The 144,179-nt window shown below is 47.1% G+C and overlaps 1 protein-coding gene across 11 annotated transcripts; it reads right to left on the bottom strand.

The window, feature by feature from the left end:
* Positions 1–23,299: 23,299 nt before the first annotated feature.
* On the bottom strand, positions 23,300–134,343 carry ZNF532 (zinc finger protein 532). Of its 11 annotated transcripts, none has more exons than XM_045458811.1 (11): positions 133,490–133,766; positions 131,780–131,861; positions 131,586–131,695; positions 81,972–84,334; positions 68,642–68,823; positions 63,936–64,112; positions 57,775–57,937; positions 53,568–53,849; positions 29,318–29,430; positions 26,826–26,973; positions 23,300–25,385 (listed from the first exon to the last, which is right to left on the bottom strand). In XM_045458811.1, the coding sequence occupies exons 4-11, from the start codon at positions 84,315–84,317 to the stop codon at positions 24,891–24,893; spliced, it is 3,906 nt and encodes a 1,301-aa protein (XP_045314767.1). In that variant the 5' UTR covers positions 84,318–84,334; positions 131,586–131,695; positions 131,780–131,861; positions 133,490–133,766; the 3' UTR covers positions 23,300–24,890. The 11 variants fall into 11 exon arrangements, with proteins under 11 accessions (XP_045314767.1, XP_045314770.1, XP_045314768.1 ...); XM_045458814.1 differs by having other exon boundaries at positions 131,780–131,830; XM_045458812.1 differs by lacking the exon at positions 133,490–133,766 and adding an exon at positions 132,273–132,602 and having other exon boundaries at positions 131,780–131,830.
* Positions 134,344–144,179: the final 9,836 nt, after the last annotated feature.

Genomic DNA, 144,179 nt, shown 5'->3' with positions numbered 1-144,179 from the left:
TCTGCCCTCCCCCGTTCATGCTCTGTCTCTCTCTGTCCCAAAAATAAATAAAAGACGTTGAAAAAAAAAATTTTAAAAAAAAATCGGAGGGAAGAAACTGCATTGTGCTTACATGTATGCTTTTTTTTTTTTTTTTTTTTTTTTAAATAATATGTCATTTTGAAAACCTCCTGGCCATAACTGGGCAAACAGTCCTTGGTGAGCAATCCGGGGGAACCTGACTTCTGCCGCGAACTCCTGACTCTCCTGGGCAGGTCTGTTGCTCAGGCCACTTGGGCTCAGCCGGCAGGTGTCTGTTTCACTGGCCTCTTTTATTCTTTTTTAATCTTTTTTTTTTTTATGTTTGTTTATTTGTGAGGGAGAGACAGACAGACAGAGTGCAAGTGGGGGAGGGGCAGAGAGAGAGACACAGAATCCGAAGCAGGCTCCAGGCTCTCAGCACAGAACCCGATGTGGGGCTCGAACCCATGAACCGTAAAATCATGACCTGAGCTGAAATCGGACACTTAACCGACTGAGCCACCCAGGCGCCCCTTACTGGCCTCTTTTAAATGGTGCTAAGGATTCCAGGCTGTTGCCTCTTCTGGGGGCGACTCTATCTCTGACCACACTCAGAACCTTACAGCTGGCATCCACTCGGCCATTTGTAGCCAGTAACCATCTTTTAAGCTAAACTGCCTGAATGACAAGACTGACCATGTCCCTCCCCTCCCTGTAATTGTTCCCAGGCACTACAGGGGCACCTGGGTAGCTAGGTCGGTTAGGCGGCCGACTTCGGCTCAGATCATGATGTCACGGTTCGTGAGTTCAAGCCCCACATCAGGTTCTATGCTGACAGCTCGGAGCCTGGAGCCTGCTTCGGATTCTGTGTCTCCCTCTCTCTCTGCCCCTTCCCTGCTTGCTCTCTGTCTCTGTCTCTCTCAAATAATAATAAACATTAAAAAAAAAGAAAATTGTTCCCAGGCACTATGAACAAAGTTAAAAGGTAACTCTCAGAGAAGGACATATTTACTGGATCACTAACTTGGACAAAGGATGTTTTCAGATTATATAGAGAACCCTTATAAATCAGTAATTTTTTAAAAGTCAAGGAAACTAATTTATAATTTGCAAAGGATATAAACAGGCAACTCTTAGAAGGAAATCCAAGTAACCGATAAATATGCGAAAGTTGTTTGGTCTCACCAGTAAGCCACAATTAGACCTCATTCTTTTCTACCCATCGAATGGCTACAACATGATGAGGTTGATATAATTACTGTTAGTGAGAATGTGAAGAAATAGGTCTCTCGATTTGGCCTCTTAAAAGCTATTCTCCCTCCTAACAGCGCCTGGACGTGGGAGAATTACCACTCCCCAACCTAATGCAGTCCTGACAGAAAACCAAGGTGCTTTTTCCCGCCACTACAGAGGCTGACGGGGTCCTTGGAAGCTGCTATCACTCTGCCCTCCCACTCTCTGTGACAGGAGGTCAACCCTCTCCCAGGACTCGTGCAGAGTGAGTGAGTCAAGGCCCAGATCAAAGCTTGGGCCTCGTTCATCTACTGGTAGTAGGCTGGGGGGCTGTGGAATGGGCACCGACCGCCATGGAGACTGGACCTGACTGCTCCGGAGACCAGTTCTGGGCCCAGCAGGTCGCTGGCCCCCTTCTCCACCCTGTGAGCTGCCCCGTAGTTGGCCAGTAAACCCCCCTTTCTGCGGAAGCTTGCCAGAGTTGGTGTTTGTGGTTTAACCAAAGACTCCTTCCTAACTGATCTCCCCAGAGACCCAGCAATTCAACGTCTCAGAAGCTGCCCCGGGGAAACATGTGTGAACACGCGATTGCAAGATGGTCGTAGCAGTAAGGCCTCTCGAGGCAAAAAAGTAGACACAAACTATTAGGGGGAGCCACGTGAAAATTCCATCGCATGGGACAAAAACAATCTAATGTCAGCAACGTCAAGTAGTTCAACCTCTATCGGGAGAAGGTTGTATGAGCTATGGTACTTTCATATTCTATAATGCTCTGCAACGACTAAGATGAGGTACATCTGTATTTGTTGCTGTGGGAAACGCACCAAGACATACTATTCCGTGGGGGGGAAAAGTTGAAGGTGGCTCAGTCGGTTTAGCGTCCGTCTCTTGATTTCAGCTCACGTCATGGTCTCGTGGTTCATGAGTTCGAGCCCCAAGTAGACTCTGTGCTGATAGTGCAGAGCCTGTTTGGGATTCTCTCTCTTCCTATCTGTCTGCCCCGCCCCTGCGCAGGCTCTCTCTTTCTCTCAAAATAAATGAATAAACTCGGTTTTAAAAAAAGGTTCAAAATAAATTTAAAAAATAATAAAAAGTTCAAGAACAATAAATATATTTTTCAATTTTATAAAACAAAACAACATCTCTGCAGGCTTACGTACACAAAACTGCAAGGAGAAAGTTCTGGAGAGTTCTAGAAGGATACACATTCATTGCTAAGAGCTATCATCCAGGAAGGGGACTAAGAATTAAAGGAGGGAACAAAAAAATAATGAAGCTCTGTATTATTTCGATTCCTTTACAGGAAGAATAGATTCATATATTATTTAGGAAATAGAGTATATGTAAACAAAGTTTTAAAATCAATATATTTGTTTAAAAAAATCTTCAGTGGTATTTATTTCATCATCTGGAGTAGGAGATGGCACTCTGCGGCCCTGTTTTTGTACGTAAAATTTTATAGGAATACAGCCACCTCATTCGCTTATGTGTTGTTAACGCTGCTTTCTAGATACAGAGTTCATCAGTTGCAACAGAGTCTATGTGGCCCACAAACCTGAAATATTCGCTATCTGGTCCTTTAGAGGGAAAACTGCAGACCTCTTATCTACAGCTGTGATTCCCAACCCTGGGCCGACATGAGAATCCCCTGGGGCATCTTTAAAAAATAATAAGACCCAGGTTCTACCCTCGCAAAGAGTGGCTTAACTGGTCAGGGTGGATCTTGGGCATTAGTTGTTTTTAAAACTTTCCCAGGTGATGCTCTGTGCAGGCAGGCTCCACTGCTCTGATCTTTAGGATTAATTCCCGACTGCTGAGGGTGGCTTAAAAGGCCCTTCGTGACCGGACCTGCCTCTCCGGGCTCACCCTCCCACGCCCACACCCATTTCCGCTGCTCCTTTATACAGAATGCACCAGGCCTGCACTTGTCTGTTTTTCTGCCTGGAATGTCCTTCCTTCCTGTCTGCCTGGCAAATGCTGAATCATCCTTTGCGTCTCAGCGGGAGGATGGTCTCCCCCCAGGAAGCAGTCCAGACTCCTGCTTAGTGTATCACACTAAACGGCGTGTAATGGTTCACCTGTCTGTCCCCGCTGTGTGGGAGGGGTCATGTTTCCATTAATGGATATCTCAGAGGAGCAGTTCGATAAACATTTGCTGGATTGAATTAAACGTTGAGAAAATTAAATTCGAATGCCCAAAATCCAGCTCCATGAATGAATGTATTTTGAAGTCCTCCGTGTGTCAAGAAAACCAACGACCATTTAAAAAACCAGATGTGGAGGGGCGCCTGGGTGGCGCAGTCGGTTAAGCGTCGGACTTCAGCCAGGTCACGATCTCGCGGTCCGTGAGTTCGAGCCCCGCGTCGGGCTCTGTGCTGATGGCTCAGAGCCTGGAGCCTGTTTCCGATTCTGTGTCTCCCTCTCTCTCTGCCCCTCCCCCGTTCATGCTCTGTCTCTCTCTGTCCCAAAAATAAATAAACGTTGAAAAAAAAAAAAAAAAAAAAAAAAAAAAAACCAGATGTGGGGCGCCTGGGTGGCGCAGTCGGTTAAGCGTCCGACTTCAGCCAGGTCACGATCTCGCGCTCCGTGAGTTCGAGCCCCGCGTCGGGCTCTGGGCTGATGGCTCAGAGCCTGGAGCCTGTTTCCGATTCTGTGTCTCCCTCTCTCTCTGCCCCTCCCCCATTCATGCTCTGTCTCTCTCTGTCCCAAAAATAAATAAACGTTGAAAAAAAAAAAATTTAAAAAACCAGATGTATTTATTATAGATAAGCTAGCTGATTCCCCAATCCCTTTCTCTATCACTGAGCATCCCAAATGCTGCAGCCTGAAGTTTAAGGATCTGGAACTAAAAGGGCCAGAGGAGATAAAAACAAGAGAGGTGTCGATACTGAGCCTGACTTTACCCAGATAAGACTCTAAAGGACAAATGTAGAGGTATACCCAATTAATCCGCTTGAGAAGATTAAATTCCACTTTTTTTTGTTTTTTTCCAGTTGGTGTTCTGCCTTGTAAACTGATTGGATTTATGGCTTTCTGGCCAAGGTTATTTTGCATGCTATGCAAAGTTTCAATTGCATTTGCTTCCTTTCTGATTATGAACTCAAATGGACAATTTGCCCTCTAACTGCTTAATCGGTTTTTGTCAGGAACCAGAGATGCTGGGCCATAGGTCCCATCCAACTAAAAATACATCGTGATTGTCTCGGGAGGGAGGGATAGAATAAACTAATGATGAATCCCACCTGCTACTTCAAATCGCATGGCAGCCGTGCCACGTTTTCATTTCCCAGAGATGAAAAACAACTCGTTTCAATTCTGCTGGACTAACCGGCAGACAAATTTGCCTTCTCACGTGGTGGTGATGCTACGTGGATATCCAAATGCAGAGCTGATTCATTTCTGGGTTTGAACAGAGGAAAGACAGACCCTGGTCAGTGGTCTTATATTTTAAAATATGGCTGCACTTATACCATGAAGCTGAAGGCGGCAGAAGATTCTAGAATGCTAAGCCACAAATAAACCTTGAAAGCAATCATCATCTACCGCTTTAACAGCAAATATTTATTAAGCACCTGCCAGATGGCTGCGTTACGTTGGAGAATTTTAAAAACCAGAATTGAATAGCCCTTGCACTGTGGCTAACGATACAGGGCATACACATAAAATGCTAGCTCTCTGTTGCCAGGATCTCCTTGTTAGTGAGAAAGAGATCTGAATGTGCTACCAATCTGATATCCAAAGTTCCTAGAGCAGCTGTTTACAAACACCTTCTGGAAGTCCCCCTTGCGTCCGGTCAGCTATTCATCTCGGAGAACAAGAATAGCAGGTGTATTAGTTTCCTGTGACTGCTATTACACATGCCCACAAACTTGGTGGCTTAAAACCACAGATATTTGTTCTCTCACAGTTTGGGAGGCCAGAAGTCCAAAATCAGTATCCCTGGGCAGAATTCAAGATGTCAGCAGGGCCACACTCCTTCCGGAGGCTCCAGGAGAGAATCTCTTCTTTCCCCTTCCAGCTTCTAATGGCTGCTGGCAGCCCTTGGCTTGAGGCCACATCACCCCGATGTCTGCCTCTATGGTCACATCACCTCCTCCTCTGCGCTCTGTCCCCCACTTCTAAGAGCACACGTGAGTGCATTTAGGGCCCATCTGGAAAATCCAGGATAATCTCCCCATCTCAAGTGGGCAAGGACCAGTTTCTCACATTCACGGGTCCCAGGAACTAGAACGTTGATGTCCTTGGGGGGCCCGCGTTTCAGCATGCCCCAGCATGGATGTGTCTGAAACCCAGCTACCTTAGAGATCTCAGTGAAACCCGCCGTGTCACCCTTTTTCTAAGATTTTCTTTGTTTCAGCATCTTTCCTGTCCCTGGGTCTAGCACCGGTGGAGGGGCTGACCGTGAGTAAAATGCCCTCCGCACCGACAGGCGGATGAGACGACAGGCCACGTCTGAGAATCCAAATCAAGTGGACGGTCAGTCCCCCCCATGATGACAAGAGAACAGAAGCTCAGCTCGAGCCAGTGACCGGCTAGCCCAGTGAGTGCCTCCCTACAGACTGCCTCCTGGAACTGGGTGTGAACCCCGAGCCTTGCCTTCCAGGAGAGAAGACAAGACACACGGAGGAGACGCGAAATAACCGCTCCAAGAGGGAAAAGATGAAGCCAAAGGGAGTCAGCGGTCAGGGGAAGAAGCCCAGCGACCCCGCCAGCAGGGTGGCCTGAGAAGCGTGACATAGGGACCAGGGAGAAGGGACTTGAAGGGTTAAACATGGCTAAAGCACAAGCAGCTGCTTGTGGACGATTTCAAGGATGTTATGAGATTAGAGAAAACAGGAAATGAAAAGCCCTGCAGACTGCTTGGGAGCCAGAGGCCCCCCTCCCCGACTCTGTCCCTGAGGGATAAAGTGCAGGAACACGCAGACATCACGTGAACCCAGGAGGGTCTCCATATGCCGAGCACAGTTTGGATTCCGTAGAAATAGCTCTCCCCGAAGGGCCTCTGCTGCAGACGGTGTTACAAATGGTCCGGGTGGATTGAATGAAATGGCCGTGGGTCGGCCCGGTACATGTCAAAGAAAATGAGTCCCGGGACCTACCTGAGACAGCTTGTTTTGTTTGTTTTGTTTTGTTTTCATCTCAGAAATAGATGCATGCTTTTTTTTTTATTCTGGAGGGTGTGTTTGGGGGCCCATCGCTTTCTGTGTTCGTATCCTGGTGCTGTCCTAATTTCCACCAACTGGGTGACTTATCCCCAGAGAAATGTATTGTGCACCGTTCCGGAGACCAGAAGTCTGGAGTCAGGGGGTCAGCAGGGTTGGTTCCTTTTGGAGACTCTGAGGGAGAATCTGTTCCCGCCTCTCTCCTAACTTCTGGCGGTTGCTGGCGATCTTTAGTGTTCCTTGGCTTGTAGATGCGTCCATCACTCTGATCTCTGCCTCTGTCATTCGGCAATGGTCCCCGTGGCTCTCTGTGTGTGAATTTCTCTCTCACAAGGACACCAGCCGTTATCTTAGGGCACTCCCTGACCCAGCATGATCTCGTTCTAAGTTGATCCCATCTACAAAGACCCTATTTCCAAATAGGATCACATTCACAGGTACCAGGGGTTAGGATATCAACAGGTCTTTTTGGAGGACACAGTTCGACCCCAAGTGGGTATTCTAATCCAAGCCAAAGATGCTTGTGTGACCTGGCAGGGGACGCCGTGGGCCTGGGGAGCAGCCGTGCGTTCGGGGAAGGTGTGAAAAGTTTACAAAGAGATGGGATCCCATCTCTTTATATGGAGAATCAGACAACCTGCTGGGCCATGGCAAAAGACCTGTGGAAATAGCCAACCAGGTATCTACTAGGACCAAAGAGCCAGAATATGACTTCAAAATCTCCTTTTAATAGAGCTTCCATTATGTATTCTGGTCATCTTTTCATTAAATTATACACATATATAACAAACGCCTACATAAAAGGGCGTAAACCACAGGCCTTCACTTCCAGGCGCCCTTCCTCCAGAGAAAAGACAGGACAGGACAAGATATTCAGACAAGAGACATGAAATCACTATTCTAGAACATATATAAAGCCAAAAGAAGTCCCCGAGTAGAACAACCCAAAGGGATATATGGATATGTAGATATAGCTCTAAATAAATTAATGCTAAATTAGTAGGGATCACATATTCACTAAATTCTATAAATTCACCATTCCATACTATGGTCCAATATTTAAAACACAGCAAGAAAAACAAGGAGGTATGGGGGGCATAGAACAGAAAGTGGTGACCGAGCTGTGTGGCCAAACCAGTGACAGTGAGCTTCCTGCACGTTTGTATGAGTTTCCTACAGCCGCTGTAACACATTACCAGAACTTTGTGGCTTCAAACAACATAAGTGTATTATCCGACAGTTCTGGAGTTTGGAAGTCCAAAATGGGCTTTACGGAGCTTTATGGGTTGAACTGTGTTTCCCCCAGTATTCATTTGTTACTGCCCTAAGCCTCAGTATCTCAGCCTGTGACTATCCTTGGAGATAGGGCCTTTTAAAAAGGTGATTAAGGGCTGCCTGGGTGGCTCAGCTGGTTAAGCATCTGACCCTTGGTCCCAGCTCCAGTCACGAACTCAAGGTTCGTGAGTTCAAGCCCCACGTCAGGCTCTGCACGGTCGGTGTCCATATAAAAGGATATTTGGACCCACAGAGTGACACCAGAGAGAAGGTGTCATCAGCCATCTGCAAGGCAAGAACAGAAGTCTCCGAGGAAACCAACCCTACTGGTACCTTGATCCTGAACTTCAGCCTCCAGAACTGTGAGAAAATTAATTTCTCTTGTTTAGGCCCCCCAGTTTGTGGTACTTCGTTACAGCAGCCCTCACAAACTAATCTGGGGGTGGTGGGGGGGGGTTGGTTTTTGTGTCTACTTTTGGGAACTTGTCTGACTTAAGTTTTACCAGTAATTACCGGTAAAATTGACATCCCGATTTTCAGCCACTCATCACAATTATCAGAATCACACAAGAAGCTTCTTTGAAATTTAGATTCTTAGGCCCAGCTCCTAGAGGCTCAGCTAGCAGTTGGGTAGGGGCTCCAGCAACGGTGGTAGATGTCTCATAAAGGGCTGTCTACCCCAAATGAGAACGTGTCTGTATATCATATAGAGAGATTATTATAAGTTATGCCGATACAAAAGACGTGTGGCACGCTGTATTAATTTGCTCCGGCTGCCATGACAAAATACTACAGATGAGGCGGCTTAAACAATGGAAATGGATTTCCTCACAGTCCTGGAGTCAGAAGTTCAAGATCAAGGTCTCCACAGGGTTGGTTTCTTCTAAGGTCTCTCACCTTGACTTGTAGATGGCTGTCTTCTCCCTAAAATCTTCACATGGTCCTTCTGGGGGGGTGTCTGTGTTTTCAGCTCTTCTTTACAGAAGGGAAACAGTCAGATGGGATTAGAGCCCACTCTCATCACCTCATTTCACCTCATCTATGGCCTCCTTAAAGACCTACCTCCAAATAGAGTCACATTCTAAAGTTTAGTTACTTATTGAGAGGTGGGCCGAGAGGGGGCAGACAGAGAGGGAGAGAGAGAATCCCAAGCAGGCTCCACGCTATCAGCACAGAGCCGCACGCAGGGCTTGATCTCCCGACCGTGAGATCATGACCTGAGCTGAAATCGAGAGTGGGATGCTTAACCGATTGAGCCACCCAGGTTCCCCTAGAGTCACATTTAAAAACAAAGTACTGGGGTTAGGACTTCACCACATGAATTTGGGGGGTTCAGCCCATAACACACCAAATAATTCCAAATTATTGGAATTCCAATAATTCCAAATAACAATGAAATCAACAATACGCCTTATTATTAATTCCACATACAGCCCACTGACTCTCACTGATGTTTGCCAAACTCTAGTACCTGTAGCCAACCTGTGATTTCCGTTGACCAATGAGTGTAGTCCGGACATGAATACTGGGTGATATTTTTGTCCACACGAATGAGTAATACGGATGTGAAACCAGAACGATGTATGTCAGAACTTCACTCCATTGTCAGTGACGTGAGCAATGTTTTTGCTGCATCGGGTGACAGTTTTCAAGTGCTATTTACAACGTAACGGCACAGACATGACACGTTTTTAAGTTGAACGTGCACTTGTGACATTACCTCCATCAATTTCTTAAGCCCAGATGGTCAACAAAAACGCCAGAGCAAGCCCTGACCTGTAGTAACTACCAACTTCTGGAGTGAATATACTTCAGCCACAGTTGACTAGCCCCCAGCCTGAAGCTCCTGAACGTGAGCTTGGCAGACGATGGGCCTTGGCGTAGCAGCACGTCCCCGCCATACGAGCACAGCAGGTGCAAGCATCTTCAAGAGCGCGGATAATTGTTAAGTGTAGTAAGGCAATCAGGAAGTGGTGAACTTTGAGTACGCGTTACTTTTGTTCTTAACGTAATTCATTTACTTGGCCCCTGAAGTGATTCAACCCTTAAAAGTAACCGTGTCTGACAACCGGCTCGAAAATTTCACAAAAGGCTCTTGGAAGCCAGTGCAGACTGGGGGCGGGAATCAAAACATTTTTAAAGCTGCTGCCGATTGCCAGAGTTTGGGACACACAGCCTCTCCATGTCACAGGTGAGGAGAGTCTAGTCTGGCACAGTGGGGGGCGCCTGGGTGGTTCAGTGGGTTGAGCGTCCGACTTCAACTCAGGTCATGAGCGCTTGGTTCATGGGTCCCAGTCCGCATCAGGCTTTCTGCTGTCAGCGCAGAGCCTGCTTTAGATCCTCTGTCCCCCTCCCTCTCTGCCCCTCTCCCTCTCCCCCTTCCCCTCCTCTCTCTCAAAAATAAATAAACCGTGAAAAAAAATAGCAAAGTAACGTCGCTTGGGCGAGACTAAGCACACGGCTGGTTACTGGCCTCCACAGATGAGAGCTCAGATGTCAGGACCGCCAGCTTAGCACAATGTCTGCGGGCCAACGGCCTGTCTCTAAAATGTGGCTCATGTGCCCCCAAAGTACGATGAGGGAAGGCACAAATGGAAAGATGCAGGTAGTCAGGTAGAGAGAGAAAGGGGAAGAGAGAGGGGAGTGATCACCGTGGGCATCCCAGACAGGGGACCGTCTCGGAATTAGAAACAGATGCATTTAAGGAGGAAGGCAGATAATGCCCTAGTGCTTGAGGAGAAAGACAACTGAGAGGAAAAAACCGATTAACCCGGAGGAGGAGGCCAGAGATCTCTTCGGGTGCGATGTCTGTATGGGAATGAATGCAGGCAGTGGGTTACGGAGTTTAAAAACAGGACGAGAGCGGGGCCTGGGTGCTCTGTCGGTTAAGCACGCAACTCTTTTTTCTTTTTTAAGTTTATTTATTTTGAGAGACATGGAGAGAGCGCGCGCGGGGGCGGGACAGAGAGAGAGGTAAGAGAGAATCCCAAGCAGGCTCCGTGCTGTCAGTGCAAGCCCGATGCGAAGCTCGACCCCACGAACCATGAGATCGTGACCTGAGCCGAAACCAAGGGTCTGTGAAGCATCCAACTCTTGATTTCGGCTCAGGTCATGACGTGACGGTTCATCCACACCCTTCAATGCATCCTTCCCTCCGCATCCGGCTCTAACGTCAGCCTCTCCCCTGCTCGGACCAGGAACGACTCCGGCTCCCCTCTGCAAGATCAACATCCCTGCCCGAGTTTCGTGAACCCTCTCTCCCCCACTTGACTCCTCAGACCCCCGCCCATTTTCCGAGATCCTGCCACTGTCATCTCCATGCTTTGGGTTGGGGAGGGGCACTTAAAACATTACTATGTGACATTTAATACGTTCAAAGGGCATAAAGAAAATAAAAAAACACCAGTGTTCCCACTGCCCAGCTTGCAGAGTGAACCGTGACCCATTTGAAATCTGATGGGACCCCAGTCGCATCCCCGGCCTGACCGGCTCCCACTCCGAGGCAACGTCCAACTCAATTTGGACATTATCGTTCCTCCCTATCCCTTTCCACCGCCCTACATACACCTGTCTCCCCGAGCAACACAGCACCTTAACCGGCACGTTCGACACCTTTTCATACCGCATACATTCTACAACTTTCATCCTTTTTCACTATTTTTTTTTTCTTGTCTCTCTCATGGCTTATCTTAGGCAGTGATTGAAAGCGCAAGCTTGGGCATCGGATAACGCGGGCTCAAATTCTATCTCTACCCCTTACTTTGGGCAAGATATGTTACGTCTCTGTGGCTCGGTTTTCTCATTTATGAGACAGAGGCAACGCCCTGCTCACGGCCAGGGCCACCCGGACTCAGTAAGACATCCCTCGCCCAGGCTGGGAACCGTCCTCCATGGAAAAGTGCTAATTATTGACTCATCATTTTTCCATCCACATGACGGTCAGGAAAACCATGCTGAGAAGGAAGGTCCGAACCACAACCGGTGCCCAGAACTGTCGGGCAAAAGGTCAAAGCCACGACATCCAGTGTTTTCTGTGTGCGTTACAACGAAAATCAGTTAAAACAACCATAGGTAGCATCCGTCTATTAAATTAAGGCGTGGTTATCTATTATCTATCCCATTTATATAAATCATTTGATTCTTTCTTGGGCCATTCACCTTTGGGAGACTTTTTTTTTTTAAGTTTATGTATGTATGTATGTATGTATGTATGTATTTTTTGGTAATCTCTACACACAACTTGGGGCTCAAACTCACCACCCTGAGATCAAGAGTCTCATGCTCTTTTAACTGAGCCAGCGGGCATCCCTCAGGGAAACTTACTTTACCTAAAAAACAAAAAAGATTTTCAATTTTCAGGCCCCTACGGACAGAACATTGTTGGTACATGACCAGAGTGACTTCCAAGGCAAATAAAGTGTTAATGAGGCTGTGATTAATGATGACGTCGTATGCCATCACCTCATCACCAGTAATCTCAGCCAGTCCCTGTGCTTTCTGGATTTTCTTGGCCGGCGGACTTGGCCCGGGTTGGTCAGAATGTTCCCTGTCGATTTCAGCAAGTGTGGGAGCAAAACATAATCAATTCCAAAAGGGGATTTGAAGATGGCCATTGAATTAGCTCGACTGATATTTTTTCCAATGTCTCCTTAGATATCGGGACACACAATCCAGTGTAAAATGCCAATCGCTTCCAATCGGGTGCTATTTTGAATTGCCCAATATTAGATCAAAACATTTGTTTATCTTTATGATGTGTATTTGCTACTGTTTTCCAATACAAAATAAATTAGTCATGTGTTCAAATGGAAATGGAAATTGCCATGGTAGTTTTTCTGGCTTTGGAAAGAGTGAGTTTTTAGTTTTCTTCTTGTTAGTGGTTTCCATCAGCATCACAAATGAATCATTCTCCAGGAGAGGTTACCCCACTGAGAAAGAATCTGATTTCCTGCCCCTTTCTGGCGGGAGGGTAATGGTCCCTTAACTGTGAGAGTAATTTTGGGAAACTAACAGACAATAAATCATGGCGGCCTGAAGTCTGTCCCTATCACAGGCAAAGAAGCTTGGCTATAGTCAAGCTTTTTCCAGCTTGGGCCAGTGCCTTCACCAACACACTCCGCAAAATTTATTGTCAAGTACATAATGGGTCCAACTTGTTCCCTAAATACTGTAATGAAGTAATTCATTATCAAAACCAGACTCAACATCTAGAAAAAGAAATAAAGTTATCTCCTGTGACAGTAAAACGCTACCAACTTCAGTAATGGTGACAGCATAGCATCTTACAACTTCTAAACAATTCTCATCTTACTAAGAAGCTGGTCCTCATGAGATCCCTTCTGGCTAGAATTAAATAACACTTCCTGTATGGCCTTGTGCAATAAAAATTCCTCCTCCCTCCTTGATTCCTGGAGCGATCATGTAAACTGAGGCTCGTCCTGTCTTCCCTATTTGGTTCTGTTTTTAATTATCAAGAGGTTTTCTAGATTCCTCCCCGCACAAACCTCAGATTGCCCTGTGTGTTCACCTACGCAACAGGACAGAAAAACCTACTTACTTCTCAGAGCGTATTCTTTGGGCTCCACTGAATTCAAGTCGGAAAGGAATTCGTCAGTGTCCTGCATGCATTTGAGAGAAACGTTTCCTGCGAGAAGCGCGAAAGGTAATTGCAATTGAAAAGACAGAAAACAAAAGAACAAAGTCAGGGCCATCATTGTCCCTTAACCTGTCAGGATAAAACTCCCCTCTTAGACAAGGAGGCTTATATTTCTGAAACACTCGTCTATAATATGTTGGGGGGTGGGGGGGATGGGACATTGCTCTGTCCTTAACACGCGCAGACAAGTTGTGTGTCCTCAGCCACCTGCCAAGCAGCGGAGATGAGCAAACCATGGAAACTGATTTATACACAACTTGTTATTGTTCACTAAACTCGCACTGTGGATATGGGGGCCGCTGAGCACCTGGCTTCCTTTAGCTACGCAGATTAACATTGCCAGCTAACACGGATATGCTAGATTTTCCCCGGCTAGATGGTCTTGTGTGTTTCTCTGGGTTTAAAAAAAAATTTACCGAGGATGTTAAGTGGCAGTATGTGGTTTTTTTTTTCCAAGAACGATTGTGAACCCAACCTATAAAACTTACTCGGATAAACCAGAAGCCAGCAAGGGCTTCCTCGTGATGTTCTGGACACCCTATGTGTCCGGGGATGGGTCTGCTGGACTTGAAAGCGATGTGGGAGGGGGAGTGATGAACTCCCCCGCGGAAAGAGACGGCGTTACAGGGGGACGAGTAAGTTCCCGCACCCTCATGTGGGAGCTTAGAGCACACATCCTGGGAAGGGCATTATGCCGACAGGAGACCACGGTAGGGCCACTCACCTACTTGAAGAACACGTCAAATGCGTGGCCCTGGATTTCTCGTGGTGTAAATATCGCCTTTCCGGAGAGCCTTTCTTTAGATAGTAATCTCCCGAACTGCATTTCAAACGTGAAGCAAACCTCGTTTCACACCTGTGGGTGGCTGTGACTTGCTTGCACTTCCTGCTCAGTGGCCCCACGGAAGCCTCTAGCATCTCAGAGCTCTACCCTTCGTCTGAGCCCACTGGAGCTGCTGTCACAAAACACCACGGACTGGGTGAACAACAGAAATCCACTTCTCACACTTCCGCAGGCTGGGAAGTCCAAGATCGAGACCCCTACGTGGTCGCATTCCAGCGAAGGCCCCTTCCGGGGCGGTCGCCCCCAGAGCCTTCTCCCTGCGCCCTCGCATCTCTTCTATAAAGATGCGAATTCCATTCATGAAGGCTCCGTCCTCAATCACCTCCAGAAAGCCCAGCTCCCAAGCACCATCATCTCTGGGGCTTAGGATTTCAACATACGGATTTGGGGGTGGACGCAAACATTCGGACCGGAGCGCCCGTCCTTACGTACGTTCCTGCGCTCAATGCTGTGCCCTGTCCCCAGTGCCCGACTCCAAGCCCAGCTCCTCTTAGGCATTACCTTCCTACCGAGTAGGTTCTTCTAGTCCATCCTCCTGGGCTTTCCCTCAGGCGAGGGGAGGTGCCTGTTCTCTGTGCTCCATCATGGTCTCTCCAGACTCTCCTCACCTCCCCACGCTGAGGACTGCTGACCTCTGTGTCTCTCTCTCCTCCAGCCTGGAAGTTCCACGAGGGCAGCCACTCTGCCCTTTTCATGCTTTTCCGAGAGGCAATTTACACGCTAGCCGAGAGCAAAGTTGACCCTTACCTACTGGGTGACCCCAGCAGTCTCTCTGTCCAGTTACCTCATCTGGAAACTTGGGATAATGGTCCTGACCTCTTGGAGGTATTTTGAGATTTAAATAATACATTTAAAGTACTAGGAGAGGGGCTCCTGGGTGGCTCAGTCGGTTAAGCGGCTGGCTCTTGATTTCAGTCCAGGTCACGATCTCACGGTTTGTGGGTTCAAGCCCCGTGAACCCGTGTCAGGCTCTGTGCTGATACCGAGAAGCCTGTTTGGGATTCTCTCTCTCCCTCTCTCTCTCTCTCTCTGCCCCTCCCTGACTCATGAGCGTGCTTTTTCTCTCTTAAAAATAAATACACTTTAAAATAAAATCTTTTTAAAAATTCGTTTCTTGAAAAAATAGATTAGATCACATTACCAAGGGACAGTCTTAACACAATAAAAAAGAACTTTCTAGTAGCCCAACCTCTCCAAAGATGAACGGGGCTCTTTTACACAGTATAGATGTCTCCAACCTGGGAAACGGTCAAGTACTGGATGAGCCCTGGATGAGGATGTTAGAGAAGAGGTCCAGCATCCCATGGGGCTTATACCAATGACCTTGAAGGTCTTCTCTGACCTTGAAACCTTCCGAGTCTTCCTTCAAAATTATTGTCTGCCATCAAGGTGTTGGTTTGTTACTACGCACGTCTGAAGTTGTTCTTAAATTGAAGTAGAAAGTTCAATGCAAAATAAATGACAGATAACAGCCAACCCGGAGCGACACAGAGAGAACAGCAACTTCTACTTAAAAAGGGGACCTAATCTGGCATCAGAAACAAGGGGTCAGGCATTAACTGCTTCAGTTTCCCCATCTGTGAAGTTGTAAAATCATGGCTCAAGCAGTTGTTTTCTAGGATTAAATGGGAGGTCACGAATAATGTGAGTTAGTAGTTATTAGAGCTCTCCGTTCCAAACGTATCTCCCGCACTTAACTATCTTCCTACATTTCAAAATAAGGGTGGTGGAGGAGGCTGGATGACACTAGAGGTTTAGGTCATTTGGAAATTTAAGAATGAATAAACAGAGGGGCGCCTGGGTGGCTCAGTCGGTTAAGCGTCCAACTTCGGTTCGGGTCATGATCTTATGGTTCGTGGGTTCGAGCCCCGGATCGGGCTCTGTGCTGACAACTCGGAGCCTGGAGCCTGCTTCGGAGTCTGTGTCTCCCTCTCTCTCTGCCCCTCCCCCTGCTCATGCTCTGTCTCACTCTCTCAAAAATAAATAAATGCAATAATAATAAGAAGAATAAGAATGACTAAACAGAAAAGTCTCTGACACCAGAATTGATTTCCACCTTGTTGTCCATGGTCTAGTCACTCAAACTAGGAGCGGTTCTGCTCTTGGGAGTGTGTTAAATACTCCAGCTTTCATCAACTGGGGGAAATATAATGAACAGAACGCACGTCCACATTTTTTTTAAATGTTTATTTTTGGAAGAGAGAGTGAGAAAGCAGAGGAGGGGCAGAGAGAGAGGGAGACAGAGGATCTGAAGCGGGTTCTGCGCTGACAGCAGAGAGCCCGATGCAGGGCTTGAATCCACCAACTGTGAGATCATGACCTGAGTCGAAGCCAGAAGCTTAACCGATTCAGCCACCTAGACAACCCCCCCACATCCACATTTTAATCATTAACAATAAAAACCATCTGAAATGACTTTAAGGGGCACCTGGATGGCTCAGTCATTTGAGCCTCTGACTTCAGCTCAGGTCACGATCTCGCGGTTCATGAGTTCGAGTCCCACATCAGATTGTCTGCTGTTGGCGCAAAACCTGCTTCAGATCCTCTGTCCCCCTCTGTCTCGGCCCCCCCTCCTGCCCCGCTTGCACGCTCTCTCTCTCAAAATATAAACATTAAAAAAAAAAAGATCTTAAAATCCCACGTATGTAAAAAGGAAAAAGAGGCTCTGACTTGTGGGTAATAGCTCAGGACTCTTTTTTTTTTTTTTTCAACGTTTATTATTTATTTTTGGGACAGAGAGAGACAGAGCATGAACGGGGGAGGGGCAGAGAGAGAGGGAGACACAGAATCGGAAACAGGCTCCAGGCTCTGAGCCATCAGCCCAGAGCCCGACGGGGGGCTCGAACTCACGGACCGCGAGATCGTGACCTGGCTGAAGTCGAACGCTTAACCGACCGAGCCACCCAGGCGCCCCATGGACTCTTCTAATGTCTGTCCCAATCTCTGAGAAATAAAATTATGACTGATCGAGGCTCAAGGGAATGTGGTTGTTTTAGGATGACCTTGTAGGCACCTGTTTCACGCAAGGCGATGTGTTGGGCGTAAACACGGAACCTGAACAGAAAGAACGCCTTCCCTTCCTGAAAGCAGGTCTTTATCCTTTCCTGCGGCCGTGGCAATCAGCTGATGCCACCATTAATGCCACCGTCATCTCATTCAAGTAACTAACTCTCCGGGAAAGGGCATTCGGCTGCCTTCATCTGGCACTGGCTTTGAGAAAACGAGGATTTGTCTTTGCCGACAAGAATAAGGATCAACCTGATGGAGAAAACAGAACCGGCACCTGCTGCTCTCAGGCTGCAAAATGGAAAACGCCTCTTCTGAGGAAAGGATACGTAGCCACAGATTACAAAGCAGGCAGGGTTCGTGCAAAAGCCCCAGAGGACGACAGACAGTTGACAAGTAAGATGTGAGGTCAGGGGTGCTAAGTGCCGGGAGGAGAGATACCGCTGGGTAAAGAAGCAGAGAGAGGGGCCCTGGGGTGGCTCAGTCGGTTAAGTATCTGATGTTGGCTCAGGTCACGATCTCGCGGTCTGTGGGTTCGAGCCCCACGTCGGGCTCTGGGCTGACAGCTCGGAGCCTGCAGCCCGTTTTGGATTCTGTGTCTCCCTCTCTCTCTCTCTGCCCTCCCCTGCTTGTGCTGTCTCTCCCTCCTTAAAAAATAAACGTTAAAAATTTTAAAAATAAATAAATAAAAAAGAAAAAGGAGCGGAGAGAGGCACTGTTGGGTCATAGCAAGGTGACCTGGAAAGGCTCTCTGAGGAAGTGACTTTTGAACAAACCAGAGAGAAAGGAAAAGGCCCTCGTGGAAATAATAACTGAGGGAAGGGCATGCCAAGCAGAGGGAACAGCCAGTGGCAGGCCCTGGGAAAGGCATGCGAACAGGGCGCCACAGGAACTGGGGGGCAAGGGAAATGAGGCAGGACACGAGGCTGGTTGAGGTGACAGGAATGTGGGGAGGGAAGGTCTGCTGGGGTCTCACGGCTATCGACACGCACACCCTTCTGTTCGCCTTGGCCAAGTCTCTTCTCATACAACTGATATTGTCATGTTGCTTTGACGGTGTCTTATTCAGAGGGAAGCGAGAGTCCGGGCTTTGAAAATGTCCCACCGTGATGACAGCACTGCCCGGATCCCAAACAAGTCAGCGGCTCCTTGAAGGCAGACCAGCTCCCCGCTAAGAAGAGATGCCGAGGAATGTCACTGTCACCATGCCACCAGAATGACTACGTGGCACGTGTCCCTGCTTCTTGGTGACTTTAACCCAATAGTCAAAGCAGAAGCATCGTTTTGGCCAAGTAGCGGCCATTCTGTGCCTGCCGTTTGGCTGCTGGGGGTCAGGGAGGGGGACCTTCAGGCTTCCAGAGTAAGGAGCGAAGACCCATCTCTGGCTGAGACTCGAGCCACGGCAGCCTCCCCCACCCTGGAAAGAGGTCAGATGGCGAACCGACAAAGCCAAGATAAATGCCCATTATCCCGACTTAGACACACATCTTCTACCCTTTCCAAGGTAGGGTCATTCCCTTTGTCATATGTGGTTCCGCTTCCTCCTGACTTGTCAGTATCAGGCCACCCTCTCCAGTCAGCAGATCTGTTTGCCCTGTTCTTAAGGAAAAAAAAAAAGAGAGAAAAAAATTGATGTTTATTATCCAGAAACACCCAATCGAGTTAAACTTGGCTTAACCTGACCTGAAGGTTACTCTTGGACTAACCCCACACTTTCTGGAACTGAGTTGGAGGTGTGATACAGTGGACTGGAATTATAGAGTTCCCCTAGATGAGTACGTCGTCTTGCGACGGACTGTGTTTAGAGACAGAACTGCTATGGTAGTATAATTTACAATCATAACTATAAGAAGAGCTCCAGAATAAGCAGCTTGTGATAAAATAGCAAAGCAAATTGAATAATCAGTTGCTTTAAATACCGTGACACATTATAAACGGTGCTGTTTTAGGAGTCACAACTAACCTCGTAAATTGGATTTGGAAAGTAGCAAAGAATATTTTCTGGGAAACGCTATTCTGTTTCCTTAGGTAAAAATAACCACTAAGGAAAGGGTATAATTCCAGGATAAACCTGGAGAAGTAATTAGAAAGAAAAAGTAAATGTGGAATCCAAAGTGCCCTGCTGCAGCGAACAGCCAGCCTGGAAGGGACAAAATGCGTGTAGGCAATGAAACAAGTACAAAGCGCGCATTTCTGAAAGCTTGTGCTAGGCGTCTGATCGTTATAATGTTCCCATACCCCAGATTCAGCGTTCATCCTTCTCTGTCATGCTCTGTGCCCAGCACACTGATATTCCGGATTACTGGGGCTTGTCTTCTAGACTGGCTTTGGCCAGTGGGAGGCGATGGCAGGAAATCTCTGAGTGGGTGGCAACGAGCTTCCCTATAATTTCCATGCCACACCCTCCTCGCTTGGCCCGGCCCTGCTCAGCAGGCCTGGGGCTGGTAAGGGCTCCCCACCTTTGCTAAGTCCCGGGGTGCCTCCGGGCCCCACCTTCTGTGATAATCCCTTCCTTAATTTCTTTGAACTTAAACCTTTCTTAGTGTCCTATTTGTGTCCTGCTAAGAGCCTAATTCATAAAGGATCTAATGCTGGGCACTCCCAGATCTACCTTTCCAATAAAGATAGTGAATAGGAATGAGCAAACCCCCAGAAAAACATAGGCTGAGGACAGCTTTATCATCCACTGTATTGAGTCTACTAAAATGTTCATCAAAATCTACCAGGACAGTAGGAGGGAGAAACAGATGTGAAAAGAGAATGTTGTTTTATAGGGAAAACTAACAGTAGCCAAGTTTCAGATTCAGCCTCTTAGCCAAATCGTGTGGACCAAGGCTGGACTATTCAAAATAGGAGGTTTGGGGGCGATGGTGACAATGGAAATACAGCTGGCTAGTCCAGAAGCTTCTGGCGAAGAAAGAGAGGCTCTTTGCAAAGATCTAAGTGCACACTGTCCTATCCCAAAAGTTGACAATGAACTCTGTAGGGATAGGAGGTTCAGAACTGCAAAAAGAAACTCGAAGTACACAAGGAGATCCAAGGGTCCATTTAAACAAAGAATGAATCGGGCAGATTAGGAGCCAAGTTTTTAAGGTAACAAACTCTGGGTTCCTTATTTAGAAAACGTACACTTAGAATGAAGAGCTCCAATATGGGACCCTGACGGCTTCTGATTCCCAAGGGGAGCGTGTTTTGGTGTAACATTTATAGATGGTACAAGCAGCATTCCACAGTTAGCACATCCCTCTTTATTTTCAGACCATTCTTTGGATAGTTCAATGGTTCCAATAAGTCATATTTTATTTTACGAAGTTCTCCAACCGTATTTTCTTCCACACACGCCCCCCCCCACCCCTTCTTCTTGGGCTTCTAAAAAAAAAAAAAAAAGGTGCCTGGGTGGCTCAGTCGGTTGAGTATTCAACTCTTGGTTTGGGTTCAGGTCATGATCCCAGGGTCGTGGGATGGACCTCCACCTCGGGCTCCTCGCAGCGTGCGGAGCCTGCTTGGGATTCTCTCTCTCCCTCTGCCCCTCTAGACCCCTGCTCTCTCTCTCTCTCTCTCTAAAACAAAAGACCAGTGCTCACAGCATGATGAATATAGTAACATGAAATAATATATTTACCTTGGCCAAAGTTTCCAACAGTAAATTTCCCTGTTGGTCAAAGACCCTGGGACAGCACTCACTAGCCCTCTGACCTGGAGAAGCGCCCACCGGAGCTTCGGGGCGGAACAGTTGTTCTTTGGAATACTTCCTGGAGCAGGAGCCAAGAATTGGCAGAGAATGTGCTTGGGAGGAAGAAGTGGTCTACGCCAGGAAGTCTGAGCAGGTGTCTTCCTTTCATTTTATTAGTCTTCATCACCTTGTTGGCATTCTTCTTTATGCATGACTGTTACTCAGTTACTGATAAAATAAAATCGTCCAACAAAAACATACCTTGTGTGTATATCTAGAGTGCAAACTTTCCCATAACCAGCTGTCATTTTGACTTCCGTAATTTCTATTTAAGTAATCTAAACCTCAAAAGAAAGAAGTCTGGTTCCCTCTTTTGTGTTCCACGGCACGGAATCCTCTCTTGGTACCACTTCTGAAATGCCACCTATAAGCACAGCTCCTTTCCAGGCCGACCTTCCCACCCTGGGCTGAGTCCTCATGACGATGGCTGGGTCGACACCATGCCTATACCGATTTAAACGCTGGTCCTTGATGGCCATTTATGCTGCCCAAATATGTGCAGCCTCCTCTTCTGGGCGCTTGGTAGGATGGTACTCCCAGCCTCCTTGTGAGGAGGTGGGAACACGTGACTGGCTTTGGCCAATGAGCTGTGAAGAATAACATCTATCACTTCTGGGCCACAGCATTTCATTGCACGTTCCCTTTGCCACGGGAACCAGCAACTTTTGTGACAGAGGGATAAGGGGACAAGATTTGGAGCAATGTCTCCAGTCAACCCACAACAAACATCCAAGGTGACCAAGAAACCAGCCTTGCTGTTTTAAATTTTCTTTAATGTTTTTATTTATTTTTGAAGGAGAGCGCCAGAGCATGAGCGGGGGAGGAGCAGACAGAGAGGGAGACACAGAATTCGAAGCAGCCTCCAGGCTCTGAGCTGTCAGCATAGAGCCCGATACGGGGCTCGAACTCAGAAACTGTGAGATCGTGACCTGAGCCGAAGTCGGACGCTTAACCGACTGAGCCACCCAGGCGCCCCAAGCCTTGCTGTTTTAAGGCATTGAGAGTTAGGGTTGTAACCACAGCATAATCTAACCTATCGTGGTTGAAACACCCCTCCACCATCCATCCAAAACACGGCCACCGACCAGTCTGGTTATACCACTCCCCTGTCCAAATATCCGTTATCTGAGTACAAACCCCTCAATCTATCATTCAAGGCTCTTTACGAGTTGGCCTGAGCCTATCCTGTAAGCCTCAGCTCCACCTCCCCACCCAAGAGAGGAGACGGGCTTCCTAAGAATTCACAGAGCATGCCCCAGTTTCTGCCTTTGGTCTGAATATGCCCCGTTTCCCAAATGCTCGCATCCACCGCCCTATCCAGGTCTACCGCCAAGGAAGAATGGGTGCAACTCACGAGTCCCACCGTGGGCTTCTGTTCAGCACGTACACCATGTTATACCCCCGAGTACTCACGTCTTCCGTTAATGGCTAAGAATTGTCCACAGAGGCCCTTCCCAATTCTGCTCCCTCTTCCCGGAACTCCTAGGAGTCTTGTTATTTTGTCCTTCTGGACTTCGAAGCTCGTCCGTACGTTCCACCTCCTTACCTGTGTGCTGTATTCCAGGTCATGTCTTCACGACCTGTCTTCCAGCTCCCCAGGCCGCTCTCCAGGTGCGTCAACCAGGCTCCCTCCCGTGGCTACAGCCCTGTGTGCTGGGCTACTCTGGATCTCTACTGCTTTTTCCTTTTGGATCTCAGGGCATTTTTCGAAACTTTCTTGGAGGCTCAGCTAGGCATTTAGAGATGCTAACTTTACATTAGCAAGCATTTCTGGGGGATTTAAGAGTAGAGAGACTTCCGGTTTCTCTTATAAAAGCCAGATAGCGCCACAAACAAAAATTCTAGTGTCGTGTTTCGCACATACTTTTTATTGTTCAGTAAATGAATATTTGTCAATATGTACATAAACACAGAGAGCGAGCGCTAAGATTTCGAGCAAGAGCGTCTGGGTTCTAATACGCAAAGCCACTTACCAGCTGTGAGGGCTCAGGCAAAGAACGGAATCGGAGCTCAGCTTCCTCAACTGTAAAACTAGACCATTAAGACCCGTGCGGCCCACCGCACAGGTTTATTGCAAGGTTCAAATGCAGAAACACATGAAAGTGCTATGAATACACCTTAGAGCAATACAAGTATAAATAGAACAAGTAACAGCAATTGAATTTCAAGCGTGGGAATACTTAATCACGCCCTTGCGTTATACCCACGAAATCGATGGCAGTCAACGAGACAGCGACAAAAGAGCTGAGCGCTAACGAGAACGCACGTGCCATTCTCCGGAGGGGGAAAGAGTTCTGCAACATCCTGTAGTCCTGTCCCTGCGACTACTTGCTTCCTAAACTTCACGAAGATGTCAGAGCCCCACCATCAATGACTCTCTCACAGAAGCGCAAGGGCCAATGTCCCACGTTTATTTACATACGAAATGTGTTTAATACAGTTATGACGGATGTAGTGCGTAACAGCGGACAGCGCCGAGACCTTCCGAGGAACCGAACGTTGACTACAGCATATCATGCAAGTGCCTATATATACACAAAACGGAATTCCTTTTTCGTAAAAATAAAAAGTACAAAACGTGTTCCGGGATAAATACAAGGTATAAAATGCCAAAGAAAACACAGAAACGAAAACTGAAAAATAGGAACGCTCCCAGAGAACTATAAACGGAAGGGACAGAGGAGTGCCCACCCCTGCTGTGCTTTGATAAAGCGGAACTACTAATATTAAAGAGACTTATTGAAATGACCGAACTGAGGCCGGGCGGCTCAGCGCGTGACCGAGCGGCCGATCGCGACACGCGGGTTGCTGCATTGATAGGTCGGAGGTGGAGTTGTGCATCTCAACTCCAAGTACCAGAACGTTTGGCAGTAGCACCCCAGAACAGGAAACGCCAGCTCTTTCGACGGCAAAGGGTTCAGAAGGGTTAAGTCAACTGGGAGTTTTTTTTCTTTGTTCCTGTCAAGAGCCAGAGAAATACTTGATATTTTTAGTTGTGTCTTCGTAGGAGTTAATAAATTCCATGACAAAAACTCGACTATCTAAATCTACTGGTCTAGCTACATATGTGTCACTGTTACAGTAGTCCAGCCCTTGGGTGACTTGATCTCCTTGTGTTCTTTCAGCCAGCCTTGCAGATCGGCCCAGAAAAACCCCCAGCCCCTGGTTTTCCCCTGGCAATGCCCTTCTTCCCCGTTCCGGAATGGAGCGGAGGATAATCCATGCGCATTACTGTAGAGGCCTGGCCTACGTTTTGATCCATCACTGGGAAGGAAGCTACCTGCAGGCTGCTTTAAACACGGTCGGGCGTGGCCTGGAAGAAGATGCCAGACGCCGGAGTGCGGTCGCACGGGACAGGTGCACTCGCCAGCTTAGAGCAGGCACGTTGAGGGTAGTGCTAAGACACTTAAAAGTCCCTAGTGTTTTTGAGACCCACAATACCTACAATTTATATAGTGAATTCTAAAAATTAAAAACACTAAAAAAGGCATTATCTTAGCCTGCAATTAGTTAACCCATTCAAATCTGTAACATACAAAATGGTTTATTTGAATTCAGGAACTGCCCCTGTTGCTAAGAACTCTGTGTTTAAAGAAACAGTACAAAAAGAAAAAGTCTAACCCCCAAAAAAACCAAAAAACAAAAAACAAAACCCAAGGAACAAACAAACAAACAAAAAAACCAAAGACCGAGAAAAGAAAACCTCAAAACATTTTTTCACTAAATACTGATACAAACATGTAACAAAGAGTATAAAAAGTTATTCGTTTAAATATATACAAACTCTTTGAAACTCAAATACTGTTTTCATACTTATCGAGGAGGATATACACGACCAGGTGGAGAAGGTACACTGGAAGAGAATATATTGCAACAGCCTAGACAGTACTGTTAACTCTATTATACTGCAAACTTTTTGTAACAAAAATGTCTCTTTTATTCCAATGTGGACAGGGATTCTCCTTACAGGGAGGTCTGTGGCTATTTCTCGGCCGAACTCACTCTTTTGGATTTAATGAAGGCCATGCCGTGTGTCCGCATGTGGGCGTTTAAGGCAGCTTCAGTCTCGAACGTCTTTGCGCACACCTTGCACTTCCGGTCTGACACCGCGCCGTCGGGCGCCTCGTCCTCGCGGCTGGGCTTGTTCTCCTGCTGGTTCTCCTCCCCGGCCCCGTTCTGCTTGGACACCGGCTGCGGCTCCTTCAGCTTGTGCACGATGAACAGGTGCCTGGACAGCGACACGTGCGACGTGTAGCAGAGGCCGCACTCGCGGCACTGGTAGGAGGAGCCGTCTGACTTGTGCTGAGGGATGTGTTCGTGGAACTGCAGCAGGTTTTCGGTGGTGAAGCCGCACACGGCACACTTGTGAACCTTGAACACGTTGATCTTCAGCTTCTTCAGCGGCTGGGTGATCGCCCCTCTGGGCGGTCTGAACTCCAGCACGGGTTCTTCCAACTTGCGCTTGGGACTGGGAACCTTGGAGGGAAGAGGACAACGTGGACGACACGCGTGAAAATCGCTCTGCCCCGCGGGTGACAAACCACCAGTTCTCCCAGGCCCCGAGAGCTGCTGGGACAAGTGGTGTGAGCTTCGGGATTCGGGGGCTCCCCACAGCGGCCCCAGGAAAGCAAAGCGGGGCATGGAATGGGGGGTGGGAAGCAGAGGGGGCGGGGTTGTTAGGCTGCAAGGCACAGTCAGAGATGGCCGCGGTGTGGGTGACGTTTGCACAGCGGCCCGCTGCGGTGAGGACAGGCGTCCAGGCGGGCGGGGGAGCCGAGGCGGGAGGCAGCCTGGGGGACAGAAGGGAGGCCAGGGGGCTGCAGCCGTGACCAGGGAGGCCAGGGGGCTGCAGCTGTGACCAGGTGGTGTGGACAGGAGGCAGGGGGCGGGGCAGAGAAAAGGTCAGGACTTTGCCTTTCCTGAGGCTGGGATGGAGAGCTGCTAGAAGCCCAGCTGGTCTGGGAGCCGAGCTTTCCCGCACACTCACCTTCGTCACACGGCTGACCCGCAGGCCATGCTCTTCCCCTCCCGCTCCCATCTGCCTAAATCTGAGCCACATTAAATCCCCTCGTTTCCAGCTGGCCAAAAGTCCAAGCCAGAGAGACACCCCCTCCTGCCCGCTCTGCGGCCCACCTCTTCTCTGTCCTGTTGACAGGGCACCACTCATACGTGGCCTTGACCTGGAGCTGCCCCTGCACGTACATCCTTTAATTCCATCCCCACCCCCACCCCCACCACTGGAAGGGAAAAGATTACAAACTAACGAGACACTAGTCTGACTCGTATTCTGATCAGGCTTTACTCAGTGATCAGCTCCCCCATCGCGCACACTCGGGCTGTAACCCAGGCACATTCCAGACACAGCCCAGTGCCAAAGCCAGCAGAGAGACCTCCTAGATGTCTGCCGAACTGCTTGCTGCCTCTCCGATCGCGCTTGCCACACACACGCCTAACACACACGTTAACGGTCATACTGCTGGTTCAAGTTCGCTAGCCACTGACCTAAGAAGTAAGGCAGAGATGTATGGTTTTATCTTTTACCATCGTGAAGTGAAACTAAGGAGAACCCCTTCGTTTTTACTCGGTACCTTTCACAACCGACATACTGCCAACCAGAAAAGCCATCTCGTTTTCTACCTTCTGGCTAAGAGCCAACTGATGAGCGTCCACAGAAAATTTTATCCTTTCTGTACACAAGTAGATCCCTCAAGCTGCTTCTGGAAAGATGTAGAAGAAACTTAATACCTTTTAGGGGCAAGATGAAAGGTAAGAATGGGTGTACGGGGAGCTGACCTATTGTTTTATAAGCTTTGCGCACAGTCCTGGGAAACTGCGGCGAAACTTAAACGAAGAGAGTGAATGGAAAAAGCAAGTCAACACAATTTCACTGTAAAGAGAACGTTTGCCATGTTTGACCTTGGCATCTTCTTTTATTTCTGTTTCCTCCTCGTTGGTGGCTTCTGTCATTTCTTTCAAGTCAGGATCCTTGATTCCGTGCATGAGTTGGATATGTTTCTCCAGCATCAACCGTTTCGTAAAGGTGCGCCTAGAGTCTGGGCAGTGCCTGTGGGGCAAAGACAAGGAGGTAACCTGCCTGCTGAAAAGTACCCCACGCTGAAGAACACCCTCTCTACCGAAGGGACCTTCGCCAGCCAACACTACGCTCAGCGGGGTCAAGATGATCTGTGTGAGGGGCGCCTGGGTACCTCGGTCGGTTAAGCGTCCCACTTCGGGTCAGGTCACGATCTCACGGTTCGTGAGTTTGAGCCCCACGTGGGGCTCGGTGTTGACGGCCAGCGCAGAGCCTGCTTGGGACCCTCTCTCCACCCCCCTCCCCGCCCCTCCCCTACTCTTTCTCTCAAAAGGAAAGAAATGAACTTAAACAAACAAACAAACAAACAAAGATCTTCGCGAATACCGATGGCCCAAAATGAAACAGCAGTTCTGCCATGAACTGCAGTTTCCAGCGTGTGAGAAAAATTTTCGCGGTTTCTGTAGAAAGCTTTCTGTCGGTTTTGGCGTCTCGGTAGGATCGGCCTAATTCAGTTTGGCTGGGGTGTTTACTTATTCTCTAGATCTGGTTAAAGTATTACTTCATTTAGAATTCTAGGTGACTTTCATTTTTAAATTGAGGGTATCGAATTTCAGAAGCTTTCTTTACAATGACTCCGTGTTCCCTCAAAATTTACGGCATAAGAGATACTTTAATATGGAAAAAGTCCCTCCCGGATTCCTTCATGTGGATGTTAATTATTCCTGTCCACTCCGCCATAACAAAGAGAAGACAGGGTGTGTGGCCCTGTTAAATTCCTCACCAGGGCACAAACTCGGTATCACAGCACTGAAACTCATGGGTTCATTCAGTTGACTGAAATGTAGAAAACTCAACAGATATCCAATATAGGTCAATCTTTTAAGTTTTCATTTAATCTCGGGGGGGGGGGACCCAAACCTGTCGATTATGAATAGTTTTTCTTTAGAAGATATGAATTCGCCATTTTCTTAATGCAATGGACCAAAAACAGGTTTAGGGAAGAAAAAGAAAGAGAAGCGAATGACCGTGGTGACTATAGGTGCCATAAGGCAGACATCAAGAATCCACTGCAGTGAAGGAGGGTGAAAATACCTCATGGTCTTACGCAGAATCAAATTTACTGCCTTCAAAAAGCTTTCTGGAGATGTTGTAATGACTGGCCCCACACCCTGATGATTTCGTGTTAGAGATCCACCCCCCCTCCCCCTCCCCGGCAGGGGCAGCCCTGAGCCCGTGCCAACCCCGCACCACAAAGGAAATCGGCCAGACGATCCGAGCATCTTAACTGCCTTACGGTGTCTCCGGGGAGAAATACACAAAACCCGTCCGAGGAGGAAGGACTAAGCCACGCCAGGCTCCCTTCCTACCTTCTTCTCAGCCAGGGCCTCCTTCTAAGTCCTCCCATCCTTCCGGCGCAGTCTCAAACATGCAGGCCTGATTCACAGAATGTGCTCACCTCACCGAAATCACTCCCGGCTTTAATTTCACTGCAGGAGTTGTCTACGTCCCGGTTTTCCTACCCGAGCAACTTTCCCTAACTAATCAAGAACAGTGAAGCCTTGAGGAACAGACAGCCAACCATCACGCGTGTTCTGAGACACACGGTCCTCTGTGCCCTGCTCTGATCATGTCACACGCTACGTGCTGCCTACATGGCTTCTGTGTCTGTTAGTTCTCTCCCTGTTATGAGAAGTACCTTAAAGTAAGTAAGACTGTTACCAGCTCACTTGAGGCATGTTCTGGTTGAGTGGGTGATAAAGCTTTTTCACTAACGATATAACAAGTTCCGATTTTCATATCCAAAGAGGTAGTTCAGGACTGTCCAGAGGGGCATCACCACCCACTCGATGTGTTGGCCTACTCCATTCCTTGAATTTGACCTCTGAGCCAAATGTGTGCGCTGGGAAAAGGCTGCCCCTGCATTAGGGAAAACAGTCCGGCCTAGGACAGAGTCCCGGACCGGGCCCCATCAGGGTCTGCTCTGAATCAGTCAACTGGACAATCAACCTGCCAATCGAAGCTGGCAAATCCCTGCGCTTACAGAGACCAAAAAGCATCTCATTCACCTGTGCACCTGCAAAGCAACCACTTCTCCAAAACGCTCAGGTATATAAAATCTATTCCTCTGGACAACAGGTAAGAGGACCCAGGCACGTACACAGGGGATGCCAGAAACTCCTGTTTATTTTACTATTGGTAAGTGTTATGGCCCAGTCAAGAAACCGTTAGGCCGCAACAATGGAACAGCACTAAAAAGTGAAATCTATAACCTGCAGCACAGAAATGGAGCGTTAATGGCAAAATATGAAAAGCCGTAGAAAAGTTCCAGCATTATCCTTTTACCGTGCTTCGCACGTTAGAAATGAGGACTTACGAGCAGGTGTAAACTTTCCTGATGCCTTTGTGCTTGATCCGATTGTGACGGCACAGGCTGTGTGAGGAGCTGAAAGATTTGTCACACTGGCGGCAAGGGTGTTTTTTCATTTGCTTTGTTAGGAGAAAAGAGATAGAAAGTCACTTAAGAGAACACACACAGAACTGCTTTAAAAATTAAGAACTCTTTCGTAACAGTTGGCGTTACATAATCCTCACTGCTTCGCAATACAAAGACAAAACTAACAGATTCTTCTTAATACATAATAAAAAGGAAGGGCAGGGGTGGGGTAACTGTGAAGGGACTAATTTCTGGAGAATTGGAGAAACGTGACGGGAGTAAAATATTAAATATTTTTCTCAAAACACTTATGGTTTTGACTCAACACAAACCCCCAGATATCTGAAAACATAACATTTCTTTGCAAAAGAGACACAACTGTTATTTTTAAATAGCAGATACAAGGGGCGCCTGGGTGTCTTAGCTGGTTGAGCGTCAGACTCTTAATTCTGGCTCGGATCATGTCAGTTGTGAGCTTGGGCCCCACGCGCCGGGCATGGAGACTGCCAGAGACTCTCTCTCCCTCTGCCCCTCCCCTGGCTGTGATATAAACAAACAAACAGCTAGCAGATCCTATACAAAAACATAATTCTTCAGTGAACACCAAATAAAACCATTACTTACTTTGGTACATCCAGAGAGAATGTTAACTTGTCCAATATGCCCTTTTAAATGAAATCTCGAGCTAATTTTAAGCATTTTGACTGTCCCCCCAATGATTAACTGTTCCTTACATAAGGGAAGAGTTTTCCAAAAGGCCCTTTGAATACTACCATTTGGTTATTTCAAGAACGCACAAGTTGGAAACCACTTTATGTAGTGTGCCATTAGAATACACGGCAGGTGCGTATGAGGGTCGGGGGACAGTGACAGAGCAGGAGAAAGCTATCAAGAGATGAAAACCAAAGTTAAAAGTTTCCTAACTTGGCTACGACACGATTATGTGAATTCAACACATTCTCATGTGGACCCTTGGAAGTAAGATGAGTGGCTTAACCTAAAAGCACGTTCTTTGGGTACAAGATGCACTGAAGTCTCGAATGAAACGGTGTCGTATCACAAGGAAATCCGATCAAGAAATAACTGCCAGCCTCATGAATAGAACAAAATTTGGCAAAATTAAAAATAGGGCTGAAGTAAAAACAAGTTCTCATGTGAAATAACATTACTATTTATGGCAAGAAGAAGAGATAAGCAAAGCAATTGTGGGCTAAGTGGTTAAAGAAAGGATACAATTCTTTTTTTTTGGAAGTTTTATTTACTTATTTCTGAGAGAGAGACAGAGACAGCATAAGCGGGAGAGGAGCAGAGAGAGAGAATCCCAGGCAGGCTCCGTGCTGCCAGCACAGAGCCCGATGCAGGATGCAAACCCACGAAACCGTGAGATCATGACCGGAGCTGAAACCAAGAGTCGGACGCTTAACTAACTGAGCCACCCAGGAGCCCGGAAAGAATAAATATTTTAAATAATTGTTTTTATATTAATCACTTGACAAATATGCCCCTTGTTCAAACTGGTAAGCAAATCGATTTAAGTGATTGGGTTTGGCTCTGGAGAACCAGAAATGGGTTGGCACCTTGTCTCTACCACTCATGCATCGAACCGTATGACCCTGGGAAAGTGTCTCCATAAACATCCAGTCCCCAAACTGTAGGGTGGGGATCACAACAGTGCCTTCCTCAGAGAGTGCTGGGGGAAGAAAGGGCCGGTGGTGAATTAGTCAGCACAGTGCTTGGGACACAGAGAAATCCTCAATAAATACTCTTTTCTGAATAACAATAAAATATCCAAATTCATTTTAAGAGAGTCGAAAATACTATCTTTTAAATAAAACACATCAGTCTGTTAAGTGTTTAAAAACCTAGGCAGAAGCAAAGGAGGACATTTCTTCTCCGTGCCAAAGCATTGCTTTTATCATTTTTCTGAGCATATAATCTGGGATATTATGACAATAATGTCTGTGAGGGAGGGACGGAAGAAGGGAGGGAAGGAGAGAGAGAGAGAGAGAGAGAGAGAGAGAACAGAGCAAATAACCAACTAATGCCTCTGAGCCACACTCTTCTCCCAAAGGTATTCCTTCATAAACATCTTGATCACATAACATAGACAATTCCCTAGAGTCTTGGATTAGCATTTATGAAACCAGAGAATAAGAGCTTTCTTTTTTGTTTGTTTTTGAGAGAGAGAGAGAGAGAGAGAGAGAGAGAGAGAGAGAGAGAGCATGATAGGAGGAGGGGCAGAGAGAGAGGGAGACACAGAATCTGAAGCAGGCTCCAGGCTCCGAGATGTCAGCACAGAGCCCAGCCTGGGGCTCGAACTTACAAACCACGAGATCAACACCTGAGCCGAAGTCGGACGCTTAACCGACTGAGCCACCCAGGTACCCCAAGAGGTTTCTTTAGAATAAAAAGTTTGGGGCGCCTGGGTGGCGCAGTCGGTTAAGCGTCCGACTTCAGCCAGGTCACGATCTCGCGGTCCGTGAGTTCGAGCCCTGCGTCGGGCTCTGGGCTGATGGCTCAGAGCCTGGAGCCTGTTTCCGATTCTGTGTCTCCCTCTCTCTCTGCCCCTCCCCCGTTCATGCTCTGTCTCTCTCTGTCCCAAAAATAAATAAACGTTGAAAAAAAAAAATTTAGAATAAAAAGCTTTAAGAACAGTCACGGAAGTCCTACGTACATAAGTCTAATGTCCAATTCCTACTGAGTTTTATACGTAGAAGATGGACAATGTAAAGATCACCCAGAAGAGTCAAAACACAAGGCATTTTTCTAAAAGCGAGAAGGTTGTAGCAATCATCATAAAACATGTAGAGAACAGACATATATCTTTCTAACTATATAACAAAGGCAAGAGGCTTCAGAGGAATGCAAACTGGGTTTTCCATTAAGATGAAGAATTTAAAATTCCATTTCTTGTTATGGTATCATTATGTTAATGTTAAATTAAAAAAAAATCTTTTTAAGATTTTATTTGTTTAAGTAATCTCTATACCCATTGTGGGGCTCAAACTCACAACCCCGAGATCAAGAGTCCCCATGCTCCACTGACTGGGCCAGCCAGATGCCCCCAAATCAAAATTTTAATAGAGAAATATCAATAAAGAAATCCTCAGTAGAGGGGCGCCTGGGTGGCGCAGTTGGCTAAGCGTCCGACTTCAGCCAGGTCACGATCTCGCGGTCCGTGAGTTCGAGCCCCGCGTCGGGCTCTGGGCTAATGGCTCAGAGCCTGGAGCCTGCTTCGGATTCTGTGTCTCCCTCTCTCTCTGCCCCTCCCCCATTCATGCTGTGTCTCTCTCTGTCCCAAAAATAAATAAACGTTGAAAAAAAAAAAAAAAATTTAAGAAATCCTCAGTAGATAATAAATTAAATGAGCAGCTCAGCTGAATCAATAATTACTGTTTTCAAAAAGAACTGACAACGGGTGAGATATTCTTTTCCAGCGTCTTTATGAAAAAATGCAGAAACGAGCGGTGAAATCCCCAAACAATGGAGCAGGGTTTCAAAATCACTGGTGACAGGAAAATTACAGGTTTAAACACCAGCTTCCTGATCAAACCTGCCGTGTTCCCATTACCTAAGAAAACAAGTGACTCCCTTCTTTGTTCAGTTTTAAATACTAACTTATTTAAAGGGGCTTTACCTAATTTATTTTCGTAACTTTTATCTTCAGTGTTAGAATAGCTCATACGGCCACTTTCTGACACAGAAAGCAGTTTTTACCAACCAAACAAAAATGGAAAAAACGGTATCGAAAAAGCGTCAAGTGCCATTGTCCTTCTGTTTGTCAAGGTCATGTACTTCCTCCTGGCCCCAGTGTAGCGCAAGCTGATATTGAAGGAACTTGGGCCTCACGTGGACTTTTTGTAGTTGGGTTTTCCCGCTCAATGAGGAGTTATTTTGTTTTTAAATAGAGCTCTTTAAAAAAAATGGTGGACGAATAAGCTGGCAGGTCTGAGTATTTTTGAAAACTTTAAATGTCCATGAAACAAATACCTGGGTGCATTTCCTAAACTTTCTCCCTAATTTCCCATTTTTGACTCTCTCACCTTCACATTCTTTAGGAAAGCAGTGGTTTCTCTTAGCAAATTCCTTTGCTCTGCGCGCCCTAGCCTTGGGCTCAAGGTCTGAGCTCTGGGATTTCCAAGACCCCTGAAGACCATACTTTCTGGATGGCACTCGGTGAATGTGTTTTGGATCGCCATGGGCTCTCACAACCAGACACTGCCCATTCTGGTAACTAGTCCCTTCTTGTCTCTTGGCTTGAAGCCCTCTTTCTGTTTCAGGTGACTCTGAAGAAGTCAGAGGGAGAAAAGTCCCCACCTCAGACATTCCTGCCTCCATGAGGTTCTCTGCCTCCCACCAACATGTGAAGAGCTTCCTTAATTACCATCACACATCCAGAATCACCCACACATTTAGGATGAACAGGAGTGGTATTATTCCCAAGTCGTGCTGACACATACCCTTCAGCTCGATCGTAAACACTTTCTGTGAAAAAGGAAAAACCAACCACCTGTATCGACTTCAACCTGTCCCAACAGTGATCCCACAGGATATAACTCCTAAAACCCTGGACCTTTCCACTTGGGAATCTATTCTACAGATACACCCGCACACGGTATGGTCAGTCCTGTACAATGTGATAAACGTGTATCATGGGTCACAAATCACTACAATAAGCAAAATCATGCAACAAAGAACCACAGGGCTTCCAGCAAAAACGCAGTTAAGGGCCTAACACCCGAAAACTATTGGTGACACACTTAACAGCAGGATCCTGTGCAACTCGGTGGGGGAGGGCTGTGGCTTGTTGAGATCCTGTGAAGTGGAGGAAGGAGGGTTACCTGAAATCTGAGGGTCGGAGGGAAGGTGTAACACCAGGGGTAGGCAGCGTGACTCAACGGGGAGGTGAAGTCGCCGACGACAGTCTGACGTGAGTGCGTGCGTGTGTTTTGTGGATTCCGACACAAGTCCATTCCACGATTTTCTGTGCTCACCGAGTGTCTCTCTCAGGGATGGGGTCACACGTGAGTGAGCTCAGAACCCACATCAAGCTCCGACCGTTCCCTGACAGCTCCGACCGTTCCCTGACAGCTCAACTGCGTTAGAACAAATCTGTTTCCAACACGAGCGTTCTAGCAGAACTGACTGTATGTATAAGGTTATTCTGTGCAGCGCTGCATATAATGAAAAAGATGGGAAGAATCCGGCCCCGTGAAGGGAGAATTGGCTAAATAAATTATATGTTCTCTAATGGAAGACCCTGAAACACTGATACTAAAGGAACTATTTACTACCTACTACGGGAAGGGACCAGTGCGGAAAATGATGATATCCACAAGCTGTGTTCTGCATTCGAAGGAAGTAAAAAGAGAACATATATGCATGTACGATGATCCTGGCATAGGAGAAACTTCAAGATCCATAATAACAAACTTAGTGGTGCTGGGTGGGCCAGGGTAGGAATGAGGCTTTTTGCCGTCTTCCTTCATGCTATCTAGACTGTTGAACAATGTGAATATAGCCCACACCAGCAACAACAAAAAAATTTTCTTCTGTTGCCTCAAAAAAGTTCCACAGCAGGTTTGCGGAGGTGTAATTTACAAAATGGAAAATTCACTCGTTTGCATGTATAGTTCTAGGAGTTTTGGCAAATAGACACAGAGCGGTGCCATCACCTCTAAAATTCCCCCGTGCCCCTTTACAGCCAAGCTTTCTTCCTACATCCAGCTCTTGGCAACCACTGATCTGCTTTCTAGCCTCTGGTTTTGTGTTTTCCATTTGTCACATAAATGGAACCACATAGTACAGCATGTAGTTTCTGGAGTCTGGCTTCTTTCACGGGCACAGCACATGTGCCATTCATCCACGCTGTTGAGCGCATCGGCCACCCGTTCCTTTTCATTGCGGGACAGCATTCCACGGATTCTATGGATCGGCTCCGCTTCGTGAATCTGCGTCCCAGGTGAAGGACCTCTAGGCTGTTTCCAGCTTTTGGGAATTAGGAATTAAAGCCCCTACGAACACGCACGTACAGATTCTCGTTGAACATATAATCTTATTTCTCTTGGGTGAAGGTTTAGGAATGAGATTACGGAGTCCTATCAACCCGCTTCCCAGAATGGCTGTGCTCTGCGTTTCCACCAGCAACGGAGCAGAGCTCCAGCTCCTGCCACCTTCTACAGGGTGGTTCGTAGTATTTCATTGCGGTTTCAATTTGCAGTTCCCTAATGACTCATGGTGTTAAGGTAAAAGATTTTCAGTGGACAAAACACCTACATACACAGTAGACCTCTGCCTCTAAAGAAAAACCCGCACCTCTGTAAGTTTCTAGTTTTTAATTTCTATTTCAGGAGGAATTTCGGTGCCCCGTAAGCGCCCTGAAATTAGAAGCTATAAATCACTCATCTCTATATCCCTGGCATTCGGCATACAGAAAATATTCAGTAAATGTTTACTGTGTGGAGGAATAAAGGAAATAACCAAATACACAATTACCTACTGGACTACAGAGTAATCACAGCGTAGCAAATGTAGGATAACGTGCTGGACACAGGGCAAGTACTGCTTGCTTCTGGAAGATGCGCCAGACGGGAGCATGTTTAAATACTGATAAGAGTATCTGAAAAAACGCACCTGTTGAGGACAGAGGCAAGACAGGAGTCAACAAGCGGGGAGAATTCAGACAGGAGGGGGTTTGCAGACAGGAGGAAGAGCACGTCTTCCGGTGTGACTGCAGATAAGGCGCCACCTTCGGGCCGGTGCCGTGCTTATTACGGTCAGGGGGGCGGGTGACGAAGAGACAGGGGAAATTGACTGAGTCCCTGCCCAGCAGCTGCCATTTCAAAGTGAAGTATATACAGTGCATCTCGGTTCCACAGCCTTCATTTTCCTTCTCTTACTGTTTCCGATTCTAAAAAATAACAAACACTTGCTACAAAATAAAAGAGAGAAAAGACCGACTCTAATCTCACCAACTGCAGTAACCAGTGTCAATTTCTAAGCTATACATAGCCTTCCCATTTCTCTTCTGGATGCACGTTCACGTGTACTTGTAAGAATGAGTCTATATTATACATCTTGATTTGCAACTTGATTTATTTTCATATACAGCTACACACGTTTTGATCTCTCTACAGTCTTCTTAACACAACATAGTATTCTATTGTATAAATGGGCCATAATGTATTTAACTATCTCTCATTAATGATTTAGGTTGTTTCAAATCTCCGATAACTGCAGAAAAAAATTTCTGTAGTCAGGGGTGCCTGGGTGGCTCAGTCAGTTAAACGTCCAACTTCAGCTCAGCTTATGATCTCACAGCCCATGAGTTCAAGCCCTGCGTCGGACTCTGTGCTCACAGCTCCGAACCTGGAGTCTGCTTCGGATTCTGTGTCTCCCCCTCTCTGCCCCTTCCCCGCTCGCACTCTGTCTCAAAATAAACATTTAAAAAAAAATGTTTTTTAAGTGTCTGTAGTCAACCAATTATTTCGGTGGTATGAACTTCCGAAAGTCTTTCTAGTTTAGAAGTTGTGAAAAATGTCAAGGCCCTTTGACACTTCTTGCCAAACTGTCCTCAAAAAGGACCCCATTGGTGTCAGTCAGGGCTCACTCACCAAAAGCCTTACAGATCACCATTCAACTTCGCCAAAGTGGTAGGTAGAATATTATAACCGCACTTTATTTTTCCTCAATGCCTAGGGATGCTGGACATCTATCCATATGTTCCTGAGCCATTTACAGTGAACTGCCCTATCATATCCTTTCTACGGTTTTCTATGGAGTGAAGTCAGGAGAAGAATGGCAGGTGAGGAGGTCAGATCAAGACCACAGCCCTTGTGGACCACCACGGGGACTTTGCGTCATGCATGACACGTGACTAGAAGACACCAATGGGTCATCCATGATGCCTGATGGGAAGACACTAATGGGTTTGAGCAGAGGAATAATATGATCAAGGTCACTCTGGCTGCCAAGTGTAGAAGCAAAGAACCAGTGTGGAGGAGACAGACTTAAGTGTCATGGGTTTGGAAAGTAAAGGTGATGACAAATGACTGGATTTGGCACGTATTCAAAGGCGGATCTGTGGATGGGCTGAATGTGGGTGGCAAAGGAGAGAAAAGAAGGGGTTCGTATCACTCGAAATTCGTTGGCAGGGCACTTGGTGGAACAGTTTTACCAGTTTCTGAATGGGAAAGTAGGAGAGAAGCAGGTTTGAGGAGAGGAATCAAGAATTATATTTTGAATACATTACATTCGAGAAGCCCATTGGAGATCTAAGTAGAGATACTAAGTGGTTAGATTCAAGTGTGCAACTCGGAGGAGAGGTCCAGGCCAAAGATACAATTCTGCGAGTCGGTAGGTTCAGATGGCATTTAAAGTCCCAGGCCTTAGGGGCACCTGGGTGGCTCAGTTGGTTAAGTGCCCAACTTCGGCCCAGGTCATGATCTCACGGTTCGTGAGTCTGAGCTCCACATCGGGCTCTGTACCGATGGCTCGGAGCCCGGAGCCTGCTTCGGATTCTGTGTCTCCCTCTCTCTCTCTGAACCTCCCCCGTTCATGCTCTGTCTCTCTCTGTCTCAAAAATAAATAACCGTTTAAAAAAATTTTTTTAAATAAATAAATAAATAAATAAATAAATAAAGTCCCAGGCCTGGATGAGAAGTTTCTGAGAATAAAGGGCACATCAACATTTCTAGTCTGGAAGGAGAAGAAAAGACCGAGAAGAGCTATCAACGAAGCAGGAAGGAGGAGAACCAAGAGGCCTCGTAAAGAAAGCATTTCCAGGAGAACCTAGCAGAGGTCAAGTGACATCACTGATAAAGCCAAGACCCCGGGTGCGGGTCCCTCGCCACGCGGTTTCTGTGGAGTGGGAACATGGAGTGGCACGGAGAACACAGCGATGGAAAGTGACCTCAGGGACGTGTGCCATAAAGGGAAACAGAGGAAAAAAGGCAGCAGGCAAGTGGGTCAGGAAGGCTGTTCTGTCAGGACAAGAGGCCCCATGGCAAGCTTTAGGATTCTGAGAACGATCCAGGAAAAGCTGAAGACCCAGGTAGGAGCAGACACGTGTGCTTGTGACGTCCTCCAGTGGCCAGAAAGGGGGCTGGATGGAGCGCACAGACAGAGGGATGGGCCTTCCGGGGACACGAGTCACCTTCTGTAACAGGAGAGGGCACAGTATGCACGTTCAGAGGCAAAGGGGTTTTCACTGCCTGTCTCTCCTTACGTGTAACACAAAACCCAAACTTCTTGGCTTTTAAGACGGTCCATCCACAATCCAATCCTCAGCCCACCATTCTGACCACGTCTCCTAGGACGTCATAAATGTTGCAAAGCCACCCAAATTCACATCTTCTGAAGACAGTGACACATTCCCCGCCATGCCCCTTGCCCTTCAGAAACAGCCTTCCCTCCCCCGGAGGCCCATTCAAGCCCTTTGGCCCCCTTGGCCAGCTCACCTCTCGGCCCCTTGGTGGACTTCTGACCTCTCCAGCCACAAGCCTCTCCTTCCCTCGCCCACATCCCACACAGCTACCAGAGCAAACCACTGGAGACACATGCTTCCACATGTCGCTTCCCTGCCTGAAACCCATCTGGGGTTCTCGACACCTTCAAGGGCTAAGGTCTTTGGACTTGCCTACCTCACCAACCCCCGCCCTCCACTACTAGCTGGCGGTCACTTAGAAGGTCACGCTGCTTTGTGCACACCCGCACTCTGCTTTGCTGCTCGTACGCTGGGTGAATTCCCCCGTGCATCCTCCAAAAACCTACTAAGGTAGTATTTCTTCTGTGAAGCCTTCCCTGGCATTTGCAAACCCTGCCATTCCCCCCAAGACACAGTGATGCTCACATCGCTGCTTCCTTGGGCCTTAGGTGCTCCTCCTTCTTCTCTTCCACGTATCACATGCAACTTTAATTTTTAACTTCACTCTGTCCTCCTCCGACCTCTTTCAAGGCTGGGCCGTACCTTCTCTCTCTTCCCCTGTTCACAGAGCCTGGACAAGCACTGTGCCAAAATCGGAACTGGAAGCACCCTTCACTTAGTTTTAATTACATACCACCTTGTGATTCCTCTAAGACCCATACTAGCTGCAGCGTTTAAAATATTTGTGCATTTGGGGCGCCTGGGTGGCTCCGTCGGCTAAGCGTCCAACTTGAGCTCAGGTCATGATCCCATGGGCTGTGGGTTCGAGCCCCGTGTTGGGCTCTGTGCGGACAGCTCAGAGCCTGGAGCCTGCTTCGGATTCTGTGTCTCCCTCTCTGCCCTTCCCCTGCTCATGCTCTCAAAAATAAACATTAAAAAATTAAAATATTTTTGCTTTCTTTTTCTACCCAACTGGAAGCATCTCCAGGGCAAGAATTATATCATTTGTTCTCGACCATAGCAAGTGTTGTGCAACTTGGTAAATGTTTATAGAATTAAAAAGTGGTATACACAGAAGAACACATATGATTAAAAGTTATTCAAAGTATGAATGAATGACCTGTTCTAAACAGTTTCAGAATTGACATTACTCCTGTAATGTGCCAAGTGCCCAGACAAACCAAAGACTTGAAAATGAGAAATAAACAGGAAAGACTGGTAACCTGAACAGGTTAAAAAAAAATCTATAGTCAAATAGGTCTCCTATAAAATAAGTTAGCTGTTCTACAGAATAGAAAGGTACTAAGATTACATATAAGTTATAACCCAATAAAGTTGCCCTTTTTTTTTTTCTTTTTTTGTAAAGTAGGCTCCACACTCAGCTCAGAGCCCAAAGCGGGGCTCAAATTCACGACCATGAGATCGAGACCCGAGCTGAGATCAAGAGTCAGACGCTTAACTGAATGAGCCACCCAGGTGCCCCTACGGTTGCTTTTAAAAAAAAAGAAATTCACTAAAGAAATATGTAACATCATCAGCATATGTATTAAATAAATAAAGGTATAATCTTCACTCAGAGAAGTCTTAAAACTTTTCACGAGGATATATTAAAAAAAGTAAATAATCGTGTTTCGTATGTATTTTATCTTCTTCATCTGTTCATGTTAGCTCCGGATATCGTATGTACCCACAAAACTGGGCACTCCCATTCTGTTTGCATGAATATCACCCACAGTTACAGAGGGTAAGTCATAAGAAGCAAACCCGCTTACCCAAGCCACCCCCAGGCTCTCCTAGAAAATGGTCTTTTACACAGGCAAGTAGCCTTCCCCCGAAGTGTGGAATACTGTGGGTCATAAATTCTATAAGTCCTTACTGAGAATTTCATATCTAGGACACAAGGGAGATCCTCTGGTCTCACTACATGAAAGAAAATACAAATAAATGGGTAGTTAGATGAGCACAGCGTAGGAAACTCAGACTACGTATGTCTGAAAATATCAAGAAAAACAATTTCTGACTACTAAACCATCCAAGTTTCTACAAATTGGAATGGAGTGGCTTTGGGGAAATATTTAAACACAGAGTACAAATTTAGACCAGAGGTTGGCAGACTTTCTGTAAAGGGCCAGACAGTAAATATTTTAAGCTTCGCAGGCCGTAAAGCCTGTTGCAGCTACTGAACTGTGCTTTGGAGTTCAAAAGCAGCCACGATGGTACATTAACGAGTGGGTGTGGCTGTGTTTCAATAAATTATTTACAAAAACAGGTGGCCAGCCTGTGAACCCCAGTTTGCCCACCCTGATTTAGCCCCCTGTCTCACACGCTTAAAGAAAACAGAGGCAAGTCAATAACTGAGAACCAAACCTATTTAACACAGCAGGTAATCAATCTGGAAAAAAAAACAAGCCGTAACTACAAAGTAAGGAGAAGGGTTTGTTTTTCACAGGACATGCTGGGAACATGTCCTGAGAGCCACCAGTATCACGGAACCGCGTCTCGATGATTGAGGTTACAGCTTTGAAATGAGCGGTGTTTCCCAAGGACAAGTACGTGCTAGTTGCCATGTTTGCTTAAAACGACAACAAACAAAGCCGGTCTTCTAACTTTCTCGTCCTGAGACGAACCGGTTCGCTGAGGACAGTTGTACGACTGAAAAAGTAAGACACAGAACTGTAATCAAGGCCGATGAAGGAAAGGCCAAACCCGGAGCAGACGAGGAACGTGTCCCCACCGCGGTTTCTGTGCCCGGAGCCATGTCACGTGCTCAGGCAGCGGGAAAGGGAGCGCTGAACAAAAGGCCGATCCTGCGACAAGGCCGCCACCCTCGTGGCAACTGCTGGGGTGTTGCGGGGTGACCACGGGCACGCGTCAGCCTCGGACGTCCCTATCTGCCTCCGCTGGCTGGTGGCGACACCCCGCAGAGCTCTGCTTACAGACCCGAAATGGACCCTGTGCCTCTTCCCTTCCACTAGAGTCGGGCTCCCATCCTCCTACACCCACGTCCTTAAAGGTCCTCACGCAAGAAATCCTTACTCTCTGTCACACTGAGAAAAACAGCACTGACAGGTGCTGTCAGCTGTTCACCGCCACATTTCACCGACCCCTGAAGACATTCGGGGATCAAAGACCCGAGTATGAAAAAAAAAAAAAAAACCTTTGCGGCCAGTTTCTCCGGGGTCTGGTCCGGCTTCGCTCCCCTTCTTCTACTTAAAAGGGTCTTTTGTCCCATCTTCTAAGCCTCTTCGGGTCCTAAAATGCATGCTTATGGTTGGGTGACACATTATCCCTCTGTTATTTCTCTTCTCAGAGAATCCAGTCCTCAAGAGGGGATCACGGGAAAGAATACGTAGAATGTAATTTTTAGTACAGCCTTTTTGTCCTTTTTAATTAAAGAGCCATCTAGGGGCGCCTGGGTGGCCCAGACGGTTAAGCATCCGACAGGTCATGACTCACAGTTTATGAGATCGAGCCCCGCGTCAGGCTCTCGCTGACAGCGTGGATGGAGCCTGTTCAGGATTCTTTCTCTTTCTCTCTCTGCCTCTCCTTTGCACTCAAAATAAATAAACATTTTTCTTAGAGCAATCTAAATAGATGAAAGGTCACTGTGAAAAATCTTTTCCCCCCACAATCACTATTTTATGACACTACGGATATCACTACAGCATAAAGAATGTAAATTATACTGTCTGAAGACTTCTGTAAAATCCTTCTAGGATTATTTATTTCCACAAATCAAAAGACAAAAGGAACCAGGCATTCCTTTTCAAGATAATCACTGTTTTTTATCAGATGATCCGTCAGAAATCTGGAAACAAGTTGAAACAGTAAGCAAGCGAGCACAGAGATCAACAAAGCTACCATTAAAACTGCCTGATGACAGGTTATTTTCTCCCTGGTTCCAGTCCTACATCATACATTGGTCTTCCCAGATGTCTGATTAAACTCTATTGACGAGGCCCCACCGGTAGGGACAATCCGCTGCGAAGCCTCAAGGTGTGAGAACGTGAGACACCACAGAGCCCCCAGGAGGCCGCCCTGAGCCACGGGGGGAGGACAGACCATCAGGCAGCTGCTGGGAATCTCTTCTGTGTGTCCCAGTGCTGAGGGTCCCAGCCTTGCAACTGCTAGGCTCTGAGTGGCTATGAAGGTAAAAGGACCCTGGGCTCCCTCTCTCTTCCCTGACGGCCCTCCCCAGTACTTATTTGCAGTAGTGTGGGCCACGCACACTGGGCAGTAACGTGGATTTGCTGAATTCGTGAATGGAAGAATTAGACCGTCTCTTCCCCTTCGCTCCAGTCCTGCCCTGAGCTCCGGTGCTCCTGCCAAACAAAAGCCGGTTCTCACTTGTAACCTGGAAACCCCACACCCTGACCTCGAGGTGCAGGGCCGGACTCCTGGATCCCAGCCCCTTGGCACAAGGGTTAAAGTCCGAAAAATGTCCCGCGATCCTTTCGGGTCTGAAGTTTTGCCTACAAACTGAAATGAGTGGGAATTGGTGAGCTGAGTTACCTTCTAGGGCTATTGTACGGTTCCTCATCAAGTCAATTATGGCTGGAACGGCTTTTTGTTTCCCCTGCCACCCCCACTGATGGCACGTGAAATTATTTCCTGGTGGCTCCGGGACCCGAGGTGGTATCGGCTTATAGACAGAATCATATGCTTAATCCTTTAAAAAAAAAATCCAAAAACCTGGCCTGCCAGTTGGATTTAGGGATGTATTTTCCTGAAGAAAATTACAAAAAGATGTTGCATTTCTGGACAGGTACATCAAAGTCTCCCCACATAATTTAGCGGAACCACAATACTGTACCAATATTCTAGAGCCTAACAGCCATGGTGAGCACTGATCCGATAAAGAGACCTAACCCCAGGGCAGATCTGGGCACCTCAAGTCATGAAAGAAGCGACTCTCCTTCCCCAAGAAGGGACTGAGCTTTGACAGATAACAGGAAGAGGGGTTTGGGGGGCACATCAGTTTGGGGCAGAAACAGACAGAATGAAAACTGCTCCTCTGTGGCAGACAAAGGAAGTTAAGTCCCTGGCTGCAGGCGATGTTCCTCAGAAGAAACGTTCTTGAGCCAGCAAGGCCTGGTAACATTCACCCAGAGGAGACGGGCCCAAGCCTCATTACGTCTCCCGTCTGGTAACAGCACCAGCCCAACACCAAGGGAGCCTGTACCTCCCGCGCCTCGAGAAATAAACAGGAAAAGCCCGAGGAGGAAGCGTCTTCTTCAGACTCCAAAATAACAGCAGCCCTGGTGGGCAATGCACCACAAACGCCCGAGTGTCCGTAAACATCTGAGTCACCGTGGTGCTGGCCAGCACCCAGCTTTGACCGGTCGCCGTTCGCACGCCTCGCTGGGACTTTTAGAAGAGCACCGCACGGGCCGCACTTGAGATGCAAAGACGCAGTTTGGTGCCTGCAGGAAAACCTGTAGGTTTGTCCAACACCTATTTAGTGAGCCCACGCCCACCCATTCCCTTTGGGCCGGTCATTCAGGCCAGAGGCTTCCATCCGCCAGGCGGCACCGCAAAACGAAAGGTGCAATCTCTGGTCATCAAACGGAGTGAGGGTAACCGGCCACGCTGAAGGCCGCAACGACCGGCACGCCACGGGAGGCTGCAGCGCACTTTCAGTCTCTCCGCGATACCGACCGGGCTCCTACTTTCACTCGCCGGGATTCTCCCTGCCCTTGAGGACACTGCCGTGTGTTGAAGGCGGAAAAAATAGAGGAATCCCCCGAAGGTATTATGCCCGGGGCGGTCCCAGGTGCCTGGAACACAGGGGAAGGAGGGATGGCGGGCGCAGGCCACTTCTGCTGCATCCGAACAGGAGCTAAGCAGGCAATGAGGCAAGGAGAGGTTTCCCGGCAGCGAGAACCAGGAGGCAGAGGCGAGGAAGGAAACGGTGTGTGTGAGGAACCACGGGCAGCTGTGTGTGGCCGGAACCACACGAGGGGGTGGGTATGGAGCAGGCCGAGGCGAGGTGGCCAAGGGCTTCGCGGACTCCGCCTTCCACACACAGGGAGGCCCACCCAGGACAGACAGACTCGTACTCCCGCCGAGATCACCGCGGCGGCTGCGCGGGCATCTGCCCTAAAGCTCCGGCATCTGCTGGTGGGTCTTGTCTCCTGGGCTCTGATCACAGGGCAACTGGTCCTGTCAGGGACGCCCCGCCAGGACCCCCAGCAGCTCCGGCTCTGGGGGAGCTCTAAATCCTAACAGACTTTCAGAGGCAAGCCCAGTGGTCTAGTTACTGGGACTTAAGTCATTTACACATCTGCCTCCTACTGTGTGCTACTAATTTTATTGTATACCCCTCGATTTGGGGTTTTACACTTAATATCCAACGGAATGTATAACAACATGCCCCGTCACACAGTGTAATCAGAAAACATGCACACCGTGACAATACAAGAAATTAACACAGGGGCGCCTGGGGGGCTCAGTCGGTTAAGCCTCGGGCTCTTGATTTTGGCTCAGGTCATGATCTCACAGGTTCGTGAGTTCAAGCCTCACATCGGCTCTGTGCTCACGGTGCAGAGCCTGCTTGGGATTCTGTCGCCCCCTCTCTCTGCCCGTCATCCACTTGCGCACGCTCGCTCGCTCTCAAAATAAATAAAAATAAAAAATAGAAAAAAGAAGTTAATAGAGAAGGCCAGGTTTTTCTTTAGACTATATAACTAGGCATATACCAATAAAGTATCTGCAGCCTTCAATCCTGTCTGAAGAAACACCTCCAGTGAGTTTACAGAAAATGCCTTCCAAAATGGCTGCAACAGACATCGACCAGATAGAAACATTTCACACCTAAAAGCAAATCTTCCCAAGAATCTGAAAAAAAAATAAAATAAAAATCTCTTCTGGCCAAAAACAAAATTTGGAATAATATATTTTTATTTGAGTCACATTTTGCAAATAACATTAATCTTTCTTAAACACGTTTTACTTTTCTTCATTTCCTGTCCCTTATGGAACAGCTAGTAAGTTTCACACGTCGAAATTAGTTGCCCACTTGTCATTCATCTTCGAAATCAGAGTGCCCAATCTCCTAGTTCCTTCTCTGCATTTTTGATTTGACTTCCATTCGGTGAACAAGGTCAATACCCACGTTAAGTGGGTGCGATGAACACACCCCAGGACACCACCTCGTCCATCAGACACTGTACAGGTGTGATGAACATTACTGGGTCATTCCCTCCCCTCCAGGGCACACAGGAGAACACACTCCTCAGTCTGCTACAACTGGGTCTGGTCACGCGACTCATCGTGGCCAATGATGTGATGTGCGTCACACCCAGAATAAGGGTGTGTAAAGACCAGATGAGATACTCCAGCCTTCCCCCTCAACCCCTTGCTTGCAGTGACACCTATGCTGAAAGAAACTCCCTCGATCACGGAGTCATCGGTGGAAGGACAGCTGCCCCACAGAAGTGCCTGAACCCACAGCAAGCTCTGCGTGTGCAAAAAATACATTTCTATTGTATAAATCAATGGGCTTTACAGGATTTTACTGCCACACAGGGTAAACCAGGGCTTCGCAAAGGGCAGACTTGTAAGAAATACAAATTATCGGGTTCCATCCCAAACCTACTGAGTCAGAAACTTGCTGGGGGTGCAGCCCAGCAATCAGCCTTTGACCAAGCCCTCCAGGTGATTGTGAGGCACACTCAAGTGTTGAGAACGACTAACTAGAATCTGGTGCCAAATCAAAGGGCATTCGCTGCCTTGAGATGAATGCTTTATCTCTGCAGCTGCAAAGAGGGGTGGACTGTACTAAGACAGTCAAAGCCAGAATGACTGCTCATCTATGGCAGTTAAACCCTCCCTCCTGTGCCACATAATATTTGGATTGTTTAAACCTAAATAAACATTTACTTGTTAAGATGCACCTTGTGGGGCTCCTGGGTGACTCAGTCGGTTAAGCGTCTGACTCTTGGTCTGACCTCTTCGGCTCAGGTCATATTCCCGTGGCTTCGTGGGTTCAAGCCCCACGTCGGGCTCTGTGCTAGCTGTGCAGAGCCTGCTTGGGAGTCTCTGTCTCTCTGCCCTTCCTCCACGTGCGTTGCCTCTCTTTTTACTTATTTATCTATAAATAAATAAAACTTCAAAAAAAAAAAAAAAAAAAGATTTACCTGGCAAAATCCCTCCCAGATTCTTGCCCTACAGTCAAAGTCACTGATCGGAATGCCGGGTAAAATCTGATCCGAAAATGGAGCTTTCTCCCAACACAGCAGTGAGCCTAGAGTCAGCTATAAATTCAATCGTTCATCCAGGCCCTTTTGTGCTATTTTACACAAAACAGTAGTAAGCGAGAGACTCTCAAAAGCTGCACTGAAACCCAGTTAGCCTCACTCTGGCATTAGTTTACCTACCACCAAGTACCCTGGGAACAAAAGGAAATAAGATTTACCTGGAATCACCTGTCCTTAGTCTTTGTCAAATTCTTTTTCCTGGTGCTCCGAACCCAGCTACTCGACAATGTGGTCTCTGAAATGCTGGGGTTCGGTAAGGCGGAATGAACTTATCTGCCTGCAATTTTTCAGAAATCAGCCCAACTTTCTCCTTTTACACAAGCACACCCCATTTTCCATGATTAAAATGTATCTATCTATATTACCGCCTGCAAGTTCCTTCAGCTCCACGTAAAGGGGGAAAAGAGCATTCATTTACACTAGCGAGGGCCTTGCTCTCTCTCCCGGCCATCCACTTCTCCCTCAATGACACTAGTTCCATTTTCCCTAAAGAAGCAAAATAGGAACGAAGTATTTTTGCCTTCTCTTGGTCAACTGTAAACAGAATCTTCCAGAAAACAATGGGCTGCTCTGTACTGCCCTTTTCCTTCACGTTCTAGAAAATGTCTTAAATATTCCCTCCAACAACTGGATATATTTTACAAGCTGTGGCTTGCTGTAATCCCAAGAGCATCTGATAAGAATCCATGAACTGCCAAATACATTATTAGCTCACACTCAGTAAGTGAGAAGTCACTCTGAAGGTTCCTGCTTTTTTCCACCTATACCATTTTCCCAATTATAGTTTCCCATGCTAAGTGATCAAATACATATAGGCAGTCTCTTGAAAATCTATGCTTCTCATTCTCAACAAAAGAAACCAGTCTCCTTGGAGAAATAAATGGTTGGCTGCGGGGCTGGAGTGGGGAAATCACTAGATGGTTCACAAATACATGGACGGAAGAAAGTAAGGAAGCCTCAAAAATGGGGGGTGTGTAGAAATGCCACAGGAGCCAACATATGAGAGCTCCCAATGGCCAAATCTAAAATAATTTGAACAAAAATTAAAGAATGACAGTAACTTAGCTCCTCCTCCCAATTCTAGACACAGAACTGAAACTGGACCACATCTACACCTTCAAAGAATCTCAAAGAGTCTTGGAAGGTAAATTTCAATGGCATCCGAGCGAGTTCCATCATTCAGTAAATGCTCCTCTGTTTATGCTCTATTTAAAAAGTTCCATAATGATTCCTCAACATACAGGGGTACCTGGCAGCAAATGAGAAAATGGCTATGATTATCACAGATCACTTTGTAGTTTTCAAGATTTGAACACGTACAGACACCTTTTACTTTTTTATTTACTGTCAGGTTACTCAAGTGCAGAATGCATGGTCTGTGAGAATGTTGCTGGCTGTTACCTCATTGAGGGGATCCTAATTTGAGGTTCCCAGAAGCCCCCTAAAAGTGACCAAGAAAGAATGTAAGTAGCTGAGCCTCTAAAGTTGTACATAAAATTCTGTGTATTTGTACATTTATCTGGGAAAGGGCTCAATGCTGAAATGAGATCATCAGGTTAATAATACGTCTCATTTTCCTGTTTTTGTATTTGAGAGTACGGACATAGGAAAGATGAAGGGATTTCTGTGGTCAAAAACTATTTAAAGCTCAAGCCTAGACTTGACTAACACAAAAGCCCTTTCCAAATGGGCAGGCGGTGATCTGAGAACTTCTCTAATCGGTAACTCCAAAGACAACACGCAAGGCACAGCATCACAAACCACAGAATCTACAATAATAAACCGATTTAGAACTTGTCCTCAAAGAGCTTATGATTTAAAAGGACAGCTAAAACCTGCCCATAGCAAGACGCTAACATCAACTTTAGAAAGTGATTAATTTTATACCAGTCCCTCTGTATGGAATTTCTGTTAACAGTCGTTTCCAAATGTGGCTGCTTTAACTATTCGTTTTTAAATAACTAAAATAAAGATCTGGCAAATTGTTTTTAAATTCTTACATCTAAGTTTTTAATGGACTCTGCCCCAAGTTTTTTTTTTAATTATTTGACTTCATATCAGATTATAACAACTTACTAAAAAATACATTTAAAAAAGCACAAAACGTGGATACTGGGTTAATATTAGTAAAATATATATATATATATGTATATGCATCAAAGAAATAAACTAGCTACTAACTAAGCAGTACAGCTGGAAACATGTTTTTGAATCTTGAAGACAAAGCTACTGAATTTCTTTGTTTTGGCATGGAACTCCGTACAAAATATGTTTTAGTAAAAATTTTTTGGATGGGAATTGAGAAGAGGAGAAAAAAAAAAAAGGAAACAATATTGAAACCAAAAAAGGCCATCTTAAAAGAGGAAGCCGTGAATTATCTTGACATAAATTTTTCATCTCTGCCACACAGGCTTACTCCTAACTCAAAATCTTCTCTCCAAAATAATCATCGTACTAATAGCAATAAAACTCCAGCAAACTGCTGTATTGTGGTTGGCAGAATGTGTTTATGTCATTCTCAAAAGGACTCTATCCACGCATATATTTATTTTTAAAGGCATGATTACGGTATTAACGTCAAGTATTCCTTCACGGTTCACTGGTTCAGAACATGTACCTGGTGTCACAACGTGATATTTCACTGGGGAATCCAGTAAAATCCGATCTTTCCAATAACTTCTCGCCCGATTGAAGTAAAATAGTATGCTCTCCTGGGACAGTTGGCCAGACACAATTGTCAAATCCCTTATAACTTCATGTTTATATCTCACCTTAAGTCCAGAAGGATTGAAGGCTGCTTTTTGCCTCACGTGCAGTTCTCACTAGATAGCTATAAAACAGGACCCTCTGAGGTCACTAAAGTATGCAATACTCCCATTTTAAAGAAGGGGAAGTTAAGTCTTAAGAGGTTAGGTGTCCTTCAAGTCAGTTACTCGTACTTGATCCATTTATTCGAGAAATATTTATTGGCTGCCTATGAGCTAGGAACAGAAGCCCCAAAGGCTTTTTGGACGGGAACTGAAGAGAGAAGAAGCATAAAGCATCTACTGTGCGCAGACGTAAGAGGCAGCCTTCGCAGAGTGGCAAGAGATACGGTAAGGGAAACTCAGGCTGCCACGGAAACCTGCAGGAAGAAGGGAGCAAGGAAGGCTTTCCAGACGGGGTGAGGTCTGAAGCTGAGACCCGAAGGACTAAGAGAAGTTTGCCACTAGAAGGGTGCACTCCTTCAATTAAGACCACCACCAAAAAGCCCCAGAGACGAATGGGCAAACAGTGTTTAAAGGCAGGGGGGCAGCCACGCTTGTCTAACGTGCCCCATGTGAGACACAGCCGGAGGAAGGGGCATCAGAGGACACGAGGGAGCCGCCGGACGACTGAGGGCAGTGGGGACGCGACACTGCACGATCGGAAAGCCCTCTCTGGCTACAGTGAGAATAATCATCAGGCAACAACGAGGGTGGCCTGAACAAAGATAAACGGGTGGACCGGAAGGGATGAAACGCACGGATGGATGAGGGAGGCGGCCGGGGAGAAGGAAGGAACCACCGAGTCAGGTCAGACAGCAAGCTTCTGGTGGTAAAGGCTGGGGGGGGGGGGGGGGGGTGTTGGAAGCAGCTTGGGTTCCAAGCTGGACAGGCTAAGAGTTGCTGGGAATTATCCAAGAGGCTGAAACATTCGATAAGTGGCTGGATTCGGGGACTGGAATGCAGCAAGGAACCACGGCTGGAGATGGAGATTTGGAAGCTATGTACACATACACATATATGAGAAGTGAAGCCACGAGACTAACTGAAATCTCCCAGAGACAGTGGAATGTTTCCAGGACAGAAACCCGATGGGTGTTCTAGCAACCGGGAGAAAACCCAGGAGGGAGAACAGTGTTCAACACTTAGGGTAGAAAATGCTTTTAAAAAGCCCTGCCAATTGTGTGAATTACCGGGGGGGGGGGGGTGGGGGGGGGCCTGCCAATTGAGGAAAAGACTGACAAATGTCGAACTGCCTCGACAGTTAAGGAGGTGGGTTTTGTGACAAGGTGGAGCTGAACCCCAAAGGTGGCCGAGGAGGAGGAGCCTGCTTGACCATCAGAAGGGAAGAGACAGAAAAGACAGAGGGCAGGGGATCGGAGGCTTGCAGTTTAAATGGAGAGAGGTGACGCAAGGGTTCGGACAGGAGGCAAGAAGAACGGGAACAGAGACGAGAAGCCTGTAGGCGGGCTGTCGGGAGGTGCAGGGATCTGGTGTGGTTCAGAACGGCAGACGGCATGCACAGATTGCTGACACACGGTCCGCACTGTGTACATTTCACCGGTTTGTGAAGACATGTCGTTCCTTTCCCTTCCCCACCTCCTCACAGGTCTCTCCAGGCGTGTGAGCGGCACTGAAAATGGGATCTGATCTCAAGTGCCTCATTCCAAGAGGCAGGCTCTCAACTTCCTCAAAGCTAATCCTAAAACCTACTAAGCCCAACGCTTCCTCGGGACGAACGGCTGCCTCTAACGGAAGGTACCCACGCCGTGCCCGGCACATCGGCACGCACAGCCAGCTCAGGGCGGTGTCTTATGCTACTGTCCTAGGGCAAACAGCTCAAGTTAGTGTTAAATTTCATCATCCCACCACATCTTTCTCGGAGCTGTCTCCTCATCTTTTATTCTAGACCCAATGACTGTCGGATGTGCAAAATAAAGGTAGTTTAAAAAAAAAAAAAGAAAGAAGAAGAAGGAATTTGGAAATGTTCCGAGATGGTTACAAAAATCTCAGATGTGTAAGAAATGAAAGCTCTGGGCTCCTTAGATCGAGGTCTGCTCCTGTTTTGGCATTTGTAAAGTCCGGTTTGGATGCCAAGAAAAAAAGACGTTTCCTAGAATCACCACAACGGGCGTGGAAAGGTAACTACAGGTAGTGTATTTATACAGTAGATTAACCAAGTACTGCCCCTTAAGAACTACTCAGTATTTGCAATGAATATTGTTATGACCCTCGAGTTGAGATGATTATATAAGCAACGTGTTAGTAAAGCCATATATATTCTGTAAGTAGTTTTTCCATGAAGAGACGCCGAATTAAGTGTAGTCAGACCAAATAAAAACATGTTTTTGCAGTGTGATCAATGCTCAGAGACAAGTTCGTACCATTTGGAGACGGCAGTGAGGTAAAACACGTCAACCACATGCGCTGCTCAAATAAAACAGTATAAATGAGACGACAAAGTCATTGTCAAAACACTTAATTTAACAAACTTTTCAAAGGATCTAGTATATACTAATTACCAACCAACTCCTATGTACTTTTTACACAGCCTCCCCAAGGAGAACTATTTGGTTTTATTGCCTTAAGTTAAAGCAATGGAGATGGTTTTTTTAAAAGTATACTGTATCTGAACCCAATGGTGGATCATAGTGTCACGAAGAGAAACCAGCCCCCACTAGGTGCCTTGGGATTTGATACAAAAAGAATACAGCACCTATTCTCATCTAAAAATTCAACCGGGGTCTAATCAAATTTCTAAGAATTATGGGATAAAGAGAAGCAAATTAAGCAACGTCAAAAGGAAGCAATTACCCAAATCCAGAAACGGGGGTGACATATAAAGGATGTATAGTCCAATTTTTTAAACAAATCAATAGCACATTAAAAAAATAACACTGAGGGAGAACTACTACAGAGTAAGAGATTTAAGTTACACAAAAACCAAGTGCAATGCACACTCTTTCTAGAACAATCCAACTTAGAAACCACCAGAAAAACATTACAAAATAATCCTGCTAGATTTATTAGGTCTAACAACGGGCATTTAAAAAATGCTTAGTAGTTGGAGACGTGTACTTACTATTTTAAACAGAATATAAATATTGCAACTCAGGGGCGCCTGGGTGGCTCAGTCGGTTAAGCGACTGACTTCGGCTCAGGTCACGATCTCGTGGTCCGTGAGTTCGAGCCCCGCGTCGGGCTCTGGGCTGACAGCTCGGAGCCTGGAGCCTGCTTCAGACCCTGTGTCTCCCTCTCTCTGACCCTCCCCCGTTCATGCTCTGTCTCTCTCTGTCTCAAAAATAAACGTTTAAAAAAATAAATAAATATTGCAACTCAGATTTTTCATTGATTTTGAGGTATAAAGCCTCTCCTGTAGAATTTAAGGAAGGATGAGGTACCTCCTTCTCGCTATCAAACTCTGGAAAGAATCACATTACGTCATACAAACACTCCTAACGGGGGCATCTGGGTCACTCCCGTTGATTAACCGACTCTTGGTTTCGGCTCCCGTTCATGATCTCATGGTTCGTGAGTTCCAGCCCCACGTCGGGCTCTGCGTTAAAAGCGCGGAGCCTGCTTGGGATTTCTCTCCCCACCCCGCCCCCCCGCCCCTCCTTGGCTTGCTCTCTCTCTCTCTCAAAAACTAAACATTAAAAAACAAAACAAAACAAAGAACTTCTAACAGTTTTCAAAACACCGCTTTCTTTCTCTCCTCCTTTCTTCCTGGTTCGTTAATTCCTGGCAGAGCCGAGCTCCCAGGTGATGGGGGTCTGCCAGGCCCGTGCCCTTCCTCGCACTAACGGGGTGACCTCCGCTCTTACCTTCCCGTGCTCCTTTCTCACGTGGGAAATGTAAACATCTCTCTGCGTGAACAAGCGGCCACACTCCCAACACGTCCACCCGGGACTGGCCACCTTCTTGGGTTCCATGGATTTTTTCACAGGTGATGGAGACTTCTTTTCCAATTTCTCTTTCCCGTTCGTGGCTCTGGTATCCTCTTTGTTTTGATTTGCTGAATTTTGAGTTGCAGGCTTAATGCTCAAAGGCAAGTTTATACCCAAGTTTGGAGGCCCTTCAATACTTTTCAATGTTCCATGCATAGACTATGTTACAAAAAGAAAAGAAATATCTATCACAAATCGTTACCACTGAGAGAAAGCACGTGTGGACTATCTTAACACATTATAGATATTCCAATATGATGTTATATTCATTCAGAAACATTTCTTAATACAGGAAGAAGAAAACCGAAGTGAAATACACACTTGAAAAGAGACAAAGGGGAATTAACTTTTATGGCTGCTCTAAGCGATGCATTTTTAGTTTCAAATAACTTCTGAAAGCCTGTGCCATTTTTAAATTCTTAAAAAAAAAAAAAAAAAAGCCTTCTGTATGGAGTCCAAATTATTCCTGGCTGCCTATCCTCCCCCAGGGAACCCGTGAGTCCTGTGCAGCACACTCTATCTGGGGAAGAACATCTTACTTTCACATCTATCCAGAAACGCGTGAAAAGGCTGACACCGGGGCAGGTATTCAAGACCCCCAGCCAATCACCTTTAACAAGACCCTGAGACAAGAACAAAGCCTTCTCCCTCCCTTTCGTACCTTCTGCATTCTTGGAACACTTGGAAGAGTTTGGGTTTTTTGTTGGGGAGTTTCGGGGGTCATTTCAATCTCCCTACAGCCTACTCTGGTCTCTCTCTTCTTACCGATACCACCCAGGCTTGTGGACTGTCTACAGCAGATGCAGATACTCAAAAAGCCTCTTACAATTGCTTAGAGTGTTTATTATCATTCACGTAACAGCCACGACAGCCATCTGAATTTACACTCGCAGGATTCCAATTTCTAATGGGGTAAAATTAGTGCCATCTGGGTCTAAAGATCAGCTTGCTTTGGTTTTTGTTTTGTGTTCTAGAAGCAGAGTTCCCCCTCACCAAACCCCCCCTGCGCCCCCCCCCCCAAAAGGAGGGAAATCAGTCTGTGCCTCAATGATGTAGGTAGGTTTTATCTTTTGAACAGGGCGTTCTCACGTAGCCAGCATTCAGGCTTGTAGCTACTAGCCTCAGAGTCCTGAACCTGTAGAACCTACAGAAGGACACAACGTGACACACGTTTCCGAATGAGCCCGGGGTCTCCTACGTCCCACAGACTCACACTGAATAGATCTCGGCTCCATAGTCTTTCTTGAGTGTTCAAGTAAGAAGGTGTTGCCTCAGCATGTTCTCCATCATAGTTCCTCAGGAAAGCCTGCCTCTAAGCAGTGCCAAGAATTCACCAACCTTCCTCAGTACTGTCTTACCCCAGAAGGAAAAAGAGGGTCTGTCATCATGTCATGAGCAGAGGCCACACCAGTCTACCCAGAGGACACTTAAACTGGTCTCTCAAAAGGGCCTGGGAGGAATGTCTGATGTCCTTTGGCAAAAGAAAATCTGGGGCGAGATGTGATCTCTTGGTGGCCAAAAGGCTGTGCACTGGCCTTTTTCAAAACAGAAGCCAGGTTTTTCATTTTTAACCATTTAAACCCCAAAGAAAGCAAACCTCAAAATTTTCTAGCAAATTTTTCATACATTTCTAGGCAAATACATTTTTGACAAATGAAAGTTGAGGAGAGGGTGATGTATTAAAATATTCTTCTGAAAAAAAACAAACAAAAAATAAAATAAAATAAAATAAAATAAAATAAAATAAAATAAAATAAAACAAAACAAAACAAAACATTCTTCTGTAAGCTGACCTTGCAGGGCTACAGAAATTACAGAAAAGCAGCCAAGAGTTCGGCTGTGCAATGAAATGTGTGCTAAAATGGAAATTTCTAATTCACTCATTTCATTTTCACATCACAAGTAAAAATAACATTGTTTGGTAAAGACAAGTATCTTTTTTTAATAAAAGAAATACAACTTAATTCTTAGAACTGACCTTTCCTCAGGTCCTGTAACCACAAATAACTTGAATGATTGTAACTTAGAATTTGCTTTAAATGTAAATGCCGACAAGTCTACGCATGGGATCCTAGGCAGTGAATAAATCTATGCTTTGGCAGAAGAAATGATACAAATTGGGGGTGCCTGGGTGGCTCAGTCGATTGGGCGTCCAACTCTGGCTCAGGTCATGATCTTGCGGTTCATGAGTTCAAGCCCCACATTGGGCTCTGTGCTGACAGCTTGGAGCCTGGAGCCTGCTTCAAGTTCTGTGTCTCCTTCCCTCCCCTCTACCTCTGTTTCTCCTTCGCTGGCACTCTCTCTGTCTCTCTCTCTCAAAAATAAAGATTACCAAAAAAATTAAAAAAAAAAAAATGATACGAGTTGGATTAAATCAGGCAAATAAAGATCTACCTTTACACGAACATGTATGTGGGGAAACACTGTTCCTCTCCTTTCTCTTAATTCTTTCCTTGTGAAAAACTGAACAGCACAGCTAGTGATATAAATAAAGTCACAAGAACTGGTGTAGATCTTAAAAATAAAACACAAAAATAGGGGGCCCCTAAAACTTTATCTTTATTCTCACCCATCCCCAAACACGTAAAGAAAGGCAGGGTATTTTAAAATGTATGGAACATACTTGAAATGAGAACGTAAGTGAGTATTCCCACTGTTTTCGTATCATGTAGTCTTATCAAGGTTCAGGTGGATAAAAACAATTCTTCCGTCCTTGTGGCCATGGGATTTGCCACTCCTCTTCAGTCTCTATTTCTTGGAACCTTGTATTCCTCCAAATTCACTATTAACACAAGGAAGACCCTAACCGCAAAGTCGATGACCCCACTTTCCAGATGTTGTGGGTTTTTTTTTTTTTTCCTGGTCATTCACTAAATAAATATTTGTTGTCAAGACGGTTTTGTAATTTTAGTGAAAACCTTTGAAGTAACTGAAGAGGATTTTACTGCACTTCGAGTGATGATCAGGAAACCTATCTCCCATGCATTGATTCACCCTAGTAATGCCCCAGTGCCACCCCCTTCTCCCGGCTGCCCACCAGCAGACCCTCTGAGACGTTAGGTTCTTTGCAGTAGGCAGTTACACTATGTGAGCGCACACAGGCTCAACACAGGAAATTTCAAGGATTAACGGTCCATTCATTTAACTACGATGAGACTAGACTAATTCAGAGACCTTCATCTGCTCTTGAAACTGACCTTTCTCGTAGAATATATTAAAAAAGAGAAGAACTAAGAGAAAGAGAGATGGAGTTAATGATGCTGGGCTTGTTATTTTCTCTCTTTAAAGAGTCAAGTCCCTTTAAGCTCTGAGGGCTGCTGGATATTATCTCCTAATCACATGGGAATAAAACTGCTTACCCCATCACAGTGGGCAGTTAAGAGACTAGGACTCAAGCTCTGTCCATCATGAGCTTAAAAGGCTGTGAAGAGATTTAGGCGCCCCTTTTGGGTATTGGGGGTGGGTTATCCAAACTGGACATTTATTTCGTTAACTGAACACTCACCAGGGACCAGACACTGTGCTGTACCCAGCACATTTCACTATCAATTTACATGCAACCTTGATAGAAAAAAAAAAAAAAAAAAAGACTAAAAGATCCAGGGGCATCCATTATAATGCAAATTTAACTGCTTAAATAATCTCAAGGGAAGACCCTCGTTTTCCTAAATACACCGGTATCTGTAACGAATTAACACAATTTGCCAGAGTCCTTGTCTATTTCTAAAGCCTGTACAAGACGGACTTCTCAAAGAAAAGAAAACTGCATCGTCATCATTTTCACATGTAGGACAAAAAAAAAAAGAACCCTAATACTTTATTTTTCTTTTAGAATCCCAGGGCATTCATCTGTTACTCTGCGTTGATCTTTCATGGTGACCCAGATCAGGACTCAGGAATAAGCGGCGTCAGTCAAGCGAACGTCTGACGGCCGCATTCTGTAAACCGCTCAGTACCAACATCAGTACCCTTCCCTTCCCTCAACAGCATGCAGCTTCCTCGGCATTTACGGCTCAGCCTTGACTCGTGATCAACGAATGTGGGTCTGCAATGCACTTAACGGACACGAGAGATGCGCACACACCTTGATATGGTCCATCATGAGTTGCTTCTGTGCATATAAAAGGGAACAGTCGGGACACTTGAAAACAGACACCTTCTGGTTTTCGATGTGTTGGTCAAAGTGGCGATACAGCAGGGTTTGCAGGGTAAACACAGTGTCGCACATGGAACACTTATAAATTATTCTAAAACAGAAGAAGTGTGTGGACAGGTCAGTCAGCCCTCAACTCCGAAGCCGAGGGAACTGTTACTTTACATCTCAGGGGGGGCAGAGGCAGTGAGAACACGTAAACACGGTAAAAAGAACAAAAACAGTTTAGCTTTGAAACAAACTTCTGAAGGCAACTGGCATCACTCAAGCGCAGACCAATCTTCACAGCTTGAGTAAAGGTGCATTCAACCGCCTCTGCAGTGAAGTCTCAATTAATGACCATTTTGTTACTTACACATCTACATCTGACACTTGTTTTGTTTTGTTTTTTACAAGATCTTCGCTTGTTCGTTATTTTAACACAGAGCAAAAGAACCCTTGATTTTTTTTTTTTTTCAAGTATTCTTTAAGATAGGACCAGGAACACAGCTGGATGGTGGTCCCCTAACCTGATAAAGAATTTTGTTAATGAACTTAAGTCGGGCTGTTCAGCTCTGATGCTTGCATAAGCTGTTACTTGCCCCAAGTTTTCTTTTCGAGTTCGTAACAATTTTACACTGAAATCGCAGTATTTCTCTACGTGTTCTTCATAAGGAAAGCCCTATGCCAGTAAACAATTATACACCAAAAAAAAAAAAAAAAAAAAAGGAAAGAAACAGAAAAGAAAATCCATACCACAGTTGCTTCAACACTTGAATGTCTGCTGTGTTTAAAATGGTTTAGAACACGGTCTACTATGAACCATTTCTGTACCTTACTGCCAAGCAACCTCCTTAAAAACTAATTCGTTATACCCGAACCTTCTGAACATAATCCCCTCTATCCATCAACACCTTCCACTGAAGCTCAGGCAGGAGGGAAAGTACTAGACTCCCCCGCTACCAAACCTCTGCCTCCAGGGGCTCTCCTGGTGGTTCATGAACATATATGTCCAGGATGGGTCACCTTTCTTCAGTGACTGTTCCAGGTCTCCCTGGTCCTCAGGGGAGGCCCCAGGGACCCCTGTACTGCCTTGGAAGGAGAATGGCGAGAAGAACAAAGAATCCTCGGAGCTTAGGAAAATGGCAGAGAAACACTGACGGAAGGGACAAGTCAGAGAGGAAAAAAACCACGTTGTGCTTCTGTTTGCTGTTTCTACAGCAAAGCAAAGAAAGGCATGCCTCTGGAAACCCCATGTCTTTCCTCTCAGGGTCTTCTCAAGAAAGCACTTCTCGCTTCGTGGTTCTATCAAAACATTACAGATTTAACTTTTTTTTCCCCTTTTTCCACATAAAATTTGTAAGTTTAATTGGACTGAGCGGCACGGGTTTTCCAAGGTCTCGACATACTAGTAATTTAGCGCAGATCACGAGCACATGTGACTGGGGAGGGGAGGGATGTTCTTGTTTGTCTGTTTGTTTTTAGGACTTCGTGACCTCGCCACACACTCGAAGGAGGCACACAAGTGATGTTGTCATCATTAACTTGACCAAGTGTGACAAGGATGTTCATTTCCTCACTATTTAAAATCGCTTAGAATTGGAAGTAGCCCCAACATCCGGTAATATTAAGTACTGAAGTCAGAGCAACTATGTGATTTTTTAAGAAGTATGCTATGGACGCATACCAATGACTGGAAAGACTTTCGTGGAAATGAACACAATACGTAACAAGGCAGTATGTACGATATGACCACATCTTTCTAAGGGCATAGAAAAGAAGCAGAAGGTTATAGAACTGTCATCTCTGCGGGATGGTATTACAGGTTTTCTTACTGTTTTCCTGGTCTGTACTTCTCGGTTTTTCTGTTATTAGCATAGAGCAGTAAGAAGAAAAGAATAGCCTCAGGAAGAGAATGAAAACTTACTAGCTAGGCTAAGAGAGGTTTGCTCAGGATTCTATTCTTACATTTTCAGAAAGAACTATTTCCTGAAAAACGGCATGGTTCCTTCTATTCGTGCCACATTCCTTTGGGGAGGGGTTTTTGTTTGCTTTGATTTTTATGCTCTCTACCGCAGAGCAAAGAAAAGTATAAGAGAGGAGATCAACTATTTACCTAGGCATTTTTCTGGGGAACAGTTTGCCAGCAGAATAACGGGACACCGCCCCACAAACTGCTAACTCGTATGAAGGGGGAGGTGATGGCTTTCTAGAGGAGAGATCTGGCGGACACCCACTTGGCCAGATGATGAAGTCAGAACTTCCACGGGAAGCACAGACAGGCAGCATGTGTCTCTGATATAACACAATGAGGAGCTTCCTGCCAGGAGGACGTGTCCCGAGTCCAGCTACAAGAAGGCCGTGACGGACGGAGGTCATCCCCAAGAACGAAAGGCCAGTGTCCTCTTTTGGATGACCAAAGACAGGAGAGGCAGGGAAAGAGCAAGCAACTGTTCCAGAGGGAAGAACGAGACAGGACCGTTACATGCAGAACAAGCTTCCGGATAGGATTTTGAACCTGAGCCAAACAAACAACAAAAAAAAGATATTTTCTCATTTATTAGAGAAATTGTAATGGGGTCTAAGCACTGGGCAGGAATGTGCCCAACACCGATTTCTGATTGGGACGGCTAAATGGTGGGGACATCCCTGGCTGTCCTTTTTGGGAGGAGAGGCAGAACACCGATATTTATGTCATGCTGCCCATTATTCCGGAACACGAGAAAAAGAGACTCGGGGAGAACGAGACAGTGGAGTAATATTAAACGTCGTGAATGCTGACAATTAGGGAATGTGGGGGGGGAGGGACGTCAGAGTCTCTATAGAGTCCTTCCAACCTTTGCGTAGGACAGAAACTAAAAAATGTTCAAATGGTGCTCGTGTTAAAAAAAACAAAGCCCAAATAAACGAGCCTCATTGACACAGAGTTAGACCATGACGATCCCGACTGACAATGGAAGAAAACCACAGGGGACAGCCAGGCCGGGGAGGGAAGGTAGTCGAGTGTGGGTACAGCATGGTGAGGGAACAGACAGAATCACAGCGTGGCTGGATTCCCAGGCTGTGGGGCCGGCGGCGGAGGTCCTATAGGGTCGTAATGGGCTCTGAGAGCCAAACTTCTAAGCGTGACTGAATCCTACCCTGGTGGCAGGACTGAGGGAACGGTCGGATATGATAACCAGGCCAGGGGGTGGGGTGGCGTGGAACCGAAGAGAAGTGGGGAGGGCAGCGGAAGGGGTTAAAAAGGACTAGAAGGCTAAAAGCAAATACCCACGCTCAGGTCCAACCCACAGCCTGCTCCCCTTGAAACCGGGTGCTACCCTTGAAACACATGCAACAACAAATGAAATGAAACATCCCCAGCTCTGAAATCACCACCACAAACCTCCTCCTTTACTGCCACGGACTAAGCGCCAAGCACTGTCCTGAGCAACACCTGACAGTGTCCACACCTTCCACAGGCGAACCACAGATGGGCGCAGAGAGACGGGAGGATCTGCTCGATGCTGCACAAAGCCCAGGGCCCCGGTTCAAACTCAGCTCTGTCGGACCCCAAAGCCCTCCGCCCAGTGGCGACCACAACTTGGCACGTGCTTTATTTCGTAGGGACCTGTTCAGAAACTCTGTCTCTTATGTAATTCTCGACTTTGGAGTTCTTCCTTCCCCACTGGCACAGACGTTTAGGGTGGCAAACGAAAGGATGGCACAAAGTAGCAAAAAACCTGTTGTTCATCAAGGAATATATGAAAATAGACACACAACTCTATCGCCATGAAATCCAGAAACGGATGTTCAGAATGATCTGGAATCACCCAGGAAAGATTAAAGGGTGTGCTCACGGTTTTAAAGTGACCCCACACTGAAAAGCAAGAAACAAACACAGGAACAGTAAGTACCTGGCATATGAGAAATACTACATAAACGTTACATAAAAAAATTTTTTTAAATAAACAAACTCTTGCATTGTCCTTTTCAATTTGAGCTGCTGGGGCTGCAGGGCTTTATGGGCGCGTTTTCAGACCTCCACATATTCTCTAAAGGAAATGGGGGAGTGGAGTATTTTTATACTGATCTTTTAAGTTAATGCACATCACTTGCATAATGATGAGTCACTTGCATAACTGCCTGTTAACCAAATACTGCTAAGGGACTTTGATGCCTGAGTTTCCAACGCAGTCAGGGCTACTGATTTGGGGGGGCTGCCCTGAGATGCAGGGCAGAGATGGATTTAATGTCAAAAGGAAGCTTCTGAGTCAACTGTAGGCCAGACAGCATTCCAGCAGGCCACAGGAAGGAAGGTTTTCCAAGAGCCTGAACTGGGAGAGGCGGCAGGCAAGAGGGATCTCAAGGCACGCTGTGGTCCAGTCGTGACAAACAAAGATAAAAAGAGCCCGAGAAGCAGCACCTGGTACCACAGCCAAGCCGCAGGGAAGGACGCGCTCCAGCCAAGCACCATGGTCACCTTGAATCAATGAAGTTAACTTAAAGTTCACTGCTTTGGCAGTTTTGTCGTATTTCACTTATAATTTATTTACTTATTTATTTTTTAGCTTTATAGTTTAAAACATAGTAGTCTATGCCTATCTTTAGGCTTGGCACTTATTAAGGAACCACTATAGTGAAAATAATTTTAGGACAATACCGGAATAATGTTTTCCTACGCATTACTCAAATTTGAAAAATGCTCTTTTGGTTTATGTTAATAATTTGCTGCCCTGTATTCCCAGGTAACAAGTACTATTCCAGATTTCAGTGAAGTTTCATTTATTTGAAGAAAGAACCAAATAAAAAAAAACCTATTAACTGGGGGCAAGATACTGCTTTAGGGTCCAGAAGCCTTACTACCACGAATACCAAAGACTGTTTTACTAGAACTCACTGAAGTGCGTCTTCAGGGTCAAGACACCAAGTGCTACATGGATCACCCAATCTGCAGTTTGAGGATCCACAGAGATCAGAGCGAAGGTCCCACTAGAACAGAATCCCATTTTATCGTAGTTCTTTTAGCAAACAGACTCATTCCTGTAGCGTCCGGTCATTACTATCTCCCCCAAACTAAAGGTTACGATGCAAGCCAGACATATATGACATGGAATATCCACATCTTCCCTCCAAGCTTTCCTGGACTGTGGATGGGGTGAAACCCACCAATAGCCTGGGGCAGCAAATTTAGCCTCACGTCACGATCAGATGCCACACTGCCATAAATAATACTGGAATAAAGGAGCCTGGCCAAGAGCAGCTAAGCCAGTGCTGTGTATATGACAAAGAGGAAATGTGGAAAGGACCAGTGCTACTGAGCCCCCTCTGTGCTCCAGACAGAGGGACTGTGTGCCACGCATCTTAAATGTCACCTCCTCTCTGCCTCACACAAGCTCTGGGATGGAACGCTACCCTCACTTTACAGGGGAGAAAATGGAAGTTGAAACAGAGCCCGTGATGGTCCCAGATCTCACAGCTGGTGGGGGGGTGGCAGGACTCTGCGTCCAAGGCCCACGTTCCCTCCACTCTGTTAAGCTGCCTGTAACGCAGGCAGGCAGCCCTCGTCTGCTGGAGCAGACGCTTCATCCTTAAAGACTCAATAAAGCAAAAACTACAAAATAAGGAGCAAGATTCAAAGGCAAAAATGAAGTTTATTTTTATGAATCAAGGACTTATACTGGCTGTGAAGTTAAATTCAGTAACCAGCGTTTTAAACGGACTTCGTATTATGAACGTTAGGATGAAAAGCGTGTCCCTATGAGAAACCGTGTAAAAATGGAAAGACCGCGTTTTACAGTTCCCCAAGAAGTTAGTTGTTAAACTCGTCGTAAGCCAAAGAGCAAAAATTGATAAATATTCACCTGCTTCGTAAAAAAAACAAAAACAAAAACAAAAAAACTGAAGACGAGAGCATAAATAATAGGTAACATTTTCCTCTGGACAGAGGCTTCACCTGGGAAGAGCTGAACGGGTTAGGTAGCGATGAGCTACGAGCGGCGCCTCGCGGAGCATCGGAATCTGCGCGGTGGCCTAAGTCTTCATCTCTTTGAGTTTTCTTCCACAGAACTACTCCTTCCTCTAAGTCGCTAGGTAAAGCAGTGGCATAAAAGTCAGAAGGCAACAGGACTTACTTTGGCTCTCCTATCTTGACGCCAGGATGCTGTGTGTAGGCATGGGAATGTGTGCTTGGGGCAGACTTAAACGCCATGGGACAAATAGGACACTTGTAGAAGACTTCACAGTGAGAGCCCTGGATGTGAGACTTCAGAGCGGCCACGTCAGAGTACACGACATTGCAATGGACACACCTGCCAGGAAAACAAACACGCGGTCGTCAGCACGGGACCCTCACACATGTGCACCTTCGCTGTAAAAGTCAGGTAAAATGAGCATGGTTTAATGGCCTCTTTAAGGTTTCTAATGGCTTTTTGGAAGTAAGCTTTGGGGTTTTTTTCTATTAATAACAGATCAAATTATTTTTATAGATTTAAGAAAGAAGATAGCGAAGAAGAAAAAACAAAACTCAAACGGTCTGATTCTTGGGCATCTTTAAATTTTTCAGGAATAAATACCCGAACTCCGGACTGTGAAGACCGATGGATCATGGGGGCTGTATCGGGGCCAATGGACGTGGCAAGACCTTACGACCTGTGACCCCGGAGAACACTCCCACGTGCTAGGTTCTCACACCAGGCCCTGAGGTTCCTAACCAATGGCATTTCCAATGGAAGAACTCTTCACTGCCTCAACCTACGTGCCATCAACGGAGGGGCGGAGAGAATAAATCAGTATCGGCATCGAAGCCCTGGCCACTGTCTCCTGGTGCACAGTGATGTGGTCAATGTGTCTGGAGGTTAAGGGAGCCTGTGGGGCAGAGACAGTTAACCACCTAGGTTGTTTATCTCCTGGAAAACAAGTTCAAGTTCAAGCACACTTACTTACATTTGTCTAAGAAATAACATGAATTATAAACTTCCGACAAGTCAACATCACTAAATGAATTCCTCTCCAGTTAACTCCCTGACTTCTTGAGTGTGTAATAATTGGATTAGCTCAAGAACTGATCACATCTAGTCCCACAGAAACCAGCTCTGACACTTAAGATACGTTTCCCCCCAACCTCATCTTTCTCGTGCAGGGACTCTCAACAACACTTACGGACACATCCACTTGATGACCTCACCATCCTTTGTTCACGCCTGAAAACTACTTGAGGGTAGGGTCTGTGGAGACAAACCTGTAATGCACCTGAGCGGACACGCTCGTGGAAGTGAAGGTGGGAGCTGACTTCAGGAACGAGGACTGTGGACAGGGCCTGCCTTCCAGCGGGCAGGGCTTGATCATTTCTGCGTTAGTCTCAGGTACTTCCATCCTTGGAACCTCCCTCCTGAATTCATGGGGGTGCCAAAGTCACACAGGACTGGCCTTATTAGAAGCATGTGGGTTCTATAAAGGGTGCCACGTTAAGCTTCGCAAGCATTGCATACAAATCGTAATTAACGCATTCGCGTTTTAAATGACTTAGGGCGTAATGTTTGGCAACCCGTATGTTAAAGATACTAAATAATAACAGAATAATTAAGAAAGCTCCATTATCTTATCTACTTGAACTACTACTTTCAGCAATAAAGCCACCCAACGACACTGAAATTATTTTGGGTTAGACTGAACTTGTGTTGTCTTGAACAGGCTACTGATCTCTGGGCGAATGTCTCATTTGTAAAATGAGAAGAGTTGAAACTCAAGCACTTTTTAGTTCTTCCCGACCCTGGAAGCCTAGGGTTCCTACGAAAGAGGAAGATCACATAAAACAAAACTGGGTTCCTAATGTAACAGGAGGATCCTCTCCATCAGCATCATAAACAGAAAAAACTTTCCCATCAAGGGTAGGAAGGTGGTGTTCAAAGAGTCGAGACCCAGGAAGGGGAAAAAGAAACAAATTCTCGACATTCTCTCAAGTCGCCTGGACCGGAAGATTTGATCTTGAAGAAAACAAGCAGGAAGCTAAAGGATCTAGACAACAGTTGAAGGAGAAGTAGCTAAGGCATGGTCCAAAAAGCATCAGGGAGTCCAAGGAAAAACCCTCATCACCATGAGGAAAGAAAGCAGAGAATTTAAAAACAAAGCAAGAAGAGAAAGAGTTGTAGAATACCTGCTGACAGGTGCAAGAAAAGTTTCAGGGGCTACAGAGGCCAACTGGGAATGGAAATGAGACAGACAAGTAGAAGACAGAATTTGTAGAGTTCATACAGTATCTTAATGCGACTAAAAATCCAGCCTATAAATAAATATTTCATATACCCAAGGTCCTCTGTGTTCTAGGTACCAATCAAGTTTCTCTTTATGTAAAAAAATATATATATACATTTTTTATTTTTAAAAATCTTTTTTAATGTTTATTTATTTTTGACAGAGAGAGAGAGAGACAGACAGACAGAGCATGAGTGGGGGAGGGGCAGAGAGAGGAGGAGACACAGAATCCGAAGCAGGCTCCAGGCTCTGAGCTGTTAGCACAGAGCCCCATGCGGGGCTCGAACTCACGAACTGTGAGATCATGACCTGAGCTGAAGTCGGACGCTTAACCGACTGAGCCACCCAGGTGCTCCCCACAAAAAATTTTTTTTTAATGTTTATAGTATACAGTCCTATAAACCCCCTTTCTAGATCCCCTTGATCCAATGGATCAAGAAGTTGGAAAATTCATAGAAACACTGGACTTTTACCAAATCAACCAGGAGTTGGGAGTGACCCACTCAGTACCTGGGAGATACAATATACCTAGTAACAAGGCACACTGAGTCACAGAGGCGAGGGAGGCCGGGGAGCCATGCTGAACTTCTCTGGCCAAAGAAAAATCAAATGGAAAATGATGGAAGTGCAGAGTCAAAAAGGAGGGGGGAGCCATAACAAGGCCAAGGGGCTGCTAAGTCCCTATCAAGTATTAGGCTGGACGGTTACTTGAAACAGCAGGAAAAAAACAAAAAACAAAAAACAAGGTTAATTTTTTTTCTCCCACCTAAAGAGGTAAACGTGAACTAAGCAGAGTACACACGTGGTCGTTATCTTCACAGCCTCGTGTCCAAGAAAAAAAACCTGTCTTAAACACAAAAGTCTTAGAAATTCCAAGTGCCAAATTTAAGTAACTCTGTGAATGGGGCGGGGGCGGGGGCGGGGGGGGGGGGGGGGGGACGCAAGGGATGGGCTTTTCCGACTGAGCTGATGACTTCTGGCCTGACTGCCAGCTTGTTTTAATTTAGGAAAGACACCAGGAACAGCGAAAAGTGCAGAAGTCCTACTTCCTCTATTCATTCCAGCCCAAGTTTACTTTCGCTCTACTGGAAAAATAAACATTTGAGGAAAAGTCTGGCATCTTTTGGAGAGAATAGCACGGAGACGATGTGGCAGAACTGCTTTCCGTTGCTAAACAAAGAACCCAGCGATAATCGTTTCAAACCATGGGGTGAGGAGCAAAGCATCGCTGCGTGTGGGTTCTGTGGAATCAAGGGCACCTGCGATGTGTGACTCTCCTCCCAGGCACTGGAAGCACGCATTTGGATTATCCTGTTCTACTCGGTCACACCCCAGCGGAGACGGACCTCGGACAGCACACTGAGGTTACAGACAGAGGCACCATGGCATAGGGAGAATACATGAATTGCCATAAAATTAGTGGCAAAACTGGCACACACACACAAAAAAAACAAAACTAAAAAAAACAAAAAAACTCTAGTTCCGTAATTTCCAAACCAAACGCTTCCTACTTGGGTAGATCCCAATGCATCAGGCAGGTGTGCTTCACAGGTTTGGAGGCAGGAGGTAAAAATGGGCACAAAGTCTCTGTTAGCATCAGAAAAAAGCACAGAGCACCGAGGAACCGCTGATCCTGTACCCTAAGTGTCACTGAAACAAAGCCATCAAATTATACCGACTAGACTTCATTTTTATAAAATATCATAACTGCATTATAACTAAAAGATATCACTGTGTATTAACAGTCTAACGTTAAAGTGACAGGCAACCAAACGCTTAACACACAGTACAGTAATACCTCTATTAACAAAGACACTGTGTATCAGTAACCTGTTCTCTGGGCTGACCTTTGTTGGGTCGAAATATAAAAGGCACAGGAATGTGTTTCGGAAGGTCACAGAGTGGAAGATAAAGTTCAAGCTCATCGTCACTCAATACCAGCTAAATGAACGTGAGATTTGCCAGACGTTGTAAAAGACGAATCTGAGAGTCTCAGGGGGGCGGTGAAAAGGGCCATAGCTAAGATGTACACAGACGAGGGAAACGGCCCGGACTTGGGACATGGGGAAAAAGGGATAGAGGGAGGTTGGCTGGGGCCTGGGGTGGAAGGTTCTTCCACAAAGAGCAAAGTGAGGAAAGGACAAACACCCAATCCTTGGACATGATGAAATACAAGTAAGGGACCATGCACCCTTTGTGTTCTGATCAGAGGAGACGTGTTAAGAGGCAGAGAGATGCATGGTACCCTTACAGGGGTTAAAATGCACAGAGCGTGACCACAGAGGGATGCTGGAAAGGGTGCAGGAAGAAAAAGCCCGAACAGGTCATCAAAGCCGAACCTGGCCCCATGCACGGTTTGGGCTGGAAGGACAGGCTCCGTTTACCCTCAGCTCTGGGGGGACCGGAGGGCCAATACCGCAAGGATTCGAAAGGATCGACTCGACCACCAACAAACTAGGCTCCCAGGGGATCTGTTAATTGAGGTATCACTGTGTGACCCCGAAAACCGTGTGCACAGACCATTCGCGATGCTGTGCGGTTACAGGTGAACAGGCTTTACTTGCACGGAAGCAAACGATATACTGACCGAAAACCAACTCTCCGCGTGTAGTGCAGACAGTTCTTGGTGACGTGGCTCTGGAAGTGCACCGACCTGCAGATGGCCCCGCACTCGGGGCAGGTGTAGGGAGATTTGTGCTGATGGATTCTCTGGTGTGATGCGTAACTGCACTGGTTAGGAAGCAGCATCTGGCAGACAGTGCAAGTCTTCTAGATAAACCAAAGGGGGAGACAGGGTTGGTCCTACGAAGTATTTGCTAATAGGCAAAGCAGCTCGGTTACACCCCACAACAACTGCACGTGGCTCGTTTCAAATGCTGCTATCACGGATTCCAAGTCCCAGGAAACCGCAAACTGAGAAGTTAAAACCTTCAACGTAATGGCCCTTACTCCGTGCAATCAAAACGATACTGTGCTGCACGGTCAGGGTCATCCCAAAGCACGAGGTTAAGAGAACGGCAGCTTCGGGGAGACTTCCAATTTGGTTACGTTTGCATTTTGTTTATTTAGTGCAGAGAAGGGGTATTAGAGGAGATATTCTTGCAAATTACCGTAGCAAATCAACTTTCATGTGTAATTACACGTTTACAGGCATCTATCTATCTCCACGGTAGCCAGTTCCCACAACTCATAAAAACTTTCTCCAGAATAATAAAAAATTAATTAGAGACTAATCCCGTTTTTTTTTTTTCTTCCTTTCTTTCTCCCCCGTCACTTCTGTTATCTGAAATCTAAAATACAGAAATGCAAAAGCATGGCTACAGCAATTAGTTGTTCTTTTTTCCACTTGAATCGGTCTTTCAATGGACGAGCTGGACATTAGAGGATTTATAATTCAAAGCAGCGAACTCAAATTCAGAGACATAAATTTAGACATTAAACTGAACCTTTTTAGAGCTTAAAATCTAATCACATAGGACATCAAGACAGAAATGCTCTTTGGAAAAGACCCCACATTTAACTAACCAGGAAAAGCTGAAACACGCTGTTTTTTTATCCTGTTAGATGTAAGTGGTAAACATGGCATATTTTTAAAACCCCAAAACAGAAAACTTAAGGTAAATATAAAGGGTCCACTCCAAAAATAAACCTACCATAGCAGGAGGTAAAATGTGTTTAAATTCCACTTAGCCATTCATGCAACAGGTACCTACGACCTTCCAAAATGCCCAGTTGGTACTAAAGCCCGTTCCAGAAAGCCTCATAATACAGACTCCAGCTAAGACTCAAAATGATCTTTTAAACTGATGACAGCGTTGTAAAATTTTAAGAAGGCTTTTTCTTTTAAGCCTTTGACTCAAGCCCCCCCAAAATTAAGGTTTACACTTCTGAGCGATTGAAACTATGGAAAACCGGAAAACTCACTTGAACATTCTGTCTGGGTCTCCTCCTGAAAGGACTAAAATACAAACTTTATCCCACAAAATGTTTATTATGATCACAAAGTAAGAACATTACAGGCAGCTTTGAGGAGGTTAGCGTCATTTAAAAATAGTGTTCCTTTTCTAATAACACACAGAGCAAAGGTGAAAACAAGCCACAACAAGGGAAACCAATTCACAGCTTCATGCATTAGAAGATTCTGGTGCCGTCTACATTATCACAGGTAATCACTGGTTTCTTTGAACTCAAGTCTTCTATTTGCTTTCGCCACGCGGTCATTAATCCCAGGCAGTGAATTACACCATCTGCTTTTCCACGGGCTCCTTAGATATAGACCCCATTCCACTAGAGGCCGAGTGGTGAACTAAGTACTTTACATACATTTAAATACAACATCCCATTTAATTCTCATCATGATCTATGAAATAGGTAAAGGAGATCATTGGGAAGCTGTGTACATTTTGGGACCTGAGAGCTTAGTGTCTCATCTATTAGAACCGCCTGACAGTTACATTGGGATACGAGGGGACACCCTCTCCACAGCTTCTCTTTGATCTAAAAGCAGCGTGGTCATGCTATTTTTATAAGAGGGGGAAAAACAGCAACACAAATAAAAGAACATCTAAAAAGGAAACAAAGTCTGCGTTCCAGAAATGCTCAAAATAACTTTCACATGATCTCGTGTCAAGATAGATCAACACATATCCTTCACGATACATATAAAATTCACAATGAATTATTCACTCATATATTTATAATACATACATAACTGTATAAACAGTCGTGGAAATACTGGTGAGTGAAAAGGTTTTGTTGCCAGCAGGTTACCTAAGGTTAAGTATCGAAATGATTCAAATTCAGGAAGAGATTTTGCGAACTACTGAGTGTTCTTTACAACAGAAATCTTGAACTGCAAAGACTACGAAAAATGCGTTAGAGCAACAGACACCAACAACTGACATTTCGATACCGACCTTGCTCGTACCCGCTTCCCGGGGCGGGGAAGCGTTTCCTTCGTGACACCCTGTGGGACGGGGCGGTGGGGCCCGTGGGGCTCTGTGAGGGCTGCTCACGGCCTGTGTACCCCCCCCCCACCTCCCACCCAGCCGCTGCCTAGCTCCGGGCACCTGCCCTCCATTTCCCCCCACTGAGGGTGCTCACCCCACTTTAGACACAGAAGTTCAAGGAGAAAGTGGGAGCCAGTACATACTACTGCCCCAAATCAAAACACTTCGGTAGTTGGCAATTCCTGGGAGAATTCAGTCCCCGCGGAAGCACGCTGGATTAAGACCTGGTCTTCAGTTTACACACACAGAAGCATGTATATTCGTGCACATACGCTACATTTACTCCCGCGTTTGTCTCTGGGTTCTCGCTTCCACTCCCTGCCTTCGTTCCACTTCGAGAAAAAGCATGGTATTCTGGTTGCAGGCATTCTCCTCCTTGATGTCAATAGTTTTAAACTCACATGACTAGTACCTAATGGGGCTCCCTGGAATTTTTTTTTGTTTCACTCTCCCTGCTTTAGATAACGCTATTACACCCCCTGCTTCCCAAGACGGTGGCGCATTTTCACAGCAGCAAGGAGAACAGCCCATTAGCCTTTCTGGGATGCTCTGAATTCATGGCAATGGCACCCATTCTCTGAATTGAGGGCAATATTAGCAAGGGGGCAAGCCAGGATCTCTCTGTGGTCTAAAAGAATGACTTTTCTTCCTTTTTCTCAATCAAAGGAACTAAAATAGGTCTTAAAACTCTACTTCTCTGCTATACAAGTTGAGGGGTATTTACAAGAAGAGGAAGCAGTTTACTACCTACGTCTTGATTAGAAAAAAGTATACAGCTGACCCTTGAACAACGTGGTTTAAACTGCGCGGGTCCACTTATGTGGGGATTTTTTTACAGTACGGTGTTGCAGTGTATTTCCTCTTCCTTGTGATTTTAACATTTTCTTCTCTCTAGCTTTATTATAAGGACACATGCGACATTCAGAACATGTGTTACTCAAAATCAAGTCTCTACGTTATCGGCCAGGCTTCCGGTCAACCACGGGCTATCGGTAGTTAAGTTTAGGGGGCACCAAAAGTTATATGTGGATTTTTGACCATGTGGAGGGTCCATGTCCCTAACCCCCCACGTTGTTCAAGGGTCAACCGTAATGAAATGCACTTAAATGGTTTCATGTGTCTTCTGACGTTTTACTTCCCATCATCTGAAAAAGGAGAAGTATTTTCAGTACTGAGTTACTAAACAGCTAACTGTCCACAGTCTCTGGGGCAGACTCATTTGCTCAGAGAACTGCTACTTTTTAAAGATATGACCTTTCAATGGTCAAGTAACACGAGCAGGCTATAGGAAGATAAAGCTCAACAGGAATCACACTCCATACGTGACGATTACTTGTCCTGTGCCCTCTCTGCCCATCTGGGCACTGCCACCGGCGGCTGGCACCTGGGAGGAGGGGGCTGGGGCGCGTCCCGCCCTACTGAGGACTCAGGTGTGCCCGGGCTTATCGTCCTCCTCGCACCCACAAGGAGTCATCTGAGTAACGAGGAAAACAATTCTGTCTGTTTCGATTCACGTTCTAAGGAGGAAAAACACCCTGGGAAAGATGAGAAAAGCTGGAGAAACAGGAGTAAATACACCGTGTCTTGTGCTTACGTTTCAAACAGACCAAAGCCGGCAGCTGCCTGCAACAGTGGGCCTGAAGTTCAAAACACCGCCGATTTAACAGCCCCCGTGCTGCACAAACGGTTCCTGCCCTCGCGGACAGTTTTGTAGCCTTCGGCCTACAGCAGAATTACCCCCCCCCCACCCCGCCCCAAAATAATACCAGTAATAACAAAGTACTCCAGTTGGTTTTCTGGCTTTCACTTTCGTCCAGTTTCACGATGAGAATACGGACAAGGCGTTTCATTCGCCATCTCCCTTAACCTGGCAAGGACATGATGAAAGACCTCTGGCAGGAATGACTATACATATACTTTTGTTTCCAAAGCCAGTGGGTTGTGGTGGTTTTGTCCTCGCATCATTCTGCTACACTACAATCTCCTAGTAAGAGCCGACAGTTAAATGAGAAAGTTTACAGAAAGCCAGAGGGTCAGCACATGCAACCTACTGAGAGAATAATCACGGGAGAAAGGGTTGATCACGCTAAAATGCAAACTGGGACAGGACTAGGCCGGCCGGAAGTGAAATTAAGCGCTTAGGAGAACAGGACCAAGCAAGAGTCAGGAGTCTGCAGCGAGTAATGTGTTGGGCGGGCAAGGGCACTGAGGTGGGCTCCACGGTTTCCAGAAGTGGCTGCCTGAAGCACAGCACGTCTAGGAACGAGGGCTGGCCGGGGCTGCTCAAGAAAATGTAATATACTCGGTATGTTGTGCTAATGATGCCCAGAAACTAAACTGAATCGGCAAGCCCTTGCAAATGCAGGTCACTGCACAAAAGTCACCTCTATCTGCTGGCCTGGCTAGAAGCCAAGAGTCCATTCTCATATAATTCTTATGGTCTCTGCCACCGTAAAACGCTTCTGTACCTTCGGTTATCAGTGTGACAAAGCGGAAAGAACGATGAGCCAGCTAGAACGCAATCTCGCCTTGAGTGCCCCTCCTGCCACTCACTGGGCATTTGTTTCCCCAACTGTAAAACAGAAGGGTTGACCACGGGACCTGTAACATTCTCGGATTCTAATGCCGGTGTCAATTCTACCCATTAAGAGGTTACTACGGTAAGCACTTCCAGTCTGCACTTGGCTCAATTCGGTCGCGGCTTCACGGGGAGGTGAAGCAGTGACATTCCAATACATTTGAGTATCAATTATTAAAACTACAGCTGTCAGTTCTTAAATACTTCACGGAGAACAGGGAAGCTGCTCCACCCCTCCGCCTACTCCCCCAAAGTAGGGATTCTTATCATCACACAGGTGGGAATAAAAACCTCCAACCAGGCCAGATGTACTGCTGTTACAAGTCAAGGGCACACGGGGCTCCATTTTCATTGCACTGCTGGGTTGCACGTGGTGGGGCGAGGAAAAGGATCCACCCAAGGTTCTCTGCCAACCTACCCTCTCCTTAAGCTGCTTGCTCCTCTGGGCGACGGGCAGGCACGGGCAGGGCAAGCCGGGCCAAGCATGCCTGGGGTCTCCCTGCCGTCACGCGTCAGAGAGTGACGGGATTCTGTGACTTGGGTTCTGCCTTGGGGAATGTGGGGCCGTGGGCCTCGGGCTCAACCACACCTTCCAACCCAGCTCTTAGCAGAGACCTGCACCAGCGGGTGTGCTGGGCATGGGGCCGGTTCATAATAAAGTGGCACTCTCGACTCTCGGGGACAATCAGTACTTTTGTACAGGCTGACCGCAGAACATCCGCGGGAAGGGAGTAGTTGGGAGGGCAGAATTCAGCAAAGGCCACCGAAACCTTACTTCACCTCGATGCATTCTCTTAAAGGTTTCCAAGGCTAAACACGCACGTGCGGGAAGGCGCTGGGAGGACATCTGGCGCGTGCAGCCACGGCTGGGTTAACAGAAAGACCTTTTGCTTCCGGGACGACCCGTTCAAACAGCAACAGGGGTCAACATCTAAGTGGGGAGAAATGGAGAGATGAACGGGTGACGGTGGCTGCACGCAGCCAAGAAAAAAGGCTGTTTCCAGGAGCAAGGCTGGGGCCTTCAGAGGCGGGGCTCCCCAGACTACAGACGGAAAAGACGGGAGTCACCACCTCATTCCTAACGGCTCTCGCAGGTCGGCTAAGGACGAGGATATGTGCTCTGGGCAGGGGAAATGCCTGAGATGCAAAGACTTCGGAGAGAAAGCCCGGGGGGTCAAATGGGTTGCTGTCCTCCCAGGACACCCAGTTCCAAAACTCAACCGAGAATCACAGGCTGGAAGCCTCAGGCTGAGCCTAACGACGGAATCTGTCCTTGAAGACGGAGCAGCCGCACAGGGTGTTTTCAGAGTGAACACAAGTACCTTTCCCCTGTTCCTTCCACCAAGCAGAACTCCTGGACATCATCTACGAAACAAACACGAAAAGACTCTAAGAGGCCTCTGGCAGGCTGGCTAGGGATCTCAGGACCCTAGCAATGACACGGTGGGGAGTTCTCTGGGTTTCTTTGGTGTATCCCCAGTTTGGAGCTGAAGAAAGCGGCAACTCGGAAACACCAACAGGTAGAGACAAAAAAGAAAGTCCCCAACAAAAGCCCGCTATTTCTGGCCAAAGCAGCAGGAAAGGGGCAGACTAACAACACAGAAAACTTTTCGACAGTTACTGCTCTACTCCAGCCACGTACCGCAGGAAAACACTGTGGCCCCACACCCACCATGCCAAGTTCAGGTACAGCCCAGACCTCCACCCTTTCACAGCTGGGTGTTGTCCCCACACCCTTGCCCAGATGGTGGCAGAGAGAGCCAGGAGGGAAGTGGGGCTTCCATCCCTACAAGCCCAGATGGTTTAAAAAACAAAACAAACAAAAAAAAAAAACTCCAGGCCCAGATGGTTTCACTGAAGAATTCTACCAAATATACATATACATACATATATATATTTTTTAAATGAATACTAACTGTACAGTCTCTTCTGGGAAATAGAAAAGAATTCCTGTCAGTGCATTATTTAAAGCTAATATTAACCTGTCCGAAACCAACCAAAGAAAGTTAAAAAAAAACTACATGAATTCACACGTAAAACTCTAACACAAAATACCAGCTGATAAAATTCACAATATATAAAAAGAATTACATAGCCTGACCAAGGGGAATTCATTCCAGGGATGCAAGGCTGGTTCAATACCTGAAAAGTCACCCAAAACACGGACTCCAATAAATGAGTTCAACGAAGTCATGAGGTACATGACAAATACAGAAAACTTAACTGCATTTCAATATATCGGCAATGAACGTGTGAATGCTGAAAAGTACAATACCATTTACAATTGTTAGGAAGGAAAAGAGAGAGCAAAACGACACTCAGAGGACATGTATGATGAAAACCACAAAATGATAACAGAAATCAAAGATCTAAAAATAAATGGAGAGACATTCTGTATTCATGAACTATAAGACTCAACCACAATAAAGATATCAATTCTTCCCAAACTGATATACAGGTTTAATGTAATTCCTATCAAAATCCCAACAAGATTTTTTACGGATATGGACACGGCTATTCTAAAATTTATACGGCAAGACAGAACTAGAATAGCTAAAAAAGTGTGAGTGTCAACTATCCTTTTATTTAAAAAAAAAAAAAACTATTTTGAGGGAAAAAATAGAATGAAAACTGGAGGTATCTGTGTTTCAAGACCAAGACTGGATTTCAAGACACTTTACAGTCACTACAATCAACTGCGGTGTTGGTGGAGGGACAGACATGTTAATCAACGGAACAGAACACAGAACCCAGAAATAACCACACACAACTATGCCCAACTGAGGCACGCCTGGCTGGCTCAGTCGGTAGAGTGTACAACTCTTGATCTTGGGGGTGGGAGTTCGAGCCCCACGCTGTAAGTACACAGCTTACTTTAAAAAAAGGGGCGCCTGGGTGGTGCAGTCGGTTAAGCGTCCGACTTCAGCCAGGTCACGATCTCGCGGTCCGGGAGTTCGAGCCCCGCGTCGGGCTCTGGGCTGATGGCTCAGAGCCTGGAGCCTGTTTCCGATTCTGTGTCTCCCTCTCTCTCTGCCCCTCCCCCGTTCATGCTCTGTCTCTCTCTGTCCCAAAAATAAATAAACGTTGAAAAAAAAAAAATTAAAAAAAAAAAAAATGCCCAACTGATATCTGACGAAGGTGCCAAGGCAACTGAACAGAGGAAAGACAGCCTTCTGGACAAACAGTATTAGGGAAAGAAGACGTGCATGGGGAAAACAGACGGCAGCAGAAAACTCAGTGTAAGTCTCATACCTTATACAAAAACTAACCCAAGTGGATCGTGGTCTTACACGTGAAACCTAAAACCATACAACACTTAGGGAAAAAACACAGGAAAAAATTTTTCAGAATCTAGAGCAAACAACAGACTCAACGCCAAAAGCACAAGCTCTAAGAGGGAAAACCGCGCTGGACGCCCTCAAAGCTGAAACCTTCTGCTCTGCCGAAGATCTGCTTAAAGATGCAAAGGCTCAACTGTACTTCTGTAAAACCTTCTTAAAAGATGGAAAGACAAGCCACAACTGGGAGGAAAGACTTGCAACCACATACCCGACAAAGGACTAGTATCTAACATACAACAAGAAGTCTTAAAACTCAACAGTTAAGACACACGCACTCAACCTAATTAGAAAATAGGCAAAAGTGACATTTCACCAAAAAGGATATACAGAGGGCACATAAACACATGAAAACTATGTCCTAGGAGCGCCTGGGTGGCTCAGTCGGTTCAGCGTCCGACTTTGGCTCAGGTCATGATCTCACGGTCCGTGAGTTTGAGCCCTGCATCAGGCTCTGTGCTGATGGCTCGGAGCCTGGAGCCTGCTTCGGGTTCTGTGTCTCCCTCTCTCTCTGTGCCCCTCCCTGGCTCGTGCTCTGTCTCTCTCTCATTCGTAAATAAATAAATAAATAAACATTAAAAAAATTTTTTTTTAAAGCTGGTGAGGATGCAGAGAAACTGGACCACTCATGCACTGTCCGAGGAGTAAGAAACGGTTCAGCCAATCTGGAAGAGTTTCTTAAAAACATAAACATGCAACCTGCATACGACCCCACCAATTGTCTACCTGGGCTTTTATTCCAGCAAACTCAAACTTAGGTCCACACAAAAACCTGCGCACAAGTGTTTACAGCAGCTGTATTCAAAATTCGCCCCACACTGGAAACAACGCAGACATCCTGAGAAGACTGAAAGGTATACACCTTGCGGTCCAACCTTGGATGGACTACTACTCAGTGGTTTGAAAGAACAAACTACTCGTCCACGCTAGAACCTGGATGCATCTCCAGGGAAGGAGCCGGTCCCCGAGGGTTACATATGATGTGGCTTCATTTATAAAGCATTCCTGAAATACCACCACCTGTAAAGATGGAGAAGAGACTGGTGGTTGCTGGGGGTTAAGCAGCAGGTAGGGTGGCTCTAAAAAGGCAGTATGAAAGTTCCCAGTGGTTATGGAAATATTCCATAGATTCCCTGCAGTGATGTCTATTTTCTGTTCTACAGTTTTGCAGAGTACTACTGGGGGAGAGTAACTAAGGGATACGCAGGATCTCCGTATTATTTTACATGAATCTAAAATCATCCCAAAATAAAAAGTTTAACTTCATGGTGCCTGGGCGGCTCAGTTGGTTAAGCATTCAACTTCCTCTCAGGTCACGGTCTCACGGAGCAGGAGTCTGAGCCCCACATCAGGCTCTCTGCTGTCAGCACAGAGCCTGCTTTGGATCCTCTGTCCCCCTCTCTCTCCACCCCTCTCCTGCTGGTTCATTCTCTCTCTCTCTCTCTCTCTCTCTCTCTCCCTCTCCCTCTCTCCCTCTGTCAAAATAAACAAATCAACTTAAAAAGAAAAAGTCTGGGGCGCCCGGGTGGCTCAGTCAGTTAAGCATCCGACTTCAGCTCAGGTCATAATCTCACAGCTTGCGAGTTCAGGCCCCGCGTTGGGCTCTGTGCTGACAGCCCGGAGCCTGGAGCCTGCTTCAGATTCTGTGTCTCCCCCTCTCTCTGACATTAAAAAAAGTTTAAAAAAAAAAAAAAAAAAAAAAAGGTTTAATTAAGAAAATTCAGTGATTTGAGAAAGAAGACCAGAACGTCAGCACAGAACACTGGAGCAGTAATCAGGTAAAACTTTGACATGATTATGGTAATTATAAGTAGAGGTGGGACCGGGGGGGGGGGGGGGGGGGGGGGGGAGGGGAGGGAAGGCAGGGAGGAGGGCAGGAAGGACATTCCCGCTGCTCGCGAAGTAGTACACCTGTCTCTAGGCCTGGTCAAGTCAAAAGCTGGCAGGCGATGAATGAGGAGTCGTGGACCTGTGAGTCCTGCGAGAGCCCACAGTCGCGCCCTTGAACCTTCAAAATCAACGGCGGCAGTAGGGTCAGTGCAGGAGTCGGCTGTGGACGGTTCCCTAACTAAGACTGCTGTGCAGGCGGGGGGAACCCTGCCCGGGGAAGGGCTCGGGAAAGCCAGAAGAGAAAGCCGGCAGCTTGCAGGCACAGGACTAACCTTCCGCTGGATTCCCATTCCAGAAGCAAGAGCCGGGGTGGGAGCCACAGGGGGTTCCCTACTCGGGGGAGGCAGTCCACTCTCTCAGTTCACGGGTGGATCACCAAGAACGTGGAGGTCAGAAGAGAAGAGGAAAGTACACGTTTTAAATACCTGGCCGTGGCAGGCAAGAGGGGAAAGACGGGGTTCGGCAGAGAGACTGGTACTTGAGGTGCCATTAGCTCAGCTTCCACATTTTGTTAGAAGACGAGTGTTAAGTGCCCTTCTCAGGGAGGGGCCGGTTCACACAGCCAGACTGGTTTTTCCCAACGGAAGTCCACAAACTGTGAACTGGCCAAGAGTCTCGTGAACGGCAAAGCGGAGAAGACACAACGAAGAACCTTCCCTCTTCTCTCTTCTGTTCTTCCCGTCTGCGGCCCCCAGCTCTCCCACCAGGGTCACCTGATCCCGCACCGGGTGACAGCAATGGGTGAGGACCCCTCCTGGCTTCCGCTGCATTTGAGGCCAGCACAGCAACAGCCATATGGGGATCTTACCAACGTCCCGGACTATGGAACAGACTCGGGGTGGGCTTAATTAAACCGAGCGCTGACGAAGCGGCAACGTTCTCACAAACCACCGCACAGGCTGGGCCGCTGAGCGAGAGACAAGGCTGGCCGCCTGGGTCTGCGGGAGAACCCTCCTCTGGCCTAGTCAGAGAAGAATGGTGATGAAGAAGGGGGGCCTTCTGGGCAAGGACTCCAGTAAGAGAAGGGGAGATGGGGAACAGGAGGAGGAGACCATGGGACACGTTTATGTTGCCAACCAGTCACGCCTGGATGTGCAGGCAGCCGAGGCTTCCGAGTATAAATATGAGCTGAGTGGACACTTAGCCAGGCAGAGGTGGGGAAAGAAAAGACAACAGGGGGCGGTAGGGGGGGGGAGCGGAATAAGGGGAACGTTCAGCTCAGTGCATATTTGGCCCTAGAGTTAGCTATTCTGCCATGACTCATTCCGAAGTATTCCAGGTGAAACACGTGAGCTACTCTATACACTTGTCCCAGCAAAACGCAGAAGTCGAGGCAAAGCGACAACACACACACACACACACACACACGATGTAAATCTCATTCTCCGAGGGAAATCTCCACCCCAGTTTGACGCTAGTTTGGCTGGTGAGCCTCAACGGTCAATGGAGAACAAAAACTAGGGGAATACACGGAAAAAGGGAAAGTCCTTTCTCTAAGCCCACGTCCTTTCCCCTTCCAAGAAAACAAAGGTTCCCCAAGAGAACAGACTACGGGAGGGCAGCACCAAATGCCAGATCCTGACCAGCACGCACGGGTGAGGCGAGACGTGAGGAGAACCCTGTGAAGCCAGGACTCACCCTGCCACCCCACGGAAACAAGGCAAGAGAACAAACAGAATGAAAGAAATGGGTTGGTTTGTTTTTAACTCTATCCTTTTAAGACGCGAAGAAATAGGACCCTTCTGATGAAGCAGTGACGAGGTCAGAGGGCACCCAGGAAGACCCCGGCGCTGTCACAAGGACACAGTAGAAGAGCTATGTCAGCCGCCGCCTGCCCGAACTAGTCGGCCGCTCTGTGGAGTGCTCCACTGTCTGGGCCGAGGACACGTAACATCCAATGCTGCAAGGATGCTCTCAAAACTCTCTACCATTTCCACCTCCACTAAACTGCAAATCCAGAGAACAAAAAATTATTGAGGTATTCTTGATCTTTTGTTCCCCAGGGTCAAATCCTACAAAGAACTCAGCAGCGGCCCTTGAGGAAACTGATCGCGGCGGCTCTATGAGACCTCGGGAGCACAGCATCAACCTCAGGCGACAAGACAGCGGCAAATAAAGGAAAGCGGATCACCACTGGGTCTTCACAAACAGAAGTTCGAGCCAGTAGTGGCTCAAACTAGCACCCGCTTCCAATTTCATGAGCTTCCTCGTTTGGACAATAAACCATATAGTCTCTCTAGCCTGAATTTGGTTCTTTCAACACGTTCAGTTAGTTGCAAATGGCAAGTATCACGTATCTGGAAAACGCACTGATCGGTCCATCGGCCAAATGGTGGCTCGTGGAGAGAAGACGATGATAGGAGATAAAAGGGCTCACTGACGTCCACTGTGACATGCATGTCACCAACATCAACCTACACCTCAGCGCCCAAAAAGATAATAAATAAATAAAAATGAAAATGAAAAGCTATGAAGAAACGCGAAGGCATTCTGTTCAAGCGGAGATGGTTTTCCACTTGTAGGTTAAATTCATCATACTGGGGACTATTACTGAACGTACTTCTGGACCAACGTCTCTCGTAAGCAGGCACACCATGTTAAGTGGGTACCGGTAAGTCTGTTTAACTGTAAAAGGCAGTAATTATAAGTAACAGGAATTTTTTTTTAATCCCCAAACTGTCATTAATAACCAGGAACGCTGGTGATGTAACCTGATTTGAACACCTGATACAATGGCAGGATACTACAATTGGCCCCATCTCAGACCTCCCACGCATATACCGGTGACCCAACAATTAAGAACGCGTTTATCCCACATCTAAGGCGCCATAACTCAACTAGTACAGAGAGTTTCTGTCAAAAAAGACCTCGTCTTCCAAAGACGTTGTTTGTAAAATGAGACTCGTTATTTCAACGTTGTTCAAGCCTCCGAAGACCATCCTTTCCCACGTGCGCGCGCGCGCGCACACACACACACACACACACACACACACACACGTGCACTCCCATTTGAGTTCCCACCCCTAAAATCAAGGGCATCGTCTAGAGCACTCATGTCTACAGATCTGTCACCGAAACACCAAAATGTAAGGGATACTCTACTTGTCCACTCGTATCTGCAGCCTGCTGGAAGTGTGTGGCCAGCGACGTCTCGTCCTGGAAAACTTCGTTACACTCCAAACATTTCAGACTATGCCTGCAGAGCTTGGATGGGTCTTCGTCTAGAGGCATAGCTGGAATGATGGGTGTGCTGGAGGGAGCGGATATGACTGTCCCGGTGATGCCAGCCTGAATCTTCGTTACAGTGTGTGTGCCGGCTCCCGCGGAGCCTGGAAGAGCAGAGGACGAAGCGGAAGTATTGCTCGACGGAGAGACAATCATCTGATCGGCTGGGACTGGCTTTAAAATCAAGTGGGAGCACTGCATCACAACCCCCTTTTCCTTGTGCCCGCGGGCGTGGGAAAGGAGACTGCACTTGTTGTAAAAAACGAGGTTCTTTGTACAGTGGTTACACGTCACTTCGATGCGCACGCTGCGTCGGTCGTAGTGCTGGGTCAGACTCTTCTCCAGGGCAAAGGAGTCGCCACACTCCAAGCACTTGTACCCGCGGGTCGGTAACGTGATGCCTGCGTTGGCAGGAGGACTGAGGTTGGGGATGTAAACTGGGACCGGGTTGACGCTGCTCAGCACCTTGTTGAAAGCTTCCACCACGGAACTCTGCAAGGAGGACACCACCTGGACCCGAGACACCTTTTTGGGTGGTTGCGAGGCTGCTGCATTGATTATTGCCTGCTTTATTTGCTGCTGAGGTTTGGTTAGCACTTGGCGGAGCTCGGAGGTGGCCTGGGCGCCCTGAGGCAGAAGGTTAAGGTTGGCGAGGTGCACAGTCTTTGGCACGAGTTTGGCGTTGGCCAGGCTGGATGCCGGCACCACAACGGTTTGCTGCTGGATGGCATTGGCGGCTTTGATGATGGCGCTGCTGGCGCTCTGAACAGAGGCAGCAGATATGACCGTGGCTTTGACCGTTGTGTTGTTAGCGAGCTTCAAATTAATGACTTGGGATCCCGCCGTCTTCACGGCGGACACTGGGAGGAAGGCGGTTGCCACGGGCTTGATGGTGACCTGTTTGGGGGTCAGCTCCGCAGGGGCGACTGCGTTGGTGACCACCGCCGACTGCAGAGGCGCCCTGGGCGGGGAGGAGAGGACGGCAGCCGAAGCCGGAGAGGACAGGAGAGACGTCACAGACGCCATCACGGGCCCCGCCTGCTCGGAAGGCTTTTTTCCAGAGTCGAGATCGACCTCTGGCAACACCCTCGTCACTGTTCTCTTTATTTCCCCAGAAGACGTCTTAATGGTTTTTATGCGGACTTTGGGGATTGCTGGTGTCGACCCTGCGGGAGAGGATGGAGACCCCTTGCTGCTGTTCTCACTGGAGATGCTCCTGGGGCTATCGGGCTGCTTCAGGGACACTTTCTTTGTCCCGTCGATGAGGCTCTGGGATTCAGGAGACTTCTCCATGGCTCTGGGACTATCGTTTGCTTCTTTAGGTAACGGAGAGGCCCCCTGTGATTCGGTCACCGGTTCCTTGCAGGAGTCGGAAGCAGCCTTTTTAGCACTAAGTGCTGCTATTGCAGCTATACACGAGGACAGCTTGGACGATGGCTTTGACCTCGACAGCGCGACGCTGCCGAGGCTGGGTTCACTCTTCTCCGAGCTCAGCTTCCCGTCGTGGGCCCGGTTTTCAAGCACCTTTTCAGAGTTTTCCTTCAGCTTATCCTCTGCTTTTCTGGCTTTGAAAGGTTCGTAAACACTCAGATTTATGGAATTTGTTTCTGTCTCTCTCTTAACGACTCTGTTTTTATCTACATTGCCTGAAGGAGAGATTCCAGTTTTGCTCAAACCGTCCCCTCCGAGCGCCTTTGGCTTGTCATAGTCCTGCTGGGCGGCCGACCCCGGCAACACGTTCGCCCGGAAACCGGAACGCACGTCCTCTTTGTCCGGTGGGTCGTCCACTTCGATCTTCTCGTCGTCGTCAAACTCTTCAGCGCTTGAGATGGGGCTAAACTGGCTGAACGTGGAGTCTTTTAAAGTCACCTCCGAGGCAGGCGCATCTCCTTTCAAGGACTTCGATCCATCTTTGCCGTAACTGTCGAGAGAGGACGCGGTGAGAAACCCGTTGTGCAAGCCGTTGCCAGTGGGATTGTGGCCGTCCTTCTCGGCGCCCTCGGAGGAATCGATGTTCCGAACGTTCTTCACGATGACGCTGACGCCCACGTCGGAAGAGGACGGTGTGTGGGAGTCCTCGTCGCCATGGGCGTTCTGCTTGATGTGGCTTTCCTGGTCCTCGTGTACAGACTCGATAGCTGCTTTCGGATCGACCATGTCTGGGATGTCAAATGCTGCCAGGAGGTCATCAAAGTCTGGGGTCTTCATATCCCCCATGGTCATGAATTTGATCAGATGTTCTGTTAAGCGAACAGAAACAATTCCATCAGCAAGGAAAACTTGGTAACGATGGGATAAATATCCCTATAGGATTTACACAAACACAGTGACGATGACCGGGAGAGAGCAAGTTGATAACTACCCTTCTTACAGCGAGGGGACTCTGAGTGAACAAACGTCCAGAGAACGTGGGTAAAGCCTGGGTAATCACAGCTTCAACCTGATTTCTCCAGAATGCCACACAGCATTCCCAGCATGGCACCTCTCTAGCAAGAAGGAAGCTGACTGGAACCGGGACGGCACGAAGAGTAGTTTCGACGTAATACCCAGAAAACTTGCCATGCATCACTGGACTCATCACACTGTCTTCACAAAAAGCTATTCCCGAACCTATTTCGATCTCAACACCATTCGATTCTTCGGGCAAAATTAGCACGATTACAGTCACCACCACGTTTGGCCTCTTGCATTAAAAGGAATGTATGACAATCAAAAAAAAAAAAAAATAAACCAAAAAACCAATTACAGATCTCGACCCGCCCACGGAACAAAGGAGCATCCCAACCCATCACATGATGTCTACTGCTAATAAAGTTCCACCTGAGATTAAAAAAAAAAAAAAAAAAAAAAAAAAAAAAATCCTAAGGAGCTTATTCCATCCATTTTTATTGAATCCTACTTTCCTCTATTATGTTAGGGAAAAAAATACTCTCCTGGCAGAAAAGTATAACGTCCCTTCTTTTTCCCTCTCTGGTTCACTGCTTTTAGTGGTTAAGGTAACACACAGCCATTTCCTGATTGCCACTCATCCAGCACAGTGGTCCACGTGGCTGTGGCGGCTGAGGATGACCTTGCCATGACATTGTTCTCAGCGTGGAGCAACATGGACCCCAGGGTGTGGCAGAGCCTGGGAGAAGGGAGGTTGTCTCCTCTGCACTGGGGCTAGATGGGGGCGGAGAACGTTCTGTGAATGTCAGCAACGCCCTGGGCAGTAGGAGGACACAGTTTTAGGGAAATGGACAGTCACGGCCATTACTACAGATGAAGGATCGATTACAAACACGTGAAATGCTTGGGGTCTTTAAAGGGCACCCTTTGCCCACCTGCAGAGGACACGTAATCAGATGTAACTCCACTGTGAGAGAGATCTCTCTCCTGCCTGAACCCCAGAGCACTCCACCTGTTTCCAGTATTTTCTGTTATGCAGCACGGCATACATTTGTCTCTTCGTTCCTACTAGCCTGTCAGCTGACTGAAGATGGCAAGGTCTCACTCACTGTGACACCATAAATGCTACATGACTACCACGCCACGAAGTCAGGCACGAGCACACTGGATTTCTAACCGGAAGCCGGGCCTAGACCCAGCCCCCGTCACTCACTAGGCTCTGGGATCCTCAGGAAGGAAGGGAATCTCTAAGGGCCTATTCCCTCACCCTGCAGTGGATGGAGGCAAGCAACCAGGAAGAGAGGAAAAATAGGAAACAAAAAAACCAATGTAGAAGGGAAGGGGGCCATAGCTAATTTTAGGCAACATTCCATGGAAGAATCAGCCTGATTTATAGATACATATTCCTAGACTCTTTCCTTTCCTTTTCTTTCTTAACTTTCTTTTTTGCTTTTTAAAATTTACATCCAAGTTAGTTAGCATATAGTGCACCAATGATTTCAGGAGTAGATTCCTTAGTGCCCTTTCCCCATTTAGCCCATCCCCCCTCCCACACCCCTCCAGTAACCCTCTGTTTGTTCTCCATATTTAAGAGTCTCTTATGTTTTTGTCCCCCTCCCTGTTTTTGTATTATTTTTGCTTCCCTTCCCTTATGTTCATCTGTTTTGTGTCTGAAAGTCCTCATATGAATGAAGTCATAGGAAATTTGTCTTTCTCTGACTAATTTCGCTTAGCATAATACCCTCCAGTTCCATCCACATAGTTGCAAATGGCAAGATTTCATTCTTTTTGATTGCCGAGTAATACTCCATTGTATATATATATATATATCACATCTTCTTTATCCATTCATCCATTGATGGACATTTGGGCTCTTTCCATACTTTGGCCATTGTCGATAGTGCTGCTATAAACATGGGGGTGCACGTGTCCCTTCGAAACAGCACACCTGTATCCCTTGGATAAATGCCTAGTAGTGCGATTGCTGGGTCATAGGGTAGTTCTATATTTAGTTTTTTGAGGAACCTCCATACTGTTTTCCAGAATTAGACTCTTTCCTTTTCAATACTTAACAGCTGTTCCTCATTAAAATCTGCTTTAAATCACTGAGAGATTGTCTTGCACATTTTACTAAAGTATTTAATGACTTTTTTTGGGTGGGGTATATAATCTGTAAAAGATCGTGCATTCCTAGCAAAAATAACTATACCGGGGTCAAGGTAGAATTTCTACTGAGGTGGCAATATGCATCCCCGTGAAAATTCACATAAACCACAAATCCATCAGCAGTACTAAGACATCCCCCTCAGCTTGGTCACTCACTGTGGGACACATCCAAACCCTTCTAATAATCTGGATGGGAAAAACTACTATCAAAGATGAAATCCGGGGCACCTGGGTGGCTCAGTCGTTTAAGCGTTCAACTTCGGCAGCCTGGAGACTGCTTCGGATTCTGTGTGTCCCTCACTCTCTGCCCCTCCCCCACTCACGCTCAGTCTCTCTCTCTCTCTCTCTCTCTCTCTCTCAAAAATAAAAATAAAAATACTTAAAAAAAAGAAAAAAAAGATGAAGTCGGGTGATGGGTATTAAGGAGGGTACTTGTTGTGATGAGCTCTGGATGTTGAATGGAAGTGATGAATCACTGAATTCTCCTCCTGAGACCGACATTGCACTGTATGTTAACTCACTAGAATTTAAATAAAAATTTGAAAAAAAAAAAAAAAAAAGAAAAAAATCATACAGATGAAATCAACACGCAGGTTCAACAGGGATGAGCTAAAGAACAACTCACCTGGCGTTCACATGTCTCAGAACAGAACTAAGAATGTCACCGCACTTTCCCTAGATGGTCGGCTGAGCCCAGAGGAAACACCCTGGGGCCAGCACTGTCTCAGACAGGTGCCTGTGGGACCGGACAGGGAACAGTGTATCCCCAGCATCAAACTAGAGCCCAGATAAAAGGTGCGGAGGGAAGAAAACATCAACAGTTCTGGGCTAATATCGTTGTGAAAATATCCATGACGAGGCACGTCTGTGATTACGGTCTTCCTTTTAGAATGAAATTGAACATTTAAACTGCAAAATACAGGAAATGCAAACTCCATCTGCCAGATAATACCCACGAAAGAGTCCACCCACTTAGGAATAATCCCTGAATGTCACTACTGTTATTTTTAAGCAGCAAACTACAGTTACAAATGAAAACTCACCATCAAATCACCATTAGCAAAGCATCCGTCCCTGTGGTCGAATTTACCAACCATGTTGATCAACGTTTACAGATCGAGGTTCTTAAAGAACTCAAGACACAGAATCATGAACTACCACCCAACTCCCACTGGAGGTGAAATGGTCTGAAAACGGTTTTGTTTTTTAATTTTTTTAATGTTTGTTTATTTTTGAGAGAGAGAGGGAGAGCACAAGCAGGGGAGAAGCAGAGAGAGAGGGAGACACAGGGTCTGAAGCAGGCTCCAGGCTCTGAGCTGTCAGCACAGAGCCCGACGCAGGGCTCGAACCCAGGGACCACGAGATCATGAGCTGAGCCGAAGTCGGACGCTTCACCGACTAAGCCACCCAGGAGCCCCTGAAAACTTTTTTTAAGTCACCACTTATCCAAAGCTTGGACCCAAGCTCTAGACATCCCTGGTGGTGACTAGGCTCTGCCTCGGTCTCTCCATCCCTTTTTTACGGTGACGTGGGATTTATGACACGTGCCCTCCTCCTGTAATTTGGGTAAACAAAACACATCATCCAGTTCCGCATCTTTCGTCCCAGAGGGCAGTCGGCTCAGGAACAAAAGAACGCAAGAGGCCGTTCAAATACCCACGGGTGATGGGCCCGGGACACGCAATCCCAAGAAAGGATAAAAGGTCCTGCATGAAACAAAGCTTGTTGAACAAATGAGAGCCCGGATCCGCAATGTAACTGGCAGGTACCCAGGAGTCCTTGGAAGGTTAGTAAACGGATCTCACCCTCTTCCTCTCCAGTTTACATGACAGGGACCTGCCATTCGGGCTGGAGGATGGTGCCCACCACGCTGCCCGTATCTCTTCCTATCCGCCCAACTAAAGCAGAGTTAAGGTTAGGAAAACCCCAGAGAGGAACCCCAGGGTGGGGGAGAAGACATTCCTGACACAGGAGCCACTCGTTCTCTGCGGTAACGTGCCCCCACACCCTGCTCTCCTGTCCACCTGTGTCGCTTCAGTTTGACACTTTCTCTTGCGGGAAGGGGGTGAACTTGAGGGTGAAACAATGGGACATTTCGAAGAGGTGAGAGGGAATTAGCAGTGGTTCTGAAAACCAGGAGTCGGCCCTCCTAGTTCACCTGAAGGATGTGAAGGTTGAGGACCCAGGACAGGCAGGACGGCGTGAGGGCAGGGCCCCACAGGAGCAGCCGTGCTGCCAGAAACCTAAGCTCACCCGGCGGTGGCCTCACCTCTGCGGGCTTGTAGAATCATGTAATGAATCCCGCTCTCTGTAACTTCACACTTCTTCTATGGTTTACAGAAATGTTTTCCATCCCCACAATCACGCGGGCCTCTTAGCCGTTCCCTTCCCGCATTCAGGAAGGCCAGAGCAAATTTTCCACTTGGAGGGGAAGAAGAAGTGTCACTCCCTCTTCACTTCCCAGTTACACCAGGGACAAAGAGTGAGGTTTACATTTGAAAGCGTTCACCATTTTTCACCCCAATTCCTAGGTACCACTGTTTTGAAAATGTCACAAAAGTAAATTTCAGACGTCTCTTTTAAAAGGTAATAGGGGCACCTGGGTGGCTCACTGGGTTAGCATCCGACTCTTAATTTGGGCTCAGGTTATGATCTCACAGTCGTCAGATCGAGCCCCAGGCTGGGTTCTGCGCAGGCAGCACAGGGTCTTGGGATTCTCTCTCTCCCCTCTGCCCCTCCCCAGCTCGCTCTTTCGCTCTTTCTCTCTCTCTCTCTAAATAGGCGATCTTTTATAAAAGAAAGGTAATAAAGGACTGACTTCAGCTTCTCTTTCCCTGCACAGCTTGATTATCAGACGGAATTAGCTTTACTGTAACAATGCCTTTCATTTCATTTGTACTCTATAAAACATACCTTCCTTCAAAGGCACTAACAGTCTTTTAATTTAAACCTAAACCCCATATAAATAACCTATAATTCACTAACAGCATTTGCGCTTAATGTAGAATGCCCTTTCACCCAAAGACAGTGAAAGTATCTGCAGGGGGAATGCGAGGCCTGTTTACAAAAAAGGAAATTGAAAGAACTCGGGTCTGTCACATGATCACGTGATTCTCTCCTATGACACAGACCAAACATTTCCTTTGTTACCAAAGCCCTAAAATTATAGAAAGCTAGTTCGTCTTTGTTGGCAAAAGTCCAAAGTTACCAAGTCACAAGAAAGATTTAAGAAAACCTTTTTCACCCCTTCATCATAGTTCTTACACTTTCCGATAAAAGAAACTTCTTCGTGGAGCAGTTTCCCAGTTTTAAACTGGAGAACGGCAGCGTAAAAGGCCCAGGTGTCACCTTCCCAGTGAACACTAACTTCAGATAATCCCCAGGGATGTGCCTACATGAGCCTGACCCGGCCTAAATCCAGGCCTGACCCGGTCCAGGTTCTGCCTCCAAAACGGATATGCAAAGTCAACCTGAGCAGTGAAAACGTCGGATTTCCCGTTTAAATGCGGAAACTAACCTTTTCTTTCATAAAAACCAGTAAACTCTGAATCATCATAATCCCAGTATATACTGACCACCTTGTAGGTATTATACAAACTCTCCAAAGAACAACTAAAATAATACAACGTCTGTTATTCTTTTGGGGAGACCACATTTGTCACTATTTTCTAGCACCGTGCGGACACTGAAGCCCTTTTTAAAGAAATAATTCAACAGAGTAATGAGTCTAACATGTATTTCTAACCCCCTTACCTTTCCTTCAAATACAAAATGTTCTTGGGTGCCTGGGGGGCTCAGCTGGTTGAGCGACAGACTTGGGTCTCAGGTCTTGATCTCATGGTTCCTGAGTTTGAGCCCCGTCTACATCGGGTTCCGTGCTGATAGCACACAGCCTGCTTTGGATCCTCTGTCCCCCTCTCTCTCTGCCCTGCTCCCACTCATTCTCTCTTTCTCTCTCTCTCTCTCCCCCCCCCAACTGAACATAAAAATATATAACATACATGTTAATATATATTATATATACATATATATAACATTCTTACAACACGTTAACATTAAGCAGTGTTTCGCATTCAATTTGTTCCTCCTAGAAAATGAATCTAGCACTCCTGGTTTTTACCAAGTCTGCAAAGACATAAATGGGACTTGCTTTCTCCTGGCTGCCCACATTTTCCCCATTATCCTAGCCTGCAGACCTTTGGTTCTTCCTCTATCAACAACACCTCTCTCACCTTTAGTGTTCTCTGGGCTCCCCACCATTATATCTCCCATCCACAAAAGGAAGGAAAAAAAAAAAAAAACAGGGGAAGGGGAGAAAGAAAGAAATCACATCCCTTTATCCTCAACTGACCTTCTGCCTTCCACTTCTATCCGTCCCACTTGAATCTGAATTGCTTATAAAAGAAAAATATTTTCTCACTGCAATTCCATTCCAAATACCAAGCAGGTTCAGTTACACAGGTCGGCCCCGCACTTCTGCACTTGGCCTAAACCAGCTGGGAACAGATGTCTGTTTTGTGGTGTTTCCAAGAACGGGAAAAAATCTGATCAGCTCAGCCCCTGGAGCAGCTGTTAAGAACCTCTGCCTTGGGGCCCCTGGGGGGCTCAGTAGGTTAGCGCCCCACTCCTGATCTCGGCTCGGGTCACGATCTCAAGGTTCCCGGGCTCAAGCCCCGCATCGGGCTCACGTCGGGCTCACTGCTGTCAGTCTGTCAGCCTGTCGGCACAGAGCCGCTTCAGATCCTCTGTCTCCGTCTCTCTCTGCCCCTCCCCAACTCACACTCTCCCCCTCTCTCTCAAAAAATAAGAACATGAAAACAAATGATCGTAATAAAAACACTCACGCACACATATACACACACGTACACACCAAAGTGTGCGCAGCTCTGAAGAAAACCAAGCAGTAACAAATGGATCTAAGGAGAATCTCTTAAGAATTACGTGCCATTTGAAGGTTCCCTGCAAGTGACAAGATGCTAAAGGAAAATGTTCATTCTACCTTTTTCCTCCACACTCATCAGACCCTGATGAATCTTAATAAGCCAGAGCACCTGGTGGGTCTACAGGTTCTTCTGCAGCCACAGGGTGGAAGTGTGACCTGTGGCATCACCACCTCCCACCTTTCTGCACTGGTTGGGGGTCTGGTTATGCACCCACTGCTCCCCCCGCCCCCCAAGGGCAGAAGCACATTTTCTTTTTTTTTTTTTTTTTTTTTTATTTTTTCAACGTTTATTTATTTTTGGGACAGAGAGAGACAGAGCATGAACGGGGGAGGGGCAGAGAGAGAGGGAGACACAGAATCGGAAACAGGCTCCAGGCTCTGAGCCATCAGCCCAGAGCCTGACGCGGGGCTCGAACTCACGGACCGCGAGATCGTGACCTGGCTGAAGTCGGACGCTTAACCGACTGCGCCACCCAGGCGCCCCAAGAAGCACATTTTCTACACAGCTTACACCAGGGTACCATGTGGTGTGTGAAAAGACACTTTACGCACAGGGTGAAAAGAACAGAATGTATATTTTGTGGATTCTGGATGAATTAACAAGAAATTAGTAGATATGGTTGGTATTTATCCAGAATAGATGTTCACTTGTTTCACTAAATCCTCATATTAATCTCAGTATGATCCTTGCATCAATTCTCGATACGCAGATACTTTGGCCAAGGAAGTGTGTTTCCTTCTTCAGTTAATACTGGATGTTCCCGATGTGAAATAGAACTGATGTGAAAGTTCAAAACCCTTCTGGAAATATAAACACAGCACCACTTAATCAGGGCACAACCTTGGGAGATACAAGAATAAAACACAGCAGCTTTCCTGCACGTCCGCACTGTCCTCAAGGCTATGCCAGCAGGTGCCTCCCTGCCCTCCTGGCCCATCCCCTCTACCCAGCCCTGCAGGAATAGCCAGGGGACCGTCCCTCCACATAAGCAAAGGGCCTCGACAAACCTCAGCCCTTCCCAAAGCTCAACCTGCAATCCTTGGCCTACGTCCCACGTCACCCCCCTAAAGAAGGTCACCCTTAGATCCAAGCGCTCAAAGCTCAGCCACGAAGGTTTCCTGTGCTTGGCCCACGGAGGCCTCTCCAGCGGCCAAGACGATCTCCAGGGCAGAGAGCAGACCCCTGCACTTATCCCCCAGGGAGCCCCGCCTCCCCCATCTCACTCAGCTTCACGATGCTCTCTTCCACACTGCTGACTCCCACGCTGCCAGAGGACGGAGGTGGTTCCTCACCTTCCCCCTTCCCTCCTTCCTGCTCTGTCCCTTTTTCTCCCTGCAATCGGCCTCAGAGATGGCAGGCACCAGGGGAGACCTCTTCGGGTTCCTGGCATGCTGCTTTTAGTCAAGGACTCGGATCGCTGGGACAAATTCTGTACCTCCGGATCCCTGCTGGCCCCTCTGCAATCCACTCTCCTGATACCACTGCTACAATCCAGGGGCTGCAGGAAGGAATTTGGGGGGGGGGGGGAAGACACTACTCTGCATCACAATTTTGGGGGTGGACACACACTTCTATGCATTTATTAAAACCCAGAGAACTTTACTGTATGAAAATGGAGGCGGGGAAGACAACCAGGAATGATGGGAGGCCCCAAACGGAAAAGCAACTGTAAGAAAGAACCTAACTACATCACCGTGAGTAGTATCGGCATGCAGAAGACAGAGGGAAGAAAAGAACTAGCTGAAGTTAATGGGAAAACGTAATTCTGACTGTACACGAGAGGCTGGAGAGGAAGAAAACCGTGCACATCTTGTCCTCCACAGTCAGTCCCAAAACTGCTGACTGGAGTACAGCCTGTAATCGTCAGTAGTGTTAGATCAATGGCAATTGTTCAGTTTGGGTCAGTGTTGCGATTATGCAAGGTGGTCAGGGAAAGCTGGGGAAAGGGTACATAGAAACTCTTTGTGTTATTTTTGCAACTTTTCTGTAAGTTACAATAATTTCAAAACAGTTTCATGAAGACACATACAATCATTTAATAGCGCGTAGCTACTAAATGACATCAAGCAGGTGCCTCGCAGCTAGAAAACACTCCGTTCGACGGCCCATTCCCAGTCCCCGTTGCCTCGTGCCCATTCCATCGCCTGTGTCCTTTCCCACTGCCCGTGGCCTTGCAGCAGAATTTCACTCCCCGACCGGCCGTCCTTCCCTCCTGTGGACCCCGCAGCACCGCCGGGAGGCCACCAGGCTTCCCCCGACTCCCTGGCTCTCCCCTCCTCCCCCGTGGGTCCCGTCGGACTCTGCATCTACCTCTGTTCAAACGGCAAGAGCAGCAGCTCCCAGGGTCCCGGCCACAGCGCACATTCACAGAACTCTTCCTTCTCCACATTCAGCCCTAAGGCTACCTGAAGAGTCCTCTTTCTGAACCGCCGGTCTTCCACTCGGTTCCCCCAACCATATGACCCAGTGTTCCCTCCCAGCCTGTTCCTCCTGAGTCCCGACTGTGTTACGTCGGTGACACTCACTTTCTCGGGGAGAACCTTGAAAACCTTCGGGCAGCATTTTACACACTGTGAAATACACGCAGTTTCCATAGGGTCTTCTTAGGCTTTTCACAAACACAAGGCTGAAGTAAGCACGCACAGGAAAAGCTGCCTTTTTCTACACCGAACAGACTTCCTTTCGGCAGCCAGCTAGTTACGAATATTCTAAGTCTCTGAAAAGAGGAACGCAGGACTCCCCAAATTCTGATCTGACCAAAGGTCCCGTAATGATTTCCCAAAAGGCTCTACCGATTTCTGCTGCTGCCACTATGCATCAGAGTTACTTTAGGTGCTGCTTGTCCCTCGACTTCAGATTAATAATATTAGCAAAGGCCGAAGGTGGCAAAATGGTAACTTACTATACACCAATTTCTACGTTATTGATTATTATGAAGTTTAAACTTTTTCCCACGTGGTTTGCTTACCAGCTGTAAGGAGTAGGTGTTCGATGAATAACGGACGGATGCACGGAGGGACATGACGAACGTCCTATCTACTTCTTTCTGCCGCTCTAGGAAATAACGGACCAACCTACACGCTTTGTCACTGAGCTGATAGTAACAAGCAAGAGCGTACAAAACCCACCCATACCACAGTCCCCGGAACACGTTGGTTTCTATTAACAAACCCTGGTGGGAAGACTGAGCATTTACTGTCCCAGCTACACAACACGCAGACAACGGGTGGGAGGGCAGAATACCCCTTCCACACCTACCGTCCCTTTGCTCTGACCTCTTTGTGTCAGAAAATTCTCCACCTAAACACAGAGGTGAGCAAACGGTACCTGCACGCGACCCCGGGGACAGGGGAGGACTGGTAGTTAGATATTTAGAGAGAAGGTCGTCATCATCAAACACACAGCGCATAAAGCACAGCGAGCGGGAGTGGCCGCTGGTCAGAGAATTTCAAGGGATGCTTCCTACTCTTCTCATCCCACAACCAGACGGGAGACCCACCACTATGGCCAGGACACCTACACGGCCACGCATTCAGGACCCACTGTGGAGAACGGTTTGTGATCGCTAACCTTCCTCATCGCCGGGTACCTGGACTTGAGCGAGGGAAGGGAAGACGGTAAGTGGGCAGCACCCTCAGGTGGGGAGGCTGGCACTGAGGGGCCCGGGTGGAGGTCCCGCACAGAACCCACGGGCCGAGGAATGAGCCTCAGTCGGGATCAGAGCTGGAGGCTGGGGCTTAAATGGCCCACCAGGTCAGAACCAGAGAGGCGGATGGACGAGATGCCCAGAGCAGAGGCGCAGGGGCACTGCCCTTGCCTGAGCCCACCTGATCTCTACAGCCCCCAAACCAGTGCACAACTACAGTTTACACACACACACAGCACTTCAGAGTTTGCACCATTTCCCACAAACAGCGGCTCTGTCCTCTGAAATGGTGGGACATCGGAGAAGGTCAAGACCTGAGAGCTGTGCCCCCTCCGAATCCTCAGAACCCTCCCCACCGGAGCCCCAAGAATTATATAAAACTCTTAAGTTTTGAGTCTTAGTTAATAAAGAAAAATCAGTCAGGCCCCTGGGTGGCTCAGTCGGTAAAGCATCCGACTCTTGGTTTAAGCTCAGGCCTTGATCTCAGGGTTGTGAGTTCAAGTCCCCATTGAGCTCAACACTGGGCGTGGAGTCTATTTAAAAAAAAAAAAAAAAAAAAAAAAAGAACAACCAATAATTAACGTGATGTGAAGAACAAAAAAAAAACTATATATACCTCCATGTGTTTTGAGACCCACACTCAATAAGAAAGTGATTCTGGTATAGCGTTTCCCATAAAGATCAAATATAGAAGAAATTACATCCTGAAGATGTAAATGTTATATTATTCCAGCCACCTACACTTTAATCTCCTTCATTTAACTCTGTCACTACTCTTGGCATTCTCTGTCATCGAGGCTAGACTGTAAACTGGGAAAGACAAATGCAAATCTCTAGTTCCCAAGTCCATTTGATTTCATCGATTTATGTTGCCTTCATAAAACCAAATGCTCAAAATTTAGTTTTAACGAGTTTTTAACTATCTCCCTAAGATTCACAAATCTGTAAAAATTCTTGGGACCTATACTAAAAGATACAAACTACAGACCAAAAATATCATCAACCTAAATTCAATCCCGTTAGCCAGATTTCTATCTAGTGTCAATACCGGAGCTCAGACCACATAAAAAAGCAGCTTAACTCCCCACGCAAGAAATAACGATTTTGTGTTGACGTAGTTTTCTAAAACCTGAAGCTACACAAACCAGCTCTGCGCAGTCTTATTGAAAGGTTCGACAAGAGGAAGAGGAAAGGGAGTCATTTGAGACGGTGAGCCCAGGGCTAGGGCAGAGGCCTTGCAAAGACCAAAAGTGGGGATACCCAGTACACGGATCTTGGTTTCTGACACCATTTTCCACTAAAAGGAACCAGGGTTCCTTGGAGAAACGGCTGATTCTAGGATCTGGCAGGAAATGCACGAGAAGAACCTGGGGCACCTTGGGAGTGCCAGGAAGTAAGAAAGTGCCCCAAAACGAAACAGCTACATTGACAGGGGCTGGTCAAAGGAACACACAGATCAACTGAAAAAGCTCCCAATGGCCAAAGCTTGTACAATTTGAGCAACAAGTAAAACAATACCGGATTATATCTCAAAGTATAAAATAAAAACCCATGAGTCCGTAATGATAGAAATGATTAAAATAGGGGAGCCTGGGTGGTTCAGTCGGTTGAGCATCTGACTCTTGATGTCAGCTCAGGCAATGATCTCTCCTTCTCCCTCTGCCCCTCTCCCCTGCTCACGCTCTCACTCTCAATCTTTAAAAAAAAAAAAACACGGGGTGGGGGGGGCGGGCCCTGGGTAGATCAGTTGGGTGAGCGTCCGACTTGAGCTCAGGTCATGATCTCACCGTTCTTGAGTTCAAGCCCCGCATTGGGTTCTGTGCTGACAGCTCAGAGCCTGGAGCCTGCTTCGGATTCCGTGTCTCCCTCTCTCTTTGCCCCACCCTCACTTGCGCTCTGTCTCATTCTGTCTCTCAAAAATGAATAAACATTAAAAAAAAATTTTTTTAAAGATTGAAAATATAAATGGGAGAAAGCACACAAATCTCCTGTACAGAGGAATTCCAAATAACTTAATAACTCATATAGATGCCCCGTCCTTACGAAGGTGAAAAGTAACTCCCCACTCCTTACGTGACTTTCTTCTAAAGAGGACGGAATGGAAAGGGGAAAGAAAAGAGTAAATTTAGGGGAAGAGCCTGACAAACACTCTCTGGGCCAGGTGACCAAGGTCAACATCAACAGTGAGGACTCACATGGATAGCACATCCCCTTGATGTGACGAGAACACATGTTATCCCAGAAACACATTCCCCCAGCCTCACCACGAGAAACACACTGGACAAATGCCAATTGCTGGACAGTCCACAAAATGCCTGACCACTACTCAAAACGCTGTAAGGTCATGAACAACCAGGGGAGCCCGAGAAAGCATCACAGCCAAGAAAAGACTAAGGAGATGTGATGACTGAATATAATGTGATGTCCTGGACGGGCTGCTGGGACAGAACAGGGCAGCGGGTAAAAACAGAGTAAATCTAAAGAAACCAGGGACTTCAGTTAGTGTTTTTAAAAGCGAGTAAGAGAGAGATAATGAAGAGCCAGCTGGCGGGGTGGGGGTTACAATGTAAAGAGGGGGCTGGGACAAGCAGAAGATGGGCAACCTCCACACCTGACCTTGCAAACAATGCCGGCCAAAGCATTACAAACACGGTATTCCCAAAGCGTTTACGTAATCGCTCTCTACATGTGGAGATTAATTTTCCCTTTTATCCTCTTACCAAGAATCTGCCTCAAGGTCAGCCACTGACTAATCAAAATGACTTAGCAACTTTTGAACCAAAGTTTATCAGAAATAGAACTTCCAGGGGCGCCTGGCTAGTTCGGTTGGTGGAGCCTGTGATTCCCGATCTCCAGTTGTGAGTTCGAGCCCCACTTTGGGTATAGAGATTGCTTAAAAAATAAAATCTTTAAAACAAAAAAAAAGGACGGAAGGAAGGAAGGGAGAGAGGAAGGGAGGGAGGGAGGAGGGGAGGGAAGGGAATTTCCCAAAGCTTACATATTCCATGCTTTCTGCACACAAAATGACAGAGATGATCTTCTGCTACTACAGCTGGCCCCAGTTTGTGGCCAAAGATGTTAAATGATTTATTTGGGAGTCTCTTTCTGCCCAATGGCAAGTAATGTGACAAGTGGGTCACTGATAATTGCATGCGTAAGACAACAGCCTATAAAAATAATAGGTCTCCCCTAAATAAAGGTTTGGTTGTACAAGTCACATGGAAATCAATGAACTATTTACGCCTCTCACCATGCTTTTAGACGCGAAGGCCGGTCTTTCCTTCCACGATAGCAATGTAAATGGGGTTTGCTGTTCCAAACTTTGACGACGATAAACGGCAAGTCCTCTGCCCTTTCCTTAGAATAATCTCCCAGACGTGCACCAAAATCCACATGTATCACCAGGCCAATGTAAGGAACGGCCCACACACAGGGTATACAAGGTAGACATTTAATTTTTTTTTTTTTTTAATTTTTTTTTTTTTTCAACGTTTATTTATTTTTGGGACAGAGAGAGACAGAGCATGAACGGGGGAGGGGCAGAGAGAGAGGGAGACACAGAATCGGAAACAGGCTCCAGGCTCTGAGCCATCAGCCCAGAGCCCGACGCGGGGCTCGAACTCACGGACCGTGAGATCGTGACCTGGCTGAAGTCGGACGCTTAACCGACTGTGCCACCCAGGCGCCCCACATTTAATTTTTTTTTTAACTGTGGTAAAATACACATTCCACAAGATTGACCTTTTTTTTTTTTTTATAATGTTTAATTTTGGGGGGGTGGGGAGGAGCAGAGAGAGAGGGGGAGAGGGAGACACAGAATGTGAAGCAGGTTCCAGGTTCTGAACTGTCAGCACAGAGCCCGACGCGGGGCTCCAACCCTCGAAACGTGAGACTGTGACGCTTAACCGACCGAGCCACCCAGGTGCCGCACAAAACTTACCATCTTAACTAAGTAATTTTTACATGAAGAGTATACAAAAATAACAGGAGCAAAAAATGCTACCTGCTCTTACTAACTGAAAACCTGGAGAGGAGGGCACGCCTCTCACTTCAGCGAGGTTCAAACCTAATTTTTATTTCTAGCTGAGATAGCCAGTCAAAGGACCTGGGCGGTATTTCTGACCGGACATCCTGCGATCATTTCAAGTATCTTCCACAGAGTTTCCCGTCTATTCCTTCACATCACTCTCCCCTCTCCAAAGGGGAGTTCAAAATGGGAACTAAGAGTAACAGCCATTGCACTGCGTTGTTGTATAAATGAAAATAAATAATACGTGGAAAGCACAAACACATAGGCATTAAAATGCTATTTTGGGGGAGCACCTGGGTGGCTCAGTCGGTTAGGCGTCCGACTCTTGATTTCAGCTCAGGTCAAGATCTCGCGGCTCGGGGGTCCACACCCCACACGGGGCTCCACACTGACAACGTGGAGCCTGCTTGGGATTCTTTCTCTCCCCCTCTCTCTACGTCTCCCCCACTAAAGCTCACGCTGACTCTTTCTCAAAATAAATATATAAACTTACAAAAAAAAATTGAAAACGCGGTCTCCAGGGCGCCCGGGTGGCTCAGTCGACTGAGCACCCGACTCTTGATTTGGGCTCAGGTAATGATCTCAAGGCTCGTGAGATCAAGCCCTGTGTCAGGCTCTGCGCTGACAGTGCGGAGCCTGCTTGGGATTCTCTCTCTCTCTCCTTCTCTCTCTGCCCCTCCTCCCCCCGTCGCTCGCTCTCTCGAGATAAATCTTTTTTTCAATAGTAAAACATGCTATTTCCTTCCTCTTTGTTGATTTGTTAGAATGGTAAAACAAAACAGAAAAAAAAAAGGAAAACCAAATAAATGTTTGAGGCCAGAAAGTGAAGAAGGCTGGAGGCGACGATGGTTTGGTTGGAGGAAAAGGAGGTACTTTACAGGGTGATGGGCCCTGGTTCCTTATCGCATCTTATTTCACTTCAAAATGTATGGCCTTTCTCCTAACGCGAGGTGCCTCCAGTCTCACCATCGGCCATTGCTAGGGTCACCTGGAGTTCGAAGACACAGTTTCCTCTCAAAAGGCAGCAAAATTTCAACTCACAGGCCAAAACACCTCAAGAGGTCTCTCTGACTGTCCTGTAACCCTTTCTCCTAATTTCGAAACCCTTTTTCCCAGCCAAGCATGACCAAGGACTGGTTGCGGTCTCAACCGCTCCTTGCCCAACCTTGGCCCAACCCACGCCTCTACACCATGTTCACATGCTGACTGACACCACACCAGGCCTTGACTCACGCACCGGGCCCCGTGGACGGCTGAGCGCCAGCACGAGCACCCACAACAGGATGCGACGGAGGAAAGCCGTGCCAGGAGCCCTCAGCACAATCCCCCTGGCCAGAAGCCCCAGCCAGAGGAGCAGTACCCAAGTCTTATGCCCAGGAGCCAACACTCCAGGAGAAGCTGGAGAAGAACAGGAATGGACAGACTGGGCTCAGAGAAAAGTCAAAGCAAAAGGGGGCTAAGAAGGCCTCATCACATTGCAGAGTTCTCTACCCACGGTCCTCCCGTTCTCTGGGGAGTTCAGCGGGTGCCCTATCTTTGGGGAAACAGGAAGGGAGGCCGCCTTGGAGGCGGGAAAGAGGACCAGGGTCTGGCAGCTGTGAAGGCAAGGCGACCAGGGGCAAGGGCTCCCTGGCAGGCACCCCAAGAAGAAGAGGTCAGCGCCCACTCAGGACGGTCCCTAAGGCCATGCGAACTTGTGACCCTAATCTTGCAGGCGTGCTGGTCACTGTTTATGCAAGGTGCTGCTGTTACTGTGTCTGTCTTCTCTCCCTAACTGGTTCGGGCCATGGTCTCCAGCCACCCGTTAGCAATGCTCTCCCAGGAGGAGGTGTTCACTGAACAGAGATGTATGTGAGTGAGAACTACTCGGTGACTGAGGGGCACCAGGCCGGCTCAGTCAGTGGAGTGTGCACCTTGATCTCAGGGTCGTGAATGTGAGCCCCACGTTGGGTGTAGAGATTACCTAAAAAGGATCTTGAGGGGAAAAAAAAAAAAACTTGCTAAGTGACTGGAAGCAGTTACTTTCACAAGCACACGGCCTCCATTTCCTTGACCCAGAAGGTACTTGGGGGCCTGGATTCAAAGGCTCACCTTCCAGCTCCGGGTCAACTCCCCTCTAGAACCACTCCTCAGCCACTTGAAAATCACCAGAAGCCAAAAAGGACATGAAGGCAACTGATCCAGGCTAAGCAATTCCTGGTTCCAAAAGATCCAAGCTCAGGTCAAGAAAAGACATTAAACGAGGGAATAAAAAAGAGGGAAAGAGAGAAAGAGAGAGAATATGGAGTAAAATTCCTATGTCTGTCAAAAGGTGCTTTAGCCAATCCTTGGAATACGGAAGTAGAGAAACAGGCAGAGTGTTTTTGTATGTTGGTATTTTGTACAAGGCAAAGAGCTTCCCATGAAAGAATGCTGACTGGATTCATGAGTTTCTTTCCCTTCCCTCCTGAAATCCTACAGGGATGACCCTGAAAGTATTTTTCAGAAGATAAAAACAGGCAAACGCATAGAGACCAAAAGTATCTCGCAGCTGCTTAGGGCTGGGGGCGCTGGGAGACCTGGGGAGGGGCAGCTAAAGGGCACAGAGCTTCTCTCCGGGGGATGGAAAGTCCTCCAAGTGACCGTGGAGATGGTCACACAACTCTGTGAGGACACTGAAAACCACCGCACCGCACACGGGTGAACTCCATCTCGAAATAACATCCTGACCAAAAAACACCTACATCACATGCCCAGGAGGAAAGGACAGCAAGAATAGAGTCACGCCCAGCAGAAGATACCAACAAAGATTTAGGAAAAGGAAGAGGACAGGAGAGCGGCAGCTGGCTCAGCGGGGTCACTTCCCAAGGTCATGCAGGAGGCTGCCGTGGAGACGGGACTTTAGTCCCAGGGAACTTCAAAGAAGCTCAGGCCTTAGGCTCGGAGGAGATACCACATGTGGAAGGAGGAGTGGGTCCAAGGAGTGGCTAAAGAGCCCTTGTGCAATCCCCTGCCGCCCTGCGAGCTGGGGCAGCCAGGGGGAGGGCAACGGGGAACCCCCTCCCCGGGTGGCCGGGTCATCCAAGTCACGGAGCAGGCTGGGGGTTCAAAGCACCCTGTCGTGAAGTAGGGGACAGAAAGCCCGGCCTGTGGCCTTTCGTTTCCTCCATCCCTAATTCCAACAGCCACATTTATTCCCCAGGCAGGAGAACAGACGAGTCTCCTAAGGAACAAAAGCTCCAGTGAGAAGATTCCAGATGCTGACTAGCGGGATCCTGCAATGAAACGTCCAGCTCCACGAGCGATCAGAGAACTACCCCCCCACCCCCAAAAAGCAGGTCAGAGCTTCCAACCTGCTTTTCACAGCCTCATCCTTAACTCAGACTGCCGGACCAGAGAGAAAGCCTCCAATAGGAAAGAGACCAGAATAAATAAAGAATAAAAAAACAAAAAGAGGACAGAAATGCTGGGAAAATGGAAGACTATATACACAGAGAGTAGCCTCGAAGAAAAAAAGAGCAGGAAGTTACGGAACACAAGCCCCCAAAGGAGAAGAAGGAACTTTTAGAAATAATAAATAACTGCAACAAAAGCTGAAATGGGAAAAAATAAATACACAAGTCAGGTCAAAGAAATGAGGGTGTCTCCCAGAAAGCAGAAAGAGATCCAGACAATGAAAGGCACAAGGCACAAACATTAAAAGTTCAATCCGGGGGCGCCTGGGTGGCTCAGTTGGTTAAGCGTCCAACTTTATTTAAGCTCAGGTCATGATCTCATGGCTCCTGAGTTCCAGCCCCGCGTTGGGTTCTGTGCTGATAGCTCAGAGCCTGAGCCTGCTTCAGATTCTATGTCTCCCTCTCTCTCTGCCCCTCCCTCATTCACACTCTGTCTCTCTCTCCCAGTCTCTCAAAAATGAATAAAACATAAGAAAGAAAGGAAGGAAGGAAGGGAGGGAGGGAGGGAGGGTGGGAAGGAGGAAGGAAGAAAGGAAAGAAGGAAGGAAGGAAGGAAGGAAGGAAGGAAGGAAGGAAGGAAGGAAGGAAGGAAGGAAGAGAGAGAGAGAGAGAGAGAGAGAGAGAGAAAGAAAACAAAGAGAGGTTGTTATCAGAGAAAATCTACAAGAATATCTCCCAAGACTAAGGAAGCGAAGTCTCGTCCTACAAGGGCCTGCACAGGGCTGCCAGATAAAATATAAGATGCCCAGTTAAATGTGAATTTCAGATAAACAATGACTCATTTTTCCGCAGAAGTACGTTCCATTGTTTATCTGGGCATCTTGGATGTTTTATTTGCGAAACCTGCAAACCCTCTACCTCTGATGGCCGAGCACATCAAATGAAAACAGTCCACACCACAGCAAAGTTAAAGAACATCAAAAATTTAAGGGGGGCCGGGTGGCTCAGTCGAGCGTCTTGACTCTTGATTTTGGCTCCGGTCATGACCCAGGGTCATAGGATCCAGATCCTGCCCCTGGCCCTGCCACGTGGCAGCGCAGGAACCTGCTTGGGATTCTCTCTCCCTCTCTCTCTGCCCCTCCCCTGCTTGCTCTCTGTATCTTTCTCAAAATAAATAAACTCTAACTAAAAACAAAAACAAAAACACTAAAAAGGTAAGAGGTACCAGAAACAACTGTCTGGGATCTCCCATACCCCAGGTACCCCAGGCACCCCAGGCACCCCAGGCACCCCAGGCGGGGTTTACTCCTGAATCCCAACAGCCCCTGGGGCACTCAGCACCTTTGTCTCCAGACAAAAGGAGCCTCTGCCCTGGGCTTGTGCTTTAGACAGCCATTTATCTAAAGTACCAAAACACAACACAGAGATTTGTTTTTTTCTCTTCAGTCTCTTAGGAGTTTTTTTTTGGGTTTTTTTTTCCTTTAATTTTGGAAACTGGCTGAGTGAACAGGAATTACGGGAAAGAGTTGGGGAAGGGGGGAGGAGGGGAAATGGTGTGTGTACGAAGACCACAGCCTCTGCCCGGGGGTGCCAGACCTCCCTGACTCCCAGCTGCACAGAAGGGACAGGTTTACAAATGCCTGGAAATCCTCAGTCCCAAAAGTTAGGCTTGAGAGAAGTTCGAGAAAATTATGCTGGAAGGAGACTCCAGCCGCCCGGGCTCCCTGGGAAGCCTGAGCCAGAGGCTGGGTCCAGGAGGTCAGGCCCGGCTTCTCCCAGCTGCTCCGAGGACCAGGTTGCCTTCAGACTTTGGGTCTTGAAGAGGCAGGCTTCGAGGCCCTGGGTGGGGACAGGGACTAGGCCAAAGATGCAGCTTGATTTAAACCTTTTAAATATTTAGGTCTATGGTATATACCTTTTAAATATTTAAATATACCTTTTAAATATTTCATTACACCTTTTAAATATTTAGCCATCTGGTCTCCATTTGTAGTCTTGCCCCAGGCTCTGCTCTGCAACATTAAAGGCAGGCCTGGGGGCCATTATTATCATCATCATCATTATCATCATCATCATTATTCCTGTCTCATATACCAGGCAGATAAAGTTTAAGTATCTTGCTCAGGAACCTATGTCCAGTAAATGTTAGAGGACGGACGAGAAGACACAGTCCAGGCTCGTAACGTCCATCAGAGTAGGCAGGAGGTAATATCTACAATGGAAGAAATCCCAAGTCACCAGTATAAGAGTATTACTTAGAAACGAGAGAGGCAATAACAGAAGACCAGATCAAAGAGTAGAAATTCGGGGCGCCTGGGTGGCTCAGTCGGTTAAGCGTCCGACTTCAGCTCAGGTCATGATCTCACAGTCCGTGAGTTCGAGCCCCGCGTCGGGCTCTGTGCTGACAGCTCGGAGCCTGGAGCCTGCTTTGGATTCTGTGTCTCCCTCTCTCTCTGCCCCTCCCCTGCTCATGGTCTCTGTCTCAAAAATAAGTAAAAACATTAAAAAAAAAAAAAAAAAAAAAAAAGAAATTAACTGCTCACAGGGATGAGGACTAAAAAATAGTGTTGGATTCTTCCAAATCTATGTGCATGTATTACTTTGACAAAAAAATTAAAATTGTTAGAAATAGTTAAGTAACCACCTTAACTTCAAGTCTTTTCTCTCCATAGAAACAACTTAAAAAAAAAAAAAAAAATCACTCTGCTCCTCAAGCTTGTCTCCAAAAAGGTATACTCGCGGCTTTTCCTAATGTAAATGCAAATCTGTCACAATTAGAAAACAGTTCACTAATGATAACCCTTAGGAGGTCACTGCATTTAGCGTGGTCTCAAAACTGTTTACAGTGAAATACGGCATATTCCATTATTTGCTGGAAAAATGTTTTATAACTGAAAACCCAGAAACAGTCATTTTTTATTGCAAAATTAGGTTTCATGAATATTCAGAAAGAATTTGTAAATGCGTTTTTCTTTTTTAGGTCTCTCTTCCCCCAACCTCAATGCATTTAGAAGACCCTTACTCAGGCAGAGTTAAAAATAAAGGAAGAAAAAAAAAAGGTATGGAGGACGGTTCAGCATCCAACTCCTTTTTAGATTATCTATATTCCAGAAAACGACACAGCTTATAAGGTTACTGGTTTAATTCGGAAACGGCCGGACTGTTCCGACAAGCCCACCAAATCCAAGAGCACACGTAATGAAATGTCAACTGCCCCTCAGACGGGGGCCAGTATCAAAGAGAAATTCCAACCTGGAGAATCGTTTTGCGTGTTTCTGTACAAGCCCTGGCGGAGGGAGAAACAGAAAGAACACAGAAAAAGGCTTACAACCTAAGACTTGACCCCGCAACAAAACCACGGCCCTTTCAAGAACTGCAGTATCCTCTTCCTGTCTAGCTAACCAGGCTGCCCATTTTAAAATGTGAGGTCACACAGGGCTCGGGGCTGGTCTCCCAGCTGGCCCCCTTGCTCCTTTATTTCCATACGCCCCATTCCCGAGCCTCACCTGCCTTCCTCCGGTTCAAAGCCTCCTGAAGACCCCTCTAACCGAGCACCCCCAACCTGCTTCGATCTGCCCCGTTTATTGGTCTAACATTCGCGTACGTCACGCGGTGCTGTTTCATTTACAAAGTACCTCTAAAGAAAGACGTGAAGTGGTTTATAGGAAGAGATACAGGAGGACCAGAAACTCTGCAGAGGCAGAGGAATACAAAGGCAGCCACTTGGGACGCGTATGCCGAAGGTGTTCCAGGCATGTGCCGCCACCCTCCTTCCTCAGCTTCCTTCCCAGGCACCGGGGACGGCTCCCACTGGATCCCAGCAGACACGCCGGATAAAAACTGGTGCCTTTCCACTCCGGGGAGGTGACCGCGACGGGCCAACTCACAGAGACGCAAAGCAGAGTAGACGTTACCGGCGCGGGGGACGGCGGGAAGGGAAGGCTATCGTCCAACTGGTCCAGAGTTTTTGCTGGGGGTGGGTGATGAACAAGTTTGGCGGACGGTGATGTAGTCGATGCCACTTGGCTGTATACTCACGAACGGTGAAAACAAAAACCACCACGTTACGCAAATTTTACCACAATTAAAGAAAAAATCTACACCGAAAGGAGAGGAACAGGGAGGACAAGTCAGTTAGGACAAATTTTAAAATGAAGATTTTAGAGCCGTATCCCTCTTGCAACCCTCGTTAAGGAAACGGGCTGATGGATATCAGCGGAGTGCTGGTAACCTTTAGCAAGCGGCAGTCCATCCCAGCCCTGATTGTTAGCACGTATCCATTTGTGTTCAGATGCTCCCACGGCCACACATTTCAGGCTACGCAGAGGACATCACTGGGCGGCGGCGAAGAGGTGCAGGCAGTGGGCAAGTGAGCGGTGAGTGGTGGGGGTGGGGGGGGGCCGGCAACAGACCAAGACGCCTCCCGCCTCATCGTTTCCCAAAGTGTGGTCTGTTTACAGACAGGAAGATTCTAGAGTCCAATGGTTGAACAACATTTAAACTGGTGTCCCCTCGCAAGACCCCCTAAATCTTTATCCCCACCATCTTTTGAGACCTCTAATACACTGGTATACATTTGGAATCACAAAGAAGGGTTGGAGTATGAAATGTTTACATCTGTTTGCCCTCCAGACCCTCTTGTTCTTCTAAGAGCATCTCCGAGGTGCTCCCATGCCTTTTGGGAAATTTCCCTGTAAAGAAAGGAGTATTCATTTGCAGCCTACGAGCAGACCCACACAAAGCAGAGATGGCCGGGCATCCAGAAAATGCCTACCCCTCTGTAGAGCGCCACCATTACCGGATATGACTGGTGCAATCCGGTAGACAACCCAAGCAGGGCAAGCCACTGTGGGTCAAATGTTAAGGACAACTTACACAGAAGAGCCCAACGGGAGCCTCTGCTCATTGGCCCAATGCCACAGGATTTGGGGGAACAAAGGGAAGGTTGGGCACAGTGTCTTTTGGTCTTTCCTACGGAATATAAACTTCTCTCCAGGTCCCACAATGCATCTCAGGATCCCAATAACCCCCAAAGCCTTCATGTGTGTTAATTTCTAAAATATTCCAGGAAGGGCCGAGTATTCATCTAGATAAAACTGCCAAAATATCTAGAGAAAACTGATAAACTAGCTCATTTCACAGAATGCCAAGAAGGGCCTGAACACAGAGGAAGACCTCAAGCCTAACGGAAATGAAAGGGGCCTGGCGAAGATCAGAACTGCAGAAAAGGCAAATGATTAATTAATTCCTTACAGAAGGATAAGGAGGTCAATAATCTTAAAGCCTCACCAATTAACACCCAGAATGAGCCATGGTTTATTGGATTTGATTAGTGAGAATATTATTTTCACTTATTTTATTATTTCAACCCCTCCCAGAGGAAAGGCCCTCGGTGATGAAGATCGCGTATTTATGCTTCTTTGCAAAGGTGCTCAGGGCTGTCTGGGTGGCTGAGTCGGTTGAGCACCCGACTTCAGCTCAGGTCATGATTTCTGGTTCGTGCGTTCGAGCCCCGCATCAGGCCCGCTGCTGAGAGCACAGTGCCTGCGTCAGATCCTCGGTCTCCCTCCCTTTCTGGTACCCCTGCTGCTCACACTCACTCTCTCAAAAATAAATAAAACATTAAAAACAGTGTTGAGAGGGGCGCCTGGGCAGCTCAACCGGTTAAGCGTCCGACTTCGGCTCAGGTCAGGATCTCGCGGTTCGTGGGTTCGAGCCCCGCATCGGGCCCTGTGCTAACAGCTCAGAGCCTGGAGCCTGTTTCGGATTCTGGGTCTCCCCCTCTCTCTGCCCCTCTCCTTCTTGTGCTCTCTCTCTATCTAAAATAATAAATATTAAACAAAATTTTTTAATAAATTAATGAATTATCGAGTGCTGAGAACGACCAGGGAAACGACGGGCTGTAAGAACCAGACGACAGCAATCTGCCACAAAGGGGCCGGCAAGATACAGGCTGGCTACGTAGCTGCTCTGCCTTCTCTCTGGAGTCTGACAGGAAATGGTTCTCCCACCTCACTACCAAAGACGGTCAACACAGGACAAGGAAAAAAAACCACAATACAGCTGGTGGACATCTTGGGGAGTTTCTGAACGATCGGGATATTCTGGAACCACTGAGCTGATCGACGGAGAAGTAAAAACCACTCGACCCCCGACTCCACGCCATCACTTCTCTCTCTGGCTTATGCACAAGAGAAGCATAAGCCAAATCCTTTAGAGAGAAAGCAAATATTAAGGCCAATCATTTCCCAGGTAAGCCAGGTCTTCAGACAATTCTAAAAGATCGAGCTACAGGCACTTAGGACCAAAAAAAACACAGCTTCCCAATTATCTCATTTCTAAGACTTCACGGTTAACGTACTCCGTGATCGGCAAAGATTCACTGAGGTCTGCAGTAACGCACAGAAACTTCCAGTTGTTTTTTTTTTTTTTTTCCCCATCCGAAATACAAATCAGAAAGTGCAGATCCAATAACCTGGAATAATCAACTGGTTCTCTTTACTGACACGCATTCCTTAAGACTTTCTGTCTGCCGGTCACTACAGGAACAGGTCAAGGACCCCACCGATTCATCCCCAAGCCACGGAACCTTGAGTCCTTCTGTGTGAGCTGTCACAGTAATGGCAGGCCACCCCCACCCCTCCATCTCCTCCACTTCCCACCCCAGGGACCTTCCAGCCATTAGAACTTCTTAGATTCAAAAGCTGTGTGAACACTGCCACACCACTAGAATCTCTCTTACCTGGAATGCTCAGGTAGCATCCTTGAAATAAGCTTTATTTCATAAGAGACTCTTAAAAACTGAGAACTGAGGGTTGATGAGGGGTGGGAGGGAGGGGAGGGTGGGTGATGCGTACTGAGGAGGGCACCTTTCGGGATGAGCACTGGGTGTTGTATGGAAACCAATTTGACAATAAACTTCATATATTTGGAAAAAAAAAAAAAAAAAAAGAAAGAAGCTTTATTTAAGCCAACAGGCTACCATTTACTCAAAATACCTTTCTTTTGTTCCTGTTTTGTTTTTTCTTTTTTAGATTTTTTAAATGTCTTTTTTTTTTTTTTTTTCATTTATTTTCGAGAAAGGAGAGACAGAGCGTGAACAGGGGAGGGGCAGAGAGAGAAGGAAACACAGAATTCGAAGCGGGCTCCAGGCTCTGAGCTGTCAGCACGGAGCCCAACGTAGAACTCGAACCCATGAGCCGTGAGATCACGACCTGAGCCAAAGTCAGATGCTCAACTAACTGAGCCACCCAGGTGTCTTTTCTTTTTTTTTTAATTTGAGAGGGAGAGAGAACATAAGCAGGGGAGAGGGGCAGAGAGGCAGAGTGAGAATCTTAAGCAGGCTCTGTGCTGAGCATAGATCCCATGACCTTGGGATCGTGACCTGAGCTGACATCAAGAGTCGGACCGTTCAACCAACTGAGCCACCCAGGCGCCCCATTCCTGGATTTTTAAAGCACCTGTTATAAGGCAAGTACATGTATGCTCTTTGCCACTCCTCTAAAACCCAAAAATAGAAGCAAAAGTCTCCAGGAGGTCCACTCGTCAGAGGTAAGCTCTGATAACATTTGGGATATAGACTTGTAAATGCACACATAAACTTAAATATAAATACACAAATACATTTTCAACGTAAGAAGCTTTGTCACGTTCACCAATATCTTTCCATGTCTATGCATGTTTCCATCATGCTGGACATAAGTTCATGTTAATTCAGTGCATACATTTGTTCAAGAATACCCTTTTAAATTTAGATTTTGATATTTTCCAAAGAGATTTGGCCGAGGCAAGGAACCACGAGAGAGACCTTTCCTGGAGAATTCTTGCAAAAATACGCACACTTCAAAAAATAACCTTTAAGATATACAGTGTGGAGTTTCACCCATTTGCTTTAAAATTCTAAAGATGTATTTTTAGCTGATGTTGTAAAATGAAAGATGAGGGCAACAGACATTAAAATCATTTACTCATGCTCATAAATCATAACCCTTCTGTTCAACTTCCGTCATTCCATCCATCGAGACGACATATTCTAGATGTTGCGGTAAACGAGGCTTGTCTGTGGATAAGCATTTACCCACAAACGTGTAATGTATTTATCTCTATTTATCCACGTCTGATGTCTCAGTACTCTTTCACTTCTACTTTCCTAAGGGATCTCAGCCTGACGGAAGTCTTACCTAAACAATAAGCTACTTCTCCCAGCTCACAGAATGAACCCAGAAGTTCTGCAAGCTTCAGGAGAAAGAGCAAACTGGTTGAGGCTGGCACTTAACATCGTATCATGCCAGGATTAGAAAGGAAATCATGGGGCGCCTGGGTGGCGCAGTCGGTTAAGCGTCCGACTTCAGCCAGGTCACGATCTCGCGGTCCGTGAGTTCGAGCCCCGCGTCAGGCTCTGGGCTGATGGCTCAGAGCCTGGAGCCTGTTTCCGATTCTGTGTCTCCCTCTCTCTCTGCCCCTCCCCCGTTCATGCTCTGTCTCTCTCTGTCCCAAAAATGAATAAACGTTGAAAAAAAAATTTAAAAAAAAAAAAAAAAAAAAAAAGAAAGGAAATCATACGGGTCGACCATAAAAAAAGGGCTGGTCAGAAAGACATATTGAGGTACGTAGTCACCTTTCTAAGGTACCTTGAGTCGAGCTTACTTCCTATAAGTCAATTCCTAGTTTAAATAAAGAGGCTTTGGGACACCTGGGTGGCTCAGTCGGTTAAGCATCCGGACTTCGGCTCAGGTCATGATCTCACGGTTCTTGAGTTCGAGCCCCGCGTCTGGCTGTGCCGATAGCTCAGAGCCTGGAGCCTGCTTCGGATTCTGTGTCTGTCTCCCTCTCTCTCTCAAAAATAAACATTTTTTTTTATTAAAAATAAATAAATAGGTTTCAAACATGCAAAAGCAAACCAAAACTCAAGTATAAGAGAACTATTTAACCCCATTGATAAAGCATAATTCACAAATCTGGTGATTTTTTTTTTTAATTTTTTTAATGTTTATTCATTTTTGAGAGAAAGAGAGACAGAACATGGGCAGGGGAGGGGCAGAGAGGGAGACACAGAATCTGAAGCAGCCTCCAGGCTCTCTGAGCTGTCAGCACGGAGCCCAATACGGGGCTCGAACTCCGAACCACGAGATCATGACCTGAGCCAAAGTCAGACACTTAACCGACTGAGCCACCGAGGTGCTCCTATCTGGTGATTTTTAAATGTTTGTAAGTACAAGGGTCCCAGGTCCCTCTAAAAGGAAGGAGACATTCGCCGGTGAACACGGAGAGGTCCAAGGAAAGAGGAAGAAGAAAAAATAGAAGGAAAGAAGCAAGAAAGGAAGGGAGGGAGGAAGAGAGGAAAATGTGCGGGGGGGAAGGGGAGAGGAGAGGGGAGAGTGAGGGAACCCAGCATGCATACATTCACAGTTAAACCAGCGGCTGGTGATCAAACAGGTAGTGCTTGATGTACAGTTGATACTATACTTTTTACTACATTTTACATTTCTCAAAAAAGAGAGGAGGGGAAACAAAAAAAATTCCTTTACCAAGGCAACTGAGACGGATGGGACTTTAGCAAGCAGATAGCAAGTACCATTAAAAGTCTAAAAAAAAAAAAAAAAAAAAAACCCTAGAAGTTGTTAAAGAGGTAATAACTACCCTTCTAGTGAAAGAGAGCAGTGAAGAAATGGGGCCCTGGGCACAGTCACGGCCCTCTGGGTGGGAGAGAAGCAAATGTCTGGATAAGCCCAGGTGATACCAGTTAAGTACTGACAAGGGTACTTAGTTTTATTTAGGAGTTTATATTTCTTTTTTTTTTTTTTTTCAACGTTTATTTATTTTTGGGACAGAGAGAGACAGAGCATGAACGGGGGAGGGGCAGAGAGAGAGGGAGACACAGAATCGGAAACAGGCTCCAGGCTCTGAGTCATCAGCCCAGAGCCCGACGCGGGGCTCGAACCCACAGACCGTGAGATCGTGACCTGAGCCAAAGTCGGACGCTTAACGGACTGAGCCACCCAGGCGCCCCGTTAATAACTTTATTTTATAGAAAATGTAAAAGGTACATATGAAGAGGCAAGGAAAATATGAAGAAAAAATGAAAGACAAAACAAGGAAATACGTTATATGGCTCAAGAACGACAACCTGGTGGATTTCAGGTAAGGCCTGAACAAGAACCCCTTCTTTATTTGTGGCAACCTACCTAGAAAGAGTCAGGCTCAAGTTTGTTTACCTCTACGTAGCTAACTTCAGAGCTTTTAGCTCGTGTGCTATCTAAATGCTTGGGAAAAAGGAAAAGAAAAGAAAGGAGAAAATACAGCATAATATGCTGAAGCTGGCGGGAGGGGGGGTGGGGGGAGAGGAGCAGGAGAGGAAAAGATTCAATCAGAAACATTCTCATTTAAAAAAAAACAAACTCAAAAATACCCGATTTCATATTTACAGAATTAGAAGACAAATGATATCGAGCCACGAAAGGGTACATTCGAAGCAGCTCTTCACTTTCGAGTGCAATTAAGGGATTTAATATTAATTTTCCTATGTAGTTTACTAACATCACATACAAGTTCCAAAATGCCCAGCTTTCCACATTTTCCTGTTAGAAAACTACCTAAGAATTCCATCCTGAGTCTTCCTGTATGAAATTAAATATCCCATAAAGATGGTGTTTTGTTATTCAAGCGATTACATTCCTTTAAAAAAAAAATCATTGTGTTTCTTACACGAGATGGGAGCGTAATCCCAGAAAACCTTCACGGAAGACACTTAGTTCTGCTCCTTCAGGGTTCTGATTTCCCAGAGTACAGGACATCCACAGAACTAACTACGCTAGTAGAGCAGTAAAATGATTTTTGAAAGCAGAGCACTAACCTAACAAAAACGTCTGCGGAGGGCTCCTTTCATTTCAAAGCCCCTGCTCAAAGGCAAATCAGTGCGCGTGTGATTTCTACTCCTCTAGGCCCCTGGGGCTGGAGGGTGAAGCAGCTTTCAAAAGCCCGGCTGCCTCAGTCACTTCCTCAGGAAGTGGGACTTAACCACAGCTCGCCCCCGGCTCAGAGAGAGTCTAGGATTTGGCAGAGGTCACAACACTGGCGAGTCCCCCGTGACCCAGACGCTCCTGCGCACTCCAGCTTGGGGGCTCTGCTTTGCTTTGTGGTTCTTGTGGGGGCCCAGGGGGAAGGGGACAGGTCCCTCACTGCTGCGGTGGACCAGACCATTTGTAGACCTCCTTCTTCTCCCCCCAGACCACCTCAATGACCCAAAAGGCACAGGACACGGGCTGCCGGGTCACCCTGGGACTAAACCTCTACCAGACATACCCAAATTAAGCACCTCCACTCAATCCACATGACCACTGCTTTTTCTTTGCTCAAGAGTCAAAAATAGAATTGTGCTCACTTGCCGTGAGTGCTAAGGTCTGGAGCAGTGCAAGATCTACTTACTGAATATACAGAGCTTCCCAAAATACCTGTCCCATGCTGTTCTTTAGAAAGCAGACTGTCAAATGTAAAGGGCAGGGCTGTCCTTCAGGTCAGCATTTCACAATGGTGGCTCTGCTAGAAAAGCTCGAGGTAAGAGTTCACTAAAAACCCAAGCACTGCAGGCAGGACCGGAACGGCTTGCTCAGCTCGGCCCAGGGCCTCCTGAGCCCGCACAAGGGCGCGATGGGGTAAGCTGCGTCACCAGGCTGGCCACACCTGGCTACCAGAACTCCGTTATCTGGACATCTGGACGTGCACCTTCTCCCTAGGGGTGTCCTCCTCCATTCCCCCTCCAGGAACAGCTGCCTGGGCTGAGGTCTCTGCAGAAATCTGGTGTAGGACAATAAAAAGGTGCTCAGGGCAAGGGCTTGCCTAGACAGACACCCACTGAGCTCGGGCGTGATGAAAGGGAACCTTCAGCTAAGGAGATCACCATGGGAATCTCACTCTCCAGAGGCACACCCACAACCAATAAATTCTTAAAAGTCCAGAAAGAACAAAAAAACGGCTCTTTTCCTTAGTTTTTTATCCCAAGGGAAAAAAGGGCAAGCATCTTGTTTTCTGTATCTGGACAACATGTCATTGATCTTAGGGCACAGGGGCAATGTTGAAAACGTATTAAATCTTCTCAAGTGAGAGGCAAGCATATAAAAATGTCTGGTGTGGGGCGCCTGGGTGGCGCAGTCGGTTAAGCGTCCGACTTCAGCCGGGTCACGATCTCGCGGTCCGTGAGTTCGAGCCCTGCGTCAGGCTCTGGGCTGATGGCTCAGAGCCTGGAGCCTGTTTCCGATTCTGTGTCTCCCTCTCTCTCTGCCCCTCCCCCGTTCATGCTCTGTCTCTCTCTGTCCCAAAAATAAATAAACGTTGAAAAAAAAAAAAAAAATGTCTGGTGCAACAGAACCCTGGAAAACATGTAGATGAGCAGGGAAATCACTGAATCAATTATGGTATGTCCTTTTTAAAAAAATTGTGGTGGCGCACCTGAGAGTCTCGGTCAAGCATCCAACTCCTGATTGCGGCTCAGGTCGTGATCCCAGGGTCACGGGATCGAGCCCTGCTTCTGGCTCCATGCTGAGCGTGAAGCCTGCTTAAGATTCTCTCTTTCTCCCCCTCTGCCCCTCCCCTAATCACGCGCATGCAATCTCTCTCTAAAAAAATAAATGAAAATAAATTTTCAAGAAATTGTGCTAAAATAGATAACACGAAATTTACCATCTTAACCATTTTGAAGCGTATAGTTCAATAGTGTTTTTTAATATTTAAGTTTATTTATTTTCATTTCTTTTTATTTATTTTCGAGAGACAAGTGTGAGTGAGGGTGGGGCAGAGAGAGAGAGAGGGAGACACAGAATCCCAAGCAGGCTCCAGGCTCTGAATTGTCAGCACAGAGCCTGACGCGGGGCTCAAACTCACAAACTTTGAGATCACGACCTGAGCCGAAGTCGGAAGCTTAACCTACTGAGCCACCCAGGCGCCCCTACAATTCAATAGTATGAAGTACATTCACATCATTCATGGTACACCTTTTTAAAATTATTATTATGGAATATTATGCAGTCATTAGAAGTAAGGTAGATATGGAACAATCAAGGTGTACTATTTAGTGAGAAAAAAAAAAATCAGGCCGTAAAACAGTATCTAAATTACATTAAAATTTTTAAAAAACACAATTTGTAACAAAATTTTTAAAAAAACATTGCATTTTACATTTCTCCATATAGATACGTAAAAGGAACAGAAAGGCTCAGGACACACACCAAACATTCTGACACTTTAATCTAGAGAAGAGCAGGGGATTGGCAGACAGGGCAAGAACATTTTTTTGAAGTTCATCCACCCAGTGTAGGTGTGCATTTTCAAAATCTTGTACCTACAGGGCAGCAGATGAAAGTTCAAGTTTTCTATGAACTTAGGGATAGTCAAAATCATCAATCTTAGCAATTCTGTCAAAGGTACTTTTGTATGAGCCCTATTTCCCATTGGATTTACATTCTTTCAACTAAAGGACCTTTGTGCTGGCAATTTACTAATTCATCAATGAGTTCATAGAAATAATGAAAGAGTCTGGGCTAAATCTGTCACCATCAATAAACTTCAGGAAAATTCATTATGGCCTCTGCTTGAAGTGGGTTATTCAAATAGTTTCACAAGAAAGCAAGAAAAAATATCTAAATCTCTTCACTTGTAGATGTAAGGTGCTTTCTGAAACATGTCTGATGAATTCCAATATTTCAAACTTGAGAAACCACTTGCCCCTTTACGTGCTAAAACAAAGGATTCCTCGTTCAGCAATAAAACTCGTCAAAGCTTTAGAAGGCTTCTTTTGGCATTTTATAAATACCACACTTTTTAGTAGCATCTCTGCAACTCTAGCTCAAAGTACAGATTTTCTAAATTGGAAGGGATAGTTCAAGTATACAAAGGAGAACTTCAAAGCAGTTTTCCTTTATCACCTGAATAAGCCTTCTAAATTTTCATACATAAATGCTAAATCCCGCAACCGAAGACTTTGTCCCTGAAATGCTACAACTAGCAGATCTAGTTACTGCGGTTTCTTATTCATTTTACCAGCAATTTTTCTTTTAGTTTTAAGTACTAAATTTAAAATATTTGCAAACAGGGGCACCTGGGTGGCTCAGTCGCTTTAGTGTCCGACTTCAGCTCAGCATAATCTCATGGTTCACGGGTTCGAGCCCCACGTCAGGCCCTGTGCTGACAGCTCAGAGCCGGGAGCCTGCTTCAGATTCTGTGTCTCCCTCTCTTTGCCCCTCCCCTGCTCGCACTCTCCCTCTCTCTGTGTCTCAAAAATAAACAAACGTTAGAAACCGTGTATTTGCAAACATTTTTGTTTATATTCTTACTACCCAAAGTCTGGAAGTATTGTTCTTGCTAAAAGGTTTTAAGCCCACGGTTCTCAAGTGGGGGCGATTCTGCCCCTTCTCCTCCATCACCACCACCACCACTAATGTCTAGCGAGGTCCAGAGACATTCCTGGTCGTCTCAATCTGGCGGGGGCTGAGGAGTGCACTATGGGTATCAGGAGGCTGCCAAACATCCCACGATACAGGGGAGCCCCGCAACACCACACTGAGCACTAAAGCTGAAAACCCAAAAATAAATAAAATAAAAATGTTTTTAAAGGGGTGGGAGGCGCCTGGGTGGCTCAGTCGGTTAAGTGTCTGACTTCGGCTCAGGTCACGATCTCGCCGGTTGTGAGTTCGAGCCCCGTGTCGGGCTCTGTGCTGACAGCTGAGCCCGGAGCCTGCTTCAGATTCGGATTCTGTGTCTCCCTCTCTCTCTGCCCCTCCCCTCACTCACATTCTGTGTCTTTCTCTCTCTCAAAAGTAAACATTAAAAAAAAATTTTTTTTTAAGTTGAAAAGCCTTGCTCTCAGTAAACAGATTTTCCCCTGTGACCCTGCCCCCCTCTCACCAAGACCTAATCCTCTTAAAGAAATCACCATAAACCTGCCCCCTCCCCCCAACATCATCCACAGGAGACTTCTAGGTGGAGGTGCTGGTGGGCACAGCTCAGGCTCACCCCGACCCCGTTCCTCTCCACCGTGGACTCAGGAGAGGTGTGCACAAACAGCTCTCTGGGTCATTATCACAACTGTCCTCACGTTCCAAAGTGATGCCGTCGCCTGAGCATCAAACAATTCTCACCAGATGCCAATTTTGTATAAAACGTGTTCGGAATTATGAGAGGTACTACTCCATTCTACCTAATGCAACTCAGAGCATCCCCCTTAGTTATCACTCACGGCAGGCCTACTGGCTGCTGACTTTACAAATAAACTCACTCTCCAGTTCTCTTCCCGGAGCAGACGGCAAACAGAAAAACACAAAGGACAACAACGAGTCACATCATTTCACTGGTCACCATGTTACATTAAAAGGAAGGGATCCTTGGAAGCTCTCTCCCCATTCCTCTCAAGGCCCTCCCATTTTTCAACAAGTTCATCAGTGACAACCCAACAGCTTGAAGGACGTTCACCCAGGAACGTTCCGCCAGAGAGAAGGGACTCCACAGCCCCGGAACGCGGGACGTGCCGGGTCAATCGCGTGCGCGCATGTGCTCAGACACACGCACACACAGCTTTCTTCTCTCAAGGCTCCCCTGACCCTTCAAGTGCTGCTGTGAGCTCCCAGTGCGAATCTCCACTCTGGGGACCCAGGCTTCACGCCGGGGAGCACTAACCCAAAAGTATCAGGAGCCGGAAGCTCTGGGGTGAGACATCGTTGGGACAGGCTTGACACAAGGTAAGAGTAACTGTTCTCCTTGGGGGGTAGTATTAGGAAACAGGAATGCATTCTGGAGTGGAGTGTGAGGGAGATGCTTCCGGCCCATTTTCCTGAACAACCTGTAAGTCGTGTTTCCAGGTAGCTCCTCTCCAGGGGCACCTCCCCATGGACCCAAGATGACTCAGGAAAGAGTATGTAACAAATCTCCAAATATGGAGGAAGAACAATTAAAAAGGCAATTCCAAAGGGGCTCTGCCTTAACTTTAATGCCACAGAAATGATGACAAAAACGCTCGGCCAGTTCTACAATCATGCCCAAAGGAGGCGATTTGTGTTTTAAAATGTACAGGCACAGGGGCACGTGGGTGGCTCGGTCGGTCGAGTGTCCGACTTCAGCTCGGGTCGTGATCTCACGTTTGTGAGTTCGAGCCCTGCGTCGGGCTCTGTGCTGACAGCTCAGAGCCTGGAGCCTGCTTCAGATTCTGTCTCTCTCTCTCTCTCTCCCCATCCCCTGCTCATGCTCTGCCTCTCTCTGCCTCTCTCTGCCTCTCAAAAATAAATACACGTTACAAAAAAAATGTTTAAATGCACAAGCACAAAGTAGGTACACATATGTATGCTAAAGGAAGAAAAATCAGGAAAGGGAACGAGGGACCTCCAAACGTTTACCTACGTTCAGTACCCAGAGCCACGATACATCAGTGTCACGGAGAAAGCCAGAAATACCTCACAGATCCAGACAACAGGAGAAATACTGGTTGACCCAGAAGCAGTGGCTCTGAGCCTCAAAGATATTTGAGCCTGCCACCGACTAGCGGTAGAAATGACACCTATAAACCACAGTATGTTGTAGCGGTTACGAGCATGGGCTTTGGGGTGAGACAAATCAGAGGGAGTCCTGGCTCTTCCCTTTACAAGTTGCAAGACTCTAAGCGAGTTACTAACCTCTTTAGGCTTCTGTTTCTCAAATGAAAAATGGAAATAACAAGATCCACTTCCTAGGGTTTTTGTGAAAGTCGAATTAAACAATCCAAGTAGGTGCTCGCTCCTACGTGGGCTATCTGGAATATAGTAAGTACTCATTACTTGGAGTTATCGTAACATCAACACCAGGTCAGCGAGGGGACTGTAGCACAGAAAAAGCCCTAGAAGAAATGAAGCCACAACTCTGATGGTCTCAGATAGGTGACGACAACAAGATCAATGCCATCAGAACTCCTAGCAACTCCCTGGGACAGAATGAACATCCTTCAGCGCCTTTTGCAGATGGGACGGCCCGGCAAGGTCTTCTAAGAAGCACAACACATGCAGGACGAGTTTTTCCTATCCTCAGTGGCCTGAAATAAGAGCTCTGTGTAACCAAAGAGGTTAGAGCTAAATGAGAAACTCCAATGGAGGTCAACACTATCCTAAGGCTCAAAATTAGAGGAACAGAAAGAAATGTTTTACAATTCTATGAGTCATCGAAATCAAAACCATTAAGGCCTAATTATTCTTACTCAAGTGCTAAACTATGTGTTTAATCTCTCCCAAAATTAACATTGGCCCAATAAGCCAGACTTGCCTTTTGCCAAACAGATATGTACCTATGAGGGGCCCCAAACATGCATATCCATACACACACACACACACACACACACACACACACACACAACTACCGAGGCGGGGCCTCAAGTACACATCTATGTACCCATGAGACCCTAAACATGAGGCTTGAACAAATCCTCCAGCCATTTGGCCAAACTTCCCCCCTCCAGGATCTCAGTCCAGTGCATTACTGGACAATCGGCATCCACTCACTACGCATTTAAGGGAGCAAACGCTAAAAGCTAAACGTGCTGTTTTTTGAGATTTTGAGTAAATAGAAAATGGAGAAAAGATTCCATCTCTACACTCAAAAGAGCTCATACCGAGAGTAAAGGGTGTAGAATTGGGGTCAGAAAGATCCAGGCAGCAATGCCAACTCCCAACAACTTAGCCTTGACACGTGTGTTCATCTCTCGGAGCCTCAAGTTTCTCAGGCATAAAACAGGATGAGACCACCCTCTTGTCAGGCAGCAGACCCCTCGGGGGTGCTTCACGAGCCCAGTGAAAACTATCACCCTTCTAGGGTCCGCAGTAACCCGCCCTCCTAGTCACAGCTGATTAGACCAGGACCAGCCAGACTGTGGTCTTGAGAACCAGAAGCTGGACTGAGGAATTCAGCTGACGTTACTAGCAGTCTAGAGGAAGGACGCGGAAACAGGGGCTGTGGGACAGCCACGCTGGCCAAGTGCGCCAGAAAGAGTCCGCGGTTCTACCAAGGGAGAGGCGCAAGGAGACAGCCGAAGACACGCGGCCCTGAAAAGGACACAGCGAACTGTGTGCAGGGCAATGGAGTTACTCCTGGCAGCAGCCACGGCCGTATGATCAGCAACTCTTCTGCCGGTGTTAGTTTGAAAAGCTAGGTCTTGATCACGTGTCCCGTGAAGTCACGCAAACTCCAAACGATCTTGTGTCGTAACGCCTGCCCGTGTGACTCTTACGCTGTCAGGAGCTACTGCTTCTCCCGGTCCCTATTCCCAATCTCAGCCACCTGAGCAACGAGGGTCCTCACTCGCCACAGCACATGAAGGCTGCCAGGCGAAGCTGGCTCTGACCCCGTTATCCGGCGATCGCTAGCGCTGGTGGCTCACACCGCCCTCGCTCGTTCACCTGCTCGCTCAGCCCACAACCTTCCCGTGGGACTCTCCTGGGGGCACGCGCATCATTCCCACCATCGCCCGTCGCTGCGGTCCTGGACCTGAAGTACCCACTTGTTCCACATCGTCATAGTCTGCTCGTTCGTGCCCGCCCGCCAGACTCGTGACCATCTATCTGCCTTTGCTATGCCTTCTGACATCCTCCGGGTGTCCATCCACCTAGCCTCGGGCTCCTAACTTACCCCGATACCTGGTGTGCTCCAGTAAGGCTCTGAACTCACCCCCAACTCAGACGAACTTCCTCAGTGCCAACCCCTTTCTCCAGGGCTGGCCCCACGGCCTTGCCCGTCCCGAACACCCAGCCTTGTTGCTCTCCCCCTGGCCCCACCCCACTCCCCTTCCAGCAATCTGTGACTCCTCAACAGCCACTCACAGGCCAGGCAAGACGCTCCCGCACCAGGCACAGGATTCTGCACCAAACAGGGAATTGACAGATTTAGCCAACCATTACAAATCCTACCCAGTGTGCCAGATTTATATGCCCTAGAACTCAGAGTCCACATGTGCAGTAAGATCTAAAATTCAACTAGGATGTCTGTGAAATGGAGCTTTCTTACAGAGACGCGGGGACGGTAAACTCTCTCATGTAACAGACATCGCTCTATCATTTGCTGATTTCATCAATACGCGTTTAAAAAATACACTAAAGTTTCACACAGTCTCTCAGAGTTCAAAACACGTAATACACCGAACTCCTTCCTGAAACTCAATTTCTTGTTTGGCCGAAGACCAAGCCCTTCCCCAACACCTCCCAGATCCCAGGACTCCCCAGTGGCTGTCTTCATGATGTGCTGGAGAAGCGGGTGGGGTTCATTAGCCGGTCTTCCAGCACCTCTCTGTGAGGTGGGCTCACGGGGACTCCCATTCACAAGTCACCTCGATCCCTCGTCGGGCGTGGAGGCTGACACCGTGGCCGGCCAACAGCTGAGTCCTCCCCTGTCTTCAGATCCTGACTCCCTGAACCAAACACGGCAGAGTCTCTCTCAAATGTGGATTTAAGGCCGGACGGTCTCCCTCACAAGGACTTAAAACGGATACCCCTGCCACATATCTCAGTATTAAAATTATCTTCTGTGTTATCAGACCACAGGTGCCAAAGTGGTCAAGACGATAAAGGAGGAGGGACACAGTGATGCAGAAACAGGCATAAACTGCTCTGGTCAGATCGCGTGCACGCAGAAACCAGCGTTTGGGCCAGTCTCGGCACCTACGGGCAAAACCCAGTTCTGACGCCCATCTGCACTCACCGGCATCACATGCAAAGCTGCAGGGGGAGCCCCTGCAGAGTCAGGCAGAATCAGATCGCTCTAGAAGCTGAGGAAGCAGGTCCGAAACCAAGGGAAAGCAGGGCAGACCCGTGCTACTCAAAGTGTGGTCCGGGGACCAGCAGACCACCACGACCTGTGAGCGTGTCAGCCAAGCAGAATCTCGTCCCCCACCAGCGCTACGAATCACTACCTGCATTATCCAACGAATCCCCACGTGGCTTGCACGAAAATCAAAGTGTGCGAAATGCTATCTGGACAGTAAGGGCGCCCCGGACCAGGCATGGGACTCTGGGTGGGAGGCACAAGACACCAGCACCAAGCAGGAGCCGGTATTTGGAAAAGGCAACATGATTTCATTTTTTTTTTTCCCAACGTTTATTTATTTTTGGGACAGAGAGAGACAGAGCATGAACGGGGAAGGGGCAGAGAGAGAGGGAGACACAGAATCGGAAACAGGCTCCAGGCTCTGAGCCATCAGCCCAGAGCCTGACGCGGGGCTCGAACTCACGGACCGCGAGATCGTGACCTGGGTGAAGTCGGGCGCTTAACCGACTGCGCCACCCAGGTGCCCCCAGGCAGCATGATTTCAAAACCAGCTCGTCCCGGGTCCGAATCCAGGGTCAGCCGCCCGCTAATGGTACCACCTGGGACCATTCACTTCACCTCTGTTGGAGCTCATGGGGGGGTGTTAATTACACTTCACAGGGGACAAGTATCTAGCATCTAGCATGTGGCAGATTTTCGATCAACGCTGCCTTTCCATCCCGAAGCACACACCTACCTGGCATGGCTGTCTGGATCCTGTGATGCAGAGGGATAAATGAGGAACTCCCGGGAGAGAAAAGAGGTCCAACCCAGGGGAGCACGGGTTTCTCTAACAAGGAGACATCACATCACTCTCACGCTCTCTTTCTCAACCAAGAGGGGAACTCGATGTCAGTGAATATGAACACCTCAGGGCACCAGAGAAAGTTCACTGCTAAATTGATTTAGATGTCCATCCAACATTCCAGACCAGCCCTGTCCCCACATACGTAGTTTTAAATCTTCTAGTAGTCACATTGGGGCAAAAAAAAAGGGGGGGGGGGCGAAGGGAGGGTAAACAAATCTTAAGTTCATCCTTTTGATAACGTTAGTAACAGTTTGTATTCCACCAAAAACAGCATCATTTCAACGTGTAATCAACATAAAAAAGCATTAATGAAATATTTTACGTCCCTTTTGTAGAAGCCTTCAAACCCTGCTGTGTATCCCACGCCTACAGCTCACCTCAGTGAGGACCAGCCACCTTTTGCAAACTCAGCGGCCGGATGTGGCTCGTGCTCACCCTACTGACAGAGAAGTTTTAGCCAACAGAATGTCATTCATGGATTCCTCGGATCCCTTCTCCGCTCAGTCTTCCATCACTACCAAATCCCCACGTGCGAGTTCATGAGTATCCGGCCACTGCCGAGCAAACCCGGGAAGCAGAGGGACATGGGAAAAGACGGAACAGGGGCTGCGGCTAACCTGCCATACTTTCACAGTCATGGTTTTTGTTTTTTTTAACTCTGGTTAACGTGAATGACATCACCTAGACTATGGCCAGCACGGGCTAGAGTGGATTCGTCTGGAAGCAGAGACGAAGTACGAGACGATAACCGCAAAATTCATCCAACGTTTTCCAACTACAAGTGAACGTACGGCCAAGTGGGACCAAGGATGCCACCCTCCTGCCTACATGTCGCCCACTTGATGCCGATTTGGGCAGGTGTAACTGAAGACCTTACAGACAAGGCAGGAGATGCTCACTGTGTATTTTCCCGGGCAAAAAAAAAAAAAAAAATCTACTGAAAAACGAAGTAAAAGGTAGGACAGGAGAAACAATACCCTCTAAGATGAGAAAAGAATGTCAGGGCAAAAGGCCCTGCCCCTAAACCAGGGACACTGAGGAACACAGAACGGCTAAGGTTTTAGGGAGGACTTACCACATTCCAGGCACTCTGCTAAGCGCTTTATACACATTTACTCTTCATAACGACCTTCAAGAAAAGTATGGCCTAGGATCTAAGGAACTTGCTCGAGGTCCCACGGCCAGTTGGTGGCAGAACGCAAGCTTATGTCACCGAAGCCTGGGCAAACAGGTGTATGTCACCGCGAGCCAGGCAAAGGCAACTGAAAATCTCCATGCACTGAGGCCCCACGTTTCACCACAACACTAGGCACGATCTCTTCTCAAATTAGAGACCTCAAACTACCTCTCCCACTCTCGCCACGTTAAATCAGCAGAACAGTTGAAAACCAGCTTCCCGATGAGTCCCTGTGTGGTTCACGTGACATACAAACTGTAAATACGAGCTGGTTCTTACACCACCAAACACATAATAAACACTGGACGGCAAAGAGACGGTGATGACGCATCCTGCCTTGGACCAGGAGGCCAGAGTGCTGGGTTCCAGTTCTACCTACCTACTGACCACCCTCCCTCCCCATTTGGGCTCCCTGTAGAAAATGAGAAGACAAGTATAAATATCTGAAGTATTTCCAGCCAGGGAATCTTCAAAACCAAAACAAAACACAGGACTCTGAATTTTCTAACTTAGTAAGTTTTTCAACAATCCAATTACGATTCAGTCCCTAGAAAGAATTTGTTCCTCACAAACAAATGATCAAAATCAATACCCATTACGAGACCCATGAGTCAGCCTCTGGAAAGCAAGAGTTTGTGTCCCACAAAGAAAAGGCTGGGCTGAGAAAACCTTCAAGAACGACAACACCTTGATTTTATCTTTAGGCCTCTATAAACCCTGCAAGATGTCCGGAATCTCCAATTGTGTAAAGTTGTACGAATATCTAACTGGAAACAATACAAAACCTGCATTTTTAACAACCATCAACTAACTACAGGTTACTTAGTGGGGAACACATGGGACAGCTACGAAGGCCACTCTTGAGTTTGTCTGAAAATTACTTATTTCAGTCTCCAGATTTAGATCACGTAGAATTTTGCTCACCCTGTCTCCTTCTAAAAGAGGAAAAATTCAGAACTTCCTGTCTGCACAAGATGATTCAAAGAATTCTTTTAACTAACTGTGTTTACCTCTTATTGAAACAAAAGATTTTTCTCAGCACGACTTTCAACTTAAGTCCATCCTTTTCAAAGAATAAATAAAAACAAAAACAAAACCATCTCTGTTCCTCTTCCCTTCCAATTTGTATCCTCACCCTACAGTGCCCAGTAAAAACATAACCTTTTCAAGCCGCTATTTCTCACACTGCCTCTACTGTACAGATTCTCCTCTCTCTGTGATGAACGAAGTCAGGAAAACAGGGCTAATTACAAGGGAGACTTGTATTCCCATCACCTTGTCTCGCCTCGGCCGTCATCAACTGCCGCCTCTAATGTGAACCTTATCAGTGCCTTTACTGCCCAGCGCCTACCTGTGCCCTCTCTCAGGCCCTTCCTCCCAGCTTCCACACCCCTAAACCCTTTCCATGGTTTCCTCATGCCTACCAATCCTGCCGCCCCAAAGCAGAACAGCCTAGTGGTGAGGAGCAGGCTTCAAATTGTGTCGCTACGATCATTTATGAACTGGCAGGCCTTGGCCAGGGTCTCTGTGTCACTGTCCCACCTGCACCATGGGGAAAAAAAGAACGCGGCTCATCTCGCTGCTTCGGTACTGCATGGGCAACCAACGGAAAGGATCACCAGACAAGCTACGGTGTCCCCAGGGGTCGGCCGCTAAAACCGCTTCCTGCCTCTCTGGAAAGGTCTTGCCCTCCAAGTTTCCAAAGCACGCATCTTCCGTTCTTCAGCCCCACCTCCTTTAAGGCCTTGACTATGTAAACCATCACCTTACGGAACCCCAAACGCAACCTTTTCTTTGCGTCTTTCTTCTTCTATCGTCTCTGTTCCACACCAATCCCTCTCGGTCTAGACCTCCAACCCAAACAGATCCAGGCAGCAAAGGGCACCTCCCACGGCCAACTCAACCCACACTTGGACTCCCTGTATCACATCCACCTTCCAAATCCATTCTGCCTTCTGAATGCAGTATCTCACAAACACCACCAGCAGCAAGTAACCTCAAGGAGCAACCTCGGCGCTCTCCTCCGCTCCCTCCTCTCCCCCAACCTGACTGCTACCCCCCCCCCCGCCCCCACCAGGGCTCCATCCCAACGCGGTGCCTTAGATCAAGCCCTCTTCTCTCCTAGATGTGCTGCCGTGGTCCCCTCATTTGACCTCCCTGCCTCCAGCCTCCAGAGCTTCCAGAACCTCCGTTCCGTCCTGAGATACTGCCTCGGGACCTCTGTCATTAAAAGTGAAGGCTTTCTGGGGCGCCTGGGTGGCGCAGTCGGTTAAGCATCCGACTTCAGCCAGGTCACGATCTCGCGGTCCGTGAGTTCGAGCCCCGCGTCGGGCTCTGGGCGGATGGCTCAGAGCCTGGAGCCTGTTTCCGATTCTGTGTCTCCCTCTCTCTCTGCCCCTCCCCTGTTCATGCTCTGTCTCTCTCTGTCCCAAAAATAACTAAACGTTGAAAAAAAGTGAAGGCTTTCTGCTTCTACTGCCTAAAGCCCCCGGTCAAATGGTCTGTGTGGAATGACCTTCAGAAGTTGGGCCCCTGCCTGCCTCCTCACTTCACCGCCTACTCTCCCACACCCACCCCTACTCTCCCATCCCCGCTCACAACACCAGGCTCGCTCAGCGCCTTTCCACAGGCTGCTGCATCAGACTCCCGTGCTGTTCCCCCAGTCTCTGCCCGCTTGCCATACCTACTCGGTCCTCTCTCAGCACAGAAGCCACCTCTTCAAGGGCTCCTCCCTCTCCACGCCGGGCACTAGGTGGCTCATTCGCATTCCTATCATAGTATCTGCAGGCTACTTCCCACTAGAGGTTTCTCTCTGGATTCCTTTTCCCTTGGTACTCCCAGGGCCTAGCACAACATCTGGTGCTTACTAAACATTCGGTATCTGTAAAATGGCGGACATAATCCCCAAAGTAACATCACTTCCCACTTCTCGGGCTCTCCTCTGTCTCAGCACCACAGCCTTCGTCTGTTCATTCTGTACAATCCTGAACCCTATTTTATCCTCCAAGAAATTTTTTTAAAGTATAAAAAAGCTGGGGGCGCCTGGGGCGCTCAGTTAAGTTGAGCTTCCGACTTCCGCTCAGGTCATGATCTCGCAGGTCGTGAGTTCGAGCCCCACATCAGGCTCCTCGCTGACGGTGCGGAACCTGCTTGGGATTCTCTCTCTCTCTCCCTCCCTCTCTCTCTCAAAATAAATAAATAAAAATTTTAGAAAAGGGAGTCTGCTCCCCAAATCTCCCTACTTCATTGCCCAGATCTTGCTTAAGTCTTTTCACTTCCTTAAAAGGCATAAAAGCTGGATGATAACTACAGATGTTAAAACAACACCCGTATTTTGGCAGTCAAAAAAAAAAAAAAAAAAAATCAGGACAAATGATCATTCGTAATACGTTGGTTACGTAACTCAGAGTTCAACAAAGATCTCTGGTACCACTTTCCAGGATTCCGAGTGTTGCTGTTCCGCATCTTACTGAACCTGAAGACCCATGTGAAGATTAAACTGCCAAATGTTTCTGAGGAGATTAAAAATAATTGCTGTAGGAAATAAAGGATATTTTACCACTCACAGCTTTTTTGTTTCCACTTTTGGCTAACTCCGATTAGTTCTGGGTTATAAAGTATGTCATCCACGTTCGTGAGTGGTCTATTACCGTCATCCTCTCGTGTGTCTTCAGATAATGCTCGCCGCAATCTCTTGCTTGGGAAGTCTTAACTGCCGCTAACGAGGCCAGATCTCTCTCTCCCATGAGCTAGAAAGAAGTGCTGAATGTATTTTCATTCAAACTTCTAATCCTTACGTACTCACCATTCGACCCAGCCACGCCACTACCCCAAAGTCTTTAGGGAAGAGACATAAACACTGACGTTCAGACAAAAGCTTGCATGCAAATGTTTACAGCCTTATCCACAAGCACCCACAACTGGAAATAACCCTGACGTCCCGCAGCCAGAGAACGGATCAACTGTGATAGGCCCACATAGCCGTGTCCAAGTTGGCAACAGAAAAGAAGCCAAGTATGGAGATACACCACAACATGGATGGCTCTCAAATGCACTTTGAACGAAGCCGTCCGTGTGGTATTCGAGGGACGGAACACATCCGTGGCTGCCAGGGGTGGGGGTGGGAAGGGTCGGTCTACCAACGTCCAGCAGGAGGAAAGTTTTGGGGGTGATGGAACCAGTCCCTGAGCCTACTGGTGGCAGACACACAGCGCTATATGCTTGTGCCAAAACCCGTACAACTATTCGCCACGGGGTAAATTTCGCCGGACGTAAATTTAAAAGTTCTAAAAAGTTAATTATTTAACCACGACTTGGTTAAAGATTATATATAATCAACACAAAGGTGTGGATGTCCTTAATGTTTACCCTGGATGTGGTCACCGTACTGTAGTGATTAGGAAGAGATATCAGGGGAATGAGGAGAGGGCCACCCCAAATCGCCCCCAGATACTTTCGGTTTCCCTTGTATTGGCAACCGTCCCGAGGTCCCCACATCAGGGCCACCTCTGCCCCAGCTGGGAACCAGCTAGATGGGAGTTCTAGCAAGGCTGTGAGGAAGGTTATTCGAAACCAACAGAAGACAGACCCCAGGACGTATTTCAAGGGAAGAAATAAAGGAGGACAGGAGACACAACTCTGAAAATTCTAACTCCTCCCAGTCAAGGGGATACACAGAAAATTCCATGTACAGGTCCTTCGTCCCATAACCCCTTTTATAAAAAGGAGTCAAAGTGCGTGGGGGCAGGGAATCTCTTTGGGAGAAAAGAGGGGCGAAAGAGAGAAGCGAGCCTCTTCTCCTGGACCATGAGGCTGGGGGGCCCTAAAAGCCCCCACTCTGATGTTTCTTAACATAGAAAAACTAATTCGAAGGAAGCAAATGACCAAAATGAAGCTTCAACCACCCCGTGACACTTTCTTTCCAGAGTACCCTCGTCAGCCCACACATTCCTCCTCCAGAGGGGATGGCCGTCTGGTCAACCCTGGAGACTGCGCCGCAGGCCATCCCGACCAGGCTCCAGGTGGGGAGCCGCTTGGTGACCGCGGCAGCGAGGGCACAGGCCCAGCCCCCAGCGTGGGGGCCCCCAGTGTGGGTACCACCCTGTTCCCTCCTGCCTCTTCCAGGAAAGAAGAGTGCTGTCTGCTCATTCTCCGCACTCACATTCACATTCGCGAGCCCAGAAAACTCTGTTCCTCTTCGGAGACCTGGGCCTGCTACATTGTTATACCTCAGCCAGAGATCGCCACCTGAGACAAACCTCAGTCCATAGATGAGCCCCTGATTGCTGGCTTGGAGAACCAGCTCTCCAGGCTTAAACAGCACTTGCAGCTGGAAAGACTGGCCTAAATGCAAAACAAATGCGATTTTCCAGGAGCCTTGGGGGGGGGGGGGGAGGGGGGGAGCAGGGAAAGGAGGAGTCACAAAGCTCAAAACCGCGGAGAGAGTAAACCAGAACATTCTGTGACATGCAATGCCCTACAAAAAAAGGGCTCTCCCACATACTATCCGGAAATGGCCACTGCGAGGAGAGGAGGAGACGGCTGTCCAAGTGAAATAAAAAAAAAATCACGGACTTTCTAAAGACAGGAGTGAGGGCCTAAATTATAAAACAGCTGATTGTATTAAGCTAATTAAGGTTTATCATGTTAGCCATCTGAGTTTTAGCTGGCACCAGAAAGGCAGGAACAGCATATCATGCAACGTGGATTGCGATCTGCTTCGCAAGCAGATTTCCACCACGCTCAGACACAGGACCTCTGGCAGTCGAAAATGATGTCGGGTTGAAAACCAATTTTAGCACAGTGATTTGTGAAGAATTCTGTTCCATCGTGTGAGCTATTTACCGGGATACCAGTCCGAGACTACACGTATCTTTATTAAGCACTACACCGCGCATCTGAGCTAACCATGCCCCTCGTTTTCCCTTTCGCCGGTTTTCTCACACCCTGGAGGCTCTGCGATCACATGAAAAAATTCCTAACAATAAAAAACCCTTGCGTGCTTGACACCCTTCACTGCAGATATTCTGCCCACCCACTGCCAGCACACCACTTCCCCATCTTCGGAGATCCTCAGCATTTCAGAAAAGGCGCTCTTCTGCTGAAATGGGAGAGGCACAAGATCCCCTCTTCAAAGTAGGGGAGAAATTTATTTCCAATCCTGCCTCCCGCGAGCGCCTCTTGACTGTCCTTCTCCCAAACCAGAAGACAGAACTCCTTCTATCTGTTGCTGACATCGTACTGGAGAGGATTCTGGAGCTGCTGGTTTTTCTGTGTGGGGCAGTTGTAGTCTTTTCACAAGGAACCCCAAGGCAAAAACGGTCAGGGTTCCCCCGGAAGCGCTCACTGTCTTTGTTCTTCATTTGGCTACCCTCGCTCCTGCCTTCTCCCCTCTGCTACTCTCAAACCTCTGGTTTTGGGGGTGCATTAAAATGCCAGCTCGATTCTCACTGCACGCTCTTCAGGCATCAGACATTTTCTACCAGCCACTGCTTATAAAGCTTGGAGTTAACAGGCATCTTTTCACAGATGAAGCCAGACCAGCCGGTTTCCTCCTGGTACTGCATTAGCATTCCACATTAAAATGTATGCCACAAATAATCCAATGGCAAACTCACCGTCCACAGCCCCCAAAATCAATAAAAGCCACTTGACTCGGAGGGAAAAACCTTTCAGGTTAACACAGAGCTCAAGGTAAAAGGAAGGTGATGAATGAACAAAAGGCAAATCTACCTTCAGACTCTTCAAATCCTAAAAAGGAGGCGAGGCTGCCTCGATTTGGCCAAGTCCTTCCTTTTTTTTTTTTTTTTTTTGTCCTCGACGGGATCACGCTATATGTGTGCTGCTTTAGTCTTTATGCAAAACAGTGCATTCTCCACAAGGCCCTGATGCCTACCATTCTCTAAACTTGCTTCTTTTCCAGGCCTGCCTCTTCTAAAGGACTACCCGCATGCGAGTTAATGAAGTCATTCTGATTTGGTCTGGAGAGCAATACCATCATAAAGTCACTCTAATCCCATTACACTTGGATAACATTAAGAGTATTTCTTCTCCACTCTGAACCCCAAATTCTCTCCAGGGTACCAATCCACTGTCAGTCTGTCTCGGAATGGATCCTCAGATAAACACTTAAATTCATGCTCAAAATATCGTATCTCACCTTGTGAACCTTGACCTTTTGGAAAGACTTTGGCCCAATGTTCAGTTACTGTCACACGGTTGCATTCTCTGCAAATATGAAAGGGTTAAAAGCAGCCCCAGTCAACAGGCCTACAAGGAAAAAAAAGACAGCATGTATGCCTTACAGCATCACTGGAACGCATTTATGCTCATTTCCTAGAACAATATTGTTACCTTTTGGCCTTCATAATAGTCAGAAGTACCCCCAACACCCTTCAGTAGCTTCTAAAAGGAAAAGCACAAAACAGAACATTCCCTGCAAGAGAGAAACAAACAAAAAAAAAAAAAACCAAAAAAAAAGGCATGCAAAGTAGCATTCTCCAGCAACAAACAAAACTACCATTACAAACCCATCAGTTCATTTTGGTTTTGTTTTGTTAAAAACACAGAGAAAGAGAGAGAGAGAGAGAGAGAGAGACTGCATACACCAAGAGTCCCCACCCTAGCAAGGCACATTTTTTCTTTAATAAGGGTCATAAATCTCAGCTCCTTGTCCATCCCCTAAGCAAAAGCAAAAGGCAGGAAAAGCCCAAGTTAATCTCAGACCTTGCAAACCTGCACCTTTTCTCCCATCTTCTCTGCACAGAATCTTTTAGGGCTCCATTAGTCACATACCAGTGCTGTGTGGTGTCTAAGTGTGCATTCACATACTGTGTTGGGATGGTACCTTCCTGCAAGGTCCTCTGCTTTTGGCTGCCATGAAGGGAGGAAGCTGCTATCCCACTGTAGTAGCTCAGTGACTGCATTGTGTTCAGGAGCTGATCTGCCTCAAACCAGTTTCAGCCGGTTCTGGTCACCCTACATAAAAAAGCTATGGCAACCCTCCCTGAGTTGCCAACAAGTCCCTGAAAATCATCAGCACAGAGGGGATCTCGCTGGGGGTTGCTCTTCCCTTTTAGGTCTTCGTGAGGAGGGGAAGGTCATCGTGTGTCCCCCCACCGCCGCACAAGCACACAGCCTTGGAAATGCTCGCCTCACAAGCACCCCAGAGCCCCTCGGGGCCCATCCCCCCGGCCCCTCCACCCCAAAGCCCACCGCAGACACTGTTTCCCCCTCCTTCTCCTTCCCCCACTTACCTCCCACAACCTGGCTCACATCTTTGTGTACCTGTGTGTCAGTGTGTGTTCTCTGTGTTGGTGGCTGACAAAGAGCCCCCAAGAAAGCAATCTATGTGTGCCTCCTCACACTGGATGCGTCGGCTGCAGGAGCGGCCTCGGCCTCCTAGCAGAGTGGTGCTGGCTTGTTGACCAGGCTCCTCTCTGCCTGTCACCCCCACCCCACCCAGCCCCCTCCTCCCGTCCCTCTCCTCTCTCTCCCAGCCCTGTCACCACCACCACCACCACCACCAGCCGCCCCCCCAGTCTCCTCCTCCTCCAACCTTCTCTTCTTTCAAGCACCTGGGGGGAGAAGTCCAAATCCCTTCACCTCGGGGTAGGAAACTAGGGATGCCTGGGGTGGGGGTGGGGGGGGCGAGTCAAGGGGCAGTGAGAAAGAGGGGCACAGCGGCCTTTCAGGAATCCTCCGTGAGCCGCCAGCGCTGGAGGAGGGGGTGGGGGGGGAAGGAGCGGGCTCCTGCGCTCACGTGGCCCCCCTCTCTGAACCTGTGGGGCCTAGCGAAACCGGCTCGTCCTCGGCCCCCCCAAGGAGGCTGGCGGGGCGCGAGGGCCGCCCCGTCCCCAAGGCCAGGGTGGGACAGGCCACTGCAGTCAGGCCAAGGGGCCTGAGCCTCACGCGCTCGCCCCGGCCCGCAGGGGTGGGCACGAGGGGCCGGCGCGCCCGCCTCTCCCCGCAGCCCACCCGCGCGCCCCGTCCTGCGCTGCCCTCGCCCCCTCGCTCGCCCCCCGCCGCCCCTCGCCGCCCCCCGCCCCGCGGGCGCACACCCACCCCCTTCCCGGGGTTGGCCTTCGCAGCGGTCAAGCCCGGGCGTCTGGGCCGCAGCTCGGATGACCTTTGTTCAGCGCGGCGCCGCCGGCTGCTGCTGCTGTGGCTGCTGCTGCTGTCGTCGTAGCGGCGGCGGCGGCGGCGGCGGCGGCTTCCATGTTACGGGCGTGTCATCCGCATTCCCGCTGCCGGGGTCTGTGTGTGCGTGTGCGGTGGAGCGGCCTCGCCGCCGCCGCCGCCGCCGCTGCCGCCGCCGCCTCCCGGGCTGCCGGCTCCCGCGCCCCCCGGGCCGCCCCGCCGCTGCCGCCGCCGCCGCCGCCGCCGCGGCCTCGCCGTGCGCCCGGCCCGGGCCCCGCGCCTCCCCGGGCGGCGCGCTCTAGGCCGCGCGGCGGCGGCGGCGGCGGCGGCGGGGCGGCCCGCCACGCCGGGGCCTACGGCTGGGGGTGCGGGCCCGGCGGCGGCGGCCCGAGCGGCGAGCGAACAAAAGGGAGCGCGGCAGAGGGGGAGGGGGCGGCCGGTGGGGGAAGGGAGGATTCGGGGAGAAGGGAGGCGAGAGCGCGAAGCCCCGCAGCCGGGCGGGCGCGGACGCCCGGCCGGCGCCGACTCCGCGGCTGCGAGAGGAGCCCCGCCGACCTGCCAAGTCTCGCCCATACGGGGCCGCCGGGCTGCAGCTTCGCCCCGGAGAGCGGGGTGGTGGTGCCGAGGGGCTGGAGGGAGGGCTGCTGGGGGTTGTTGGGTTTTTTTTTTTTTTTTTTTCCAACGACATTTCGGGCTCTCACCCAGTCCTTGCCGTGGCCCCAAGCCGCAACTTACTCGAGTGGAAGGAAGCAAGGCCTCGCCAAAGATGGTTGAAAAAGACCGTGAGCCTCTACCCAGGATCTTGACGCCAAGGTGGTGTTTTGTTCTCCTCGCAATGGTGGCAAATAAGTAAGAAGAGGGCACGCTATCTTCAGATAAAGGAAATCTGAAATTCTCCCTGGAGGTGGAAGAAGGGGCTCTCCTCTGTCTAGTTAGTGGTTTGGAGCCCTTTTCGCCTTAAACTGAGCCACAAAAGAATGGAAGACACCCCCTGGGGTGGGGAGAAAGCCCTGGTGTAAAAGACACACGTTTTGCTTTCAGAGAAAAAGCCACTGGGGCCAGATTGAAACATGGCATGTTCAGTTCTTGCAGGATTTTTTTTTTTTTTTTTTAAACTGGGGGAATGATACTGAGTAAACAAGATGTAATAGCTAGGTCTTTAAATTCAAGAAGGGAGATGGTGTTCAAATATAGCCAGCACATACTGTACATACAGCAGGTGGCCATAGCCTAGAGAACGCAAAAAGATACATGTATAAACCCCGTGCAGCCCACAGAGGTGTGTATAATCGTGAATACAAACGAGAAGGAGACAATACATTACCAACACACGAGGTAGGCTATTTTATCCAGCCCTGGGTCCTGGGTCCTACCTCTTTTCACAGACGTGCGCTCAGTTGAAAGGGTTTTTTTTTAAAAGGGGAAAGAAACCCCACGTCAACCTAATTGTGCTAACCCAGGAACCAGGACAAAAATGGAAGGATCTGAAAAACATGTCACCATAAGCCCTTTAAAAAGGCTCACTTGCGTGTGAACGGCCGGGCCGGACTCTAAAGATAACCAATATTATTCCAGTGGCCGTGCAGGCTCCCAGCATGGGAAGACGTTTCGGTGTATTTTATTTTAAATTAGATTAATTGGTTAATATTTGCAAAGTGGGCTGAAAAGTTGTTGGGTTTTGGTTTTTTTTGTTGTCGTTTTTTTTTTTTTTTTCCTTTAAATCTCAGTATGCCTCTCCTTTGCATTAACTTCCATTGAGGAAGCCATTGTTCTCTATTATGGAGACACTATGATGTAAATTGCAAGTAGCATTTTTGCTATTTAAGACTTTTCATGTTAATGAACCGAATGATTATCTCAAGGAAGAGTCGTTGGTCTTTCAAACAGCAAATTGTTGGGAGTTGCACATAAATTGGCACACGTATTTACACATGGCTCGAAAGACCTAGGCAATCTGCACGTTTTGTCACATTTCTCGGTGTTACAGGATGATGAAATTGAAACACCCATCTTCTTTGAGCCTGAAAACGATGCCAGTGCTCTGTGGGTTGAGTTTCAACTTTACCTGGGTTTGATTTCATCTGAAAGGAGGCCTTTTTTTCTTCGCCCAAAGGTGGGCCTCTATTAGTATGCACGTAAAAAACATTCCATGCGTTGAAAAGTATACGACGACCTACTTATCTGAAATCTTGACACAATACACCCATTACGGTATATGAAATTGCATAATACACATATCCAAGTGAGTTGGGTTTCCTAGATTTGGAATCTTTGTTTACTTAAAACACTCTTGCCCCTCCCCCACTCCTTCTCTTAAAAGAGTAGATAGCACATCACAGCAGTGTTCGAATGGTTTACAAGAATTGTATTACCAAAACTAAAGTCTCCACGTCTTATTTTTATCATAAAGAGTCGTCAGTGGTACAACTGCCTCGTGGCTTCATAATGCCAAATACTCTTTGAGCAGAGCTTTTTACAAAGCCCAGCGTTTTGGTCAAGCTCGCTGGAGGAAATTAGGTTGAAAGCACAATTCATCACTTGCACAAACGGCAACAGATAACATTGCATCTGCTTTTAAAAACCATAAGCAACCAAAAATAAGAAATAAGAATTTCCTGCAAATGATCTCAGTTCTATTTTTACAAAGAGGATTTCAGAGAAACCCTCTTGCCAGGTAGACCAATAGTTAAAAGCAAAGCGCCCATCCTAGCCCATTCTATAAAATTATTGAAATTCACAGCAGAAAAAAAAAAAAAAAAAAACCCACACATTTTAGTGTGAGTTTTTTAAAAATGACACTACCCTCTTCCAAAACATCAACACAAAGGTTCATTCTGTTATCCTACGTACGTAAGGCTATCTTGGGCACCATTCTGCTTTGCGCAACAGTTTAGAAGAAGCAACTGGACCGCACGAATGAAATAAACTATTATTTGAGTGCTGTAGATACGAAAGAACAAAGAAATCATATTAGTCTTATGCCAAATAGAAACTAAAGGAATTCCAAATCCTTTGGGATTTTGTTTGTTGCTGCTTTTATTTCTAACTCTCAGTGTCTTAGCGTTTCCTCCAATCAGCGTATTGCAGAATCCCAGCTTTTTTTTTTTCTTTTAATCCTTTTGTGGTTTGAAACCGGCTTTGCAAGTGCATATAGATACCAGTCTACACATAATACTCTACCTCCAAATTCCACCATGAATTCGGAAATTCCTTTGTTAGACAGAGCACACAAAAGGTGTGTTCCTTGAGGATAAGGAGACAAAAAAACGAGAAGCAAAACCTCTTCTTTATCTCACCGTCAAAAGGCCTCGCAAACCGCTCCTAACCCGACAACCTCCTGACCTGAGCTACGCATTTTTTTAGCTCAAAACTAAGGCTGGCCGGGGCGATTATAGAGCTTAGTATGTTACATTTGCTTTTAGAGAAATGATCACACTATTCCACACTAGCATTCTAGTTTCAAGATCCGTAGCTGAGTGGCCAGCAAGGAAAAGTCATCTTTTTAACATCTGAATATTGATAGAATCAGGATGTTTTTTTGTATTTTCCAAAAACATACCCTTGAAAGAAACCATAATCAGATTTAAATTATTATTAGCCTACCAGAAAGAGACTGAGGGGAAGTCTGGGAAAGGATTCCCCTTATCCTTTGTCAGTGATTTTATAAATAGTCTGTAGCAAAGCCTCATACCCTTTCCCGATCCTTGGTTTGGAAATGCCTTCCACTCGGAGACCTGAATGTGGGGGGAAGGGAGATGTCTGTCTGTTCAAAGATAACCGAAGCATATTAAAAATTGTTTAAGTTTATTTGAGCAAAAATCAATTCAAATTGGGCCGTGCCAGACCGGAAGTGGTTAGAAGCGCTCCGCCCACAAGAGCCCAGGGAAAGACCGAGAAGGTGCAGGGACAAAGAAAGGAAATTATTCGATTGGCTACAGCTTAAAGCCCAATTGGTTGTTTGTGACTGGTTGCCCTTAGCTTCTCCATTATGTAACCTTGCGTATTTACAGGCTGAGATTTGGGTTTGCTTACGTTTGGGTTGGCCACCATGTCATTCCAGCCACCTCAGTCCAATGGACTCCTGGTTTAATTAATTCAACCGTCCAAAGTTGGGCATTATGTAGGAGGCCCCTAGATATTTGAACGACTTCCTGAGTCCTGGCTACTAGACAGAACCACTGATGTTTATCTCCTACTGTCGCTGTAGGCCTAAATGCCGGAAAGCCAGCCTTGCCCAAGGAAAGAGAAGGGCAAAGTGTTGTGTTATGAACTCTAGAGAATCAAAGAAGAGGCAGAAGTGTGGAGTTTGGCACACCAGCAAAGAATCGTCTTCAGGAACGATGGGCCAAAGGGCAAGGCCTGCGGAGAATTTTGTAAGATTTCCTAACCCTTTGTAACTTTTACATTAGGTCTGAGGTTCTTTGAAAGGGACTGGTATTTGGGCTTCTTTTCACTCTCTAAGCCCGAGATGAGGGAGGGAAAGCTGAAAGGTGTCTGAGAAAAGGAAAAGCAATCAGGGTTCATCCGTTAAGGAGGAGAAGGGAGCAGACAGGAAATAGGGACTTCGTTCTACCGGAGAAGAATTGCTCCCCTGCAGTACAAGGGCTCCCTGAGCGCCGTGAATCTTCATCTTTGCCTCTGCCCACACCACCCCCACCATCCCCACCAGTTAGCACAATGCCTTGTACATCCGACAGTTGAAGTTAGCTAGTCCCTGGGATGCCTGACTGTCCAGGCACGCAGCTCTCGATCTCGGGGTCGTGAGTTTGAGCCCCATGTCGGGCATAGAGGGAAGGAAAGAAGGAGGGAAGGAATTAACTAGTTATTTGTGAACTAAGGAATGGATAATAAGTTCACAGGCGCCTAAAAGTAAACATGTCCCAAAAGCAAATGTAAGAGCTTTTGCCAGAATAGTGGATACTATAGTCTGCTTCCTCCAGAATCTCTCTTCAGGGTGTACGCCCCCCCCCCCCTCGCCCCCGCCAGCTGCTAACCACTCAGAGCTCAGTCCCTCCCGGCAGACTGCTTTGGAACTGTCTCACCTAAGTTTATTGCCCCCCTTCCAGGTAGCAAGCAACCAACGTCTGGCTGATGTAGAGATACAAAGCCTTAGCCCTCTTGCCTTAATTTGGGCTAATTCTAAGGAGCCACCCAGTTCCAGAGCATCCTGTGCATTAGCTGAGGCCTTGGTCCCCATAGCACTGTGGCTACCTCTCATTCCACCTAATCCTGCCTCCCTCGTGCCCTCACATATGTAACTCCAGAGATTTTCCAGAGCCTGGTTCCAGGAGACTCAGCCCCAGACACCCCCCAGACCAGACCCATCTCCCCATTGACTCCACTCTCTGGTGGCACCAATCCCCCTCCTCTGCTCCATCACTGTGTGCTGTGGATTCAACCTCCCACATGTCTGTTCATTCCAGAACCTTCTCTCCACATCCACCACTGGATGCCACACCTAGCCCACCACTTCATTTCTCTTTCCCTGACCGATCTTCAGGCCCCCAACCTGGCCATACAAGCTCCACATTGAAAACCCTGGGAGGTTCTGAAGATACCTCTGTGTGGGCCCTCTGCTCAAACCTTTCCATTTCTCTCCATTGTCCTTAGAGTGAGGTCCAGACTCAGTAAATAATACAGCATCCCTTGCCTCTCCCTTCTCTATTCCAAGATGCAACCTCATTGAACTTTTTGTTATTTGAATGAGACCTGATTGCTCTCACTGTCAGGCCTTCACCCTGCTATTTCCTCTTTCTAGAGGACTTTTCCACCCTTCTGCAACCCCCTTTGTGCTATCTTTAGGCCTAATTTATGTCACTCACTGGGGAAGTCTCCCCTGACCTCTCCCCCCCACGACAAGCTGAGGCTGGGTGCCCCTGATGTGTGTTCCTACATTGTCCTTTTCATACCATATTTGAGGTTTATTCAGCTCGCTCCAGGAGACAAGAAACTTGCGAGCTCAGACACAATGATAGTTTGGCTCGCTTGAGTTTTCCCACCACACACAAAAAGTGCCACCACACACAAAAAGCCATTTAAAAATTAGGAGGCCAGGGGCACCTGGCTGGATCAGGCAGTTAAGCATCAGACTCTCGATTTCGGCTCAGGTCACGATCTCACCGTCTGTGAGTTCAAGCCCCACGTCGGGCTCTGTGCTGACAGCTCAGAGCCTGGAGCCTGCTTCGGATTCTGTGTCTCCCTCTCTCTCTGCCCCTCCCCCACTCACGCTGTCTCATTCTCTCTCTCTCAAAATTAAAGCTCAAAAAAAATTTTCAAAAATGAATAAATAAGTAAAACATTAAAAAAAACTTTTCAACGTAAATACAACTTAGGAGTTCAGATCATCAAGATTGATTAAACACCAATGGGATTTTTTTAAATGACATTTAGAGATAAGAGATGATCAAATACTTTACAGTGTTTGCTAACCTTAATGATAAATTTATTTGATGCCAAAAGACCCAAAGCCACATCTCATTGGGGAAACACGGGTTATTCCTGGAAAGGTAGAAAATATAAACAAATGTTGAAATATGAAAATAATAACCAGAAACTATGACTGCAAAATAAAATACTTTCATTTGTCAGCAAACAGTTGGAAGACGCTTAGAAAATATTGCTGTAGATTTGAAGAAACACGTATTAGAATAAATTACACAGTGTGGGAGGACTGCTCTACTATTGAAAGAAAAGTACAGCTATTTCTAACATGCTTCTGCTTAGGGTATATGTTTGATCCTGTTCCAATGATGACATTTCTGAAAAAAACATATTTTTTATGAACCACCAAATAAAAAGTTTTGCAGAGAAGGTATATTCTAAACAATAAATGATTTCTTTAACGAAAATAATATGTGTATATAATTTTTTAAAGTTTTTTTTTTTATAGTACTCTGTAAACCCAACATGGGGCTCAAACTCACAACCCCAAGACCAAGAGCCACGTGCTTTTCCAACTGAGCCCCATTGCATATAATTTGTTCTTTAATGTGTAACAATAACAACTAAAAAAGCAGCTTCTCTACAGAAATGTAAAATTCTGGGATTAAGTTACAAAAATTCCAACACGCAAAATTAACCACTGAATCATGCACAGATAAGCTTTTGAAGCCAAGAAATTGAAGCCAGAAGTTTATACATTGCTACTGTCGGGGAGGAAGAATTCCCTCTGCTCCTCAAGGTCCTTCTAGCTAGACTAAGAATAAACACGACATGAGACAGATTAACAGGAGAAAAACCAAACTTAAAGTAAGAGGAATCCACACAGACGTGGAAATTCCAAACAGTAAGGCAAAATGATCTTCTATGAGCTGAGAGGGGTAGAGTCTGAGGATACAAAGGTGAGAAAGACCATTAGGGGGGAGGTGAGAGGAGATGTTTGCAAAACAAAGGTTGCTCTGTTATGCAGATAAATTTCTTCGGTTCAGGGGAATCTCTGTTAACAGCTCTCTTCCTGGTACCTGCAGGCAGTTGAGGAATCTCCTGGGTTTGGATTGCTTTTAACTCAAAATAATGTTCTTGCCAAAGTGGGCATCTTGGGGGCGGCCTGCCCTTGGCCTCTATACTGCAGGATATTATCAGTGGAGTTAATTTCATTTTTAAAGGGGCGGGGAGAAGGAATTTATTCCTGTCCCTAAACTGGGGATGTTACTGCACTTTGAAAGAGAAGGCATTGACTACTGAAATCTTTTATATCACACAGCGGTTGGCTGGCTATGTTATAGCAAAGAATTCAAAGGTGAGTTATTCACTGTAGTTTCAAATTTGCTGAACTTTTCTTTGGTAAATGCTGTCTGTAATATGCTATCCGGCAACTATTTCTTAGAACAAAAAGTGTTTAATCTGTCACTTTGAGGTAAAGAGAACATTTTACCCATGAAAACGAAAGTGACTGCTTTCAGGAAGAAACTCATGCTATGGAGAGAGCATGTTAGAAACAGGTGTTTGGAAATCACTCATAATTTGGTGCTAACAATTATGGGGGCGCCTGGGTGACTCCGTCAGTTAAGCGTCTGAGTATTGATTTCAGCTCAGGTCATGATCTCACGGTTCCTGAGTTTGAGCCCCCTCGTTGGGCTCTGTGCTGACAGTGCAGGTCGTACTTGGGATTCTTTCTTTCCTCCTCTCTCTCTGTCCCTCCCCCGTTCTCTCTCAAAAATAAATAATTTTAAAAATAAATAAGCAAATATTACATATGAATATTACCTTTGACAGCTATCAGATGAGTATACTTAAACTGTCATGAACAGAATTTTCTTTTCTTTCTTTTTTTTAACTTTATTGATTTATTTTGAGAGAGACAGAGAAAGTGCAAGCTGGGGAGGGGCACAAAGAAAGGGGGACAGAGGATCTGAAGCGAGCTCTGTGCTGACATCAGAAAGCCTGACGCCGGGCTCAAATTCCCAAGCCATGAGATCCCAAGCCATGAGGTCAAATCAGACGTTTAACCGACTGAGCCACCCAGGAGCCCCTTTAACAGAATTTCCTAAACCATTAACAATTACCAGATGAAAGATTGTGCTTTCAGTGTGCTTGAAGCTGTTTAAAATATAGAAATGCAAATGTAACATCTTCCAATTTATATCGCGGGAACAATGGACTGACTTTGGTAAACAGGGATTCATCAACTAAATTTCAACTAAACCTTTTAGTTGGTACATGAGATTGAAAAACAAGCGTTATGGCTCGCCTGGTTGGCTCAGCAGAGCAAGGGACTCTGGATCTCGGGGTTGTGAGTTTGAGCCCCACATTGGGTGAAGAGATCACTCAAATATAAAATCTTTATTAAATTTCTTTTAAGTAATCTCTATACCCAATGTGGGGCACAAATTCACAACCCCGAGATCCAGAGTCCCATGCTCGACTGACAGAGCCAGCCAGGCGCCCCTAAAACCTTTAAAGAAAGAAAGAAAGAAAGAAAAGGGGCACGTGGCTCTTGGCTGGCTCAGTCAGTGGAGAGTGCAATGCGGACTTTCGGGGTTGCGAGTTCAAGCCCCACTTTGGATATAGAGACTACTTAAAACTAAAATCTTTGTTTTAATTTTTTTTAATGTTTATTTATTTTTGAGAGGGATAGAGAGAGAGAGAGACAGAGTGCAAGCAGGGGCAGGGCAGAGAGAAAGAGACAATCCAAAGCAGGCTCCAGGTTCTGAGCCATCAGCGCAGAGTCTGACATGGGGCTCGAACCCACAAACCGGGAGATCATGACCTGAGCCAAAGTTGGATGCGTAAACGACTGAGCCACCCAGGTGCCCCTAAAATCTTTAAAAAAGACAAAAAAGTTTAAAAAAAGGGAAAGCAAGCATTATCAGTAGTATGTGGTGAAAATCATCCACCCCTTCCAACGGTACATAACTTTGTGAAGCATCTTTTCTCCCTAGGATGGCCTAGGTCTTTAGATCGCTTTATCATAAAGCATGTTTGATATTCAAAACTTAAATGAGAGCAAAATACTTCATACTGTTACTAAAGAAAAGGAAATTTTAATCGCGTTGTTCAATCCATCAGAGTTTCAACCTTCTTTGACTTCTATTTTTACGTATGATTTGCAATATAATGACAGATCAGCATAGCACTCCCTGTGTTGAATTTGTAAGTGGATATATAGGTGTGACTGAGCAAGCCTTGAAAAGCCAGTGGGTCCAAAAAATTTCCTCCAGCGGACAAGGGCACTTTTGCCAGCACGGCACTTAGAGCCTGGATTTGCGGAAATAAACGGCACGTGGTGCTCCGTAAACCCGATCCAAGCATCAGATAAATAACACCGTCACACTCTCTTTGAGTTTCCTCCTCAGCCGCTCACCAAATGTCACAGCTGCCTGGACTGCGACACCCGCGGCGAGCTCCCGGATCCCCCCTTTCTGGCAGTGCCTCTTCCCTGATCTTGTCCCTCCCAGTGCATCACACGGGGTCTCGACAAGCCGACCGCAGCCATGGAAAATTGAGAGCGTAAACCGCGACCAGCGAAGCTCCCTCGGGCCCCGGACACCACGCACACACCCTCGGCAGCTTTGCAGAGGGCGCTGTGAATACGCTCCAGGGGCTAACCATCTGTCCAGCTTCTTTTAACGAGGGCATCCTACTCTTTACCTTCTAACACGAATGAACTCAAGGGGAATAATGACCCATTCTCTTGGGGCATAAAATAAACCCTCGGGGGCGCCTGGGTGGCCCCTTCGGTTAAGCATCTTACTCTTGATTTCAGCTCAGGACGAAATCTCACGGTTTGTGTTTGTGCGTTAACCCTTGTGTCGGGCTCTGCACTGAACACGAGGAGCCTGCGTGGGATTCTTTCTTTCTCTCCTTCGCTGTCCTCCCCTCCCCCACCTGCACGCGCTCACAGGTGCTCTCTATCTCCCTCTCTCAAAAATAAATAAGCATCAACAAACAAACAACTTAGTTAATTAAGTCCGCTTGCCCCTTTTTGGCTGCCTCCCTTAATGAAATGACGGTCTGAAAGATCTTCTCTACTTTGGGAATTCTCCATCGGACACGTCCCGCCAGCCTCCTCTTGAACTTCTCTCTTCCCTTAACTTCCATGATGCCTTTCCCCTTGCCATAAAGATCATTTTGAGGCTTTCTTAGCTGATTCTTCCGCATTCGTAGGATGGATTTT

Source organism: Leopardus geoffroyi, chromosome D3 (assembly GCF_018350155.1).
Source record: "Leopardus geoffroyi isolate Oge1 chromosome D3, O.geoffroyi_Oge1_pat1.0, whole genome shotgun sequence".
Classification (NCBI taxonomy): domain Eukaryota; kingdom Metazoa; phylum Chordata; class Mammalia; order Carnivora; family Felidae; genus Leopardus; species Leopardus geoffroyi.
This window is presented reverse-complemented; position numbering and strand designations above follow the sequence as displayed.

Coding starts and splice junctions, on each gene's coding strand:
- ZNF532 (XM_045458810.1), bottom strand. CDS start 84,317: ATGACCATGGGGGATATGAAGACCCCAGACTTTGATGACCTCCTGGCA. Junction 29,431..53,567: donor TGAGAAAGGAGCACGGGAAG/GTAAGAGCGGAG, acceptor CTCCTAACAAAG/CAAATGAAAAAACACCCTTG. Junction 25,386..26,825: donor AAATAAAAGAAGATGCCAAG/GTCAAACATGGC, acceptor CTTCCCTCCAAG/GTTCCCAGTCCCAAGCGCAA.